This window comes from Salmo salar, chromosome ssa08, assembly GCF_905237065.1.
Source record: "Salmo salar chromosome ssa08, Ssal_v3.1, whole genome shotgun sequence".
NCBI lineage: Eukaryota > Metazoa > Chordata > Actinopteri > Salmoniformes > Salmonidae > Salmo > Salmo salar.
Genome location: NC_059449.1, coordinates 13,353,670 through 13,477,486, shown reverse-complemented (window position 1 = coordinate 13,477,486; position 123,817 = coordinate 13,353,670). Strand labels below are relative to the sequence as shown.

Sequence of the window (123,817 nt, the reverse complement as noted above, 5' to 3'; positions counted from 1 at the left end):
CTGCTTCCAGCGGGCCACTGGGGTGTGATGCAGTGTTAGATAATAATTATTACGCTTCGTTGGCCTCCAAGTCTTGCCGAGTTCAAAACAACAGGGAACTCAGAAATCTTACTTCAGTGCATTCAAGACAGCTTGGAACAAGATGGGACTAGCTCCGACTGGGAAACATTGTTTTGAATGGTCAGCAAAGTCGAAAACGTGGGCCTCTTTCTAGAGCTCTGACTTTCTGACCTGAAGATCACTGACGTCATGATTTTACCTAGTTTTTTAAATAATTTTTAATCCCCCCCCAGAGTTCCCAGTTGTCTTGAAAGCACCATAAGACATCCACTCTTACGTAGTCTGTCCTGGAGAGCAGGGCATGCTGACTAGCTGGGTCGGATGTTTTAGGTTAAAAATAAATACAGGGTGGTCTGTGTCTAGGGGGAGGGTGGTGGGGAGTAATGGCGAAGGAGGAGTCATGGCTCGATGTGCCCTCGAAATGACGACGGCAAAAGAGGAGGCTGTGACAGCAGTGGTTACATAATCAAACGAGGCTGAGCTAATGATGGTGAAATTATTCTCACTATCAGACTGTCACGATACAGCCCCTCTGTTCCCTCTCGCTCTGTCTTTACTATCTCGGTCTCTGTCTGTATGTCTTTACTATCTGCCTGTCTCTTTCTCTTTTGTCTTTATATCTCTCGCTTTACTTTGTTTATTTTCTCTTTTCGTCTGTCATCTCTCTTTTTTGCGTCTGTGTCCATCTTACTGCCTCACATGCTGACCAGACCGCTCGCTCGCATGTTGAATTTTGTCCCCCCACACCAGACGTGATCAGGACACACAGATTGAAATATCAAAACAAACTCTGAACCAACTATATTAATATCGGGACAGGTCGATAAGCAAACATTTATGGCAATTTAGCGAGCTTGCTGTTGCTAGTTAATTTGTCCTGGGATATAAACATTTGGTTATTTTACCTGAAATGCACAAGGTCCTCTAGTCGTCTGAAAATTAATCCATAGATAAAAGGGTGAACAGTTTGTTTCTAGTAATCGCACCTCCTTCAGGCTTCTTTGTACTTTATATGGCAGTTGGCAACCAACTTTAAGGTGCATTACCACCACCAACTGGCCTGGAGTGTGGACCTCAGTTCATCTTTCAATCACCCAAATGGGTATATGCTCCTAAAAACCAATGATGAGATGGGAGAGACGACTTTCAGCGGGGAGATGGGGACTTTCAGCGCATCAAGCGTCACAAATAGAACCAGGTTCTATTTTAGCGCCTGGCTACGCAGACGCTCATGAGCAGTGTGGGTGCAATGATTGAATAACATGCATGTGTACATTTATTTTGCAACGCGAGCTTTGGTCAGCCTCTGTCTGCCCCGTTCTCGCTCTGTCAGTCTCATTCAGCGTCTGTTTGCTCCTTATTTCGCTCTCCCTGCAGATTGAGGTAATTTAAGAAAATCACTGATACTACTGTAGTACTCTTGTTGAGGATCTTCCCCAATATTACTTATATTAGGACTTGAAAGAGCTGGGATGAAAATGAGCCTGTCTTGCTGCTCACTTAGAACAAGTTGGCTGTCTGCCTGTCTCTCTGCCCGTCCATCTATTCGTGAGATTCATTTACAGTATAGCCCAAATCATCCATGTTGTCACTTATAGTTGTGTACTTTGATATAGTAAAAATCTAGCTGGATGTTTTTAATTTCCTCGGACAGCAGTCTTTGGCCATGCGTCAGCGGTCTACCACCTCCTGCGGCGCGGTGTCCTTAACCTGTTGACCTTGACTTTTATTTCATCATGGCCCCAGTCAGACCACTTAGCCTAGTGACAGCGTTCAGCTTATGACATAACAATGTTACAGAAGTCTCAACACTTTCCTTTTCAGAAAAAAATATGTGGGTGACCAGCTGGCTAGTGTCAACACTGAAATGTTCAACTTTTCCCTGACCCCGTCTGTAATACCTTACAGGGGTTCGTGCTTAGTTCCCCTCCTGTTCACCCACAACTGCGTGGCCACGCACGACTCCAACACCATTAAGTTTGCTGACAACATGACGGTGGTAGGCCCGATTACCGACGACGATGAGACAGCCTATAGGGAGGGGGTCAAAGACAACAACCTCTCCCTCAACGTCAGTAAGGCATAGGTGCTGATCGTGGACAACAGGAAACGGAGGCTGCCTTACTGCTTGGTAGGGCAACTGCTTGGCATCCGACCGCAAGGCGCTACAGAGAGTAGTGTGTACGGCCCAGTACACCACTAGGGCCAAGCTCCCTGCCATCCAGGGTCTCTATGCCAGGCGGTGTCAGAGGAAGGCCCTAAAAGTTGTCAGACTCCAACCCCCTAAGTCATACTGTCCTCTCTGCTACCGCACGGCAAGCAGTACCAACAGGACTCTAAACAGCTTCTACCCCAAACCATAAAACTGCTAAGTAGTTAGTCCGGGTTGCTATTTGGTTAACTATAAACTCAACATGGAAAGTGGTGTTCCCATGTTTCAGGAGCTGAAATAAGATCCCCAGATAATTTACATATTCACAAAAAGCTTATTACTCAAATTGTGTACACAAATTAGTTTACATCCCTATTAGTGAGTATTTCTCCTTTGCCAAGATAATCCATCCACGTGACATACCAAGAAGCAGATTAAACAGCATGATCATTACACAGGTGCACCTTGTGCTGGGGACAATAAAAGGCCATTCTAAAATGTGCAGTTTTATCACAACACAATGCCACAGAAGTTGAGGGATCATGCCATTGGTATGCTCACTGCAGGAATGTCAACCAGAGCTGTTGCCAGAGAATTTAATGTTAATTTCTCTACCATAAGCCACCTCACGACCATGTGTAACCACGCCAGCCCAGGACCTCCACATCCGTCTTCTTTACCTGCGGGATCGAGATCAGCAGGGTCTTGACCTGACTGCAGTTCGGCATTGTAACCAACTTCAGTGTGCAAATGCTCACCTTCAATGGCCACTGGCATGCTGGAGAAGTGTACTTTTCACGGATGAATCCTGTTTTCAACTGTACCGGGCAGATGGCAGACAGCATGTACTGTATGGCGTTGTGTGGGCGAACGGTTTTCTGATGTCAAAGTTGTGAACAGAGTGCCCCATGTTGGCGATGGGCATTCCACAGGCCACAATCAACAGCCTGATCAACTCTATGCAAAGGAGATGTGTCGTGCTGCATAAGGCAAATGGTGGTCACACCAGATACTGCCTGGTTTTCTGATCCACACCCCAACGTTTTTAGATATCTGTGACCAACGCATGCATATCTGTATTCCTAGTCATGTGAAATCCATAGATTAGGGCCGAATCAATTTATTTAAATTGACTGATTTCCTTATACAGTATGAACTGTGACTCAGTAAAATCTTTGAAATTGTTGTGTTTGTTTTTGTCCAGTGTGTCTGCATTGGCCCTTTTTGCACTAACTTCTTTTGATTCATCACATATGCTGCTTCTACTGTTAATTATCTATCCTGTTGCCTTGTCACTTTACTCCTAGTTATGTGCATATCTACGTCATTTACCTCGTACCCCTGCAAATCGACTCGGTACTGGTACCTTGTGTATATAGTCGAGTTATTGTTACTCATTGTATCTATTATTACTTGTATTATTTCTCTATTTTCTTTCTCTCTTGTTGGGAAGAGCCCGTAAGTAGGCATTTAGAAGAATATGACGAACACAATGTGATTTGATCTGGTATATTAGGATAACGATCTCAATTCCCTTGAATCTGAATATATTAACCTATCTTGGTGGGAGAAGTGTTTCCAGAGTCCGATTAGGCAACAACAAAAAATGAAAGCGATAAGAACCAATGCAGGGTGAAAAGAACAGATGAAGAAATGAGAGGAAAAACTGAAATAAATGTGAAGCAGAGTGTAGAATTTTGGGAGAGAGGGAAAGAGGTAGCTGAGAGAAAGGGGGCCACAGAAGCCGCCATGTGTGCCGGGTGCAGCCGTGAAATGGGACTGATCCAATAGATTCTGTTTATCTGGCACGACTACACAGTGAAAGCTATTGGAAATCTGGGGGAGATTTGGAAGTGGGCTGTGGATTTTTCGAGAGCGATGGAGAGAAAAAATGAGCAAAAGTAATACTGTCTGGTCGGGTTCTGTTGCTGCAGTCTTGCATCTGGGAGTATTTTCAGATCAGGTTTTAATGAGGTTAATGGTGATTCTGTCTACAATGGTGGCTGGGGGGGTGGGGTTATAATGTTAAATGTCTCTTTATTCTCGTTCTTTCTCTTGTTTTTGTCTCTGCTGTTTTCCATCTCCATCCCTCTTTCATTATCTATTGAATTCTTAAGTCTGTATGAGCTAAATCAATCAGTTCATATTAGCAAAACAAATAAACATGCATTTGGATAACATGCTAAATTCTCTCTCTCAACTCTCATTTTCTTCTCTTCCTGGCACATCTTAATTAGTCATCTGGCTCTCTATCCCTCCCATCCTCCTACTCCAATTTTCCCAGTCCTGGATCTATATATACAGATCGGATAAGCCAGTGGCCCGGGCTGTGTGCATTCCCTCTGGTTTTCCTCTTTCAGACAATCTCATTGGGGTCTTCTGATGCATGCGCACACACACACACACACACACACGCACTAGATCTTACAAACTGCAAATCAAAAAATGACATTTGTTAACGGTTTTATTGGAATCTCTTGATAGTTTTGCAAACACAGTTATGGCAAATATTTGCTTCAAGATATACAGTTTGTAGTAGGAACTAGTTGTTTTTATTCACGCTGAAGGATATTCATGTACTGTGGATAGTTGCTGACAAATATTGTACAAAGCATTGGATTAAAAATGTATTTTGGGATAAAAACAAACCAGGTGCCATTAATAGGAAATGCTGCTCTGAGCTCGGACGTGGCTGTGGGGATATGGCTTAGTCTCAATATACTGGGTTAATGTTTGTTTAAAAAAAAATGGAATGCTGTAGCTCCATTACAACTAACCGTCAAATAATCGGTAAAGTAGGACAGAAATCGCTGGTAAGCTACATAGTGAGCTCAAAGTATTAGGACAGTGAAACGTTGTTTGTTTTGGCTCTGTACTCCAGCACTTTGGATTTGATATGATACAATGACTGGAGGTTAAAGAGCAGACTGTCAGCTTTAATTTGAGGGTATTTTCATCGGTTGAACCGTTTAGAAATTACAGCACTTTTTGTACATAGTCCCCCCCATTTTAGGGGACCAAAAGTAATAGGACAAATTCACTTGTGTAATAAAGTAGTCTAAAGTTCAGTATTTGGTCCCATATCCTAGCATAATGATGCACTTTAACCTCAGTCATTGCATCATTTCAAATCCAGTACTGAGCCAAAACAACAACAAATGTCACTACTTTTGGAGTTTACTGTACATCCATATCCTTGCATAGAGATAAATTAATGCTGTAAAGGTTGAGTAATAAGCTTTTTTGTTTAGAATATGTCGGAATTGAGAGTCCTCATTTGTTATTCTATATGCATACTGTAAATGAGATGGTGGTCGGAAATCCCTTTGTACAAATGCATAGTGTTGTACGATGAGCAGATGACCACTAACTTATTTCTGAGCAAGGCAGTAAGCCATATACAGTAGAACTTCCATTGGGAGCACTGCAAAACCCGAGACCAAGCCAACTAAACCTGTAAACAGTCATGATGCATCCATATCTCAATGATACAAATTGTTGTTTCTAGAAATCCCAAGGGTAGCACGGTTTGGGTTCTATATTATCACCAGTATTGGAGTCAAATTCACTTTCAGTCAATCCAGGAGTTATACTCCAATTCAAATGGTATGTCCAGATTATTTCCTAAATGGATTGGAAGTGTAGTAAAATGAATCCCAAGTGTGGTGACCGCATCAACCGGTCTTTCACAATGTATCTGAGTTGGAGCCTTAATAGCTGAACAAACTGAAGAGGCAAAAGTATTTTCAACCTACAGTATTTCAACTTTAATAGTTTTTTTTGATTGCTTGATTTTAGTGTGGTACTATTAAATCCCATAATATCACCAAGGGGTTTGGGAGATAATCATGTCAACAGTAAGAACTTATTGATCCATAGTTTGGTACTGTCTACTCTCTGTAACAAAGAAATGACATATGTTTGCCTACTTTTTTTTAAAGTCACATTGACTTAAAATGCAAAATAAAAGTACAAAACAATGCCAAATCAGAAACAGTTAACACTATTTGTAAAGGAAGAAGAAGAAAAGACGACGTTCTTTCTCAAACATTCAGGTAGTAAAGTGTCTGTCACAATGTTTGGTACTTTCATAACACACTCTAACCCGTTGGCTTTTTTGTAGCCTGGTCCCAGATCTGTTTGTGCTGTCTTGCCAACTCCTGCCAATCGTTATCATGTTTGGCATCACAATGACTGGCAAGAGTTGACAATACTGCACAAAAAGATCTGGGAGCAGGCTAGCTTTTTTGTGTGAACCTTGTGCCATTTCTTTCTTTGACCCAAAACGACAACGTAACAAGTGGGAGCCGCATGAACTGCAGATATTCCAACAAGATGTAAATTAAAGGAATAATCCATTCAAACTATATATTTAATTTGTTTCATTAGTCCCCTGTTGATAGTCTCAATGTTTTGCATGTCAGCAGTCAAGTTTTCAAGATATAACTTTTTCAATAAGCAAAGTGTAACTTTGGTGCTTTAAAGACAAAAAAAAGGGTAAAATCATGTCAGTGATCTTCAGGTTAGAAAGTCGGAGCTCTAGAAAGATGCCAGAGTTTCCGAGTTGAAAGACCGTTCAAAACTACCCCCCCCCCCCCCCACGACAGCATTTGCTTCTTGAAAATCCTATATCTTAACTTGACTGATGAAGTAAAGTTATTTTATTTTATTTTTTTAAACGATGAACAGTGGACTAATGAAACCAATACCAAAATATAGTTTTTGACCGGATTATTCCTTTAAAGTATAAATGTTTTTTACACTACTCAAACATAATGACTTTCTGTATTATTTACAATATATACTGTAAAATCAGGTGAGATAAAAAGGCACAATTTTCCCTTCTTAAATACAATGTAAACATCTCATCAAAAAAAGCATGCATAAACATTTCACTTTACAAAAAAGTTATGTTTTTTATTTTTAGACAAAGTACTTAAATATTGTTTCCAGCAAAATATAATTCTTTCAAAAATACTTTTCCCATTCGTCCTATGAACCTTTTTTGACACTATTTTTAAAAAATAAAAAGGAGAGGGTAAAGAGGAGCAAAACAAGAAGAAAAAGAATAGCAGTTCTTTACAGCGTGTCTTTAGGGTCCTTCAGTTCACAACTTCAACACAGCAATGTACAAAAGGGACATGGAGGGAGAGACTGCAAAATGAGACCGTTTAAGCATAGGGACTGGCTTCTTCTTTCATCGTGATCCTCCTGCCATTGTCTGTTCTATACGTCCAACTCTGGACAGCTTCCTACAAAGTAGAACCTATAGTGAAACACCAACAGCACCTTAAAGGGGGAGTTCACATTTTGAAGTGAACTATCCCTTTAAACTATAGGCCTTATTCATGCAGGGTCTCCCCGTATATATTCACATTTAGTTATTATCAACCAGACACACAACGTTCTAGCTGGGTTAATGCCTCAATTGTCACATCTCTTCTGTACAAATCTAATTCAGGCAATTAGGATATTCCGCATAATCCTATAGAACGTAGGAAAACTAACAATGCCCTCGAAAAAAGCTGATCAACTTTGCTCGTGCTTGCCAGGAAACAAAAAAACAACCTCACTCCAAGAGGTGAAACGATGGAACCAAACGCCCCCTCTGTTTTTCCTCTCGAACGACTATCTCTCACGCTATTCAGTAGCATCATAGTGTTCCACAATAGTTAAGCAGTCAGTCAATCTGGTGTGAAACTAGTAAGAATCAGACCTGGGTTCAAGTACTATTTGAAATTGTTTCAAATTCTTTAGCTGTACTTAATTGAGCTTGACTTTTGCAATGGAACCAATTGAAATACAAACCCCACCCACCTAGCAGTCCCGGCAGACTAAAGCAAACGCTCTAAGTAGTTTGAAAGGTTTCGAATCATGTTTGAACCCAGGTCTGGTAAGAATGGTCCAGATAACTGGCCATACATCTAGAGTTGGCCCAAAGACAAGATGGACAACACAAAATCAGGACAGGTGGCCAATGCAATGAGTCAATCATTTATCAGCAGTATCAACATGTACTCCCAAAACAGTTTCTGTACAACAGTGGGGGAAATGTGACTGTAACCTAAGCAAGTGCCATTACATTTACTGTATGTATTTGCCGCTTGCCAGGTAAATTTGAATACATTATGCATTTACTGAAAGCACTGTGACTGTAGAGTAATGGCATTTTCCAATGTCCAGTTCCAATATCAACATCATACAGTATGTTTGAAGGTTGTTATTGTATTTAATCAGGGTTGGGGAGTTACATGTAATCTGATTACAAAAAAAATGCAACTAATCAGTTACTTTACCAGCACAAATATTGTTATCTGATTATGGATGCCGACTTTTAAAAACAGATGATTACTTCTTGGATTACTTTTAAATTCAGAATGGATGTTTGTGGAAAAAAAAACATTACGACACCTTTCTGTTTTCTCTATGAGAAAGGCGCAAGTTTAAGTTTGTTCCACCTGAGCGGGTCTGATCCCAAGTCGGAGACCACTGATGACACACAATGCGTTTGATGGATTATTTTTGTCGTCTTCTAATGTCTCTTAAGGGGAAAGTAATCCAAAAGTACCTGAAAGTAATCAGATTGCGTTACTGAGTTTGGGTAATACCGAAATACCTTACTGATTAACATTTTGGACAGGTAGCTAGTAACTGTAACAGATTACATTTAGAAAGTAACCTACCCAACTCTGTATCTAATGTGGATAATTGTACATGTGTTAGTTACCAGAAAAGTGTTATTTCTTCTTTGCGTTTACAAAAAGAAGCACCTTAGGTGTAAAATGTCTGGTTTATGAAACCGAAAACCTTTGCAACAACACTTACAAAATGCTTTGTTATTATTTCTGGAAACGGTAGATAAGTGTCAGTTGACTTCACAAAGGGTGCTGGTTTGGATACACTGTAAGTATGTAGAAATAGACCAAGAAATGGGTGCGCTGATGTTTTCACTATACTGTATCTCAGGGGTTCTCAAAGTGGGCTCCACATCTCAAAATATATATCAATTCTTTTTGTATTTTTATTATTACTAACAACAGATTAAACAAATCTGGGCCAAGGGATCTGTGGAAGAATACTATATAAAGGGTGTAATACAATATTATTCTACTGTACAATTGATGTTCTTAACCCTGGGGAACATGAGCCTGGGAGGCTCACAGGGATATTGGTATCCACAGTACTCAATCAATTATCAATATTCCAAATTAATTATTCTTGTATTCCCCCCCCCAAAAAATGTATATGCACTGTAATTCAAACTTGAAACAGCTAAGTTTTCTCTCTGCCTCATGGCAAAATGTGTAGAATTTTAGGATATTAGCTTTAAAGCAACAACAACAACAAAATCTGCCCCATGACAAAATGTGTAGAATTGCAGGAAATTAGCTTGAAAACTGCAAAGTTTTCTCTCCGATGCCAAGGGCCTTTTAAAATGGTCTTTCCCAGGGCCCAAGACTTGGTTCGTCCAGCCATGCACTGCCAAAGTCCTAGTAAAAATAATTTTGCTATTTTTAGTTAGAGTTGTGTTCTGATTATGAATGGGTTCCTGATGAATTTGCTATGAAAAAAAAGAGGTCACAGCCCCAAAAAGTTGAGAACCCCTGGATAACTAACTGGGTGAACCTCCGTCAAACGCGTTACGATGTGAGGGAAAGTCATCATTGTGAATCCATCAGGTTTTTCCATACTCCCGCACCTATTTTGGATGGAATGAATCTATTGACAAAGGTTGTTAATCATCTACATATCAGAAAGCCTTCACGTATGACATGGCAGATTCACTTTTAACTGTTACTCAACTTTTTTCACACTGGATCACACAACACCATAGTTTGAAAATTCTTCATTTTGAAGTTTTTGCATATTAATAAGTTCCGTTTTTGATCGTTATACAACGTTAAAACAATTTGAGTTATGTGGGCATTTGGGTGTTGTAATGCACACCACTGCAAAACAAAAGTGGAATTGGTTAGCTTTTTATGCAACTATTTCAGTTTATTGTTAAGCTTGTATAGCCCTTGGAGTATGTTCAAATAGACCTTGATCCTCTCACAGAAACCCTACATTTAGTCTTAGTCATGAAAAAAGTATATGTTGCCATGTAACCTAATGACAATACACTGCATAGCAACATCTAAGCATTGTTTTCCATATTGTCAGAGTAGTTGTACTAGTATCCATGAATCAATGCAAAAGCACAGTTATCTGCCATTTTTCAGGATGGTAAGATGGTGTGTTACTGTCTACCTGTGTGCGTGCTGCATGACTGTACACATGTGTCTGTGTGAACGTATGGACTGTAGCGCAACCAAAAAAATGTATGGCTTCGTATCCATAGAAAAACATTGTCTTTGGGGGGGGCCGCGCGCTAAGGGTCGGGATGCTTCTTTGTCACATTTTGAAAAGTCCTCAGTACGTTTTCCTTGGCTCTGAGATGTCACTCACTCAGCGTCACCTCTCTAACCGGCGGACGGAGACTGTAGTGTGGGGACTCAACTTCCTACTTCCTCCACCTCACTTCCTGCCGCTCAGGTGTCACTTCCTGTCCCATTTGAGAAAGGGGAGGGGGCAGCAGATCGACTGGCTGGCATAGTAGTTAGGCCACTCCTGAGTCTAGGGTCCTTCCTTGGGCCTTCCTGCTCTCCCACTCCTCCCCCTCTCGTTATTTCATTCTCTCTCTCCTTCTCTCTTCCTCCCAAGGACTCCGTACAGTCACTTCTTGTGGAAGTAGAGGGTGTGTGTGTTGCCCGACTCCACCTTTGGTATCTGGTCACTGATTATCTCCACCAGCATCTCTGGAAACTCCACCTTCAGAGCCTGAGACTCACGGAACGTGTAGAAACAGAAGTCTAGCAGGTTCCCCACCAGCTAGAGGACAGAAAGGGGGAGGGATCAATCAATAACATGTTATTTGTCACATATAGACGAACAGTGAAATGGGTCCTTCCCAACAATGCAGGGAGATGAATGTAGAAAAAAAGAACAAGGAATAAATACACATTGGGAGGGAGAGCGGGAAGGAGAGTTGTAGTTTGATAGAATCCAGCTGTGTTTGCATAGGGATTTCATTGGCTTATCATGGAGTGTGAATAATACACAGTATCAAAGCCTCATTCTTGGAAGTTGGGGTCAACTTTGTGCCTTGGGAAACCTTGAATTGGCGTTCCCCTTTTCTGACGGTGTGTTCGGTTACCTTACCTTATTCAGAGTGATGCCACCTACCATAGCCAGATCCTTAGGTTAACTTTGTCATGGCATTGATATGACTGTAATTGTTTATCGGTTAGGGGTCACGACTCATGAGTCTGACATACCACTAGGGGGTGCTACTGATTCTCAATAGACTATACTCTTCTACATAGGGCATCGTTTCCCAAACTAGGGGTTGCATGATTTGAAAATGGGGTCACGAGGGAAACTCTGGATAAATATAATTATTGCTTGGTTAATAGAACCAGGGTTACGTCAGTAACCTCCGGTAGCTGCTAGATGCGGTTGTAATAAACAGAGCGGTTTCTGTTTTTGTCCTACAAATGTCTCTTTTGAACGGTTTCGGCTACAAAATATTATGGCCCCATCACTGAAGGATAAGACTCGCAGGAACACGTATGTGTCTACAATGCCCACAAACAGTGCAGGACTCATTAGAACAGAGTAGATAAGACCAGGTGCTAAATCAGACTGGGGGGAAAAAGAAAATCAATGAAGATGTATGATCTTCAGTGTAGAAAAGAACACCATTATTGCCTGATGATCTTCTGAACTTCCCAATACCTTTCTGATGCATGTCAATCACTTCAAATCCTACTTTCTTCAAAAGTATGGTTTGACAGACTGATTTTAGACTGTCATAGCCCTAATATCAGGGACTTTTCCCAGCATTTGTGAGATGAGTATTTTTCCTAACGCTTCTAGCTCCTAATGTTTCACCACATGCTAAGTTGTCCTTGCATAACCCCTACAGTCAGTGCATTTAGTTAGGGGCACAGTTGTATTGACCCACCAGGCCACCACTCTGAGCCTGGACATTGATTCCTCCATGTTCCATTCATTCACCAATACAGGGCAATCTCTGCCCATTCCAAAATAAACACCCTTTAGGGGTAGTCATTGGAATGCAATATGTTATTTCAGAGATACTACCTTACATTGTTAAACTCCAATCAGTGACGGGGACCAGCTATTTGAACTTGCTCTGTGTATGCATAGCATAGAGAAGGCTTGTTGATGGGACTTGGCATTGTGATGTGGCGCTGGGTACAGTGCCTGATGTTATGGATACAGTTATACAGTGATGTGGGTCCAGTGCTTACATCATGCATGGCGTCCAGTAGCTTGGTGAGCTGGAAGAAGCGTTGCCACGTCTGTCCAGAGTTGTTGGTGGCCTTGCCCACAGACCTCCTCAGCTCCTTGATGTAGTTCACTCTCATCTCCTCAAACGCTGGCTGGTTCTTCAGACCCTCTTTGGGAACTGAGAGGAGAGAGGAAGCCAAAAGTTAAGTATTAATGGGAGGTGTAAACAACTAGCCTACATAACACAAGACAAATGTATTGTATAAGCACATGAACCTAAACTGACCTTACTGAGAACATTTGATTTGAACACCCGACAGTTCTAACCATGACATAAGGTGTCTTAAGCAGTCATAACAGGTATTTTAATCAATTACCTTTCACTATTTTTTTTACGTTATTGTTGACCAACCACAACCCTTTGTCACTTCACCCATTAATTCAGTACACGGTAGTTGTCCTCTTTTTTGACTTACAAAGAGCGTGATGAACATATTGAAACAGGATGTACAGATAGAGTATTTTAAGTGAGAAATTAGATAAGTGTGTCTTCTCAGGATGGATACTGGTATCCTCTCCCTTTCTAAATCTCTTTCCCTTTAGCTCGCTCTTTCTCTCTCTCTCTCCCTCGCTCATATCTCCGTAGAGGACAAACTAACGGTGATATGGCTGCCTGCCAACCTCATCTTAAATGACATTCCGCGTCTGGCTGGCTAACTGATTAAGAAACACCTCGTCTCTCAAAGAATGTCTGTCTCTCAAGTCTCCCAACACAGTCTCTCTTAGATCTTTCTTCAAATGTAGGCCTACAGGAACACTTCTGATATACACTGTGTTGTAATGAACAAAGTGCTGCGGGTACGGTAATCAAACTAACCAGCACTGTGCCTTTATCACTAGTAGCCTGCAACTCTGCCACTGTTATTCCACTGTTGCACTGGAGGTTGGTGGCACCTTAATTGGGGAGGGGGGATGGCTGGAGCGGAATCAGTGGAATTGTATCAGCATGGTTCTTATGTTTTTGTTGACATTCTAGTGAGCCGTCCTCCCCTCAGCAGCCTCCTGTGCACTGTTGATTATCATAGCTGCTACTACTACAGTAGATTATCATAGTACACAGTAACCTACATTATTATGGTCATACATAGACATAACATGTTATTCAGACATATATTGAAAACAGGGCTATAGATCAAAAAACAATTGTCTAGTTTTATTAAGTGCAATATCACGGGACAGTGTTAGTTAGGTACTCTATATACACACACACACACCGTGTTGGCACACTGAGGCAGGTGTTCTCTAGCTAATGTTGGTAATTGACTAAGCAGCTTCAGGTAATGATTACCTCAAACCAGAGCAACCAACTGTTCCAAATGACACACTTTAAAGTCTAATTGACATCCTGTTTCATAGGGAGAAGGCTGACACCGTAGCCCAGGTTAGTAGGCTACCTGCCCGGCTGGTCCCAAATCTGTTGGTGCTGTATAGCCAACTCCTATGGTCATACATGGCGTGGCGTTAGCTGGTCCCAGTTCTGTATGTGCTGTATAGCCAACTCCTATGGTCAGAATAATCATGCCGCACAAACAGGTCCGGGATCAGTCTAGGACCTGCCTGGTCCCAGATCTGATCCAAACATTACATGACAGTGACCATAGCAGTTGGCAAGACAGCCCAAACCGATCTGAGATCAGTCTAGAAGCCTAGGCTACTTGTCTCGTCCAAGATCTGTTTTTTGCCAACATGACGACAATAACCCTAGGAGATAGCAAGATAACACAAACAGATCTAGGACCAGTCTAGGAGGATAGGCTACCTGCCTGGCTAGATCCTTCTGGTGTCACAGTGTGGCTCGACCTGCCTCACAGTGGTACGCTAATGACAAGCTGCTCTCCTTGTACTGTTTCTATGGTCAGTTTTGAGACCTTTAAAAATGTAAATTAAAAAAAGCTATTTTTTGGGTTGCCTATGGCTGAGTTGAGGCACTGTTTTGACCCTTGAGGCCTGCATTTGATATACAGATGTAGGATCTTGATTTGATCACCCTGTTACAGGAAAACTTTCCTGCTATGCAGGCCATTTGAAACGTGTAGTGTATTTGAGGTTTAAAAAAGCTTCTGAAGTTAATACCACTTTGAAATTCCAGACTTGATTTTCCCTTGTATGTATCAACCACTACAACAATGCAGGGCCGGCGTAATGGGCGAGCCTGGCCCGCCCTACCGTACCTACTTGCCCATCCAAATGAAATATTGATCTGACTGAGATGCACACTGACAGAAAGATGCAATCTCAGAAAGTTTCAGCGCGAGCGAAACAGCACCCCTCTGTATGTGCAGACCATGTATCTGATAGTCTGGACAAAAGGAGTATGGCATGTCATACTTAAATCTGTGGATTGTTTCAAATCACATGCATAGGCCTATGCCTATTTGGGAAGCCAGCAATTTGGGCAGCGCGCTTGGCAATAGGCCGAGTTGATTATTTAGTTGCGGCTGTCAGTGAAAAATGATCTTAAATGTGTGAAGGTAATGTGTCTTGAGTATCATTGAAAGTGTTGAGACAAGAAGGGGAGTGGTGTGTGGCGACGATATGGGCGTCTGTCTCCAGAATACATGAACTCCGCTCTCCAGAATGTGCTCTGCTGTCTACTGCACATTCATTGTTTCGTGTGAATTGTTTGCCCTTTTGGTTAGATTTTAATCAATTCACCATGACATATGTAACCAGTCGGTCTACTAAATGTACCGTTAATCCCTGTCATCTGGCTACATTAATTTCTGTTAACGCATGTATTACAGACATTTACCATTCTCATTCTAAGAGTGGAAATGTTGTTTGCAGAGAAATCAGTTTAATGTAATAACCATAATTTAGGAGTTTTGACAAATGTTTTATTGTCTTTTGTTTGGAGGGCTCCATGTGAGCAATGAGGATGTGGGTGGTTGAGGGAGTGCGCACGCACGAGCACGCCAACCTGCTGAGTTGATTCAGTATTGCACTTTACTAGCGATAGCTCAAGTCAAGACGGGTAGAAAGGGAGGCAGACAGGCGGAGTATAGAGATTAATACGATTGACAGAACCTGAATTTTCATCAGGCATTTTATTAGTCGGCTTTAGGACTATGTATTTTATTTAGTTGACGATGGAAGTTATAGGCCTACTGCTGCTTTGGCCTATAGGCTATCTCTGAGTAACATGCGCTAATTTCTTTAGCCGCCAAAGGATCACGGTGTATCAATGTGTTCATATGGCAAAGGCTGGTGCTCTTGCATTAGTTGAATTGAATTTAAACTTTTAGATTTTATCGTTTTGATTCCGATTTTTATGATTAACCACGTGACAATTTTGAGAAACGAAAACGTTATTGAAATGAAACTGTTCCACAAACGTTTTTATATAAAATATAATCCATAACTGGAACGTAGATCGGTAGGATAAATTGTAAACTTCCCCAAACTTGAAACTATGAGCTGCCTGTGGTCTTTACTATAACACAATTCCTGGGAAAAAAACGGCCCGTTTTTAGAAATCAAATGCCCGTCCAACAGATTCGCTCTGTTACCGGCCCTGCAACAATGTCCATTCATTATTATCCACGTAATAATTCATACTTCCTGTTGCTGCAGGATTATTTTTCCTGCTGTAGCAAACTGGCTCAAATTAAGATCCTACATCTGTACTATACTCTGTCTGTAGTAAATGTGGTGCACCTGCAAGTAAACATTTAATTGTACTGTGTACACCATGTGTGTGATGTACATATGACAAATACACTTAATTTGATTTTGTTTAACTAGCCTAGTTTGAAGCTATGCATTTGAAGACTTAACCTAAACCAACATGTGGCAGACAAACACACACCTGTTGATGCTGAGAGCCATGTGAGAAAATACAGTTGACAGGACTTTTTGTTTCTTAGAACACACAGCCACAGGCAAGAGTAGGACTAGAGCCTGTCCGTTAGCATTGCATCTTGGAGGAAATTGCTCAGCAAATGGCAATACTCAGTCATACATACGCAGGCACAACACACACACACACACACACAGAGGCATAGACACTGTGAGAGAGATACGCACACAAACCTAGCCTAGAACGTAGCAGAGACCAAGAGAAAAAGAACGACAAAGCAATAACGAGAGCTCTCTGGAAAAGCATCAAGGCGAGAGAGTGGGATTCTGTTCTTTCTGTTTCGCGGCATGTTTTGTGGCCCTTATTAACAGGAACATGCTAAAACCAGTGCCACATTTGGGCCCTTTGTTTTCGCCCCACTGACTCAGTCCCTAATTTAATTCAGCTCCAGTTGGCATTTAGTGTCTAGGGCCGGCAGAAAGTGTAATTTAGGGGCGTGGCCGGCAGAAAGTGGGGCAATTACTCAATGGTATATGTTTTCATGTCAAAAGGATGGATTTTAGCTCGCAGGTACCCAACCTAGATGTGTCAACCAGGCCATATTTCACACTCACGCACGCACATCCATATTTCTTAAGCAGCCCGGATTTAATAAATAATAATAAGCACCAAATGGAAAACTGACTATCTATACCTGAACTTGTCCAATAAGAAATGCTTGTTTTCATTTTCCATTGCAAAACCTTTTTCTACGGTGCTCCCTAATGAATATGACCCAGGATTTTCTATGAATTGCAACCCGTTGAACCCTTTTTTTCTTTCTTGTTTTCACAACCTAGATATACTTGCATTGCTTCTGCCTCCTGATATGTTCTGTACATAGGCTATATATTATATTGGGTGTCATTGTGAAAATATCCTATCGGTAAACACACATGACATGTAGCTTCCTGCTTTAGTCTTACCAGCTCATACCTCACTGACTGTGTGTCTTGGCCTTGATTCAAGCCATGATGTACCGGCTTACAAAGGGAAGTGCAGGGTATTTCAATAAATAAAGACTGCCGTACAAATATGCCTGTAGACTGTTCTCCTCCTAGATAAAAACTTAATCCAGAAAGATCTATCATTCTGTCGCACCGGAAACTTTTAATAAAACAATGTCAAAAACAGCCCCCCTAATGAATAACACTCAAAGGATTATTATCTATCTGACAAATAAATCAGATTATAATAATGGATTATGGTTTATATAATGATTATAGTGCTTTTTTTACTGGTTTTAGAACACTTTACTTTATGTGGGGTAACTCACGTTATCTACCATTAGTGGAGTACCCACCTAGCGAGCGAGGCCAATGCATGTCAAGTTTAGAAACCATTATATGACCAAATCATCCACCACAATATTTATTAGTGGGCGTTCTATTATGGAGTATTGTTTAAAGGATAATGTTTCGAAGGACTATCACTGTGGAGCTGAAGGGTTCATCTCTTTTTATCAGATCACACCCATTCTACAGGGTCTCATGAGACACTGCAGGGCAAGTGAAACCTTAACCAAGGTCAAAGACAAAAAACAGCTCCACACACAACTACTTCTCTGTAAACACCTTTCCACAATAACTCATCACACACACACACACACACACACACATTATCCTTATCTCGCTTCATTAGTTTGTGACAGTCTGTGCTCAAGAATATGGAGGAAGTTGGTAGCTGGAAATGTTTACTCTACCTCGAAAGTATCAGATCTAATTTCACTGTTGGTCACAAATATTAAGAGGATGAAATAGCCTTTTACAAACCTAAAAAGTAAACAACATAAAATTCATAGTCACTTCAGTATAGAAGGATTGAGATGCTAAAATGAGAACCTCAATATCATCATCCACAAGAAGAAATACAGTAGGATGCAATCTGACAGACACTACTAAAACACTATTCTGACAGATTCATGCAGCCACATAAGATCAGTCAGATCACCACAGCGCTCTCTCTCCCTCCATTTGGGCCATGTTTGAAGGAAGTAGGAGAAAAACAGCAGGTTTTGGAGTGCTGCCCAGTGCTTGACTAGGCTTTATTAAGTACAGCAGGGCTCTTTGGAGAGGCTCTAGAGGATGAGGAGGGAACAACAGACGGACCAGAGAGCTCTCTCGTTCTTTCTGTGCTGTTTCTCTCTCTCTCTTTCTACCTCTTCCTCCATCTTTCTCTCTCTCTCCCCCTGCTCTCTCGTGCTGTCAGTTTTTCTATCCCTCTCTCATTCCATCCATCCTCTCCACTCCTGCTTTCAGATTCATTTACTGACACTCAGGTTATGTCAGGCCAGTGTCAATGCCCTTTGGGAATGCTTAGAATTTAGGGACTAAAATCCAATTTAATTCAAATTACACAAGTGTGTTATATCATTGATTGATCTCATTTTCATTTAAGATACACATTTTAGTAAAACATTTTTTAATGTATATCCCCTGAGTGGGGTCATGGCCAGTGTCGCTGGAGCACCCCTGGAGCAATTAGGGTTAAGTGCCTTGCTCAAGCGCACACCAACAGATTATTATAAAATGTTTTACCTTGTCGGCTCCAATATTCAAACCATCAACCTTTTGGGCTACTGGCCCAGCGCTCTAACCTCGAGGCTACCTGCCGCCCCTTGCAGGTAGATAAAGCAATATGCAACTAAATTAGGTGTCGATAACGTCATTTTGTATTAAAGGGATCATAGCTGTGGGAAGTAGTTTGGGGGTGGAGGTGCTGCGAAGCCCCGTATTTACTTCCCCAAAGCCAGATGAACTTGTGGATACAATGATTGTCTCTCCGTGCAGTTTGAAGGAAGTTGCTAACTAGCATTGGCGCAATTGCTAACGCTAGTTAGCACTGGCTCGCGAAACTACCTCTAACTTCCTCTGGATGCAGAGACGTACAAATATAATCCACGAGTTTATCCGACTCTGCAGAAGTAGATAAATGACTTAATTGTCAAAATCCCAAAGCATCCCTTTAATAGTTTGTCATTTTCCGCTCTATTTGCTCTAACACCCCTAGCCAGGCTTCCATTATCAATCAGGCAGAAATCCATGGAAAGCTGAGTAGTGCTGCCTCTGGCTCCACGTGAGACTACCCAGCATCCTCCAAACGGAGGCCCTGCCTGCCTGACAAGTCTAATAAACATTCCTACAAATCCGCACGGCGGCAGTTCAAAGCAGAGCAGAGGACTGAAGCCTGGCCTCCCAAAATAGCTCCCATAACTGGCCTATGTAGCCTTGCCCTCCTGTAGCCCTGCCTGCCTGCCTGCCTGCCTGCTCTGCCCCGACTGCATTTACTGCTGGATGCCAACAAGAACCTTGTCCTCGGTTGCCATATGGTGAAACAATATGGGGGTCTCTTTCTTTATGTCCCGTGTGGCTCAGTTGTTAGAGCATGGCGCTTGCGATGACAGGGTTGTGGGTTCGATTCCCGCGGGGGACCAGTACAAAAATGTGTGCACTCTGTACTGTAAATCGCTCTGGATAAGAGTGTCTGCTAAACACCTAAAATGTAAATCCCCCTCTCACACTGAGATTCTGCTCTCTCTGTGCACTTCCTCACTATTTTACCTCTCGCTCTCTCTCTCCATCGATTGCCCTCTCTCTTCTCTTTCTCTCTGGCACATTAGTGTCATCACAGGTTGCGTGCCAGAGGTATAGCATAATCGTTGCATCCTGTAGTGTCGCCCAATCCCGCTTTCCGTGCATACCTAGAATGTATACTACTCCAGCTTAATACAGACATGACCCTGTATGTATATGTGTTATTATTGTCATTCCTTGGTTCCTGTTTGTGTTCCAACTCCAAGCTCAGCAAACAAATGACAAGTGATGTACCTGTTATTAACTCTGTCAACCTGCTTGTATACTGACATGTGGCTGATACACACTACCTCACTGCAGCTAGCTGTTGATTGGTACAACACACACACACAAACACACACACCATATAGACTTTATCTCTCACACACACAACACACTGCTGGATGTTTTTCTGGCAAAGGAACTCGCACTCCCCCTTCCACACACCTTCAGCTGACTTACCTGTGCTGAGCAGCAGCAACACTTTCATGGAGAGGAACTCTTGGTAGGTGAGCTGCAGCCTGACAAACTCCTGGCTCACCTGCCTCATGCCCAGACACAGGTCGTACATGGCTGACTGCTGCATGCGGTCCCTGGTGGAGAGGGGGGAGAAAGGATGGTTGGTCAGTGCCTGAGGCGTATTGGTTCTTGCTCTCACTATACAGTGCTGTAAGTGTACCTCTAAAAACAACTGTTTGAGTGCATTCCCAATGGGAACACACTGGTTGAATCAACATTGTTTCCATGTCAGTTCGATGAATTTCCGTTGAACCAATGTGGAATAGAAATTGAATTGACATCTGTGCCAAGTGGGATGGCTCAGTAAGCTCCCATTAGCATTGACTGTATTGTGTCCAGCCAAACTAATCTCAGATGTCCATGAAATACAGCCAACATCCCCAAAACACTGTGAATCATCCATGTAAACTCTTATATGTACATTTCCCACCATCCACCACATAACATACAACATATTTGTATCCTCCCCCTACACACACACACACACACACACACACACACACACACATACCTACTGTGCCTCAACCCTTTGGAACATCTTTCCACATAGTTATTCTACTCGCTGAGATAGGATGAGTTGAGAGCCAAATTCCTCTAGAGTGCAGAGCACTGCACACACACAGTAACACAACGCAGATGACTTAGCTGCTTCAGTACGCTGTGTATTGGCTGGGAAAGACTTACTGCATCACCCCAGTCATGGTACATGAAAACACACACATACACTAGCATAGACACTCCGTCCTAAACATAGTCACTCACACACCATATCAGAGAAGCTGATCTCAATCCTGTCAACGTGCAGAAACAGCAACCAACAACAACGTGGCAGAGGGACAGTAGAGTAGGTTGGGTGGGATGGAGAGGGAGAGCCAATGAGCAATGTGCTATGTGTTATGCAGATGCCGCAAATCCTGGGGAATTATGGGTTTTGGAAGCCACCTTCTCCACTTTAAATCACCCATCATGTCGAGACTCGAATAATCAAATGCAAGCGGTATGGCTCCACTTGAAAGGGAGTTCACCATAGGGCTGCATAGCAAATGGCACGCCGTGCCCTATTTAGTGCACTACTTCTGAAAAGAGCCCTATGGGGCTAGGGTGCGATTTGGGTGGCAGCTCATGTGATACTACTGCAGAAACCACATCGTAACACTAGGACAGAGAAGAGGGAGATTCTGCTCTGTGGATAGAACCAGTCTTAACGTTCTGAAACAGATTTGCAGCAACAAGGGAGAATTGGTGCATATGTTCTCATTATAAGCATAAAGCAGGTTTAAAATACTAATTCGTCCAATTAGTTTACTGTATACGATGTACATCTGGCTGCATGAGGCTTGATTTAGCTGAGTGTCTCTCGTTCTGTCTGTCTGACTTTGTCTATCTGACTAACTTAACTTAAGAACATATGAAAAATGTATGTGTTTTAGGAGTAGCATTGTGTTGGAGTTCTCCAAACTGCATTTCATTATTTGGAGAACCTTGGGTCTGAGTATAAAAGGTCTCTACATATTTTGTCTGAAATCAATTTTGCCGAATCATTGCCCAAAATGAGAAGAAACCCACTGCCCCTGGTTTTTCTCTCTCCGGCTCTCACCGTTGCCATGGAGAGAGATTCAGGAAGCAAGAGCGAGGACTTAAAAAATGTAAAAAGTCAGACTCACTTCACTTCTGTGAATATCCCTGATAGACAGAGCAACTACAAGTGTATAACCCCCACTTAAAATACCATAGTTTGTATTGTGAGTTTTTCTTGGGGTCACTGGATATTATTGGCAAATGTCTTTCAGAGTCTTGTTTATACCTCGTTATCTTCTGTCCTCTTGGGTCGAGAAGGATCTTTGCATGGCCTTCTTGACCCTCTTCTGTCAATCGCTACAGTTTAGGTCTAGATGCACCCACTCTGGGTTCAAAAGTTGGAACAACCGTTTTAAGAGCTATTGCAAGCTATTATCAAACATTAATGCATAAATTAAGTTTAAAGAGCCACTGAACACAGATTGGCATGTGTTTTTTCTGTTGCTCATTAGAAAGATGAGATTTCAGTCTTGGAAGTGTGTTCCTGACCGATTCTGCATTTGGCTAATGACGTTTGTCCCCCATGAGACACTGTAGATGCAGAAGCCTATTTCACTTCCTCATAATCCCCAGAATAAATCTAAGAACTCAAATCTTTCATACATTTTTACGTTTATGCCAATGATGTTTTAGTAGTACAATTTTACATCTAACTAAGGTATTTGGTGCAGTATTTCTCGAGTAAATAATGTGTGATGTGTTGTCTTATGTAAACAAAGTCGGATTTGCTGGTTATGTCTGTCTCACTGTCTATGCTATTGGATAGACGGCAATCACTGCAGCTGTTCACCCCATGTTAGTGGGCAAATGGACTAATCGCCAAATCAAAACACAACCTTCATTTACATGTTGTGACGCACAGATGTTCCAAACTCCATTTTAGACGAGACTGACTTTATGACCAAAATTATCCTATATACACGTTGTAGTCAAATTTGACACTAGAATAACCGTTTCTGACTCATATCGATGCCACAGTTTTCAAAAGGATTCGTTGCTTTTTGAAGGCAGTCGCTCTTTAATTTAGATGTATTTGTCTTTGACATCGAGCACATTTGTCTTTTTGTTCTCTCTCAATCAGTAGACCTAACTAAATTAGGACGAAAAATCCAAGTGGGCGGACTATCCAGCCAATCAATTCATTAAACAATGTCAAGACAAGGAAGTCACGAAGGAGCCATGGAAACCATACAGTTAACAAACTGCTTCCTCCTCGAGGACTAGAGACGAACAAACTGCTTCCTCCTTGAGGACTAGAGATGAACAAACTGCTTCCTCCTCGAGGACTAGAGACGAACAAACGTGGAGAAAGTATGGATTGTTTGACATACTGATGCTGTTAACTGACTGACAGACAGACGGGCAGACCATAAGACAGAAAGATAAACGGGCAGACAAAGGTAGGCCGACAGACAGATCGAGCGACAGAGTAGCTTCTCTTCTCTATAGAGCGACATACAGGTTAGTTTCTCTACTCTATACGTCTCTTTAGGCCGACAGACAGGTTAGTTTCTCTACTCGTCGCTATAGAGCGACGGGTTAGTTTCTCTACTCGTCGCTATAGAGCGACACGGGTTAGTTTCTCTACTCGTCGCTATAGAGCGACACGGGTTAGTTTCTCTACTCGTCGCTATAGAGCGACACGGGTTAGTTTCTCTACTCGTCGCTATAGAGCGACACGGGTTAGTTTCTCTACTCGTCGCTATAGAGCGACACGGGTTAGTTTCTCTACTCGTCGCTATAGAGCGACACGGGTTAGTTTCTCTACTCGTCGCTATAGAGCGACACGGGTTAGTTTCTCTACTCGTCGCTATAGAGCGACACGGGTTAGTTTCTCTACTCGTCGCTATAGAGCGACACGGGTTAGTTTCTCTACTCGTCGCTATAGAGCGACACGGGTTAGTTTCTCTACTCGTCGCTATAGAGCGACACGGGTTAGTTTCTCTACTCGTCGCTATAGAGCGACACGGGTTAGTTTCTCTACTCGTCGCTATAGAGCGACACGGGTTAGTTTCTCTACTCGTCGCTATAGAGCGACACGGGTTAGTTTCTCTACTCGTCGCTATAGAGCGACACGGATTAGTTTCTCTACTCGTCGCTATCTCTACACGGACATGCTATAGCCTTCCTCCTAACTGGGGACCTTGGCCTGATACCATGGTCAGTCACTGACACACTGGGGATAGTGGGGACACTAGGGTGACATGCAGGTTTTCGTGACAGAGCACTGTGGACATTCCAGCCGACATCCAGGCCATGCAGTAAATCAAGTTGGTGTAGGATACGTCTCATGGGGATTATCACCCAGAATACCTGGACCATCTGTCATTCAGACAAGCAGTTCCACTGTGACTGCGTCACACACAAGTGTTTCGGAAGTTCTTAGAATATGTATCAGCAGCACATGCTTAGGAAGACATCTACTGTAGGTAACTTTATGATCATTGATGCAATTAGTTAAATGATCGAAAGTAACTTTCTCATTTTACTTTACATGTAATGACATTGTATCCAAACATACTTGGTCTCTGCAATGGCTTCATTATTGTCTGTCTTTTTTGTGTGTGTGTGTGTGTGTGTGTGAAGTCCTTCTTTTACAAAATCAAATAAGCCAACTATCAATTCCACTCCATCTGGGCTTGATGCACTTTTCCCAGCCACCTGTAGGGGCCCGTATTCTCCCTCTGCCCTGGCCCTGTCCAGGTCCCATACCATTACCCTCCACTTCAATGCACCAGTCATGCACCACAGCTCCAATACACAGCTGCCCCATATACATTTCCTCCTCCTGTTCTCCTGTTCAAATATATTAGAGCGGATCACACGCCCCATTGACTCCCCGCTCCGCTCTGATCAACTGTGCTCTGGGGATCGAGGAGCCGTTTAGAGGTACAAAAGCCTTTGCTTTAGGGAGCGGGGTTATCCGACTATCAGTCAGAAGACACTGAGTAGTTTTTTCAAGCCCGTCGTCACTGAGAGAAGTAGGAGGAATTATGGACTTGCCGTTTGGCTTTGTTCGGAACTCTAACTTTTTTTTCTTCTGAATGCTGCATATCTGTATAGTGTGGCGTGCGAGACGACTAGGTCGGTGGTAGACAGACTTACTCGTTGAAGACGAGGTCGGGGGCGAAGTAGAGCATCTGTCCGTTGGTGTGTTTGTAGGACCTCCAGCTGAGACTGAAGGAGGACAGACACATCCAAGAGTACTGGATCAGGGTGATTTGGTCCTCTATGGGCAGGCCCCGGAAACCTGAGAGAGAGAGAGGACCATTATTGATGTGATGTGTTCCTGCATGTTTGATTTGGCTAATGAAAGTACCTGAAGTCCACTGTTAATGAAGGCTATTGAATTGAATCGAGGGGGCTGATGGGAAGGGAAACGGTGAGAGGTAGTGAGTCTTAAATTGAGTACAGTAGTGAATGCAGGACCAGTGACATGCTAGAGACACAGGTACAACAACCCATGAGGCATTCACCCAATCTTTCCCCTCTCTCTCTCTCGTGTGTGTACTGTATACACAAATGGCAAGGTGCCTAGCACCACCAATATTTGTTCAGACATGAACAAACCGCTGCAGAGTATTCGCCCGGTATTGTTTTACGCAAAATCCCCCAAGGCTTCTAATTATTGGCCTGTTGTCTATGTGGGCCCTTAAATAGACTAACGGGAAAGTTGCCAATCTCTCACTCCAACTTCATACAGAACATTACATATAAACTCTTCTTCATTCTATAATGCATAGTCCCAACGAGGATGCGAATGCTGCAACTGAAAGTGACTTATCAGAGCTTAGGTACTATTCCAGGCTTTGCATGTCAGTCGTCAGCCATGCAACCGCTGCCAAGCCCGCGATGTGTCACGGTATCAATTCATTGTTGAATCAGTGTGTGGGCTGTATTGCTGGCTATGCCTGTGGCTTTTTTAAAAAGGACTCAAAGCTCTTGATTCAAATAACTGGCTTACTGTACATCAATGGTGCTCCCTAGAAGAATCTATAGCTGGGTCTAAGATGCCTATTAAAAGATTAACTTTTCGGTCGCCCATCAAAGTGCTTGAAGACTGAAGACACAACAAGTCAATAGTGTTTACAGTGACTCCAGTACAGGATGCTGCTCACGGCATATACTAGGCTTCCTGTGTACTGTGGCACTGTGCTGTCCAGTAGAAGGCTTGGTTATAGTCTACAGCAGCCATGTAGCGCAAAGCAGTCTGCCTTATTAGTGTGAGTCTTCTGGAGTTGAGCTTCTGAGCTTTATTAGCAGAGCTAAGTCCAAATGTAAACTGAATGCAGTGGAACTTTCAAAGTCAGAGAGAGACTCGGAGAGAGAAGGAAAGGGGAGAGAGAGGGGCTGGTTTCCACCTACTGTCTGTCTTTCTATTTATACGTCCGGATACGGCAAGCAGACACCCTGGAAGAGGTATCAAATATTTGCAATACAGCGAATTAAACAGCATCAAAGAGGTACCTGTGACTGTAAGCCTATAAGGCATCTTTTGAATATTTCACCAACTGAGGAACTTACCTCTTTAAAAAAAAAAAATGGTATATTAAAGTAAAATGTTGCGTAAACGAGTTCGATTTACATTATTTATAAAAGGCTGATGAATGTAAATTAGCTCTGTTTCCAAATCTTAAATCTTGATTACATTTTTACTTTAAATAGGATGCTATCGCTAATCTCATTAAAGCATTGCGGAATAATTTCCTAACGAGATCGGGAAAATTACTGCCGAATATATTCAGAAGATGCAAATGTAAATATATCCCCAGAGTATAAAATACATGATAGTGATTTCTCCTTACAGCCAATACGCCCACTCAAGAGATTTACCCATGTCTCTGCCCCCAAGCATTTAGAACGGAATAGGATCAAGTTGACTCTAGACATTTATCTGTTTCAGATGTCCCCATCAAAGATATTACTGTATAGGAAAGGAAGCCACTCTTCCTTACATCCGTACCGCCCAATCCCATCCAGAACCCCCATGTCTGTCTAACCTGGAAGTAGTTTGGCCTCCTTCACCAAAGCCATCAAAAATATTAGGAAAAAAAAGGAAGATACTGTATCTCACTCTAACCTGGAAGTACTTTGGCCCACTTGACCACGCGGATCATCTGTTTCCCAGCCAGCTGGTTGAGGCTGGACAGCAGGTGGTCGGTGGTGTCAGGCTGGGTGTTGTCGTAGCCTGCAAACACCACCTCTGGCTCAATCAGCTCCAACACGCTGCAGATGGAGGGGGGCAGGTAGGGGGTCACCAGCCCACCTCCAGGGCCGTGAGGCACCAGGGCGTTAGTGGGGCTGGTGCTCAGCTCCTTCTCTCCCGAGGACAAGTACCCCCCTCCACCTCCAGATCCAGGGCACGTCTGCCCCCCCTCCTTGGTGGGGGTCGAGTCTTCGTTCACACCCTTCAGCTTGCCTAGCTTCTTAGACTTCCGCGCTGTAGGGAGGAAGAGAGAATGACGCTCCAACTTAAAGTAGAACTTATCATGATGTTTCTGCATTGTGGTGTTTCAAAAGATGTTCTGTTGATAGAGTAACTTTCTCATTTCACTTTACATGTAATGACATTGTATCCAAACATACTTGGTCTCTGCAATGACTTCATTATTGTCTGTCTTTTTTGTGTGTGAAGTCTTTCTTTTACAAAATCAAATGATGAACAGTGTACGTACTGAAGTAGCTACAAATATTCAAGCTGAGTTTGGCAATTGTTGGACTTTTGGAAGCTAAGTGTCATTTTCACCATTCCATAGGGAGGTGCACAATTGGCCCAGCATCGTTAGGGGAGGGTGTGGCTGGGGTAGGCCGTCATTGTAAAATAAGAATTTGTTCTTAACTTACTTGCCTAGTTAAATAAAGGTTAAATCAAGTAAAATATTCTATCGGCACTTTGATTTCTGTTTGTCAGATGTAGTAGTGCTCAAGATATCCTAACAAAACTGTTTTCTGCCTTTCTCCAGGGACATTGTAACTTTGAGGGAAAGTATGTTAGGAAGTGAATCAGGATTTGGAGACTGTCCACCTTTGACAAAGTACAGTAAGGAAAACATTTGTTCTGTATATTGCAATAGCGGTAAAACGGAAAACCTTTTTTGCTGTATAAGCAAGTCTATTTTGGTTCCCTGGCAGTATCCAAACTCTGTATCACACGTTAATATTGGCCTGCAAACTGTACTTGGCTGTGTATTCTGTAATGATACAGAACGTCTCAAAGTAGCACCGATTCGACAATTTGACTCCACACACTAACGCTCTTAACTTTGTTTTTACTTTACGGTTCTACGACTAGTCGGGGCACCGACATATTTCACAGGTTCCTGCCATTGAACCTGCCTATGATCAGACTAGGAATCTGATTGGCCGCTCAGCAATAATAGCCCTTAGTCCTAGAAAGCTCACATTCCCTTGGAATAGGGTGTTATTTCAGATGCATAGGTTCATATTTAGGATATCTGGCATTTATGATTCCGTACCTCCGAGATTCATCCCGGCTTGGAGACACTTCCGTACTCGACAGGCCGGACAGTTTTTCCTCCGGATCTTATCGATGATGCAGTCATTTCTTCCGGCACACAGGTAGTTGTGCTGGCCTTAACACACACACAGACAGGAAGTTTAATAGTGAGCCAAACACTGAGAAACAAGACAGCAGGAAACTGAAACATATGGAGGACAATAGGATAACTTACAGATGTATGATCTCAATTTGATCACCCTATTGCAGGAAAACGTTGTGTTCTTAATGTTTAAAAATGCTTCTGAAGTTATTTAGACTTTGACACTTCAGATTTGATTTTCCCTAACGAACAACTTATCAACCCCTACAAAAATGTCCATTAATTATAGTCAACATAATCGTTGACATCCTGTTGGTGGGATTATTTTCCTGCTGTAGAAAACTACCTCAAATTAAGATCCTACATCTGTACTCAAATGCATTGGAGTGTTTCCATAATATACTGTAACAACCTAAAATACCAAGAAATCTTGATACTGCCATTCTTGCACACAGACATATACAGTTTCTCAACAGGCCAGTATGGTCTCATGATATGAATACTACATCCATAGAAACGTAGGCTTTAGAATTGACTGCACATAACATCAAATGGGATTATTCCACTAGAACTATAAATAGTCACTAATGGTGCCTCTGTATGGTACATGGGTACTATATCTAAACATGAGTGTGGTTGGCTGAGGCATCGGTTGTGTGTGTATGCCTGCGCGCAGCCTGTATATATATGTGTGTGCGTGTGTGTCTCTATCTCTCTGACTCGTGCCTGGGCTGCTCCAGTCTCTGACAGTGACGCTAACAGGCAGAGAATCCCCCTCTGCCTCCCTGCCTAGCCCACAGCTAAACCAAATGATCTCCTGTTTCAGAGAGCCAGCTTCCGCTCCACTGGACCAGCACTGTACGTCTCCTCCTCCTCTTCTTCCTCTCCTCTATTCACCCCTCTCTTTTCCTCGCTACACGTCCGCCAGCCTCAGAGTACCACACGCGCCCACACACACGGTCGTTCCCCAGGCCAGGGACGGCCAGCTCAGCGCGCCTGCGCCTCACCACGGAAGCAACGCATACACAAACACCGTGACTGTCATAGACACACACTGACCCGAGCTATGGCCCGATAACCTTCACTATGGTGTGTCACAGCCACAGGAAGTGGCCAAGCGAGATGCACAGAGTATAAGCCAGAAAACAGGATACAGTGATATTAGTTCATTACATTTCATCTGATGTTGACAAAGTCTGAGTGTGCGTACGTGCCACAGGAGGTTGGTGGGACGTTAATTATGGAGGACGGGCTCGTGGTAATGGCTGGAGCGGAATCAGGAATGGTATCAAATACATCAAACACATTGTTTCCAGGTGTTTGATGCCATTCCATTTGCTCCAGTTCAGCCATTATTATGAGCCGTCCTCCCCCTCAGCAGCCTCCACTGGTACATGCATGTGTTTTTGTGTGAGTGCCTACTGTACGTGCGTACCTGCATGCATACTCGTTTCTGAGCATGTGTGTGGGAGTGTTGGCATGCAAGCTTATTGCTGCATTGGCCTTCTGTGTGCATGCATGCATGACTGTGCGTCAATGTACAGTATGTGTGACCATACCGTGTGTGTGTGTGAAGCTGCACAGTATGTGTGTAGTCTGATCTGTGCCAGGGGAAAGTGGGGGGGGAGAGAGGATAGCAGAGGAGGGTGGAGTGGAGGAGATGGGAGCAGAGGAGGGTGGAGTGGAGGAGATGGGAGCAGAGGAGGGTGGAGTGGAGGAGATGGGAGCAGAGGAGTGGAGCGGAGGAGATGGGAGCAGAGGAGTGGAGCGGAGGAGATGGGAGCAGAGGAGTGGAGCGGAGGAGATGGGAGCAGAGGAGTGGAGCGGAGGAGATGGGAGCAGAGGAGTGGAGCGGAGGAGATGGGAGCAGAGGAGTGGAGCGGAGGAGTGGAGCGGAGGAGATGGGAGCAGAGGAGTGGAGCGGAGGAGTGGAGCGGAGGAGATGGGAGCAGAGGAGTGGAGGGAGGAGCGGAGGAGATGGGAGCAGAGGAGTGGAGCGGAGGAGATGGGAGCAGAGGAGTGGAGCGGAGGAGATGGGAGCAGAGGAGTGGAGCGGAGGAGATGGGAGCAGAGGAGTGGAGCGGAGGAGATGGGAGCAGAGGAGTGGAGCGGAGGAGATGGGAGCAGAGGAGTGGAGCGGAGGAGATGGGAGCAGAGGAGTGGAGCGGAGGAGATGGGAGCAGAGGAGTGGAGCGGAGGAGATGGGAGCAGAGGAGTGGAGCGGAGGAGATGGGAGCAGAGGAGATGGGAGCGGAGGAGATGGGAGCGGAGGAGATGGGAGCGGAGGAGATGGGAGCGGAGGAGATGGGAGCGGAGGAGATGGGAGCGGAGGAGAAGAGTGGAGCAGAGGAGAAGAGTGGAGCAGAGGAGAAGAGTGGAGCAGAGGAGAAGAGTGGAGCGGAGGAGAAGCAGCAGCTGTAGCTAGGTCTCGCTCCCTCCAGTCCTCCACTATTTCTGTCTAAATCACATGACACTTACATAAGCCCATTTTTCTTGCTCTAAAAAACAGTAAACTGCGACACAGGAAACGCACAACGCTACCCCCCCCCCCTGCCCTCTTCCCGCCCCCTCACTGGATGGTTCAGACTCTGAAAAAAGGAAAACTTGTCTTGGAGCCCTTCTATCCAGTGTCCAGCTCATTCCCATGAATCCTGTTAATCATTGTCAGAAAGTTACACACTCCAAATTGTGTGTGTACACATGTACAGTATTTTGTCTGTATGTATTGGTGGGTGAGTGTGGATTTTATGTTTCTCAACATTTACAAAAGGTGTGTTTGCTGATAAGTGATGAATCCCTTTTCCAGGGATTTAGCCCCGTACACTTTATATGAACCGGACAAATATTGTTTATCCTCATCGGCTCTACAGAGAATATATTCGTTCACATACTTAGAAACTCACTTACTCCAAAAGATTCCCCCATTTCCAGATTCATCACCTAATCCTCCACTATAATAAATATGAAGATGGCGCCGGAGGGGAAGGCTGCCGTCTTATCGGCTCTTAACCAACCATGCTATTTTGTTTGTTTTTTCACGTCGTTCATGACTTGTTTTGTACATAATGTTGCTGCTACCATCTCTTATGACCGAAAAGAGCTTTTGGACATCAGAACTGCGATTACTCACCTCAGATTAGACAAAGAGTTTTTCTTCATTGACTCGGACGGGAGGGAGATACTACAAACACCCGACCAGGCCCAGATCCCCAGCATTCGCTGGAGAAGGAAACGGAGATTTCGCGGAAAAAGATCATCCTTGTGAAGGAGTGGCTAATCTGCCTTTGCCTTCCGTCCTGCTAGCTAACGTTCAATCGCTGGAAAATAAATGGGATGAACGCACGTATATCCTACCAACGGGACATTAAAACATTAAAAACTGTAATATCTTATGTTTCACCGAGGTCGTGGCTGAACGACAACATTAAGAACATACAGGTGGCGGGTTATACACTCTATCGGCAGGATAGAACAGCAGCCTCTGGTAAGACACAGGGCGGGAGCCTATATGTAAACAACAGCTGGTGCACAATATCTAAGGAAGTCTCAAGGTTTTGGTCGCCTGAGGTAGAGTATCTCATGATAACCTGTAGACCACACTATCTACCTAGAGAGTTTATCTGTATTTGTTGTAGCTGTCTACATACCACCAGAGACCGATGCTGGCACTAAAACCGCACTCAATGAGCTATATACAGTCATAAGCTAACAGGAAAACGCTCATCCAGAGGTGGAGCTCCTAGTGGCCTGGGACTTTAATGCAGGCAAACTTAAATCAGTTTTACCTAATTTCTATCAGTGTGATAAATGTGCAACCAGAGGGAAAAAACTATTCTAGACCCCCTTTACTCCACACACAGAGACGTGTACAAAGCTCTCCCTCGCCCTCCATTTGGCAAATCTGACCATAATTCTATCCTCCTGATTCCTGCGTACAAGCAAAAATTAAAGCATGACGCACCAGTGATTCGGTCTATACAAAAGTGGTCAGATGAAGCAGATGCTAAACTACAGGACTGTTTTGCTAGCACAGACTGGAATATGTTCCGGGATTCATCCGATGGCATTGAGTACACCACATCAGTCACTGGCTTTATCAATAATTGCATCAAGGATGTCGTCCCCACAGTGCCCAACCAGAAGCCATGGACTACATGCAACATTTGCACAGAGCTAAAGGGTAGAGCTGCCGTTTTCAAGGAGCGGGACTCGAACTCTGAAACTTATAAGAAATCCCGCTATGCCCTCTGACGAACGATCAAACAGGCAAAGCGTCAATACAGGACTAAGATCGAATTGTACTACATCGGCTCCATTTTACATTTTTACATTGTAGTCATTTAGCAGACGCTCTTACAGTTGTGAATGCATACATTTCATTAAAACATTTTTTATCCGTACTAGTCCCCCGTGGGAATCGAACCCACAACCCTGGCGTTGCAAACACCATGCTCTAACAACTGAGCCACACGGGACTAGTAAGTTGTTGGATGTGGCAGGGCTTGCAAACTATTACAGACTACAAAGGGAAGCACAGTTGGGAGCTGCCCAGTGACATGAGCCTATCAGACGAGCTAAATAACTTCTATGCTCGCTTCGAGGCAGGTAACACTGAAACATGCATGAGAGCACCAGCTGTACCGAAAGACTGTGTGATCATGCTCTCAGTAGCCAATGTGAGTAAGACCTTTTAAACAGGTCAACATTCACAAGGCTCAGGGCCAGACGGATTACCAGGACGTGTACTCCGAGCATGCGCTGACCAACTGGCAAGTGTCTTCACTGACATTTTCAACCATAGTCCCTGTGCTCAAGAACACTAAGGTAACCTGCCTAAATGACTACCGACCCGTAGCACTCACGTCTGTAGCCTTGAAATGCTTTGAAAGGCTCACATCAACACCATTATCCCAGAAACCCTAGACCCACTCCAATTTGCATATCGCACCAACGAATCTACAGATGTTGCCATCTCTATTCCACTCCACACTGCCCTTTCACACCTGGACAAAAGGAACACCTATGTGAGAATGCTATTCATTGACTTCAGCTCAGCGTTCAACACCATAGTGCCCTCATAGCTCATCACTAAGCTAAGGACCCTGGGACTAAACACCTCCCTCTGCAACTGGATCCTGGACTGGCTGACGGGCCACCCCCAGGTGGTAAGGGTAGGTAACAACACATCCGCCACGCTGATCCTCAACACAGTGCCCCTCAGGGTTGCGTGCTCAGTCCCCCTCCTGTACTCCCTGTTCACTCATGACTGCACTGCCAGGCACGACTCCAACACCACCATTAAGTTTGCTGATGACACAACAGTGGGGGTGGCCTGATCATTGACAATGATGAGACAGCCTATAGGAAAGTGGTCAGAGACCTGACCGTGTGGTGCAAGGATAGCAACCTCTCCCTCAATGTGATCAAGACAAAGGAGATGATTGTGGACTACTAGAAAAGGAGGACTGAGCACGCCCCCATTATCATCAACGGGGCTGTATTGGAGCAGGTTGAGAGCTTCAAGTTCCTTGGCGTCCACATCACCAACAAACTAACATAGTCCAAGCACACCAAGACAGTCGTGAAGAGGGCACGACAAAACCTATTCCCCCTCAGGAGACTGAAAAGATTTGGCATGGGTCCTCAGATCCTCAAAAGGTTTTACAGCTGCACCATCAAGAGTATCCTGACTGGTTGCATCACTGCTTGGTATGGCTACTGCTCGGCCTCCGACCGAAAGGCACTACAGAGGGTAGTGCGCACGGCCCAGTACATCACCGGGGCCAAGCTCCTGCCATCCAGGACCTCTATACCAGGCGGTGTCAGAGGAAGGCCCTAAAAATTGTCAAAGACTCCAGCCACCCTAGTCATAGACTGTTCTCTCTGCTACCGCACGACAAGTGGTACCGGAGCACCAAGTCTAGGTCCAAAAGCCTTCTAAACAGCTTCTACCCCCAAGCCATAAGACTCCTGAACATCTAATTAAATGGCTACCCAGACTATTTGCATTCCCCCCCCCTTCTACGCTGCTGCTACTCTGTTATCTATGCATAGTCACTTTAGTAACTCTACCTACATGTACATATTACCTCAATTACCTCTACAGCGGTGCCCCTGCACATTGACTCTGTATAGGTACCCCCTTTATATAGCCCCGCTATTGTTATTTACTGCTGCTCTTTAATTATGTTATTCTTATCTCTTACTTTTTTGGGGGTATTTAAAAAAAAAAAATGCATTGTTGGTTAAGGGCTTGTAATTAAGCATTTCACTGTAAGGTGTACCTGTTGTATTCGGCGCATGTGACAAATAAAAATGGATTTGATTTAACCCAAGAAACCATTGACTCTATTTGTACTCCATAAAAGCATTCCTAGAATGTGCACTGATGGACATAGTGGACCATTATTACATCATCATGTGTTCATATACCATGGAACAGATCAAATCAACATTATACTTTTTATCATGATACCAAAAACACATTTTGTACATAGTTTCCTTTCTATAATACTATACTTTAATACGATATAAAATCTCCTGCAATCATCTTAAAAGGGCTACGGCTACATTACTACTGTAAGTGCTCAACCAGCTCCAGGAGAGAGGAACTCCATTACATTACATGGCAACCAAGGGAGTTCCTGAATGGACTCCATTGATGTCTCCTTTTTTTCTGCATTTGTGGCATCAAAATCTGGCAACCGGCCTATGAGCGGACCCTGCCTGTCAACCGGAGCATAAAACAGCTATGGGGATATTACTATGTCTCCCTATGGGAGACCCTTTTGAACAACTTTTTTTTTTTGGCCCAGGTTGCCAGATACTGAGAACGTCCTTGAAAGAAGAGTCTGAGAGGCCCAATTCAGATTTAGGCCATAGGGTACTGCAGCCTTTTAGCAGTTCCTATTTAACTAGTCTGAACTTGAGACCGTGGCTCCTGTTTCGTGGTCATAGGTTGTCCGATATCTGTCCCGCATTGAGTGAAGAGGCGTTGTCTAAGACACTTGTGTCATTAGGCTAGGCTATATTTAGTGTTTACTGAGCATCACACGCACACACAATGACGACAACAGAAATCCTGCCAGTGGTATGTCTATCCTAGCCAGGCAATTTCTTTACCCACACATCCAACACATTTGACATAGGCCGCCTTGGCTGCATACAGCTGTGTTACGACTGTTGTTGTTGGATTAAGGCAGTCAGCTCCTAAATGGCTTTCACCAGATGAAAAAACGCTGGGAGAATTTGACACAGGCTCAGAATGAAAAGCACTACTTTGTTTTCAATGACGACGTCTGTCAGAGTGGTATTTTTCAATAGAAGTTCTCAACACGTTCCTATTATATTCATGGTACACCTTGAGGAAGTCATTCAAACACACACACTCTATATATTTTGTATTCAAAGAGAGGGAATAGGCACCCACCAACCAAGTTGATCTGGGTTTCCCATCTATTCCCTTATTATCTCAAACTTCTGTTATTTTACCCGAGGCTCACAGCCTTACATATCTCCATGGTCATTATTCTCTCACCGGGACATTCTAATGTGGTTTTATTTCAACATGACGGTATAGTCTATATCAAGTCCCCATTCTAATGTGGCTTTATTTCAACATGACGGTATAGTCTATATCAAGTCCCCATTCTAATGTGGCTTTATTTCAACATGACGGTATAGTCTATATCAAGTCCCCATTCTAATGTGGCTTTATTTCAACATGACGGTATAGTCTATATCAAGTCCCCATTCTAATGTGGCTTTATTTCAACATGAAGGTATAGTCTATATCAAGTCCCCATTCTAATGTGGTTTTATTTCAACATGACGGTATAGTCTATATCAAGTCCCCATTCTAATGTGGCTTTATTTCAACATGAAGGTATAGTCTATATCAAGTCCCCATTCTAATGTGGCTTTATTTCAACATGAGGGTATAGTCTATATCCATGAAGGTATAGTCCCCATTCTTTAACCTACCTCTCCATCCTCCCCTCACACACGCCTCATCTAGTAGTCGATATTCTCTTGGACCTCCATTTTATTTGTTAGGATCCCCATTAGTCAACGCCAATGGTGACAGCTAGTCTTACTAGGGTCCAACACATAACGAAAAATACATTACAGACAAAATACTTTACAGTTGACATACATTTAAAAACATGAACGACAATTGATTTCTATTTGGAAGGAAGGAGCAGCGTTCTTTTATAGAGCGGTTTTGAAAATGAACATTTTACCGGCAGCGGACCAAAACAAACGTGACTTCTCTTCCAAATTAAACAAATCAGAAAGTGCTTCAGTACCTGTTTCTGGGGCTAATAGCTACACATATACAACCCTCTTTGATTTCACAACTACACCTGTCTGACACAACAGTGTACGCAGGATTTGCTGTTTTTACAAAGTCACCTGACTGACCTGACTCACCGCCTATCCTAAAGATTAATCCGGCAACCACATCCGCCCCTACAGGTTGAACTTCCCGCTTTACCACGACAACCACAGTGCTTAGTCCCTCTATAGGAATTCTACTGTTTGTGATGCAATAATTCAACAGTCTAAGTAATGACATGCATACTGTAGGTGTAGGATAATTGGCACACTTGCATATTTAGCATAATATAGACCTATGCAATTTAATCTGGCTTTGTGTAGTAGGTATAGTCATACAACTTTCTGCAAAGCACAGTCACAACACCAATACACACATCAACAGTACACACACACGCACTTACCCCCACACCACAACTGTATCAACACTGCCCCTGCGCATATCAACCACAAACCAATGGGCCAGTGATAACATTGATAAAGCCCATCTGATTGGCCTGGCGGTGTTATTTGGTTAAACACTTAAGGTGTATCCTACCCAGCGCTCGGAACCCTCTTTGCATTGATGTCAAAGAACAAAGGTATCAGCCTGGAAGAGGAAGTAGATGGGTGGTGATTGAGGCCTTTAGTGCCACGGGGCAACGAGGGCATGAGTGGCTCCACACACACACACACACACACACACACACACCTACATGGGTCATCTCAGGTCAGGTTGAGTTAAGGACACAGAGGAAACACGGAGGAACCGATTGGTCTGTTGGCTAGATATTAACGGGCACTCACGGTTACGACACATCCGCACAGCACTGCCATAGGTCTATTATACAATGGACTAGGACTGCTACGAAGACTACTGCCTACCATTAATCTAAGCTACACAATACTAAAATGAACCAATTAATAATAACTGGCAACCACTGATACTGTAGGCTCATTTGGGTCTGGAGCTGGACAAGTTGAAGAAGGCCTGCCGTAGGCCTACATCCACGTAGCACTGTTTAAAAGGCCTATACAATAAACCAGGACTGCTACTAAGGTGACTAGCATTCAGAGGATAGACAATAGTTGAATGAACCTGGGGTAACCCTAGTACTTGGCCTACTTACTCATGTTGCTAAACCAATTACTATAATCTGCAAAAAATATATAGTATTCAGGCCTAGTGTTTTATCAATGCATCATCCACAGCTGTTGTTGCCTGCGCCATTTAATTAATGCAACTGTGGTGGGAAAGGGCTTGGCTTCCATTAATGACACAATGACTTTTAATTATCTAGCATAATTACTAAAGGCTTAAGGAAATTCTGCACCCTCAGTCAGTCACTGTCTGGCCTTGTTCACTAATTACGTTGACAGTCAATGAGGTCAAGGGGAGGGCACTGTCGTCATGGATTATACAGGTGTCTATAGGCTCTAATACAGGTGCCTGATCAAAAGCTGCTTTCACTGGGTGTCTTGGTAACTTCAATTTCTCGTGGACAGACAAGGTAAATATAAATGTAACGAGCATCTGACCTACAGTAATTTGGCGAGATTTTAGTTCTGGGTTTACCGAGATTAAGGTAACCTTAACGAAGTGGGTCAAACACAACCTAAGAGGTGGTCTTAATGACTTACTGTTAGTTTATGTAACGTTGTTAGTATGGATTAGATTGCTATAATGCCTGCTTTGATATAATCCATGATTGCTTATTTCACCTTACCTTACGTTAAAGGGACAAGTGGTGTGCATTGTATGGTACAACTTGGATAAATATGCAATTTTGGAACACCATGCTTATTGTTATGATGGGTATTGTTATGATGGGTATTATTCTGCATATAGCATGACTAATTCATATAAAATATATCAGAGTAGTCAAAGGACATCACATCTCTATAAAATGTGAAAATATAGCGTGACTGTAATAAATATACATTATATCAATGTATGTTTACTGTAAGTCTGATAGAAGGACATGTATGCCATTTGTCTGAGAGGGACTGAGACGGGGACTGAGTCTAATAAATGGCTGGGTTTCAGATGCTGTTATATGAGACAACCTGAGGCACCCAGCCCAGCTAGAGCAGGTGGGAGGAGGCGTCACATCTGATTGGAGCACAGACCTGTCAGTCAAAATATAAACCATCTAATTGGAGCACGGAACTGCCAGTCAAAATATAAACCATCTGATTGGAGCACGGACTTGCCAGTCAACTCATAAACAGTACCATTAGTGTCCTCAGATGAACTTCTCCACTGATGCCCGAAGAGAGAGAGACAGAGAGAGAGAATGAGAGGGAGCGTTAGAGAGAGAGAGAGCTTAACATCAGTGTAACGCTAACCAACACGGTTCAACGGTTTCACAGTAGACCTTTGAGTTCAATAAAGTAAAAGCCAGTTAAATAATAAGTCATGGAATAAAGGAACTGTACTGAATATTATTAAACAGAACGGTATGCCAAACCACTGATGACATGTGAATAATAAGCTAGCAGCCCTCAACAGTTAAAGTCTTCCAGACCAGAAAGGGGATGTGTCCCAAATGGCACCCTATTTATTATAGTGCACTAGTTTTGACCAGAGCCCTATGCACTGTTTAGGAAATAGGGTGCCGTTTGAGACGCAAGCCCAGAGCAGCAGTCCACATGGAGTGGTTTACAGAGCCCAGCTGTCTCAGGAATGACTTCAGGGATAGGGGAGGGGAGGGGAGGCTTTAGGGGAGGGGGTAGTAGAGACTAGTTCAATATGTGAAGATGCTTGGCTTGGAAAGGTACTGTATCCACACTTTTCTAACCGCTTTTATATACATTGTCTGCTATGCTAAGTCAATTCAAGTCACGTACAAAACCAAATTCCTACGTGAGGTAACAGAGACTACAGTAAGCCTGAAAAGTTAGTTTTGTAGGTACTGTATGAGGTGAAACAACGACCAACAAGGCTCAGAAATGAATGATCATTTGTCTATAACTTTATAGGAGATAATGATTCTACAGCAATACCTCTGGGTGTTATTCATAAGCCACCGTAACCCTTTTCATTTAGCAACAGCTGCTAAGCTCAATAAATGATGCCTTGTGCTCTGCTACACAGAGAAGGCTATTTGTCATATCAACTAAATGTGTATAAAAAGACAAACGAATGAGTATTAAAATGCATACACCGTTATTCTCTAAATTACTATGGAATATTTATTCATTGAAATGAGAGATCTTTAAGGGAACAGTTAGTGGGCAAACATTTCCGTAATGAATTAAACATCATCTGGTTTCAGTCTGGTGGGAGGCAGCATGGAGTGGAAAGGGAAAGGGGGATATCTAGTCAGTTGTACAACTGAATGCATTCTAAGAGGGGGGGGGCTGCCTTAATTGACATCCACGTCATCAGTGCCTGAGGAACAGTTGGTTAACTGCCTTGCTCAGGGACAGAATGCCAGATTTTGACCTTGTCAGCTCGGGGATTCGATCCAGCCACCTTTCGGTTACTGGCCCAAGAGGTGTATATACTGTATATGAGAAGTTCCATTGAGATCAGAGTGGTGTACTGTTCAGACGACCACAGTTTAAAGCTACACTTACCAAACCACCAAAAACTACCGTTCACACAAACCCAGTCCATACCTAGTTTACGTCTAACCCAAAATTATAACCTGAATTATAGATTATATTCCAGTTCCTTCCACTACTCACACACTCCGTAGCATGGTCCCAGACCTGTTTGTACATTATCGCCTAATCCTATGGTTATTGTCAATGCCACACAAAGAGATCTGAGACCAGCCTATAGACTCCTCAACTTTGTCATTGAGAGGAAGCGGCCCCTCCCTAGTACACAGGATTTTAATGTGAGCTGACGATGAGTAAAGAATACTAACTAGCTGTGGGTTGTAAATGGGTCTGAGACTCTGAGTCTGTAACTGGGTCTAATGGGCAGAGGCAGTAGGAGGCCGTCGTGCCTGGGGGGCGCCTTGACAGAAATTAAACATGGATTATTTCTCCTGTTGTATTGACGTTGTTCTGCAGTCTCCTCTCATAGCTCATTATCAGACTCACAGAGGCCAGGTTTTTCACATTGAGGAAGAGGGGGAGGAGGAGAGAGGAAGAGGGGAAGGAGGAGAGAGGGGGAGGAGGAGAAGGTCTCCTCACGTCCTACTTACACCTCTCCGGAGCTCGGTGCTGACGCATCACTTTAGTTTTCTTTTTCTCGCGCTCTCTCTCTCTCTCTCTCTCTCTCTCATTCTTTCTGTCTGCCTCATTCTCTCACCCCCCTCCCTTCTATGTCTGTTTCTATGCCCTCTGTCTCTCTTTTGCAATTCCCCTGTCTTTTTCTCCTACTCTCATTCTATACCCTACCTCTCTTTCCCTCCCCCATTTCTTTCCCGCCCCCCCTCTATCTTTCTTTCCCTCCCCCTCTACCTCTCATCCTCTCTCCCCCACCCTCCCCCTCATAACAGCTATGCTGATGTAAGGTAAGCGCTAGCTGGGCTCACTGCACACATCACAAAGGACACACATACTACAGTACAAGCAACCTTGATGACATCAGCCCACTAGTTCACATAGAGTTTGACCAGGCAGCAGCTGCACCAGAACAGACCCCAGAGTAGTCAGTTCAACCATAATATACAAGACACTACATTACCCACAATCCCTATAGCTTGTAACTAGGCTATTCCACATCTAAGAGAGAGAGTGATGGCCTACAATACCTGACAGTACCAGTTTAGATGTGACACAATCTTCTCCTTAAGTAATTTTAAGGATTAGGATACTTGTCCGGACGCTTATAAGAAATCTCGCTACACCCTCTGACGAACCTTTAAACAGGCAACGCTTCAATACAGGACTAAGATCGAATCCTACTACACCATCTCTGATGCTCGTCAGATGTGGCAGGTCTTGCAAACTATCACGGGTTACAAAGGGAAACCCAGATGCGAGTTGCCCAGTGATGCGACCCTACGAGCTAAATGCCTTCTATGTTCGCTTCGAGGCTAGCAACACTGAACCATGCATGAGAGCACCAGCTGTTCTGGATGGCTGTGTGATCATGCTCTCCGTAGCCTATGTGAGTAAGACCTTTAAACAGGTTAACATTCACAGACTGATTACCAGGACTCAGAGCATGCGCTGACCAGCTGGCAAGTGTCTTCCCTGATATTTTCAACCTCTCCCTGACCCAGTCTATAATGCCTACATGTTTCAAGCAGACCACCATAGTCCCTGTGCCCAAGAAGGCCAAGGTAACCTGTCTAAATTACTATCACCCCGTAGCACTCACATCTGTAGCCATGAAATACTTTGAAAGGCTGGTCATGGCTCACATCAACACCATCATCCCAGACCCCCTGGACCCACTCCAATTCTCATGCTTCCCCGACAGATCCACAGATGATGCAATCTCTATTGCACTCCACACTGCCCTTTCCCACCTGGACAAAAGGAACACCTATGTAAGTATGCTGTTCATTGACTACAGGAAACAGAGGGCCGAGAACGCCCCCATTCACATCAACTACCTCGAAACCCCTGCACATTGACTTGGTACCGGTAGTCCTTGTATATTGTCTCGTTATTTTATTATTTCCTTTTACATTTTTATTATTATTTCCTTTTACATTTTTTATACATTTGTCTTACTTTTTAACTCTGCATTGTTAGGAAAGGGCTCGTAAGTAAGTATTTCACGGTAAAGTGTACACCTGTTGTTTTCGGCGCATGTGACAAATACAATTTGATTTGATCATTTGACATGGCTATCTAACACACAGAAAGAGGACATGTTTAGGGGCTAATTGAACAAGTAAACAAAGCAGCAGTTGTTCCACAGAAATCACAGCAGTTTCCCATGAGGTAAACAGTCTACAGATTCGTACTGTGTATCCCATTTGGAATTGAATGAGCCTAAAATAAGACTGAATAGGCTTGGGTGATAACACTCTTAACCAACCTCATGTGGCCAACTCTGCTGCCTGCTTTCTGCACAAATAGCTACACACACACACACACACACACACACACACACACACACACACACACACACACACAAACACAGATCTTCAGCTGTTATATGTTAACTCTCCCCAGCCCTCCCGGGCACGCTCAGAGTGGAATGATATAATTTCTGATCCGATAACCCAGGAGACCTAATCCGGTTTCATAGGGATACATATATTGACTGTTTGTAAATATCATCAAATGAAGACATAATTCAATAGGAGTTCACTGTAGTTCCTCAGTTGACTGCTGAAAAAACACCTACCGACTGCCTTGTTTGTGCTTGCCTGCCTCCTCGGAGATGTGTGTGTGTGTGTGTGTGTGTGTGTGTGTGTGTGTGTGTGTGTGTGTGTGTGTGTCCGTGCACGTATGTGTGTGTGTGTGTGTGTGAGATTTAGCCCAGCGCCTCACGCTACACACAGAAATGAAAAGCGCATTATGAGTTTTTGTTGATTTTCCCCAGCTAAAACACAGCATAAAGGGCTGTTATGGGAGAAGTATGTAGTTTGTGAGGTTTTTATGACGTTTTCAGTCATCTTAGGCCACAAACTGTACACGCTGAGCAATTTAACCTTATTTGTTTCTGACTGAATCATACATTTCTATTTAAAACTATCAATATTTCACAGGTAATTATCTAGAAGCTCCAAAAATGGAGTCATTCGTAAACACCAGTTTACGACTTCCTTTTAAACGTTACTGGTGTTTTTTTAGACTGACTGGTCTGGTGTCACCTCTCTCTGGGTGAGTATGTTTTGGGTTTGGGCTGCTTTGTTGCTAGCTCAGCATTTTCTCCTGGAGGTTATTCCTCTGAGACTATATGGAGACTGGTGTGAGTTAGCCTAGCGCCAGGGCGCTAACTTAACTTAGCATTGAGGTTTAAACCCGCTAATGAAGGGGTTGTGTTTCGCACACAACCAAAATGGCCGACAATTATCTTTAAAGGCCATATTCACATCTTCTGACCGGGCATATTTCTGTCCCCAAACAACTGTACTACTATAGACAGAAAAGCAGATTATAAACAGAAGCTCTTTAAAATGCATGTCACACTTTCGTTAAGACTTTACTTTACACTGTGTCCCATTTGGAGTCTGAGGCCATAGAAGGGAGGGTTCCTCAGACTTCAACAGGAGGCACACTAGTAAGCACCCAAACCCAGACCCAAAAGGAAAGGCATGTCATACTTTTCCTACCTTCTACGGCTCTCTTGAAGAAGACCTTGCAGCTGCCGCATGTAACAACCCCGTAGTGACATCCCGACGCCTCGTCCCCGCAAACCAGACACACTTTGGCTGTGGACGACGGGTGTCTCAGCGACGCGCTGAAACAAAAGCACACACAGAGACGACACAGTTTAGCCTTTAAAGCTGACAAAGTAATTGTTATCCAACAACATCAGAAACGGAGGCCCCTGAGATGCTGTGAAACATTCACATTTTTACCACGTAAACAGTACATCAGCCGCACAATGTGGCTAACCATACGGATCCCTGCCAACTGACAGAAAAGAGAAAGGACTTTGCACTTGTCAGATTTACTGCAGCGAGTTGGAAATGACGCTGACAGAAACACAGAGGAGACGTCTTTAGCAGGCTAAGAAAAACAAAGGACAGACAAGAGGCTGTGAGGAGGAGTGTGTGTTTTGTCTGTTTGTGTCTGTGTGTGTGCGTGCGTATTCGTGCAGAATAACAGCAAGACTGTGGAGTTGATTTGGCCCAGATGACAGAGTACCGGTTAAAGTCAGAAACACTACAGTCGAAAGGCAGAAACTGTTAGCAGATGTTACACTAGGCTGACATAACAATATCTCCCCTTCAACTACCTATCGCTGATGTCTAAGGTCAACTTTGAAACAACTGTTTCCTAAATAATGGATTCTAAGATATGTAGGCTATGGGTCTGATCTATGCCGTTGTCCACGTGTGGAGAGAGATGTCAAACCAATGTAGATAGACTATCAGCCAAGTTGATAATGGGACAGCTCCCACTATGGACTGACCTGGCTGCTGAGTTCACATCCTGTTATGTCACTGAGTCTTGCGCCATAGTTAATGATTCTCCAGGTGGTAATCAGGGGCGAGGACTTAACTTGTTATTGATGACACGGATAGGTCGAACACTTAGTCACTCACACACACACACACACACACAGGTATATAGGTGGATCGCTTAGTCACTAGGCTCAGGGCATTGTAGGCCACTTATGTACGCGTTGATGGGATGACACATCACACAAGTTTGCTCAATCATGTTGTTCTCCATTTCTATGTTGTGAGTCATGCTATGGCTTACGGGGTCACTATGGCTTACGGGGTCATTATGGCTTACGGGGACATTTTCTAATAATATGCCAGACGTGTTCACCTTTGCCTTAGGTCAACTTAACCAGAGCGTACTGGGGTTATGCAAAAAATACTGAGTGACGACTCAATATTGTACTGTGTAGCCAGTGTCATTGGTCAATTGGCCTGCTGTACTTAGGCAAGGTGGAAAATGAGTCTTTGATAAGCTATGACTATGCTGTTACGGTAGATAAATTCAAATCTATACTGTAAGTTACACGCACCATAAAATAAAACTCTCTGAGCACTGAGAGATACAGTAAAGGGAAAGAGAGAGGAAGGGAAGGGAAGGAGAGAAGTATACATTTTGCCCAAACATTTAAAAACGGACCAGGCATGGGTGCTCCAAATAGTTTCGCTGAATCAGCAGAGATCAGATTAAATCGTTGGGTGAAACCTGACATAGTTTAGGGGGCAGGAACTCGGCAGCGGCACAGTGATGTCCTGTGGAAAGGTTTGAAAGTGACCCTTTCAAATGATGCACATGGCATCAGCCTAAATTGCGGGAGTAAACTCTGGAGCAGTTGTGAATGCACTGTGTACAGTGGGTAACATATTGAAGGCTTGTTTCTCAGGGCGTGCCGTTCATTAATGTCAGTTATTAATGTCTACTCCAGATATTGAGTCAGCCATTACCAAAAGCAGTCTATGTAGAGAGAGACGTACAAACCAGACAGAGCAGAGCGTTGTTATTGACAAGAAGGCTTATTATTCCCGGGTTATTTGAAGTGTTTAATGTAAGTAAAAGTAGTACACGGTAAAAAAATATGTTTAGTCTATAATACACATTTTTGCTGATTTACACAAAAATAACCTATGCACGCACACAAATAAACACACATGCATAGAAACACACACACACACACACACACACACACACACACACACACACACACACACACACACACACCCTACCCCCCACCGAAACAACAAAAACAAGGAGATAGGTACAGAAACAGGACACGTCGTATCAAGACATTAAAAACGACCTCCCTCCAGCCCCCCTCCTTCCATCTAATTACCTCTCTCATCTCAATCAATAACACACAAGGTGATTGTCTGGTTAGCATTCTACCGACATCCTTCATCAAACGAGCTGTCTTCTCTCACAGACACACACACACACACACACACACACACTTCCTGCCAGGGCTTGCTGGAGGGGGTAAACCAACAGCGGCAAGCAGATACGATCAGGAGCGCTGATCTAATTCAACCTTGACCATCTACACACACATTCAATTTCTTAGCGCGCTTAGAGGAGTCTCTATCGAGATGTGTGTGTGTGAGTGGATCTGTCTGGCACTGGGCCTGTGTGTGTGTGTGTGTGTGTGTGTGTGTGTGTGTGTGTGTGTGTGTGTGTGTGTGTGTGTGTGTGTGTGTGCATATATACGGGTGTGTATGTGTGGGTGGTTCTATTTATGATCAGCCTGCTAAGCAGACCTCATTTCCCACAAACCCAGTCATCTTTCCCACACCAAAATGCATTGACTGAACTCTGTAATATCAGCAAAATGATGCAGAGATGCGTGGTGAATACAGTGCCAGTAAGCCAGTTGCCTTGCCACGTCACAATAAACTCTGAAACCCACCCACCCACCCCCCACACCGCGCCCCCGCCCCTGCCTCGCTGCCGGCCGGTCCCCGACAAGGTGACTTCCCCTCCCTGGAAGGAGTTATGTAGGTCATCCCGACTCCTGCTTATGAAACAAGCAGACAGACAGCGGACCAAGGCTGGCTGCAATGACTGTGCACACACACACACAGCTCCAACAGAACTGTAGTATAGTGAAGGAAGACAACACCCAGCCCAGTCAGGATAGAGAACTTACATAGGCTACATACAGACATGGGTGCATATGAAATGGCACCCTATTCCCTATGGGCTATCTCTGCATACCTGTTGCTGGAATGTTTGTTGAATGTTTTTACATGAACCTACCAACAACAAACATTCTGGAATCTAATACTTGTTAGTTGGTATGTCTTTATTTCAATAGCATATTTCTACTGTACAGTTAAACTGTTAAACCTCTATGGCAATGGTATTGAACGTTTTTCAGCTGGGAGCCAATTTTTTTCGCCAGAATTTCTGGGGACCTTATTTTTCCCCAATAATTTCTTGTGACCCCACCATACCTCAAATCTAATGACACAACCTTAAAATCGGTAATTTCGTTGCATTTTTAACTCTTATCAAAATGAAAAGAAACCGATAAATACATTTCCTCAATAACATTTTATTTTTCAAATTATCTTTCTCAAAAACGTACATTTTTTAAATTTTGGCGACCCCACTGCGGTTCCCCCGCGACCCCGACTTTGCATGGCCCTGCTCTATGGAGAAACAGAGACAGTTGTCCATTTGTATGAAGAGCTCTATTGTACTTTCACCAGAATCAGCGTAACCACAGCTCTTTCCAGTAATGTCTGTTTATTGCAATGAGCTCAACCTCTTTTATTACTACAGCCAAATATTAGTGTCATCCTTCCATCTGTTCCTGGCCCAAACTGTGCCAACACCCAAATGTGCTTTATAAGGCTGCAGCAACAAACTAACACTAATAATCAGCCATTTTATATGTTTCGCTGAGTACGAGTTGATGAACAGAATCACCTCTTTGGTCTGTGAAAATGATATTCGGGTGTTGTTGCTGTTGTTTTGAACATTAAGTATGCTATCAACCCTTGCAGTCAGCATAAGTATATGACGCAACATTCAACCAGCACTCTGCGATGATGTTGAAGGTCATTCAGAATCAACAATGTCAATATCTACTAATTTTTCAGTTCAACTCTTTATACATGGAGTATACAAAACATTAGGAACACCTCCCTAATCTTGACTTTCATCCCCCCCATTTGCCCCCCGGAACAGCTTCAGTTCGTTGGGTCATGGACTCTAAAAGGTGTTGAAAGCGTTCCACAGGGATGCTGACCCATGTTGACTCCAATGCTTCCCACAGTTGTGTCAAGTTGGCTGGATGTCCTTTGGGTGGTGGACCATTCTTGATATACACGGGAAACTGTTGAGCATGAAAAACCCAGCAGCGTTGCAGTTCTTGACACAAACAGGTGTGCCTGGCACCTACTACCATACCCCATTCAAAGGCACATAAATATTTTGTCTTACCCATTCACCGTCTGAATGGCACACATACACAATCCATGTCTCAAGGTTTAAAAATCCTTATTTATCCTGTCTCCTCCCCTTCATCTACACTGATTGAGGTGGATTTAACAAGTGACATCAATAAGGGATCATAGCTTTCACCTGGATTTACCTGGTCAGTTTATGTCAGGAAAAGAGCTGGTGTCCTTTTGTATACTCAGTGTATATGACTTACTTAGTTTATAATGAATTCATCCTAAATGATATACCGTAATTTCCGGACTATTAAGCGCACCTGAATATAAGCCGCACCCACTGAATAAAACATTTTTTTTTATTTTGAACATAAATAAGCCGCACATGTCTATAAGCCGCAGGTGCCTACCGGTACATTGAAACAAATTAACTTTACACAGGCTTTAACGAAACACGGCTTGTAACAAAAAATAAAAAATTAGCAGTAAACTTTAGTTGTCTTTTTTGCACTGAGTCAATTCCTCACGCTGCTGTTTCCAACGTCTTATCATCGACTCATTAAGACCAAGCTCCCGTGCAGCAGCTCTATTTCCTTTTCCAACAGCCAGATCAATTGCCTTCAACTTGAAAGCTGCATCATATGCATTTCTCTGTGTCTTTGCCCTGATGAGGGTGACAAAATGACTACCGTAATCAGAATGATGGGAAGTTTGAGAGCGCTCGATTTAATCTGAACAGTAAACAAAAAAGTTGTTTGACGTTAACCCGTTCGGCAATTTCGTTGGTCTAATGAAAGCTTCATGCCGGCAAAAAAACTGAGCACGTCACAGAATGAAAGCGGGAAAAATCCATATATTAGCCGCGTCATTGTTTAAGCCGCGAGGTTCAAAGCTGGGAAAAAAGTTGCGAATTATAGTCCGGAATTTACGGTAACTACTTTTAAAGGGTTAGTTCAGGATTTCCCCAGAGTCAGATGAAATCGTGGATACCATTTTCATGTCTCTTAGCATAATGACTGCTAGCTGTTCCAATAGGCGACTCCCTAAAAAAACACACCACTTCAATACAGCTATGACAGGAACTGATTTTTCATAGCAGGTTAAGAGAGCATTTCCCCTAACCTTAATCCTATTCCTTTTCCTAACTTTAACCTAATTCTCCTAACCTGCTACATAAATTATCGTAATCTGCTACAAAAAAGTAACTTCCGGTCGTAGCTGTATCAAAGTGGTGTGTTTTAAGGAAATCTCGTTCCCATAGACTTCCAGTCATTGCACTAAAGCTAGTGAACAATTGCGGTAACGCTAGTTAGCAACTTTCTTCAAACTGCAAGCAGATACATAAAAACAGTATCCACGAGGTCATCTGACTCTGGGGAAGTAGATAAAGGGCCTCATTGCCAAAATCCCGAACTATCCCTTTAAGAGCCCAATGTTCTACCACCACCAGACACATGCAAAAGCAGGTGATATATCTAGCCTCAAGATACATGTCTAAAAAGGAGCTCTTATTCTTTTCACTCTTGACCCCAGTCTCTTTTACGTTAGACATGTACCATTGGAGACTAACTCAAGGGGACTTCCAATGCTACCAGAAGATCAAAGCCCCCTCCCAGGGCCTTTTTTAATTTATTTCTTTACAAAAAGTCCCAGGGAAGCATTTTCATTGTTTAATCTTCAAACAATAACACAGGCGATACAATAGCAGTTTATTTCATCGCACAAATCTCTCGTCAGAAAAAGTTGAGCAAACAACCTTTATTTCTCGCCCTGCCTCGCTCCATATGAATCCGCAAAATATCTATGGGATTGATTTCCCCAGCAATATCTCACTAGAGACTCTATTTTGTCTCAGGGGACTACATGATAATGGGAAAACTAGATAAGCCCGGAGATGTGATTGTGGGTGTGAAGCCAGAAAAGAGCCACTCACTGATTGTGCGGCGAATGCGTTATTGGGCAACAACAGGACAGATGTTGGAGCTCAAACTAGACACCAGGCTAATTTGGATGTCACGCTAGGATAATACTGAGAATACTCCGAATGCTTCAAATATCTGGACAGTTTCTCAGCTGTGTAAGGAATGCTTTGTAAGCATGAGTTAAGGTAGTGAAGACTGGTGATTTAGCTAAAGTTAATGGGGGTGGTATTAGGGGGAAAGGCAGGGATGCACCCACATAGAAAGATACTGTTGGAGATTGTTTATCTCTATGGATGATAAACAGCCTATGGATATCCTACAATAATTGTCTGTCGATACAGATATTTTTTTGAATATGTATTTTATTTATTCACTACAAATCTGTCTTAGTGTGTCAGTTGCCTCCTGTATTTTGCCCGGCTAGAAAGAGAGAGAGTTGGTTTGTTTTTAGCTCAAGACTGTCAGTTAGCCTCCAAGACCAGAACACAGGTCAGGAAAGGAGAGTGCCTTTGGGGTCAGATGAACGCTGAAATGAGGTTGGATGTCGGGAATGGTTACCGTGGAAACTGAACAGAAAATAAGGTATCTGCCATCATAGACAAAGTAACGAGTTGCATTCTCAGAAGGTTACTCGTGTAAACGCATTACGTGGGTGATTTTAGATGTCATCGCTGTGACCATGAAGGCAGAACCCATGTGAGGGAATCAAACCCGTTGACCCTGATAAGTATATTAACATTACATATCGTGTAAACAACCTGGATAACCTCACAAGGGCTCTGTTGGATAGAAGACAAAGATTTCATCAGGCATGTACTATACTGCTCTCCTTCTATCTCTCTGTCTGTCACTCACATCTGCACTACACACAGAGCACATAAAGGATGGGGGTCGTGGAAGTGTGTGTGTGTGTGTGTGTGTTTCAAGTTTTAATGTCACATGCACAAGTACATTGAAATGCCTTTCTTGCAAGCTCCAAACCCAACAATGCAGTAATCAACATCAATGTAGCACTAAAAATAACAAGGTAGAACAAAAACACACGAGAAATACAAATAAGAAATAAGAAACTACATGCAGAGTCATTTCCAATACCATATTTACACTGTGCAGGGATACTGGAGTGGTAGAGGTACAGTAGATATGTATATGGGTAAGGTGACTAGGCGCGTGTGTGTGTTTGTGTAGGCTTACCTTGGGTACATAGACAGCGATATAGTCACTGAGTCATTCCACTTAGCTATACTGTATTACAGGGGTCAGACAAGAGCCATAGCCTCACTGAACCCACAGTCTTGAAAGAGAAGTACCCTTGACTTGTGCAAACAATAGCGCTACAGTACAGTAACCTGCTATGGTCTAGAGTACACTATTTATATAACCCACACCTCGAAATGTAGAAAAAGATTATGTAAAACAAACAGAGAGAGGGATAGAGAACGGATAAAACGAGTTATGTAACTTGTAGTCAGACAGCCTAAACATTAGGACACCCACTCACCACCTCCCAACGAGACACAGAGGTCTATTGAGGTGGAATTAGAGACTGTTGTTAGGGAGCTACTTTACTTCAGCCTCTGTGAAGGTGACCCTAGCATAAGGCCTGTTTGGAGAGTACCTGAGCACACAGAAATCTGATATGTGTATCCCTACGCCAGACTTCTGTTACAGTGATACTATGGTTACAGTACTGTACACTGGCCGCTGTGGTTGCACGGGTGGTAAAAGGTTAACTGTGGCCAAAGCTGCTTTCTATGAGTTCTGATGCTTCTAGCCTTGAGTTGCATTTTTGACAACATATCTACAGTTTTTCACTTTTGAATGTGTATAGATTAACCTGATTCAGAGGGGTTGGGTTAAATGCGGAAGACACATTTTGGTTGAATACATTCAGTTGGACAACTGACTAGGTCTCCCCTCCTTTCCCTTTCCTTTTTTTGTATTGCTTACTGGGTATTGTCCAATGAATTCTGTAACCACTCCCTCTTCAAATCATGGCCTTTGATGGACTGTCATTTCTCTTCGCTTAATTGAGCTGTCTTTTACCAAATAAGGCTATTTCTGTATACCACCCCTACCTTGTCACAACACAACAGATTGGCTCAAATGCATTAAGAAGGAAAGAAATTCCACAAATTAACATTTAAGAAGGCACACCTGTTAATTGAAATACATTCCAATCTAAAATATAAATATTTATTTAACACTTTTTTGCTTACTACATGATTCCATATGTGTTATTTCATAGTTCTGATGTCTTCACTATTATTCTACAATGTAGAAAATAGTAAAAATAAATAAAGACCCTTGAATGAGTAGGTGTTCGAACACTTTTGACCGGTAGTGTACAAAGTGGGGCATATCTGGGATTCTGGGTATTTCTTTTTCTTGCGCAACAGAACATGAATTGACTGTCAGATTGTATCTGGGCTGTGATTGCATTCCTTATTGTATCTTGTCTGTTTTTGTGCTGTCTCCTCACCGCATAAACTGTCCCTGACCCTCCTGATAACAACAACAGATCTACATTCTCTCTATCGTATAAGAGAAGAGAAGAGAGAGAAAGAGAAGAGAGGGAAAGAGAGAGAGCCTGGAGAGGAGGAGAAGGAGGAAACATTTTAGACTAGGCATGCAGAATTCTGCAAAACTATCCTCTGTGTACAACGTAAAACACCAAATAATGCATGCAGAGCCGAATTGGGCCCGATACCCGCTAATGATCAAAATCCAGAAAAGAAACGTTAAATTCTACAACCACCTAAAAGGAAGTGATTCCCAAACCTTCCATAACAAAGCCATCACCTACAGAGAGATGAACCTGGAGAAGAGCCCCTTAAGCAGGCTGGTCCTGGGGCTCTGTTCACAAACACAAACACACCCCACAGAGCCCCAGGACAGCAACAAAATTAGACCCAACCAAATCATGAGACAAAAAAAATATAATTACTTGACAGATTAGGAAGAATTTACCAAAAAAACTGAGAAAACTAGAATGCTATTTGGCCCTAAACAGAGAGTACACAGTGGCAGAATACCTGATCACTGTGAGTGACCCAAAATGAAGGAAATCTTTGACTATGTAGAGACTCAGTGAGCATAGCCTTGCTATTGAGAAAGGCCGCCGAAGGCAGACCTGGCTCTCAAGAGAAGACAGGCTATGTGCACACTGCCCACACAATGAGGTGAAAACTGAGATGCACTTCCTAACCTTCTGCCAAATGTATGACCATATTAGAGACACATATTTCCCTCAGATTACACAGACCCACAAAGAATTCGAAAACAAATCCAATTTTGATAAACTCCCTTATCTATTGGGTGAAATACCACAGTGTGCAATCACAGCAGCAAGATTTGAGACCTGTTGCCACAAGAAAAGGGCAACCAGTGAAGAACACACCCCATTGTAAATACAACCTATATTTATGTTTATTTATTTTCTCTTTCATACTTTAACTATTTGCACATCATTACAACACTGTATATATACAGTCGTGGCCAAAGGTTTTGAGAATGACACAAATATTAATTTTCACAAAGTCTGCTGCCTCAGTTTGTATGATGGAAATTTGCATATAGTCCAGAATGTTATGAAGAGTGATCAAATGAATTGCAATTAATTGCAAAGTCCCTCTTTTCCATGCAAATGAACTGAATCCCCCAAAAACATTTCCACTGCATTTCAGCCCTGCCACAAAAGGACCAGCTGACATCATGTTAGTGGTTCTCTCGTTAACACAGGTGTGAGTGTTGACGAGGACAAGGCCGGAGATCACTCTGTCATGCTGACTGAGTTCGAATAACGGACTGGAAGCTTCAAAAGGAAGGTGGTGCTTGGAATCATTGTTCTTCCTCTGTCAACCATGGTTACCTGCAAGGAAACAAGTGCCGTCATCATTGTTTTGCACAAAAAGGGCTTCACAGGCAAGGATATTGCTGCCAGTAAGATTGCACCTAAATCAACCATTTATCGGATCGTCAAGAACTTCAAGGAGAGCGGTTCAATTGTTGTGAAGAAGGCTTCAGGGTGCCCAAGAAAGTCCAGCAAGTGCCAGGACCGTCTCCTAAAGTTGATTCAGCTGCGGGATCGGGGCACTACCAGTACAGAGCTTGCTCAGGAATGGCAGCAGGCAGGTGTGAGTGCATCTGCACGCACAGTGAGGCAAAGACTTTTGGAGGATGGCCTGGTGTCAAGAAGGGCAGCAAAGAAGCCACTTCTCTCCAGGAAAAACATCAGGGACAGACTGATATTCTGCAAAAGGTACAGGGATTGGACTGCTGAGGACTGGGGTAAAGTCATTTTCTCTGATGAATCCCCTTTCCGATTGTTTGGGGCATCCGGAAAAAAGCTTGTCCGGAGAAGACAAGGTGAGCGCTACCATCAGTCCTGTGTCATGCCAACAGGAAAGCATCCTGAGACTATTCATGTGTGGGGTTGCTACTCAGCCAAGGGAGTGGGCTCACTCACAATTTTGCCTAAGAACACAGCCATGAATAAAGAATGGTACCAACACATCCTCCGAGAGCAACTTCTCCCAACCATCCAGGAACAGTTTGGTGACGAACAATGCCTTTTCCAGCATGATGGAGCACCTTGCCATAAGGCAAAAGTGACAACTAAGTGGCTCGGGGAACAAAACATCGATATTTTGGGTCCATGGCCAGGAAACTGCCCAGACCTTAATCCCATTTAGAACTTGTGGTCAATCCTCAAAAGGCGGGTGGACAAACAAAAACCCACAAATTCTGACAAACTCCAAGCATTGATTATGCAAGAATGGGCTGCCATCAGTCAGGATGTGGCCCAGAAGTTAATTGACAGCATGCCAGGGCAGATTGCAGAGGTCTTGAAAAAGAAGTGTCAACACTCTTTGCATCAACTTCATGTAATTGTCAATAAAAGCCTTTGACACTTATGAAATGCTTGTAATTATACTTCAGTATTCCATAGTAATATCTGGCAAAAATATCTAAAGACACTGAAGCAGCAAACTTTGTGGAAATTAATATTTGTGTCATTCTCAAAACCTTTGGCCACGACTGTACATAATATGACATTTGAAATGTCTTTATTATTTTGGAAGTTTTGTAAGTGTAATGTTTACTGTACATTTTTATTGTTTATTTCACTTTTGTTTATTATCTATTTCACTTGCTTTGGCAATGTAAACATATGTTTCCCATGCCAATAAAGCCTTTAATTAAAATTTTAAAATTTAAATAAATATTTGAATTGAAAGAGAGACCTGACGGCTAGAAAACAGCCCAACCAGATCCACAGGTCTAACTGCACCTCGCCTAGGGTATCTCCTCACATATAGTTGAGAATTGCCCGTTTTATGGCAAGTTAAAGGGATACTTCGGGATGTTGGCAACGATGCCCTTTATCTACTTCCCCAGAGTCAGACGAACTAGTGGATACCCTTTTTATGTCTCTGTGTCCATTGCGTTAACGCAATGAATGCAAGTCTATGGGTATGCTAGTATTTCACAACACAGTATCCCATTCCCGACCGAGATATTTGACCTTTACCTTAAATAACCTAGAATACCAGCTGAAAGGTTAGTAGAGACATAGAGCTGACCTGGTATAACCCTCCTTTAAGCTAGAACCTTGACATCTAGTGATTAAGACTCAGCCTGAGGACAAAGTCATCCATTATGGAACTTAAATTTAGCCTCCATCACTCACTGTCACACCTATAGGCCTTGGTCAAATGTAGTGGACTATATATGGTATAATATGGGGTGCCATTTCAGATGCAGCACTGACTGTAACTAATTGCCTGAGATAATGAAACCATCTAAGAATGTTCGCGTGAATCTCCAAGGCGATGTGAGTGACAGGCTGTTATTATCTCAGTGGGAAGGAACTAACTCCTGGCTCGAAACTCCCATAATTCCCAGTTGTCAACATCAGAGAGTCTAGAGAGACAGAAGTAGTAATAAAATCCATAGGCCTCAGTCATGTGATACGGCTTTGAATGAGCTGCTGTCTAGCCTAGCGCACAAACTATGTCTCTGTACTACACTTGTAGAAAAAAAATGTGCTAAGTAGAATAATTTAGGGTTCTTTGGTTTGTCCCCAGATGGGAACCCTTTTTGGTGCCAGGTAGAACCCTTTGCAGAGGGGTTTTCATAGAACCACCTGTAAATGGTTCTACTATTTTACTGGTGACTACCTCATTTTTACATGAGGTGACTACCTCATGAAGCTGGTTGAGAGAATGCCAAGAGTGTGCAAAGCTGTCATCAAGGCAAAGGGCTACTTTGAAGAATCTCAAATATAAAATATATTTTGATTTTCAGTGGTGTAAAGTACTTAAGTAAAAATACTTTAAAGTACTACTTAAGTAGTTTTTGGGGTATCCGTACTTTACTTTACTATTTCTATTTTGGGCAACTTTTACTTTTACTTTACTACATTCCTAAATAAAATAATGTACTTTTTACTCTATACATTTTCCCTGACACCCAAAAGTACCCGTTATATTTTGGCAGGAAAATGGTCCAATTCCTGCACAATCCCTGGTCATCTCTACTGCTCTCTGGTTTGCATAATATAAGGAATTAGAATACTTTCCTTTTACTTTTGATACTTAAGTATATTTTAGCAATTGCGTTTACTTTTGATACTTAAGTATATTTAAAACCAAATACTTTTAGACTTTTACACAAGTAGTATTTTACTTTTATTTGAGTCGTTTTCTATTAAGGTATCTTTGCTTTTCCTCAAGTATGGCTTTTGAGTACTTTTCCATCACTGTTGATTTGTATAACACTTTTTCGGTTACTACATGATTCCATGTGTGTTATTTCATAGTTTCGATGTCTTCACTATTATTCTACAATGTAGAAAATAGTAAAAATAAAGAAAAGACTTGGAATGAGTAGGAGTGTCCAAACTTTTGACTGGTACTGTATATCATAAAGCCTAGTTATAACCTAACACAGTGGTGTTAGGGAACTCCTGGCTTACAGGCCACATCAGGCCTGAAAGTCACATTATGCTGGCTTGCAAAGTGATGTGTAAATCCTATCCAGATATCCAACAATTGGAACTTTTAATCACCTGCTACCTGCATTTAGAATGACTGCCAGGATAGGCAAGACTGAGTAATGAGACTACCTAAATCATCTAAACTGGAACAACCATCTCAGTAACGGGTGCAATAAGTCCAACTACTAATAGATTGGATTAGTTTAGGAAAATTAATGTAATTTCTTTTTTTGTAGCATAAGATTAATCAACCAATCAACGTACATGCAATAACACAAATATTGAAACAAAGATTTCTGAAAATCAACCTCCAATACAGAATGCTGGGAAATATGATAATGATGGGTGTGGTTTTGAGTCTTTTACTTTACACATAGTAAAAATGACACAATCACACTCAACTCTGGTTATTAACACCAACACTGGGATTATTTTACACCACTGAGTGTTAAGTTAATTTAACTTCTGAATCAACACTAGAAATGTTACACTTAAAAATCAACACATGGTAATATTGGCCAATTGGCTGTGTAAACAATACAGGTTACATTTAAATAAAACAGTTTAAAAATAAATACAATACACTGCTAGTTCACTCATACTCCCTTCTATTCTCCTACTCTCTGTTCAATAAAATCACAGAAAATACTACTTTTAAAGAAAGAAATCATGGCAAAGATATATATATTTTTTATTTTATTTAACTAGGCAAGTCAGTTAAGAACAAATTCTTATTTTCAATGACGGCCTAGGAACAGTGGGTTAACTGCCTTGTTCAGGGGCAGAACGACAGATTTGTACCTTGTCAGCTCGGGGATTCAAACTTGCGAACCTTTCGGTTACTAGTCCAACGCTCTAACCACTAGGCTACACTGCTGCCCCATATGTCAGTACTGTATGTAAAATGATTAATGCAATACCAGATACATGCACAAATATTCCCATATAGGTACATACATTTTTTAATTCTCACACATATCTTTTTAAATTGATCAGATCACTCAAACTCCTGATGTTAAAGTGTTAACACTGAGGTAAACACTAATGCCCAGGCACTATTAAAAAAATATAATAAAATACAACACAAAAGCTTATTCAGATTCAGAAGAGTAGAACCCTTCTTGACTCCCAAAGAATCATCAAAGAACACTTTCTTCCAAAAACGATTCTTGGTATCTTAAAGGTTTTAGGTAGAACCTTTTGTCTTACAAAGAACCCCCATCTTCCAAATAGGGTTCATCAGATTAAAATGGTTCTTGGTAGACATCTTTGCTGTTGTTTTGCAACTGAATTATCTACTAGGCCGATAATGAGTAATGACTGATTCCGGCTGTGCCAGCTGACCAGAGAAAACCTCTTGATCAACAGTCCAAGGATGCGTCCCAAATTGCACCATTACCCAATTCCCTACATTTCACTACTTTTGACCAAAGCTCTATGGGCCCTGCCGTTTGGGACGCAGCCCAAGTCTGAACCACTTTGATCCGGAGCTGAGACAATATCTGTATTGACTCGAAGAATCAAGGCCTCACAAGTCCAGTACAGCCCTCTGATCGGTTTTTAGCTGCAAACTTCCAGGAACGTTGTGCTGGAAGCAGCCAGAAAATTCCCAGTAATAGGCCTACTTAACACAGTCAGCAACAAGCTGGCAAGATGACTTGTTGAGAAATAAACTTACTGGGCAGAGGATTGATTTCCAGGCCATGGGAAATTGTGAGATACCCCAAACAAGAAGCCTTGTCATAAACACAATGAGCTTTAAAAACAGAACAGAACATGAAATAAATACCACCACGCAATGACTTTGATCGTATTTTCCCCCCTCAAAATAAAACCTGTACAATAGCAAGGAAAACAAGCGAACGAGTTGGCGTTAGGCGTTAAATCTAATCAAACCGAAGAAAAGGCCATGTTTTCAGCACCTTTGGGATAACCCGGCACACTATTTACACTAATCTAGCTTAGTGGCGTAGCCCATAGACATAAACAGAACCTGTTGCGTCAAAGCTGCACTGCTAAAGCCTGTTTCTCTAAGGCAACAAATCCTCTGCTTTCGGTGACACAGGTGAACTTGTGACCCTTGCCACCCTTAGCGTTTAACCTCCTACCCTCCACCGCCCTCCTACCCCACCCCCACTCTCCTTCGTTCGCCCCACCCCCTACCACGGTTCTCTACAGCTCCAATACCAGGCCTTGTCTGTTCGGCCCCAACAGGCCAAGCCAGGGTATGGACCAAAACACAGGTGACCTCCATAGTCAGTTTAGAGTTGCTATGACAAACAGGAAAAGCAAATCTCTAAAGTGCAAGATTATCTTGTGAGGATCAGGCCCTAGTCCTGACCTGAGCCATGCACCTCGACCCAGGCTAACAGCTCTCTCTCTCCTCCCTCCCTATTGTACTTTGCAGCAACAGTTATTTCACACTTTAACGACACAAAGCCCATGAGTACAGTAGTATTGGGCCAGTAAGATGGACTGTGCACATGTAGGGAGAAAGTGTAGAGACTCAAGTGTGTGGAGAGGTCATGACCTGAGCATGCATAAATGTAAAGAGTAGGACTCTAGAAGTACAGCTAAAACAGATGTTGATCTAGGGCATGCAAGTAAACTATGTACCATTATTTATTGAACCTTTATTTAGCTGGGCAAGTCAGTTAAGAACAAATTCTTATTTATAATGACGGCCTACCCTGGACAACGCTGGGCCAATTGTGTGCCGCCCTATGAGACTCCCAATCACAGCTGGTTGTGATACAGCCTGGAATCAAACCAGGGTCTGTAGTGACACTGAGATGCAGTGCCTTAGACCGCTGCACCACTTGGGAGTCCCCTAAAGAAACGATGTTTTAATACTATACGGTGTGTCCCCTTTTTCCACTGCTTCATGCCGTAGTCACGTGACTACAGTAGAAAGACCTTTGGCCAAGTGGGAAACCCAGCAGCCAGCCTCCCTTATAAATTCCATCTGTACAATGACCCCTAACCTCCTCTTGAGCTTTGAAGATTGCATCTAGACTGTGTGTTTACTCTACAGCACAATAAACAATGAGCGGCCAAACTCAGGCCCAGACTGCTCCTCCTCCTGCTTGTCAGACAGCCAACTTGACCAGTATCTTAATGAGTTAAATGTGAGAGTATGAGAGTCCCTGCAGTTCAATATAAACATTATAGATACAGTAGCCAGATGTTCACATACAAGTGAAAATCACTCAGCATTGATACAAAGACAAACACAGTGTTTCCCCTATATTCATTTAGCAGCGGCGGGCACTTCAAATCATTTGCAGTGTAAACTTGAACAATTAAACCAGATATAAAGTATGTAGAAAATATAATGGCGCTATTATGAGATCATCTTTGAGAACTAACAACTCCCAAAATAAAAACTACACAGTCAGGGAGAATGTAAAATTTAAAAAAATGGCATGGCATGGGGCCCCCATTGTTATTATGTTTGAGTTTTCTCTCAGCCCCATGGAAAAATGTGTAGAATTGTAGGAAATTAGCTTTAAAACTGACATTTTTTCTCTCCGCCCCATGACAAAAACAAGCTTTAAGGAGGAGGCTACGCCCATCCCCCCCCTGTGGGTGTTAGCTGGGCACAAAAAGCAGTAATGTAGGTAGGCTATCAATCAATCAATCAAATGTATTTATAAAGACCTTTTTACATCAGCAGATGTCACAAAGTGCTGTACAGATATCCAGCCAGAAACCCCAAAGAGCAAGCAATGCAGATGGAGAAGCTCAGCTACACTGGCAGTGACGTGTTGCCAGCAACCATAGACATTAGCATGGCTGTCACATGCAATATCCATCACCTACCACCAGTCAGTGAATTCTAAATAAAAGATTGAATAGGTTTTGGAAGGAGTGGTTGAGAGATGTCTTATGCAATGGGGATATAGCTTATTTCTAATGTACTGTATATGTACACGATATACAGTACATATATACTGTATGCATACTCCTACAGTATAGTACTATGCTTCAAAATATTCAGTGTGTGGGGATGTAGGTCTGTAGCATAATTCTCTAACCTACTGTATATACATCAGAGGAGGATGGCGGGAGGACCTGTAGGAGGACAAACTCATTGTAATGGCTGGACCACATGTTTAACTCTGTTCCATTAATTCCATTCCTGTCATTACAATGAGCACATCCTCCGATAGCTCCTCCCACCAGCCTCCAGTGATATTTGTCAATATATATTCAGAGTGTGTCTGGTCTCCTGCTAAACTACAGTATAGCTGCTAAGCCAGCAGATCTGCCAGTAGGGTTTATTGTATGTACAGTTACAGATGTAGAATCTTAATTTGATCATTCTTTTGTTGCTGAGAATTTTCCTTAAAAAAAATGCTTCTAACATTTGTAATTTCCACTTTGAAATGTCAGACTTGATTTGCTCTAATGAAAAATGTATCAACACCTACAAAAAATGGCCATTAATTATAATCCACATAATAATTCACATTTCCTGTTGCTGCAGGATTATTTTCCTACTGTAGCAAACTGCCTCAAATTAAGATCCTACATCTGTAAGGGTTGAGCGTCTCAGTAAAGTCACCGAGTATGAAACCGCAACCACAAGAAACTACAAGGCAGGCAGGCACTGCACAGGACTGCTAGCCAGCCAAGGCCCTCGCTACCTGGCACACTGCCATGTGGTTAGCACTAGGCCAGCACATTCTGCATAGGACTGGGAGCGCTAGCTAGACTGCCTAGCACTGTTGAAGCTTTCCAGTCAGGCTTTATGTAGTATTTGACTACGTCTGAATTCTAAAATGGCACCTTATTCCCTACATAGTGTACTACTTTTGACCAGGGCCCTTGGCACTACATAGGAAATAGGGTGCTGTTTTGGATACTTTGACATGCTGAGCTATGGAATAGCTGCATTCTGGAGCCCAGCAAGAAGCCCTATCCACAGACACTTATTCCCTCATCCAGGGCCAGGCAAAACTCTGTAAGCTGCTTGCACCCGTCACAACAAGGTGTCATGTGAGGCCAACCTCCACTTCAATACATGCCACTTAGCAGACGCTTTTATCCCAAGCAGTTCAACAGTAGGCCTACAGAGAGTGCATACATTTAAGTATTATGTATGTGATCCCAGCAGGAATTGATGCTTTGATGAATTGTTTACTGTGTTAAAATCTCCCAAACATACATCTTGCTTATGCAGTTATCACAACTTTAGCATATTTAAAGTTATGTCCAACTTCAGGTACAACTATGTCTTTATAGAGAGCATTGGGCAACGGCAAATGCATCCTCCTGCAAAGGGGGGGCCTATTTCAAGTATAGACAGAGTGGCACTTTTTTTTATGTATTTCGTTTATTTTCATGGATGCACAAATTACCATTTGACTATGAAGAATAAACATTATAGCAATCTCACAATGTATTTCTAAGATGATTCTGAGTTTGTACTTTGTCTCCACGTCCACTAATTTCTAAAATGGACTAGTTCGGGCACAACTATCCCTCAGAGTTTGTTGACAGGTAAGCTGTGTTGAATATTACTCCCTCAAAAAATAACAACACATCAACTGACTGGGTGTAATGTCAGGTATGAATATGCAAAAATGTATCATTTTAAAAGGTTTTATTGTTTTAGCTAGCTCACCAGGCTAACATTAAGTTAGCTGCTTGCTAGCTAGATAGCTGGACCACCAACTGAGATGTAGGTTTCTGCATTTTGAGTAAATGTAGTTACAGACTACAATGCTATTGGCTACTGTACCTGTCCTTGCCTGAACCTGAACCTGTACCTTTTCTTTAGGCCTGTACCATATACCATATGTCCTGATGATGCATGAAACTCTCCTGCCTCCCATCAAATGTGCAGGTCTTTTATAAATGAGAAACATAGCTATATGATATCTCTATATGATAACTTTGTTATGTTCGTTGTACAACTCTGTGTTTGTTGGGAGAGAATAGTGTGTGACGACGCCTTCACTCTCATCCTATTTTGCAGTGAAAAGCCCTACAAGCCTAACAACTGACCTGACCTGACCTATGTAGCTGCACAGCTTCTGTTATTTCATGAACAACGTTCCAATCAGCCATATGAGGCTGGTAGAGTACAGTTTAAGGGAGGTTACATCTATAATACTCAAATGTAATATAATACTCTCTAATCCTGGTTCAACTGAGGATAATGGATGTAGTTGTAGACTGCGCCAAAACAATCTCAATCCAAAACCCCCCTTTTTTTTTTTATTACGTCTGAGTCAATAAAATAAAACACGGTTTTCGGTGTTTCCTCTATATGCATTTAGCAGCGGCGAACCTAAATCGTAGCCGCCACTGCCCAAATATTTTTATATATATATGATATAGATGTATGCCCCAGGAAGACCACATCCGCTAACTTTGCCACCACAGATGAAAAAAATCCTAGGGGAAACACTGATTTTAAATTGCAATTGACTGGTTTAACCCAGGGCAACACTCATTACAAAGCACCGTTTTTTTTCTTCTTCTGAAAGGTCAACTTTGAGATTCTGACCCACCACAGTAGTACAAAGGATTCTACACAGACGTGCTACAAAATGTTAAGGAACAAGCGCATTAGGACCGCACACAAACACACACACACATACCCGGTTCTGCTAAAGCTAAATGTGTCCTTGCCCGATGACCTTTATCGAATTACTGGCACATATGGCCATCGGATGAACAATGCCACACCTGTTCTAGGACGTGCTGCAATCACGTCCCAGTGAAAAACAAAACCGTAATAAAGAAAAGCCTCAAACAAACAGTAATAGACTATACAGGGAACGTAATTTGATTACGTTTTTCCCACAATCCCAGCAGTGCTATATGTTGTTTAAAATCCTCAAACTCAGATGATATCACAGGTGGCTGGTGGCATCTTAATTGGGAAGGACAGGCTCATAGTAATGGCTCGAATGGAATGGTATTAAACACATGAAAACCATAAGTTCGCTACCATTCCATCCACTCCATTCCAGCCGTTATTATGAGCCGTCCTCCCCCAGCAGCCTCCTGTGAATGATATTAATGTTCTTGTGAAACGTCTGATTCTAATCAGAACAATAATAATGCGGTCAGTCAGTTGCATGAGAAGAAGAAGCTGTGTCACATTAAAGTTGTAAGATGCTTTCTCGTTTAAACCAGTTCTACACACAATTTGGACTGTGTTACTGAAAAATACAAAGAGAAAGGTCACGGGTGGTTGTGCAACAAGGGGCATTGAAGACAGAGAAACCGTAATGGGAGGGAGACTATTCAAATGCACAGAGTCGATTTGGACTGTAACAGTGTGGAATACAGTGATTCACCATCAAATTCTCTGGATTGACTGTGATCCCAGTTCCAATCACACAGTGGGTTCAGCACCTTAAACCAGGCACTGCCAGGCAGTCATGCCATGCCCGGCTGTACACCACAGACTCTCTCTGCCCCAATCATTTGGTTGGGTTTCTTTCCCACAACACAACATGAGAGAGAGAGACATTGTTACAACACTGTATATAAACATAATATGACATTTGAAATGTCTTTATTCTTTTGGAACTTTTGTGAGTGTAATGTTTACTGTTCATTCACTTTTGTTTATTATCTATTTCACTTGCTTTGGCAATGTAAACATATGTTTCGAGAGAGAGAACCATGTGAGATGCTTCAAAGATCAGGATGCTTTCTAAGAACACGCTCCCTGCCCTCTACTCCCCCTCCCCCCTCAAAGACGGGAGGGCAAAGCCCTAAAACTAAAAACCAGCCGGCCGTTGAAAACAAGAGGTTAGAAATAACATCAATCACAGTAACCTTGGCTCAGGTGAGAGATAGCTACCTCAGATATGGCCCCCGACCCGTCTACTGATGTATATTTAATAAGGTGAAAAATATTTGCAGTGGCGCGAGAAGCTGTGCCCTTTCAGCCGGGCGCCCATGTCACCTTGGACCACCATTTTCTGGTGATGTCAGCAGGCAGGCGGTACAGTACAGTTGAGAGAGGGAGGGGGAGGGAGGGAGGGGGAGAGAGAGGGAGAGAGAGGGAGAGAGCACTTCTCTATGGGATTTACAGGTTCATTTTGGGCTGGAGAGATGGCCATGACCAAGGTGAAGTTAGCTACAGTACATCTACCAGCAGACAGTGTTGTGGTGGTGCTTGCACCAGTATGTACACTATGCTTGAAATCCTGCTCATAAAATATTGCTACAAGTCAGCTAAATGAGAGTAGCCTAGCTACCTAGCAGTGGAACAGTTATGTAACCACCAGAAACAGTAATCTAGTACAACTGTCCCTCTCTGTCCCTTTCTCTCCTCTCCCCCACCTTCTCCTCCTCCTCCTCTCCAGGCTCCCTCTCTCTCTCTCTCTCTCTCTGTCTGTCTCTCTCTCTGTCTGTCTGTCTCGCTATCTCCCTCCCTCCCTCCCTCCCTCCCTGTCTGTCTGTCTGTCTCTCTATCTCACTCTTTCTCTCTCTGTCTGTCTCTCTATCTCTCTCTCACTCTTTCTCTCTCTGTCTGTCTCTCTATCTCTCTACCTCCATCTCTGTCCCTTTCTCCTTCTCCAGGCTCCCTCCTCTCCTCTCACCTCATCTGACCCCTTCCCTCTCTCCTCTCTCTGTCTCTCTCCCCAGCTGATCCAAAGCAGCCCCATCATAATTCCTATCACGTCGCACATTTAATGAATCATCACACCGACCAGGCTTTGCAGCTCAGACGCCCCAGTTCAAATAGAACGCTGCCCAACTCAAATATTCTTGGGGCCTCCGGGAATATCTCCTACTATTTTCCGTCCCAAGGAAATACTGTCAATTTTATCCCCCTCTTTTTCGCTGCCGTCTTCTGCAAACAGTACGTCTCATTGTTGGAGGTGTATAAAACTCTGAAGATTAGGATAAATACATGACATCCCTCCTAGTTCACTCATAAATATTTAGGAATGATGGGAGATGGCTAGGTCTCAGGCATGGAGGGAGGGGAAATATATATAGTGCTTTATTTGGAAGGTGTGTGTGTGGGAGTTTGCTTTGTTTAAAGTGGGAAGGGAAAATAATGTATAATTTTTACAGGAGCTGGAGACGGGCCTGGGTTCTAGATCTGTGGAGATGGATCTCTTCCTAAAAGTCCTAACAGCGCTTCACTACTGCAGTCAGTCAGTCAGTCAGTCAGTGTGGATTTCTGGCCTCTTTAATTACTCTTTGTGGGCTAGAGTTTAGTCTCAAGTGAGATTCGTTTTCAGGAGTGCTTAAATGGGAGACCGTGGGGATTTGTACGGCGAACAAAGGATTTCCTATTGAAAAGACAGGGCTTTGTACGCATGGCGGAAAAGCTGCTTGTAGCCATGGCATTTATATATTCACAATTCTGATTCATCTTGTGAAACCCTGTTTCGCTGTTGTTAATGGAAAATAAAGCATAATTGGTTGATTGAGAGCTAGAAATACAATACTAAGACGGGGGGAGTACAACGAGGGATATGCAATCTCCCATCTGCTCTAGTACTGATCTAGGATCAGTTTGGCCTTTAAGATCATAATGATTAGGATTATATCGACAGGGAGGACCTGATCTTAGATCAGCACTACTAAGAGGCTTTTTGAATATGGGCCCTGTGCTCTATACTACATAGTGCTGTTTTGACACCAGGTATAGCACATTGGCAGCCTTTGAGGTTCGACTATACGCCCCTCTCTCTCTCTGTGTATTTTGCCCTTGGGGTCTGCCTGTCCTTAGCGACTTTTACAAGAAAGCTTGTCAAAACACGGTGTTATAGTGTAAGTAGTGCCCTGTGCTGGGATGATCCTGGGCCAAAAAACACACACACACACACTCTCTGGTTACAGTTTAACCCCAGAGGAGGTGACACACACACACTCCTTTGAACTGGTTTACCGCTGCTAGTCTTTAGAGAACCAATAGGTCATATTTTCCGTTTAGCACCTCCGGTCTCTACACACACATTAGCGTCACAGTCTACTTCTACTAGATAAACGCCCCAGCAATGATATATATAATCTGTTGTCTTTGGGCAACCACTACCGTCGTACGGGTTGTCACTTAGGCATACATTACAGTCACTCCGGACTCAGAGCTAGGCTATGCTACCCCACAAGCATCAATACCGCATAGCCTTTAACTAAATAGGTGCCAGATGTACATTCATGGCCCATTTTCATAGTGTGTGAGAGTGCTGATCTAGGATCAGGTCCCCCGTCCATATAATATTATTCATTATGATCTAAGAGGCAAAACTACTCCTAGATTAGCGCTCATACTCTGAGAAGTTTTGTGAATACAGGCCCAGGACTCTGATTGCGATGCAGTTAGACATCTTCTGAAGCGTATCTTAAAGGTTCACTGCAGCATTCGTTCTAAATAAATCAGCAACTGGCTAGACCGGTCAGATGATGAAAAAAACATTATGCTTGCTTTGCTTCCATTTTCTGGGGTCTATCTTCCACTTCTTTGCCCGGATCGATGCTTTCTGTTCTGCACAGCAAGAACCAGGCAGTTAGGAAACAAGGAGAAAAGACATCCTATAACTCAAATAGGTTTTTGATGTATATATTTTTAACTATATCCCCACACATCAAACTGCCATGGTTGTTTCCAAAACCACTTTCCCCTCTGCTAACACATCTTATCTCAACACAAAAGACCCTAAAATATATAAATGCTTTTCAGGGTTGGAGCCTATTCCATTTCAATTCAAGAAATATACTGGAATTCCAATTTGGTTTACTTTCTGAATTGACCCCAACCCAGGTTTGTATACAATGTAAAACATACAGTAAATCTAACCTCCATGACCTCTGACCTTTGCTTTGAATTCCCCCTCATGTCCTGGTATAACAGATGTCACGCTGCCTGCTTAGCGAGTACCGCTTCCTCCTGATTCAGCTCACACTGAGACTCGAACCCAGGACCTCTGCTTTGCTAGCACACATCACCGCCCTCCTGAAACGCCTTACCAAGGCTAGCTATTCGGTGGTGCAAGTGGCGACACTTCAGGCTGAGGAGTAAGATTCACATTTCCCTATGTGCTACAGTGGCTGTAGTAAATCCACTCTTCTGGCCAGTCCTTGCACCCTGGTTCTCCTTTGTCCTCCTCTGTGGGGCTGCATCCAAATGGCACCCTATTCACTACAAAGTGCACTATATAGGAAATAGGATGCCATTTTGGACGCAGCAGGGACTGTCTTTTTGTAGCGCCACAGGGCCTGTGCCTGCCACCACTTCTGTACTCTACAAGGTCTTGTAAACACCACATCTCTCTTCAGCTGTTTCCTCCTCCCCCTCGTCTCTTAGTTCCTTCTGTTTGTCAAACATACACACAGTACTGTATAGAGATTTTTTATTTTCTGGTGGCCAGACAATTCGACTCTTAATATATGGACAAATCCCTCTTCCTGTGTTCTGGTTTTGGGTAAATATGCTATAGGTTTTTGGCAATGCAAAATACCAGTATACTGTATGTACTGAAGGTAATTCACATGAACATGCATACTAGTTTCTCCTGAAAGCCAGTTTCCCCTTCGGAGTCAGGATGTTGTGCAGAGCTCCATTTTGAATCCTGTTTGTTTTATTGTGATACCATCAGTTGTTATTAACGGCAAACAGGAAACGGAGGATAAATTAATCCGTCTGTCTGAGACGCTTGTCGTCGGCCATCAATCAGTAACAATACGGTCACTGCTGATTTAATTGGTTGGGAATGCCGGCTTGGCTACAGTTTATACTGAAACATCACCTCCTCAACCATGGCAATAACGACTAGTTAGCCTAAATCCCAATTCTCTAGGAAAGTGTACACTTGTGCACTCCTCCCCCTACATCTAAAAGCAATGAGGGGAAGTGAACAGGTGCACACTTAGAGCAGAAGAGTAGTGAATTTAGATGCAGAGTTAGTACCATGTCAGTCATTAGGGTTAGGGTCTGAACCATGTCAATCATTAGGGTTAGGGTTAGTACCATGTCAATCATTAGGGTTAGGGTTAGTACCATGTCAATCATTATCTGTGGATGAAAGAGAGCGACCTGGCTCTACTTATGTTCCTGGTTTGTGACTCCACCCCCAGTTAGAGGGGAATAAAGCAGCCCAAGAGTTAACCTACACATGAACTTTATTTACACACTGAGGAAGATGAACATGGGGATGAGTTAAATAAAGGTTAAATAAAAAGAAATAAAAAATGAACATGGGGATGAGTTAAATAAAGGTTAAATAAAAATACATATAAAATGAACATGGGGATGAGTTAAATAAAGGTTAAATAAAAAGAAATAAAAAATGAACATGGGGATGAGTTAAATAAAGGTTAAATTAAAATTAAAATAAAATGAACATGGGAATGGGAATGGTAGTAGAATGGTAGTGGTTTTTGAAACAGAGGTAATTAATTGACTGTACACAATACTACAACTAATAGCAGAAGTATAGCAACAAGCTTATTAACAAGGGAAGGATGACAATGTATATTCTACCTGTACATACTACAATCCAGCTATACACAAAGGTAGTGTACAACCATAGTAACAACTAACTGTGAAGAACAATATACAAATGTCACACAACTCACTTTGTGCACGCACAGCATCCCACCAGTCCAGAAAGTGTTATTGAGTCCAGTTGTTGATGGGAAGAGACAGAGATGTTGCACTCTGCCACTGCTTGAGAGAAACTGATGCTATTGTTTGACCCGAGTCAAGAGGATGGGCAGATGTCCAGCCCCCTAGTAACATCTCTATCAACCTATCAGGGCACAGGTCTCACAGGTCAGGGAGAAGACTCTCAGACTCCGGTCAGTCATGGGGGATAGAGAGGGGAGTGTGCAGCTCAGGGTTGTGAGGTGCTGATAACAGTAACCGGCGGGGAATTTGTAACAGTGGACTCCTCCCCTGTGGACAAACACTGTTGGGCCCTACACTAGACACTATTATACTGGGCCAACGTTTAGTGTCAGTACCAATGTAGAACCCCAAAACAATAACAGTACTTCCTGTAGGGTCCTTCTTTGTCCCTGGTAGAAAACAATTCAATCCAATCTAACTCTGGGCCACGTACAGAAATCAATTGGAGTGCTTAGCCGACAGCGGCCAAGTCCTCCTTGAGTGTAGCGTTGATGTGCCCAAGGTCAACACGTTGTAGAGGTAACTTTTGCTTTGCTCTCTCTCTCTCTCTCATTCTCCTTCTCTCTCTTTCTCACACTGAGTCGCACACAGGCTTACTTTCTCTCTCTCAGCCCCTCCTATCACGTTCTCTCTCTCAGCCCCTCCTATCACGTTCTCTCTCTCAGCCCCTCCTATCACTTTCTCTCTCAGCCCCTCCTATCACGTTCTCTCTCTCAGCCCCTCCTATCACTTTCTCTCTCTCAGCCCCTCCTATCACTTTCTCTCTCTCAGCCCCTCCTATCACGTTCTCTCTCTCAGCCCCTCCTATCACGTTCTCTCTCTCAGCCCCTCCTATCACGTTCTCTCTCTCAGCCCCTCCTATCACGTTCTCTCTCTCAGCCCCTCCTATCACTTTCTCTCTCTCAGCCCCTCCTATCACTTTCTCTCTCTCAGCCCCTCCTATCACTTTCTCTCTCTCAGCCCCTCCTATCACATTCTCTCTCTCCCTCCCTCTCTCTTGCATTCTCAGTGATAATTGTCTTATTGAGTAATCTGTATGCAAACTAAGAGTAAGACGCACCGGATCAATATGGAATGTTTGTATTATTCTCCAGGAAGTAAGAAGTCATCAAAGAGGGCCACGCAGCAGTAAGCCAATAAGTCATTAACTGGTTATATCAACATGTCGTCCAGGGTTAATTGCTCTTATTTAATACCAAATCAAGGTAACTTCAAAAGTAAATTATTGTCTCTTTAATAGTCTCATCATGGAAATCCAACTAGCCGCCTCTTTCAAAGGTTTCCGAAGATCAATCAGTTAATGATACACTTGTATGAATGAATGGATGCTCAGGGATAACTTGGAGTATAGCACATTACGAAACCTGTTTGCTATTAGCTAAATGGATTTTGGATCTCTCTCAATGCATGTTAATGGCCAGATGGGCGGCATACAGGGGTCGTAATCTGACTTCCTGTTTAGTTCCTGTTTACAGAAAGGCATTGTACAAACACGGTAGTAAACAATGTCTTGTAAAGAGTTTGTTTTGTAATCGTCAACTTCAAAGACCCTGATCCATAACCTGTATTGTTGCCATGATATCTTCAGTAAACATGTTAACTTGACTCACGTCCCTCTGCCTCATCCATGGAAATGTAATGTACATTTGAGCATAACAACAAGCCTACCGACTGCCCATTGGGCAGATAGCATGCTATATGTTCATGCTATATGTTAAGCCATGCAATTAACCTGTGAAGGCGGTGAAGAATGGGCTCTCGAGGGTTAAGAGTCTGTACCATGCTCTTACCTGACGTCAACTGCTCATACCCTCAGGACTGTGGGTCATTAGATCTCTGTTATTCCCTTCATTGCAGATTATAGACTCATAATCATTTGAATGTGCTGCCTAATCTACAACCTTCATCTCTGAAACTATGTCAATCTCTGAGCAAACAGAATAACACATTTTTTCATTTTTTTTCTTCATAAAACTTGTTTACTTACCCTGATAACACGTTTACTTAGCCTGATAACTTTCGGGACTGAACTTGCAACGGAGACGTAGCACAGGTAGTGAGTGAGGAAATCATATATGACTGCTATGAACACTGGGTATGTACCTATGCAGTGTGTGTGCCAGCCAAGGACTGTAGCGATGTGGAGTTTCTAGGTCAAGTGAATAAACATTGGTAGTACTTAGCATAATTTCTCTCCCCGCTCGAGTCGAGCAGCGTGTATTAGCAAAGAAACGTTCCTCCGAAATTTGCAGAAGAACCTCTTTTAGTTTCAGCACCCTGAGCTTTCTCAGACGGAACGCAAGACGCCGTTGCCGCTCGAGTGCGAGCCACAACCTCCGTGTTCATTCGGCGACGTCAGTAAAAATGACACATTGAAATTGACACGTCATCGGAGCTTTCTAACAAAAGCGGCCGCAATGTCGTTTCTCTTCTATTCTATGTATAGCTTCTTTTTTTCCCCTCCCTCTCATCCAAAGACCTCATAACAGCCCTACGGATAGAAAAGCTTTAATGTCAGTCCCATCAGATCAGTGTCATTGGCATTAAGCGCCTTAAGTACAATATAAATACGTATGTAGGCCAATGAGGTGGCCCCATTCAATCCAATTACCCAGAATTCAATTCAGCCAGTCTCAAGGAAGGAACCTCAGGAGCCATTTCTAACGATTTATCCATTGACTATCTGACAGTAACTGACAGTCTATGAAGGTAGAAGCTATTTGTGTGGCCCAAATTATCGCAGCAGCTGGAACGTAGCCCAGTAGCATCTGTCTGTGCGTTTGCGCTGGCATTGTGAAACAGCACGGAGGAAGAGTATACCTCCACTCTGTTCTGTTGAGGCATGTAAGTGACTACAGGTGGACCGGCACAAACAGACCTATCCCTTCCCGTTCTGCTTTGTCTGGCTTTCATTACACATGTTTACCCTCTGCACTGATTACATCTGATTCCATACCCGTGTGTGTGCGGTATCTGCTTATCCAAATGTTATGCGTTGAAATGAATTGTGGCTGTGTGGAACGAGGTTACAGACAGTAGTAGTAGTACTCGTGTAATGTACAGGCTGAGGTCAGTCCAAGTCAGGTTCCCATATGTTTTGAGCCGTTCCCCCTGCTCGTGGCTATTGCATTAACCTGTGTTGGGTCTGTTACCTATGTGGGCTTGGGTTTACTTCAAGGGATTTGGTTCCAGGGGGGCTGTCCTGTGTAGGTGATGTGAGGATAGGATAGGGGACTGGGATCACACACAAGGCCAGAATATTGATTAGGGAGTGATAGGGTCGTAACAGACCTGAGGTGAGATTTGCTCTCCCGCTGATTCCAGGTCAGTCAGGTTACCTTGTCCTCAGCATTTGGGGCTAACAACCTGTCTAGGGCTTTTAACACTACTGAACCGAGTACTTAGCTGGCATGATAAGCATCCACCATCATTGCTGGAACCATGCTGATGGGGACAATGTGAAAAGGCCAGGTATCAGTAGATATGAACTTTGCTTTCATAGCCAATGTACACTGAGTGTACAAAACATTAGGATCACCTGCTCTTTCCATGAGACAGACTGACCAGGTCAATCCAGGTGAAAGCTATGATCCCTTATTGATGTCACTTGTTAAATCCACCTCAATCAGTGTAGATGAAGGGGAGGAGACAGGTTAAAGAAGGATTTTTAAGTCTTGAGACAATTGAGACATGGATTGTGTATATGTGCCATTCAGAGGGTGAATGGGCAAGACTAAATATTGAAGTCCTTTGAACAGGGTATGGTAATAGGTGCCAGGTGCACCGGATTGAGTGTGCCACGCTGCTGGGTTTTTCACACTCAGCAGTTTCCCGTGTGTATCAAGAATGACCAACCACCCAAAGGACATCCAGCCAACTTGATACAACTGTGGGAAGCATTGGAGTAAACATGGAATGCTTTTGACACCTTGTAGATTCCATTCCCCGAAGAGTTGACGCTGTTCTGAGGGCGAAAGGGGGTGCAACTCAATATTAGGAAGGTGTTCCTAATGTTTTGTATACTCCGTGTAGAATCTCTGTTTATAAGAGTGGGTTGAATGTACAGCACACAGATAAAGCTGGAGCTTTAACACGTACAACACAGTCTACCAAGCCACTGGACATCAGCCAGTGTTAGGTTAAGACGCACGGATGCACTGTAGACATTGCTGCTTACATTACATAATGTAACCTTCTACTACTGTATACTTCACAGGGGTCTGCCTTGAGGCTATAAATCAAATCAAATGTTTTTATATAACCCTTCTTACATCAGCTGATATCTCAAAGTGCTGTACAGAAACCCAGCCTAAAACCACAAACAGCAAGCAATGCAGGTGTAGAAGCACGGTGGCTAGGAAAAACTCCCTAGAAAGGCCAAAACCTAGGAAGAAACCTAGAGAGGAACCAGGCTATGAGGGGTGGCCAGTTCTCTTCTGGATGTGCCGGGTGGAGATTATAACAGAACATGGCCAAGATGTTCAAATGTTCATAAATGACCAGCATGGTCATATACAGGTCCCTACCCCTGCCTGTTTGTATGAAGTAAACGATTACTTGTAAAACTAAATCTATTTCTCTTAGCAATTTAATTAGTATAAAATAATACAAGACAAAAAACTATTGGCACATACAATTTATGTGCCAATGTTACTGTATTTGTATTATTATATTTATTTGCTCACCTTTATCAAGGGTACCAGTCATTTTGGACCTTAATATATATACAGTGTATACAGCCCATAATATCCTATGTATTTACACAAACAGCTGTTGGTTTTTTCCCCTTAGCGACTGTTCAATGTCCTGTTACTGTATGCTATTCCCCTTAGCGACTGTTTAATGTCCTGTTACTGTATGCCCTTAGCGACTGTTCAATGTCCTGTTACTGTATACTATTCCCCTTAGCGACTGTTCAATGTCCTGTTACTGTATACTATTCCCCTTAGCGACTGTTCAATGTCCTGTTACTGTATGCTATTCCCCTTAGCGACTGTTCAATGTCCTGTTACTGTATGCTAGTCCCCTTAGCAGCCGTTCAATGTCCTGTTACTGTATGCTATTCCCCTTAGCGACTGTTCAATGTCCTGTTACTGTATGCTAGTCCCCTTAGCAGCCGTTCAATGTCCTGTTACTGTATGCTATTCCCCTTAGTGACTGTTCAATGTCCTGTTACTGTATGCTATTCCCCTTAGCGACTGTTCAATGTCATGTTACTGTATACTATTCCCCTTAGCGACTGTTCAATGTCCTGTTACTGTATGCTAGTCCCCTTAGCAGCCGTTCAATCTCCTGTTACTGTATGCTAGTCCCCTTAGCAGCCGTTCAATGTCCTGTTACTGTATGCTATTCCCCTTAGCGACTGTTCAATGTCCTGTTACTGTATGCTATTCCCCTTAGTGACTGTTCAATGTCCTGTTACTGTATGCTATTCCCCTTAGCGACTGTTCAATGGCCTGTTACTGTATGCTATTCCCCTTAGCGACTGTTCAATGTCCTGTTACTGTATGCTAGTCCCCTTAGCAGCCGTTCAATGTCCTGTTACTGTATGTTATTCTATTCCCCTTAGCGACTGTTCAATGTCCTGTTACTGTATGCTATTCCCCTTAGCAGCCGTTCAATGTCATGTTACTGTATGCTATTCCCTTTAGCAGCCGTTCAATGTCCTGTTACTGTATGCTATTCCCCTTAGTGACTGTTCAATGTCCTGTTACTGTATGCTATTCCCCTTAGTGACTGTTCAATGTCCTGTTACTGTATGCTATTCCCTTTAACCGGCTGTTCAATGTTCTGTTACTGTATGCTATTCCCTTTAGCGGCTGTTCAATGGCCTGTTACTGTATGCTATTCCCTTTAGCGGCTGTTCAATGGCCTGTTACTGTATACTATTCCCCTTAGTGACTGTTCAGTGTCCTGTTACTGTATGCTATTCCCCTTAGTGACTGTTCAATGTCCTGTTACTGTATGCTATTCCCCTTAGTGACTGTTCAGTGTCCTGTTACTGTATGCTATTCCCTTTAGCGGCTGTTCAATGGCCTGTTACTGTGTGTATTTGCCTCCTACTTAAGGGTATACTGCATAATACGACAGAACGGCGGAACATTTGCATTGAGCCTTAATCTTATTATACCTAAATGCAATCAATTGTATGCACAGATGGCGGCAGGGGGAAATTAGAATGTTCTGATTTTGTACACATAAGGCATAGATTACCAAGAATACTAGTATTCATTTCCTGGGTAAACCTATTTTTCTATCTATTAATAGGTCCAGGGGATGGAGGATAAGTCCAATGATATGTCCAATGATACAAGGTCGTTTTAGTTGTACTAATGTAGGGGCTATATTAAAGGCCAAGTGCAGTGAAAAACGTGAATTATATATATTTCCACACTATTATGTTGAAATAATAATGTCAAATTGTGAAACTGATGATAATGCCCTTTTAGTGTAAGAGCTGTTTGAAAAGACCACCTGAAATTTCAGCCTGTTTTGGTGGGATGGAGTTTTGGCCTGCCAGTAAGAAAGAGAGTTCCAAGCCTCTCTGCCAATAACAGCTAATTTTCAGTTTTCCCCTCCCCACTCAGACCCCTCCCAGACAGTCCTAGCAAAATTCTTGAGAAATTGCTCTTTGCTAAGAAGCTATTTTTTTTGTTTATTTTTGGCCATTTTAATTGAAAACAATTACAGTAAGGTACTTAATTGTTACCCAGAAATTATTTGATATTGAGATAAAAATGGCTGCATTGGACCTTTAAGGTTTTTGTGCTCTATACTTAAGAAACAAATGTGCTATCTAGAACCTAAAATGGTTTTTCAGCTGTTCCCATAAGAGAGCCCTTTGAAGAAACCTTTTTGGTTCTAGGTAGAACCCTTTTGGATCCAGCTATAACCATTTTGAGTTCCATGTAGAACCCTTTACAGAGAGGGTTCTAGATGGAACCCAAAAGAGTTCTACCCAAAACCCAAAAGGGTTATACCTGGAACCAAAAAGGGTTCTCCTATGGGGACAACTGAAGAACCATTTAGGAACCCTTTTTTCTAAGAGTGTATAAGCCAGGTTTTTTTTACAGTGGGAAATTATATAAAAATCCATAGGAGACCTAGGGTTGTCCTCTTGCCCTCAACGGATTCTGCTCTCTCATCCTTTCTCTTCGTTTCCCTCGTCCTTTCTCGCATTCTACCACTTGCTTTCCTTCCCCACACTGTGATGAGAGCTGAGTAGAGAGGTGTATTGTACAGTTCAGATATGTAATTAAATAATGAAATGTTTGAAGGGGGGGAAATAGATTTCAGTTGTGAAATAGGAAAAATGTTAGCTGAAATGATTCTCTATCCAAAAGTTCACTGTCTGTTGCCAAAGTTTTTGTGTCGAAATGTGAAATGCCCTGCAGTTAAATACTTCTGAGGCAAAGTTACAAAATACATTTTGAATTGCATGAATATAAATATTCAGTGCTATGCATCTGCAGTATTATGTTACTTAACAATGAATCCTTGAATCTCTCAATCAATCAAAGACGATTACTGCTGGCAGGCAGCACTGCCGCAAAAAAAGATGTTGGCTCTTAGATGGCAACCACCTCACTCTCTCCCAATTCACCAGTGGATACAGTTACTGTTAGAAGTTATAACATTAGAATTATCCACAGCGAGAATGAATGGTGCTAGTCAAGGAACAATTGAGGCCTGGACAAATATACTTCACTCTGTAAAGAATAATCTTAGCTAAAGCCCAACACATACAAATAAACAATATATTTATACCAATTTTTTTTTCTTCTTTGCTTTCAGGCGCATGGGGAAGGAGTGGTACGGGGAGGTTTTCTCTGGTCGCTGGGAGGGTGGGGGGTGTGGTGGATGACTGACGTGGTGGTGGAGACATGTTGGCTGGGTGGGGTTGGGGGAATGAGATGGGATGTTGGAGGTAGAGGCATGTTGGCTGGGTGGGGTTGGGGGAATGGGATGAGATGGGAGGTTGGGGTGGAGGCATGTTGGCTGGGTGGGGTTGGGGGGGATGGGAGGTTGGGGGTGGAGGCATGTTGGCTGGGTGGGGTTGGGGGGATGGGAGGTTGGGGGTGGAGGCATGTTGGCTGGGTGGGGTTGGGGGGAATGGGATGAGATGGGAGGTTGGGGGTGGAGGCATGTTGGCTGGGTGGGGTTGGGGGAATGGGATGAGATGGGAGGTTGGGGGTGGAGGCATGTTGGCTGGGTGGGGCTGGGGGAATGGGATGAGATGGGAGGTTGGGGGTGGAGGCATGTTGGCTGGGTGGGGTTGGGGGGGATGGGAGGTTGGGGGTGGAGGCATGTTGGCTGGGTGGGGTTGGGGGGATGGGAGGTTGGGGGGTGGAGGCATGTTGGCTGGGTGGGGTTGGGGGAATGGGATGAGATGGGAGGTTGGGGGTGGAGGCATGTTGGCTGGGTGGGGTTGGGGGAATGGGATGAGATGGGAGGTTGGGGGTGGAGGCATGTTGGCTGGGTGGGGTTGGGGGAATGGGATGAGATGGGAGGTTGGGGGTGGAGGCATGTTGGCTGGGTGGGGTTGGGGGAATGGGATGAGATGGGAGGTTGGGGGTGGAGGCATGTTGGCTGGGTGGGGTTGGGGGAATGGGATGAGATGGGAGGTTGGGGGTGGAGGCATGTTGGCTGGGTGGGGTTGGGGGAATGGGATGAGATGGGAGGTTGGGGTGGAGGCATGTTGGCTGGGTGGGGTTGGGGGAATGGGATGAGATGGGAGGTTGGGGGTGGAGGCATGTTGGCTGGGTGGGGTTGGGGAATGGGATGAGATGGGAGGTTGGGGGTGGAGGCATGTTGGCTGGGTGGGGCTGGGGAATGAGATGGGAGGTTGGGGGTGGAGGCATGTTGGCTGGGTGGGGTTGGGGGAATGGGATGAGATGGGAGGTTGGGGGTGGAGGCATGTTGGCTGGGTGGGGTTGGGGGAATGGGATGAGATGGGAGGTTGGGGGTGGAGGCATGTTGGCTGGGTGGGGTTGAGGGAATGGGATGAGATGGGAGGTTGGGGGTGGAGGCATGTTGGCTGGGTGGGGCTGGGGGAATGAGATGGGAGGTTGGGGGTGGAGGCCCACTTATTTTTTGTTTTCTTTTCCTGTTTATACTGAATGTATTGTTTATTATTAAACTCTGTATGTACTGTTTTTTCGTTTGAGTGTCAGCCTACAGGTACATGTTTTATAAACGGATCATTTGAAATGGATAATGTACCTGAACCCCCCCCCAACATAAAAATAACAAAACAAATACAAATGTGTTCAATTAAAAAACAATTTTATTTTCTAAATAATTAGCCTTTACAGTTAAATCTTAAACCAATTGAAATTGCTTTCACATATGGCTACACTTAAACATCGGGGGCCAAAGCAAATACACTCCATTTATCATAAAATTCATATTTAGAGAAATAGCAGTACCGTGAGCAAAGTTAAAAATGATAGAAAGCTCTTGCAAATGCATTATAGAAATACAGTAACCACAAGCAATTAACTACAATACTGTAGAAATACAGTAACCACAAGCGATTAACTACATTACTGCAGAAATACAGTAACCACAAGAGATGAACTACATTACTGTAGAAATACTGAGCAATGTAGCTAAGCCAGTGATGTTTCTAATTTAAGAACATACAATGTTATTTGATTCAGGTACAATATGTTTCATTGGATAAAAATAGTAGGCAATGGACAAAACAGCCAGTGGTCTTGAGTAGCATGCACGGACTAATGTAGCAGGAAATGTATCGTAAGTGTATGTCCTAGCTTACTGACAGTCATTTGAATATAGTATTAACTAATTATAGATGGTTGATTGAACTCATGGCAGTATATTTGACCTTCTTAGCAGGCCTCTGCAATAACGGTCTATGTGACATTCATGAAACGTAAAACACATATTCTAGACTTAGGCCTATATACAGTAATACAATTCTATATAGGTTTCGACGTTAACTAGGGTCATTTAAGGTCAAGCCACAAAGTATTAAATAGTATAATGACAAAGCAAATCACTCATTAAAACCCAACCAATCAGAGTATGTCCCTAACACACCCACTAAATATATTCTTAATTCATTGGATAATGACATTTTCATCAATGTTCTCCCCAGTTCTAAGCAATGTAGCGTGCAGTGAAAGAGTATGTCTGACACATTTCCCTGTCCTTCAGTATCTGCCCTGTATCGTTACCCTTTTGCTAAATATAGATTGGTGTCGTCCCAATAAAGAAATGCCCAGTCATACATTCACTTTCCTTGTAAGTGACTCTAGTCCTCTGTGCCACATTGCTCCTGTGTACACTTCCCTCATTTTTAAAAGGCCCAATCCTTAATTAGAAAAACAACAAAATGGCAACCCATTGACCACCACTTGGTTTGCTATAATGTTGAGGGTATTTATAGCTGTAAATATCACAGCTTGTGGCATTTAAGTTTAGCAAAGAGCCCACACCTGATCTTGATTCAAACTGCCTAGTCTTCGCCACAGACAGATTTCCGCTAGACATTGGCGGTAATATGATGATTATGGGGTAGAAGTCCGTAAGGAAAGCATTTAGCCAATTCAGATGCAAAGGCCTATTGATTTCTAATGGGCTAGCCTCAAGGTCGGACCTCCGGCAAAGAATTCTCATTTTTCCAATAAGGATGTAATTTGTAATCCAACGCCACACCACAGCGTCCGCTCAGTCTCATCCAAGAATCAAACACAACTGGCCAAGAAATCTAGGCTACCAAAACCCAAAGATAGTTGTTTGTTTTTTCAAAGCTCATCATCTCACCATGACCTTCATTCGGGCAGATTTGCGATGAAGACTTAATAGTCTAGGTCTGCAATTATAACACAACTGAACATTGTACCATGAAACAAGACATACTGTACATGCTTACTTTGTGTATTGCTACCAGTGCTCCAAATCAGCAGCCACATCATCAACCCACAGCCCATCATACAGTCTGTCATACAGCCAATACATCCACGTGTGAGTCTATAGACTAGAGGACCACAGAGGAAGCCAAACCACACTAAACCACAGAGGGAATGACTGGCATAGTACGGCCCTGCAGATGTTTACTGACTACCACAATTGGGAATGAAAACGATGGAACCAGCACACCCTGTAGCCAAAACCAATGTAATGTAGGCCTATGCTTCAGGGTGGTGCTGGTTCAACTAAGACAATGGAAGATTGGCTACATATTGTTCAGTAAATGTGTGAGGATCTGATTAGTGAGTAGAATCCATTTCTATGATCTTTCGTCGTTAGAAATGTTGTAAACAGAGAAACGGAGGGTTTAGCCGTAGGCGAACAAGTGTGTGTGTGTCGTAGCGTCACAGACAGCAGTCACCTGCAGCAGCTGTTGAGTGTCAAGAGTACTGAGGAGTCTATACTTTAGGATAATGTAAAGTAAAGATCTCCTAGGGCTATACATTTCAGTGTCTATGATGGGGTGGAACATTAAACGCTCACCCTGAGGTGAAACGAAAGGCTATGCACGGGACGGTAATTCTGTAAACTTGACTCAGCATTTTTTTGTGTTCATTCTTATCTGTGTGTGTTCGGCAGACATGCTCACCTTGTTGGCAGAGACACACACACACACTGTTTTCGTCTTGTGATGAGGGACAAAGCTTACCCCACCGCTCAATTCTCAGTTCCCATTGAGGCAGTGCAGCATAGCCGCGGTGGTCTAGTCGTCTGGTTGTCTGGCTCCTGCACCAGGATGTGGCTGTCATTAAAAACAATAACCTTAGGTAGCTGCATGGTGACTCGCTGTAATTGTTTTCTCATTTTATCTACTTTCTGCCCTCCGGCTCGCCTTGCCGGCAGACAGGAATAAGTGTTTCACCTCCTCCTCTCCTCCTCTCTCAACCTTTTCAAAATCAAATCAGTCCAGTACCATAATCAACAACTTTAGAATTTGCCGGGTGAGAATATGACGGGTGAGACAAGAAGTAAAACCTTTATGACCCGTGCACCGCTCTGCCAGGTCCAACCTCCATCACACACACACACACACACACACACACACACCATGCACGTTTGTATGTGTGTCTTTGTGTGCCTGCGTTCAGTGTTAATGTGTGTGCGGTTGTGTGTGTGCACGCCTTTGTGTGGGTGCATTTGTGGTTGTGTGTGTTTTCATATTTTATGTAATGAGATGTAGCTTTGTTCAGATGTTGAAAATGCCACGCCGGCACTGGAGCATGTCTAATGCAACCACAAAGGGGATTCTAATAAACAGTATAGCACAGCCGGGAGAAAACAGGACACAACTGCCCTCGTTGATAGTGTTGTGGTTTGACCAGTTGCAGTTTGACCCGTTTTTACGGTAGATGGCTTAGATTCAAATCTGTAGCCTTCCGAGTCTTATATTGTAGTTTGGCCAGTTTTTACAGTAGATTATTTTGATTTGAATCTGTGCTCTTCTGACTTTATAAGAAGTGTCGGCAAACTTCAGTCACAGAGATGGAAAGAGCCTCTATTTGCCATGTACAGCAGGGACAAACTGACAGTCACTCTGGTATGACTTGTCCGTTTTTATTGGCTTTCAACATCTGGTTCTAGAATGTCCGTGACCCTGTTCTAAGCACAGAGGACACCAGCCCATCAACATAAACAGAATCTTACTGTACATAGATTTGTCCGCTCCATGGCATCTGTTAGTGACTGCCTCGAACATGGGATGTTAGTAGCAGCACAGTACTGTAGGAAACTGGTGTGGGCTGAAATATAAAAAGTAATGGCAAAACACAACGTACACTTCCAGACTGAGCCTATGAACCGGACATTGTGGTGATTAGGCTAGTCAACCTCCCACACCTCGGGGGAATGTAAACTGATGTTTTATTCCTCTCATTCAGACAGTCATTGAAAGAAACATCTATATGGACAAAAGAATCCATACGAAGTAGAAAATATCCATAGTAAAATCTAGTTACGAGCGTGTGAAGTGTAAAGGGGCCCTATTAACAGAGCATTGTTAGTATAACTCAGGGCTCAGGGGTCAAGGGTTAGGGGAGTGCATCTGTCATGTGAGCAGGGACTGACGTGTTGGAGTTATGGTTGTGATGAATAGGATCGGAGGGAGGGCGTTGGCCCAGGAGTGTCAGGTTAACATTGCGTGGGAAGCTCTACTGGCAAGTATAATAACCAAGGCTATGCATTATACCACACCACCTATTCCATTGTAGATATAGGCTGTTAAACTGTAAGACCATATGTAGGCCACAAACTCTTTCTTTCTGTCCCCTGGTTAACTTGATGATTGTGGAAACGCCTCTAGGCTCTATTGTGAGTGACTTGGATCCCTCCCTGGGCTGGTATCAAACAGGTCTGCTCAACACCTTTCACACGACCTGTCAAACAAGCTATCCCGCAGGACTGATGGAATGGTGTCAGCCGAGTACCTGAACGTCTATGGTCTTGAAACAGATGTTCTTACGATCATAGAAGAATTACTGTGCACATGTTGCCGGGGTGTAAGTACGTACACTGGAATGGAAGAAAGAACTCCAGGCATCTCAAACTTGTCAAAACAACCCAAGAAAACATCCTCCACCTCCAAAAACAAACCGGCTGCAGAAGCTTTTGCACGTGTTCCTTGTCAATAAACTGGGAAAGACATCAGAGGAGAAGTTTAGAGAATGAACTGACAATAGACTACTCTGTTCAAAGAAACTACAGTATGTGGAAGCCAGGGTACATTTGACTGTGTGGATGGATATAGGGAAAACAATCGGCTTTCAATGGAAAATGTAAGGGCAGTAAAGCGACACACAGTCATTTACCATGGAAACGTTTGTAGTCTACAAGCTCTTTAGTCAGGTTACTCAGCTAGTTTTTCAGAGAGGCCCTAATGAACACTCCTGGATGTAGCTTGACAGACACTCAGCCCTGTTAGCCCTGGGGTGTGTCTCAAAAGGCACCCTATTCCCTATGTAGTGTGCTATTTTTGACTAGAGCCCTATGGGCCCTGGTAAAACATAGTGCACTAAAGAGAAAGGGGTGCCATTTGGAATGCAATCCTGGTCTACCCAAGGCCAAAGATAACAACTGTTGCCTGGGCTGATACAAAGTGAAACTGAAGCACACTGCTAGCTAATGCATTGAGCATAAATAGGTCAGACTCCCCCTCTGAATAATGGGGAGAAAAGTGGACTGGCGCTTCCAGAGAGGGCACCACATAAACAACATGTCACAGCCATATCTAGATGGGCTACAGTGCAGTGTTGGGGCAAGGGTTGTTGTTTGGCGTTGTTTACTGAAGATGTGCCATAGTGTTAGCTATTAGCTGAAGCTGTGTCATAGTGTTAGCTGAAGATGTGCCATAGTGTTAGCTATTAGCTGAAGCTGTGTCATAGTGTTAGCTGTTAGCTGAAGCTGTGTCATAGTGTTAGCTGAAGATGTGCCATAGTGTTAGCTATTAGCTGAAGCTGTGTCATAGTGTTAGCTGAAGATGTGCCATAGTGTTAGCTATTAGCTGAAGCTGTGTCATAGTGTTAGCTGAAGCTGTGTCATAGTGTTAGCTGTTAGCTGAAGCTATGTCATAGTGTTAGCTGTTAGCTGACGCTTCTCCTAAAGGAGCTAGTTTCATTCCACAAAAACAATGTGCCACAGCCATCTAGAGGGCCTAAATTTTGTTGTTGTTGTTTTGAGTTGTTTACTGAAGCTGGGTTATTGTGTTAGCTAAAGCTGGGTTGAAGGAGCAAGCTAGCTAGCTGCATTACTACCTGTGTTTTAAGTGCCGACTGGCTGGATGGCTGGCTGGCTGGCCCAAGCCTCAAAGTATGTGAGTGAGCCATCCATTCAGACCGTAAACTGCAAATTATCACTCCAGATGTGTGCTCCAGTTATGCCTTAAGCGCCGGATTAAATGCTAATTTGCATTAGTAAGATTTACTCTGCAACGGGTATTACTTGAATTTGCATCGAGAGGAAAAAACACTGTTAGTTTTCTCTGTTTGTTTTTTTAGACAAGATGGTGCTCCTGCAAGACAATATTTTTTGTGTTCTAAATGAGGTCAATCTCCTAAAAATCAGGAGTGTCTTTTGTGGCTGGAACCATAATCTCACAGTATGGGCCACTGTAACTAACAACACAACCACCCTAACCCCTTCTGGCTTACTAACCCAGGGCAAGTTTGTATATAAAACATTGCTCCTATTGAAGCCGGGACAGAAACCCACCTGCTTAACAGGGCTAAATCCAAATAAAAGCCGCCCTGTCTCCCTAACTGATTAGACTGAACCAAGCAGCTGAAACCAAGTGGCTGGTGGCAGCCGAAACAACTGCAGACAGTAAACAGGGAATGTCTGGCCTGTGCCAGGTACAGTGCAGTAAAACCAGGGCCAAGGGGTTGCCAGTCCTAGGGCAGTGCACTTTAGAGAAACGTTGTGGGTCCACAAAGCCAATTGACAGGGAACACAATGGTTCTAGTGTATCCTGATCTGCCATTTTGGATCTAGGTTGGTCCAGGTTGCCCTATGACCAGGTCTTCTCCTAAAAAGACACCAGGCTATTTGGACATGGCAGCCAGGCACACTCGTAAACAAGACATGGGAACAAATATCTCTCACCATTGCTGTATGAAAATATCACTGTCAAGTCAACATTTTTCAGGATGCACAACATGGCTTTCTTGCAAACAATACAACAGCCTGTAAGTCACACAAGTGTTCTAGGGCGCCAGAGCCACCCCAACACATACACTCACACAACCTGTACACAATACCTTTGGATCTGTTCTACATAACAGGGGCCATTGTGGGTCAATGTCATTGTCATTAACACAAAAGCCCTGGCAATTACAGGATGATTCTCTAACCCTACCCTCCATCCCTTCCTGCAATAGGCAGCCATTTTGATTCCTGCTAAACCAGTTTACCCCTTTTTAAGTCTTGGTCACCCAATTGCGTCTGCGTCAGCTCTGCGTGTAATGTGATACAGTGTCTTTTCTATGGACTGTCATCAGACCCCTGGAAGTCTCCTTTTACCTTGGCTGGGTCACTGTATCAGAGCTTGTCCCAAAGGAGCTACATTATCAGAGCCTGTCCCCAGGGTGCTACATTATCAGAGCCTGTCCCCAGGGTGCTACATTATCAGAGCCTGTCCCCAGGGTGCTACATTATCAGAACCTGTCCCCAGGGTGCTACATTATCAGAGCCTGTCCCCAGGGTGCTACATTATCAGAGCCTGTCCCCAGGGTGCTACATTATCAGAGCCTGTCCCCAGGGTGCTACATTATCAGAGCCTGTCCCCAGGGCGCTACATACATGATTTTTGTGACAAAGTCGAGCTCCCAATTGCCTGAGTCATAACAATCTACCAGGGATTTTATGGGGTGGGTTTTTATGGGTGCAACTCAAGACCCGACAAAGCACAGAGCACACTGACTGACACAGCCGTTGTTGTTTCCCATAGACCGGGTTAGAATATAAAGAGAAGCTCTGTGTGAGACTATGCTACTACTACTGTAGGTCGATGCCATCACATAGCCATAGTGCTAGCCATTTCTTCAGATGTATTAGACATATTCTGAAGAGAACAGCGCGTATGTGTACGTGGGTGTGTGTTGACCTAGTTAACGGACTGCTGAAGCAGAACAATTAAAACATTTTGGATGTGTTTTCCTTAATGACATCCATTTCCGCCTATGTCAGTGAGTCGAGTCCCGTCATGTCCAGCGATGAGCTAGCTGTTAGACTAAGTAAACACAGCAGTTCAGAACTTGAATACAAACTCCAATTAAACATGAATGATGAATTGAGCCATGCCCTTATTTGGTCAGTAGAGCAGATCAGAATGCAGAAAGGAAGACAATGATGCACTGAGAAGGAGAGGAGGGAAATCCACTCAGAAAACTCAACTAAAATGTAGTATGGATCTCACTCAAAGAACTAAACTAAATGTAGTATGGATCTCACTCAAAGAACTAAACTAAATGTAGTATGGATCTCACTCAAAGAACTAAACTAAATGTAGTATGGATCTCACTCAAAGAACTAAACTAAATGTAGTATGGATCGCACTCAAAGAACTAAACTAAATGTAGTATGGATCTCACTCAAAGAACTAAACTAAATGTAGAATGGATCTCACTCAAAGAACTAAACTAAATGTAGTATGGATCTCACTCAAAGAACTAAACTAAATGTAGTATGGATCTCACTCAAAGAACTAAACTGAATGTAGTATGGATCTCACTCAAAGAACTAAACTAAATGTAGTATGGATCTCACTCAAAGAACTAAACTAAATGTAGTATGGCTCTCACTCAAAGAACTAAAGTAAATGTAGTATGGCTCTCACTCAAAGAACTAAACTAAATGTAGTATGGATCACATTGCTTTTTATAGCTCGGATGAATGTGAATTATGTCCTTGTCCATCAAACCGATAGAAATCAAACATTTGCTACCTTAAAATCCATCTGGACACAATTAAGTTACCTTAATATCAACATTGTACAATCGAATTCTTGTGTTATGAATCGTAGCCTACACCAACAATGAAGAACAAACTTAAAGGGGCATTGTGGAAGCTCATAAACAGTCGTCTATATAAATGATATGAGCCTCAGTGTCTTGACAACTCTTTCAGCAACTAGGCCTGACACTATTCTCATCCATTTCACACAGCTTTTATTGATAGAAACCAGGGCAGTTGTCACAATAATCTCATGCTTTGTGTTGTAGTGGAAGAAGTATACAGTTACATTCTCTTCATACAGTATGTAAAAGAGCTTAATGACGGACAGGGACAAGCCTCTGTATGTCAGCGATAGGTAATAAAGTCTGAACACACACACACACACACACACTGTGCCTACTGCCTACAGTACGGCCCACCCTGGAAATTTGGGCAAGTTTCATCAAACCCTGCTTCAAGAAGAGGTTGAAATGAGGACAGGCATTCTGATCCCAGCAGGGAGGGAGAAGGAGAAGGAGAAAGGTACAGTCAGAGAGAGAGAGAGGGAGAGAGGGGAAAGGAGGGAGGGAGGAAGGTACAGGGAGGGAGGGAGGTACAGTAAGAGAGAGGGGAAAGGAGGGAGGGAGGAAGGTACAGTAAGAGAGAGGGAGGGAGGGAGGGAGGGAGGGAGGGAGGGAGAAAAGGGGGGAAGGGAGAGAGGAATGTACAGTCAGAGAGTGAGAGAGAGGGGAGATGCAGCAACAGAGAAAGACAGGGAGGTAGGAAACTAGTAGTTACCGCTGTATGAGTATCAATTAATTAGGTCATATCCTTCCTTTCTCCTCTCATCTTTTTATGAAGAGTATCATGTTCAGTGTTTCTAACTAAGGCCGTCTTTGAATGTAATAATACAACATTTATTTCATAAGACAACTGTAATAATTATTTTATTTTAGTCCATAGCTTCAAGTAATTATTTTTGAGCACATTTCTCTCAAAATCCTTGTAGTGATAATAATGACTGGTGTTTTTATATATCACCCCTGTGATACCTCCAGTCTATGACTAACTTCCCATCTGTTAGCTCTGTCGTTTATTAACTCCTCTTTTATCCAGCATTATACCGCACTCAACATAAAATAGTGTGTGTATGTCACACACTCGCATACAAACACAAAAGTGAGGACCAGACATACGGTAGTTCTCATGTGACCACGTGGAATTAGCAAAGACCCAGGCTTCAATGTCTTTACCTCCTCAAGGAACACCTTCCTTGCTAGGGCAGGTAAAGACACCTTGGACATGAACCCCCAACACCCCTGTCTCACATTCACATCCCAAACGAGCAACTAACGTCCCTCAAAGCCTCACAGCCCACAATGCACCGGGGCCAGCCGTACCGAGCCACACCACGAGGACGTGGATTTAATTAGATATTAGTATCCAGCCGCGTCTGAATTAATCAAATCAATGCCACTCATTAATTTAGTAGAAGAACATACAATTAAAGGGCTATTATCGTTCTCTCAGGAGTCTGCCCTTTCATCCTGCCAGTAGAACATTGGGACTTGGCCCAGGTCCAGAGGCAAAGCGTTCTCTTTTCCTTTTTAACCGGCACTTCCTCTCCTCCGCCTGACTCGATTCTACTCCTCTTCTCCAGGCTGGTGCCATAGAAGTACAATGACTAGATGTAGTATGTGCAAAAAATAAACATCGGCGTAACTTTAAATCAATACTCTCTTTTATCCATAAGCATAACATTTAGTGGGAGGATGATAGAGAAATATGTTTTCTTTTTGTATTTGCATGTTTATGGTACTGATTTAGACCCAGCCACCTACTAGGTACCTACAAGTGTACTGGGACTTTTAGGTTCTATCTTCATTTGGTCCCTGGCCACATTGAGTTCAACACTAACATAATTTCCATGACTTAATGGTGCTTGACAGCATTTATCCTGTAAGTAGCTCGTCGTTTAGGATGACGTCTCAAGAGTTTTAAACAAAACTCTAGAAATGTCAACACACTGTAGCATAGTCCCAGTCAATGCTTAACAGGGCACTCTCTAAATAGGGTGACAAGAGATTTGGAGATTTAGGGAATGAGCACACAAATAATCCAGCACCCAAAACTAGGTCATTTTATAATAATATATTTTGTTCAGATAATGTATCATTTGATCATGGCTGTGTATATCTCAATTGAGGAGGTAAGGAAACTAGACTGAAAATAAGATTTTAAGCTTTTACATAGACTTTGAAGTAGTACTGTATTGTACATGGGACTATAGGGTCCCCTACAAGCTTTAAACAGTAAATACTTCTATCGGATTTCCTACAAACATACAGTCAAATATAATCTTATTTAAATACAGCAGGGGAAATCCTCCGCATTCAAAATGTCAATCTCTGCACCGCATACAGCTGGCCACCTGTTTCTCCCAAAGCACTGAAGCAAACCAGGCTCTGACAGAAAATAATTCTGGGCCAAGGAGATTCTTTTTCTCTCTCTCTCTTTTTTTTTGCTCTTGTGAATTAAAGTTAAAACGCTTTCGCTCTGAGTAATCCAGACTCCTCCGACGAACAGTCATTTTTAATTAAAAACATTACCCCATTTACAGAGGAAACCAAAGTGAAGCCTGAAAAAAATAGTAACTGCACAGGGATTTCTCTCTCTACTTCGACCTAGCACTCTCTCGATTTTCTCTCTCTCTCTTTCTCGATTTTCTCTCCCTCTCTCACTCTCTGTCTCTCTGTTTCAATCTTTCTTTCTCTTTCCCTCCTTCTCTCCCGCCCTCCCTCTCTGCCATCCAACGCTTCAGTTGATCAAAGGAAGTTCCAGTTTCTTGCTGGTTTTTAATGGTTATGTAACTTTCTCCTGATGAAATACTGGCCTGGGCACAATACTAACCCATCCAGAGCTGAACTGGACCATAGAATTCCTGCAATTGGACTTTTTGGGGTTATGTGATCCTGGCAGGAAGTCAATCCAACTCACACTGCGGCAACGCTTCGCTACTTGGAACGATTGTAAACACCCTAATAAAATGTAATTAATAGGTACCATATACAATGTTTACTGAGTAAAACTGAGTCCAAAAAACTTTGATTAATCACATAAAAACAAGCAATATCAGCACAGGAATATAACTAAATAAAGCAATATTTCTTAACCACAGGCATATGGGTCTTCTGCAGTGCAGTTTTGATTGAACCCCTCCTCTTGTGATGAGCTATGTGTAGTTGGAATGAAGTGTTGTTTCTCTGAGAGCAGCAGGACTCTGGCTAGTCTTCCCCAGTGTGTGTTTGATTGAACCTCTCATGTGAGGAGCTAAGTGTATAGTTTTATAGAGAGGGGCAGTTCCAGAGCTGTGTCTGTATCTGGGTCTCTGCCATACGGCCAGGCCCCACCTCTGACTGTCATCCTGCCTGACATTAGGGGGCTAAGCTGTATCTCATTAGGACTACGGTGGCAGTGATCCCGTCAACATCACTTGAAGCTCTGGCTCCCACCATAGGGGAAGAGACAGGTTGTCTCCAAGGTAACGGCCAGATCATTTGGCAGGAACTGCATGCCTTGTTATCCCACAGAAACCCACAGATACTGTAGGCAGGCGCAGCTGGCACACATGCACACATACACACACACACACACACACACACACACACACACACACACACACACACACACCAATACACGTGCGTAAAGACAAACACACGTATAGTCACTCCACTGCACATAGACATCAGCTCCCTCTCTGCCAATCAAACATCCGGCTATTCCTCTGTGTCCAGTATTGATTTAAAACACAATGAAGCCAAGGGCGGACCAACCGTTTAGGAAAAACCATTGAGTTAATTTGCTGCTCGTACCCTAGGGATAATCATTCTCACTGTTGAAAGAGAAATAGATTTCTGTTAATCATGAGCCAGCATTATTCAAATCAGTGGGGGGGGTGTCAAACCAGGCCAGATATCTTGAAAGAGGGGGTTAGAGAGGGTTATACAAGCAGAGTCAAGTATTTAGGTCATAAACGGCAGTTGAAAATTGTTTTTTAGGGGGGTTGTTACAGTAAATGACATGAGTTTGTATATAACCATAGAAATTGAACTGACAGAATGGCGTGTACATCTAACTCATTCCCACCTGATCTCAACTAAGTCACTGGGCCCATATTCACAAAGAGTCTTTAGATTAGGAGTGCCGATCGAGGATCAGTTACGACTTTTAGTTCATAATGAATAACATTTTATGAACATTGTATAACCTGACCCTAGATCAGCACTCCTACTCTAAAAACACTTTTGGAATACATGCCCTAACCCCCTGTCACATACTCTACTGTACATCCTGAATGCCAAAAGTGGACTGACCATTCCATAGCCAGGTATGACAAGAATAGCCCTGATCAGACAGCCAGAAGAACTGGATGAATTGTAGCATGGTCTATCGATAGGAGGTCAATGGGACAGGGACTGACCTCCTGGACCAACATAACAGCCTCAGGACAAAGGCTGACATGATCATTGCCCCATTATTAACCAGCCTGATGGTGCTATTGGTGCTATTTTGAGTGAGACTGGATAATTGTTGTAGATCTGTTTGTGAGTGTGTTCAAATAAAGTGTTTGGGGAGAGAGAGAAATCATTAGTTACGACCAATGATGTATATAAACCCTGGATTGCTGATGCTATGTATTGGCCATTGAGAGGCTTTGAAGTCACCGGTCGGCCATATTGGCTCTTCCCCCAGTAGGAGCAGTCCTCCATAGGAATGAATGGAATTCTACAGTATTTCAATGAAATGTTTTAATGACAAAATTACATGTATTGAAGTATCTTTTGCTATAGTGGGGAAAGTAACATTGGTAAGCTAAAAAATATATACTAAATGAAAATATATCATGTATTTTTTATGTTTTTATGTTTAGCTCAAATAATATAATTTAAGATTATGCATTAAGGTGTCTGTAATACAATACAGTGAGGGAAAAAAGTATTTGATCCCCTGCTGATTTTGTGCGTTTGCCCACTGACAAAGAAATGATCAGTCTATAATTTTAATGGCAGGTTTATTTGAACAGTGAGAGACAGAATGACAACAAAAAATCCAGAAAAACGCATGTCAAAAATGTTATAAATTGATTAGCATTTTAATGAGGGAAATAAGTATTTGACCCCCTCTCAATCAGAAAGATTTCTGGCTCCCAGGTGTCTTTTATACAAGTAACGAGCTGAGATTAGGAGCACACTTTTAAAGGGAGTGCTCCTAATCTCAGCTTGTTACCTGTATAAAAGACACCTGTCCACAAAAGCAATCAATCAATCAGATTCCAAACTCTCCACCATGGCCAAGACCAAAGAGCTCTCCAAGGATGTCAGGGACAAGATTGTAGACCTACACAAGGCTGGAATGGGCTACAAGACCATCGCCAAGCAGCTTGGTGAGAAGGTGACAACAGTTGATGCGATTATTCCCAAATGGAAGAAACACAAAAGAACTGTCAATCTCCCTCGGCCTGGGGCTCCATGCAAGATCTCACCTCGTGGAGTTGCAATGATCATGAGAACGGTGAGGAATCAGCCCAGAACTACACGGGAGGATCTTGTCAATGATCTCAAGGCAGCTGGGACCATAATCACCAAGAAAACAATTGGTAACACACCACGCCGTGAAGGACTGAAATCCTGCAGCGCCGCAAGGTCCCCCTGCTCAAGAAAGCACATATACATGCCCGTCTGAAGTTTACCAATGAACATCTGAATGATTCAGAGGACAACTGGGTGAAAGTGTTGTGGTCAGATGAGACCAAAATGGAGCTCTTTGGCATCAACTCAACTCGCCGTGTTTGGAGGAGGAGGAATGCTGCCTATGACTCCAAGAACACCATCGCCACCGTCAAACATTATGCTTTGGGGGTGTTTTTCTGCTAAGGGGACAGGACAACTTCACTGCATCAAAGGGACGATGGACGGGGCCATGTACCGTCAAATCTTGGGTGAGAACCTCCTTCCCTCAGCCAGGGCATTGAAAATGGCTCGTGGATGGGTATTCCAGCATGACAATGACCAAAAACACACGGCCAAGGCAACAAAGGAATGGCTCAAGAAGAAGCACATTAAGGTCCTGGAGTGGCCTAGCCAGTCTCCAGACCTTAATCCCATAGAAAATCTGTGGAGGGAGCTGAAGGTTCGAGTTGCCAAACGTCAGCCTCAAAACCTTAATGACTTGGAGAAGATCTGCAAAGAGGAGTGGCACAAAATCCCTCCTGAGATGTGTGCAAACCTGGTGGCCAACTACAAGAAATGTCTGACCTCTGTGATTGCCAACAAGGGTTTTGCCACCAAGTACTAAGTCATGTTTTGCAGAGGGGTCAAATACTTATTTCCCTCATTAAAATGCAAATCATTTTATAACAATTTTGACATGCGTTTTTCTGGATTTTTTTGGTGTTATTCTGTCTCTCACTGTTCAAATAAACCTACCATTAAAATTATAGACTGATCATTTCTTTGTCAGTGGGCAAATGTACAAAATCAGCAGGGGATCAAATATTTTTTTCCCTCACTGTACATGTGGCAAAATTAATGTAGACATTAATAAATGCAGTTCTAAAGCTTCCAAAATATTTTTTACAACGTAAGGGAGTGCTAAAATGGAGGCACGGTGGTTTCAACACAGCGCCCCCTATCAGTCAACTAGTGTATATATAAATCATTGGTTGCAACCACATTGGAACACATTGACCCATTGTGCTAGCCTAGTTCCTAGCAGTAGTGGGCCTAATCTTCTCTGCTTGTCTCTGGGGAAAACCAACAAACACAAACATACCAAGCCAGGCTCCATTGCCACAAATAATCACATGTATTTCTCTTAGGGAAACATCTGACTATCAAGGTTTTGTAAGTCAGGAGGGGATACCGTTTGCGGATTTGTTTAGTGCTTCCTGCACTGACTCGAGCTTGTAAAAATGCAATAATAAGCAGGGCATTTACAATGTGCCATGTCGTGCATACGTTTACGACTTCGGTGATCAGCTTAGATTTTATACCACCATTAATATACATCCCCTCTGTGAAATGAAAAAATTAAGAAATATATCACACCCAAAACAAATCCCAAACTCTCCAAATACCCGAGCCATAATCATATCTTCATATCTTTAAATTAACTGTAAACAAATAAACAAGCTCCTTCTGCAAGGAAGGAATTCCTTATGTAAATCCTTCACATACTGAAATTGCAACAAAGTTGGACAATATTTTCCAATTTCCTGGTTGGTTTCATAGCTGTGATACTTTTGTTTTATTCATCCTGGATCTTAATATCATAATGCTGTATTTAGCTTCACACTCAACTGGGACATCAGATAAACTGTTCGAACAACAACTGTGTCAAAGTTAGACGTTGCCATATTTGCCTGTGCAAAACAAACCGTATTTCTGCATGTTTGTTTTTCTTTGGTGGCCGGGGCTCTGCCCTGCAAGGCAACTGTTTGTTTCCTACATCTGGCAACAAAAGCATGTGATCAATCATTCATAATAATTTATGACGTCGCCACATAATGGCCAGCCCAGGCTCGTAAAAATATATTTGCATTACACAAGGTCCCTTCAGCACATCTCAATAACAATACAATAAATGTTGTTTTTGTCCATACACATAGCTCTGATAAGAGAGCAAACTTTAGCCTCTGTTAGATACAGTAGAGAATAGGGCCAGGGCAGAAGTGTATGTTGCGATGTTGCTATCCCATGCTGAACCCCATCCCTTAGTTCCTGTTCTCCCAGCTAAGCCAACATCCCGCTGCTTTTCCCTTTCCCAAGTGTAACAGTCTTGCTTCCGTCCCTCTTCTCACCCCAACCTGGGCTTGAACCAGGGACCCTCTGCACACATCAACAACTGACACCCACGAAGCATCGTTACCCATCGCGCCGCAAAAGCCGCAGCCCTTGCAACGCAAGGGGAACAACTACTTCAGGTCTCAGAGCGAGTGACGTCACCCGATTGAAACGTTATTAGCGCGCACCACCGCTAACTAACTAGCCATTTCACATCGGTTACACAAGCCTTGTTGATATTAGTATTTTGGTAGTCCCCGACTCGGAGCAAACGCCCTTCTTTAACCCCTCGGTCCTGAGCAACATGGTCTTTAAGTCAGACACACTGTCCCCTTCATTCATCCTGTCACAATGTAGTAAACAGACTCAGTTCCACCCAAAAGCTACATAGCAGGGAGCATCTCTCTGCACATGAGAGCCCTTGGATTATACCACTGGGTGTGCTTTGTGCAGATGCTGTGGACAATCCATCACGTCTTATAACAAGTCTAAAGTAACATAACAGTTTCTGAGCCAGCACTCTTACTGTACTGGAGTTGTGCAGCAGCACTACAATCCCACAATGCAGTTTGTTTTCTCTTTAAACTTTTCTATTTTGAAAGTAACAAACATTTCTGAGCCAGCCAGCTGCTCTTACTGTGCTGGAGTTGTGCAGCAGCACTAGAGTACCCACAATGCTGTTTGTTTTTGTCCATACATCGATTTCTTTCTTACCTTGACATGCTGTCTGGCATGCAGCCGTGACCTGGATAGCCTTCTCCTCTTGGACCCTGCGACATGCCGGGCCGAGATTTCCACGACTCCATTAACGCGGTAACAGGCGAAATTAGATTCAACAAGGGGTTCGTCCCGTGATCCCTTGGGTCGTGCCGTGAGAAAGACATTGTCCCCTGCGCTCCGATCTGGTAGTGAAACGAGTGTCCGCCTGAATTAACACCCACAATGGCCGAGGTGGGCACAACGTTGTTGTTGTTCTCTTGGTAGTAGCTGCCATCGTTGTTCTCTTGTTTAACTTTAGACAGGAGGTTGTGGGGGAACACGCCGGCTTCGTAACTGCCATTCATCTCCGTGCCCGGAGGTCCCAAGATCCCAGAGAGACTGTATTCGTCAATGTTGTCCCTCAGAGACAAGTAGGTGATCTCGGACGGACCTGACTGAAAGAGACCCATAGAGTGTTGCTGCTGCTGGTCAGTGTAGCACTGAGGATTCATGCATCCGCCGCCATCTTTGTTTGGCTCACTCTTTATCTGTGTGATGAAAGGTGAGCCATTGCCGGGGCAGCCCGTGGCCTGGTTACACTTTGTGTTGTTGCTACCGTTACCCAGACACATGCTCCTATAGTCCGTGTCGGGTTCATTCTTGATGAACTTCACCATACCCATGTGGTCCAGGCCTACGTTGAACATCTCCCCATCCACGCTCTCCACCTTGGGGAACTCAAACTCCTTGAAATCCTGCTGGTCTCTTCGTCCCTCGGGACTGTTGGAGTCATTCTGGACCAGGCCCAGTTCACTAGCAGGGCTGGACACAGCAAACCCACCCCCGCCGCCAGAGGAGTTCCTGGGGCTCGAGGACATTGCCATGGGGCCCCCGGTGGTCGGACTGGAGATAGACGATGAAGCCCTCATGTTGTTGGTGCTGCCAGTGGGGCTGGAGACAGACGATGACCTCATGTTGGTAGAGGTGCTGTATGATGGTGGGGAGCGCACGCTGCTCATGCTCTGGGGGCTGGAGATGGGCGAGCGCATCACATTGAGGGGGCTGGTGAGCGGAGGCGACCCCACCGTGCTGGAGCCTGCCGGGCTGCAGGTGGCCGAGTTCCTCCTGTGGACGTGGTTGTGGGCCAGAGCTGGTCCAGCAGCATTATGCTGGTTGACGGGGTTACTGATGGTCGAACAGGCGAACGGCCCCCCAAAGCAGGTGGGGCTGGTGGTGGACGAAACTAGGTTGTTGCTGCCCCCGGGGCTGGAGATGGAGCTGGGCGTCTGGGGGCTGCAGGACAGAGACATGCCTAAGACGGCTGACCCTGCTGGGGTTCCAGATGAGCAGCAATCCCCTGGGGTGGAGCTAGGCTGCTTCGGGAACCCCGTAGAAGGGGACTTCAACTTGGGGCTCCCCGCGGACGCAGCACACTGGCTGTCCTCGAGACAGAGGCGCCTGCAAACTCCCGCTGGGTACATCTTCCCCGGACTACAATGGCCCCCCTGTTGACCGAAGCCGCCAAAGTCTGTGGCCTCCCTGGCCGCGTTCATGTACAAGCCCATGGATTCAGCCACAGTTTTGGACAGCTCCTTGGAGTCCATCATCTCTGGCTTCCTCCCATGGAGGGAACTGTTAAAGAGGGGGAGAACAAAAGGCTGCCGTTGGTTCTGGGTCAGTTTGAGAGTAGGCTGCTGCTCTGGCTTCTTCTTCTCTTCGTTGTTATTGTTACTCTCCTTGCTGTCGGCTGTGTTGCTGCTGGGGGAGCAGCTGACATTGACTATGTCCATCAGGACATCACTGTTGCTGTTCAGGTTCAGGCTGTCGGCCTCCTCGGCTCCGCTGCAGCAGTAGTCCATGGCACTGCTGGGGACATGGGACCATCTGTTCTTCTCTGTGTCCGTGGATCCTTCGAAGAAACTTGGGTATCTTTTGGTCTCCATCGCTGGGTCATTGATTTACCTGCAGGTTGAAGAAATACATTAATTTGATGAATGCTGTTTAAATATGAATTCAAAGTGGTAGGGTATTTTTAATGCATTATTCACATAGCACGCAAAAGCCACTGGAATCTCACATTGCCGAAGCTGAGAGCATACTACTGAATATAAAAACTGTAATTTAACACGAATATTTATTAAATCATGAACAGTGTAAAGTATTTATTTAATGGATGGCAATTTCATTAAGATTGACTTAAGTGTGTTTTATAGCGGGAAAATTATGCCAAACATCTACAGTATCCAAGTTAAGTATCCTTTTAAATCAGCAAGCATTTTCTCTGTCAATCAAGTCTTATTCATTTCTGCAAAATCATTTAGACATTCCTCCTCACTTAGTTAACTGTTTATTTGCTTTGGTTTTTAAACTAAGAATCCCTGAAATGGTTATACAGGGGAACTTTGTCTAAGTCACGGTATCCCAAATGGCACCCTTTTCCCTTTAAAGTTCAATACTCTTGACCAGAGCCTTATGGGGGAATAGGGTGTCATTTGGGACAGCCTAATCATGTTTGGAGACCTGAGAATATCTCTGGAGGGGGGGGGGGTCATAGAACGATTATTAAATTATTATTATAGATTGTGTGTTGTCATGTCTGAGTAATAATAGTTCTATGACTCAATTCCCCATCACACCTTATCATACATAACAAGTTCCTTCTTATAATGCATTTCTTTAGATGTATGACATGATAACTTCTGGTTTGCCGGATTAATTGCACTAACTGTACTATTAAATCGCCAAGTCAATAGTTTGATTTAAAAAAAATACATCACGTAGTTTTATAGTGTTCATTTCCTCCTCTTGGGCACTTCCATTGGATAGAGACAGACACAGCGTCACATAAACTATCATCACGCCATTCACGGATTGGTCCGACTATTCTGTCAATCCCCTATTGTTTTTTCAGACACAACATAGCTGCGACATAACTTGAAAATGGTATCTATCTTTGAGCGTCTTCTGGAAAACATATAACAACTTTTGAGAATAATTAAATGCGCAATATTGACCCATGCTATCACATTTAGCCCTTTATATTATGCGTAATGTAATGTTGTTGTTCCTAAACTTATGCCCTGGTAAACTTATGTTTTAGCCTACTGTCAAAGAGAAGGACTAAAGAAAAACACTGATATTTTGATTGAGGTGACCTAATTACCGGTTAGGCTATAATAAATGAGAAAGCTTATGAGATAGGATAGTTGTCGACGCATAAACTACAAAAACAGGTAGGCTACATGCCAGGTTGTAACGACAGATGAAGGCTATGCAATATTTTGGGGGGCAATCTGATCTACCAAGATGCACATCACAGTTTTGACATTGATGGTAACTGATCGAAGAGTGTGCAAAACTATTTCAAAAGTGCATTGATAGTTAGAATGCAGGTCATTTCAGACATCGCAGTTCTGCAGTGACAGCAGAGCAAGCCGTACTTTTATCCATTATTTATTATTGTAAAGAATGACTATCTGATGGAAATGTCGCTGGAGACAAAGTTCAAATTGTTATTAACTGACCTTTGAAAAGTCATAAACAACTGATTTTAAGTTTAGATTCCATAATAAATAAATGCGCCCAATAGCCTGCTGGGCGCAAATAAGTCAAATTATTATTATTATTATTATTATTATTAGGCTATTTTTATTGTTTAGCGAGAAAGAGAGCAGCCTTTAATTGTATTTATAGTCTATACTGTAGGTCACAATCTGTCCGAGCGGTCCCCCAGGATATAGTTCAAAGTTAAAGATTTCCTGAGGATAATTCAGGTGATAATTCAAGTGGTTTACATTTCGTATAGGGAGTTCACATATTAATCTAAATATTATAATAACCACACGTCTTTTACCTACCTCGAGCTATATCATTCTGCGCTCTTACCTTAATTACGACATTCAGATTTGTCAAGTGGCTGTGTTGCTGGGCGGCAATAATCCAGAAGAGAGAATAAAGACACGAAACCAAGCCTGTACCTTATTTCTTCTTCTTTACAATATCCCCCACTTCAGCTATTCTGCATTTTCTCTTGCCATACATCCACTAGTTTCAGTTCTGACAGCTCAACGCACAGAACAGTAGGCTAGAACTCTGCTGAGCTGCGTAGCCTATATCACTCGTAATCCTCAACATCAAGACGCTGCTTTGACACACCAGTCGAGAGCGACATATAGATCGGACGCATCAGATATTCTCACATTCGGACCATAATTCCGCAGATTTATGATTTTCTAGCCCTTCGATAGAATGACTGATAAAAACAGCGAAGGAGTCAGACAGACTTGCAGTGCGACGTCATTCTGTGCACATGAACCCTCCTCCTGTAACGAGTGCAATACAAACTCTGAAGGGGTGGCGGGGACGAGAGAGGGAGAGTGGAGGGGAGGGAGGGAGGGGAGTGCGTTCGGTCGCAGGCTCCTGAACACAGGTACGCTATTGCGCTGGAAATAGGGCACCTTTACATTTGAAGTATGGTTGAGTTTCTCCGTTTTAATACTTAATACTCAACATGCTTTTTGGATAGGAGGAGACCGTCTCAAGAGCGTTGAACGAGATGAAATAAACATGACAGCTGTCAAAAAATTGTTTAGATAGTGTAGAACAGAATAATACATTGCAGTAGGCTATAAATACGACATTTACTAATAGGCCTACATTAAACTTGAATAAATTACACAGCAGGCCTATTCAACAGTAGGCCTATTCATGTTGCAAAAAAAAAAAGGTATATGATGCATATTATGCATCGTTTACCACTTTGAAATCTCAGTATTGCTCTTTGACAATGGCACTGTGCTTTGCAAGGCTGACATTTTGCACATGTATCTGTAATAATGTGCTGGTGTGAGGTTATACTAACTGTATGCCAACTTGTTGTTTGAGTAAAACACCCACAGCCCCTGAAGTGGATATATGTTAATAGCTGTCTGACATATAGGGCATAGGCCTAATGAGACTGTTACATCTTCCCCCTTGGCAGGAACTGGCTGCATAATCTATCAACATTTCTTAGTCAGAGATAGCTTATGAAGATAAAACCATCAACACCAGTAACTGTTTAGTGCCTATGAATCATAAATAAGCATCAAATTAGCCTTAATGATGATATGTAGTGGGAATAACACATGATAATACACAAGTCAGGTTCAGATGAAGAAAAAAAAAACATTCTGCTGTGTAGTGTTAGCAGAGTGAAATCAAAACAGGATGTTGGTGCTTTTCCTCTGACTACATCCTTTGATCTTAGATAGGAGTGACTAATAACCCATAATATATAAATACCAGCACACTGGACACGTCACTAAGTCATAGAGGTGAATTCAGTGATTTATCTCGGCTTTATAGCCTATATACATACAGTGGAGAGATACAGTGGAGCTCTCAGTTTTAGTACAGTATTGCAACATGTTATGACTGGAGAAATTGTGTCCACAGGATGGCGCTATATTTCAGTTTCTGATCTGGCACTCCAAATCGTATTAAATCAAATCAAATTGTATTTGTCACATGCGCGGAATACAAGAAGTGTAGACCTTACAGTAAAATGCTTACTTACAAGCCCTTAACCAACAATAACGTTTTAAGAAAAAAATAAGTGTTAAGTAAAAAAGAAAAAAGAACAGTAACAAATAATTAAAGAGCAGCAGTAAAATAAAAAGAGCGAGGCCATATACATGGGGTACCGGTACAGAGTCAATGTGCGGGGGCACCTGTTAGTCGAGGTAATTGAGGTAATATATACATGTAGGTAGAGTTAAAGTGACTCTGCATAGATAACAAACAGAGAAGCAGGTAGCAGCAGCGTAAAAGGGGTGGAGGGTGGGGGGGTGCAATGCAAATGGTCTGGGTAGCCATTTGATTAGCTGTTCAGGAGTCTTATGGCTTGGAGGTAGAAGCTGTTAAGAAGTCTTTCGGACCTAGACTTGGCGCTTCGGTACCGCTTTGTCCTTGCAGAAGAAGAAGAATTCCATTCCAGCCATTACAATGAGCCGTCCTCATATATAGCTCCTCCTACCAGCCTTCACTGGGGGGGGAGAGAGAGATTCTCTATGGTATTTACAGGTTCATTTGAGGGCCATGACCAAGGTGAAGCTAGCTACAGTACATCTACCAGCAGACAGTGTTGAGAGACAGACAGACAGAGCCCAACCTGCAGCATTGCCTTTCCCTGGTCTGCTCTGCTGGCTGTTAATCCTGCATGGTTGGGAACCTGCTTAAAAGAGCAGGAAATTTGTTCCCAAGGAGGAGATAACCACCACAGTTTCCCGCCTCCGCTCTGGCAGCCAGGCAGCACTTCCTTATTTATCTCACAAAATGGCCGCCAATCAATCCCTGCCTGCTATAGGTACAGACCAGATCATAAACATGTCTGTTTCGTGGGCTTGACTTCTCTCTAGGGTATGGATCTTTAAAGACCAGGTTGCAATTACATTTTGCCCCCAAAAATGGAATATACACCACTTGTAGGTGGCAATACCCCCCCCCAAAAAGTGTGTTTCTTATTATAGTTTTACATTTTTTTATTGTGATACATGACCTTTAAAGTCTTTGGCGAACTTTCACTATAAGGACTTCACTGGTATATATCAATGCATTTACTGTATATAATTTATGATTATCAAGATTTTACATAGTTTCTGGGATCTCTCTTGCTTCAGGCACTTAACCTGATGTATTTTCGAAGCAGGATTCAAACTAGCTGTGTCTAAATCTGCTCTAAGATTAAGGTCTGTTTACTACAGCAGGAAAAGAATCCTGCAGAAACAGGAAATGTTTATTATTATGTGGATTATAATTAACGGACATTATTGTAGGGGTTGATACATTTTTCGTAAGGGACATTACAAACTTCAGAAGCGTTTTTAAAGCTCAAATACACTACAGGTTTAAATGTTCCTGCATTGCAGGAAAGTTCTCCAGCAACAGGGTGATCAGATGAACATCCAACATCTGTAGTGACAGTTAGTCCTCTTGGTTGAATGATAACTATGATTAGAGGCATCATCCGCTCCAGTGATCGGAGTCAGGCGGTATTGTAGACGGTACGGCAGATTACTGTAGCAGCAGCAGCGACGTGATCATGAGAGGGAGAGGTACAGGGTGCCTCATGGGGACAGGTGAATTGGAGCATGTTAACTCCAAAACAAAACACTTCCGCAACAGCAGAAGTTACTGTCCCCACTGTATGTAGTAATTATGGTGTTAGTTCTAATCAGCCAACTGCCAACCCGACATCCCCTGTTTTGTTAATGTCCCACTCGAATGTCGGTAGTGTCATTTTTCTTCTCAGCTATAGACTGGCTAATGTTCAATTCCAGCAATAGTAAAGAGATTTTTTCGGGACACTACCTTTCACAGTTGTATTCAGTACAATACGTTTTTTCCCCACAACTTTAAGCCATTTTTTCCCTATGTTATTGTGTCTTTAATTTGTCTAATGACAGTTTGTTTTGTCTAATGACGCTATTCCTCAACCTCATCTTCTTTATTTAGCTCAATGTATATATTTAGCTGTCAAACGGTTGGATTGCGATAAACCCACACTACTGGTCAAGTGTACAGGCCAGTACCCACTTTCACCAATGTCTTCCCTGTGGCTCAGTTGGTAGAGCATGGTGTTTTGGGTTCGATTCCCACGGGGGGCCAGTACAAAAGAGAAAATGCATGAAATGAAATGAAAATGTATGAAATGTATGCATTCACTACTGTAAGTCGCTCTGGATAAGAGCGTCTGCTAAATGACTAAAATGTAAATGTAAGCAGTGTTCTTCGACAGCCTTGCCCGTGTGTGGCACGTTTTGTATCCGTCGTCCATGCTATGTGTGTCTTACGTTTCAGTGGGCTAACAGGGCCCATGGGTGTAGGTTTCATTAAGGTTGTTTGTTTGGACACAGTGACTCATTTGGGGAACACACAAGACACAACGATACGTCTCTAACGACAGCCTCTGTCCGATTGCCACTGTAAACAATTTCTTTAGTAAATGAGTTGGATCCTCGGTGGTGCCAGGAGCATATTGGATGAGCAACCTGGTCTCACTGTGTGTGTCCGACTTTAGTTAACACGTCCATGATGCATTGCGGCGTCACACCATAATGCATACGGGGCGTAGTACATGCACACACACACACACACGCATATACAGCACACACACACAGTATTGTCTTCACAGTGGGGTTCTAACTCTCTAGCTAGTCCATAAAGGTCAGCTAAAGGGTATGTGTTGTTAGGATGGCTTAACTCATCTCTTTTGAAACCGGAGCTAGCCAGACTCTTAATGTGCAGTATATAGGTCAGGGAATGGTGCTAAGGTACTCAACTGTAATTACATTTCGTCAAAATAAGATGTATAACTCATGTTAAGACTGTTAGGTGTCGTATGGTTATTGGGTCAGTGGAGTTAGTTGAACATGAATGTGATGTGCCTAGTTGATATCAAATATATAATGCCAGTTATTGTGAAATAACATAACCAAAGCCTACGTAGAAACTACAGCCTACAGACAGTCAGATTCTTTTGATAACACTTGTGTTTCCTTTATATGTACTTATCAATTTGGTAAAAGAGCAATTAGCCATAATGTACTACAATGTAATAATCCATCCAGCCACCCATTTGCCTCATTGAACTACATTTACATTACATGACATTACATTTAAGTCATTTAGCAGACGCTCTTATCCAGAGCGACTTACAAATTGGTGCATTCACCTTATGATATCCAGTGGAACAACCACTTTACAATAGTGCATCTAAATCTTTTAAGGGGGGGGGTTAGAAGGATTACTTTATCCTATCCTAGGTTTTCCTTAAAGAGGTGGGGTTTCAGGTGTCTCCGGAAGGTGGTGATTGACTCCGCTGTCCTGGCGTCGTGAGGGAGCTTGTTCCACCATTGGGGTGCCTGAGCAGCGAACAGTTTTGACTGGGCTGAGCGGGAACTGTGCTTCCTCAGAGGTAGGGGGGCCAGCAGGCCAGAGGTGGATGAACGCAGTGCCCTTAAAACTACATTGTGATTCAGAGAGAAAGAATGAAAATGGACGCATGCGCAAAGCAAACCTACAGCAGTGATACTAGTAACATAAAAAACAGAGGTGGGGTTATGGAGGTTGCATCATCTCATACGTTTGAGTCTGATTTGGTGGAAATTCTCATGCAAATATTTTGAAAACTAAAATGATATTGGAAAACTGATTCAATTCGACGTTATTTCTCCCCTCAGGGCAATTACTAATGTTTTTCAGAGGAATCCATTGTTGGGCGCTGGCTGGCCATGGCTTGTATGTCCCTCTTGTCAATACCAAGGAAGGGCACACTGAGAAAGGTTACGGTGTTTTCACAGGTGCCCAGACTACATAATAACCTCACGTGGAGAAAGAGAGAGAGAGAGAGAGAGAGAGAGAGAGAGAGAGAAAGAAAGAAAGAGGGAGAGTGGGGAGGAGAGAGAGAGTATGTGAGAGTGAGTGAAAGAAAGATGGGGAGAGTCATCAAAAAAGTCAAATTCTACAATATATGGCCTTTAGATCCCTCAAAATAAAAGTTTAAGCGCTTTGATTCGTTCCCATAATAGAGGAGGTCGATGGAAATCAAAGACAGACTGTCTAAATATCATTTTTGCCACGTACCTTAAGCCCTCACATGTGAGACTTCAACTGACTGTTAGCTGTCTGTCACGATCACTGTCTTCAAACTCCCTGTCATAAACGAGCCAAGGCGCAGTGTGCATGTAATTCCACATCTTTAATGGGAGTGAAACCTTTCACAAAAACCAGGTAAACAGAAATCAAACGTGACGCAACTGTTGCGCACACAAACACTTACAGAAAATAATAATTACCCACAAACACAGCTGGGAAAACGGCTGCCTAAGTATGATCCCCAATCAGAGACAACGATAAACAGCTGCCTCTGATTGGGAACCATACTAGGCCAACAAAGATATAGAAACATAGATATGCCCACCCAAGTCACACCCTGACCTAACCAAATAGAGAATTTAAAAAAAGCTCTAAGGTCAGGGCGTGACACTGTCTCCTTTTACTAAGTTTGTTCAGAGACAAAGCACAGGATCTCAGAGTAGGAGTGCTGATCTAGGATCTGTTTCTTCTTTTAAATAATAAGATTATATGGAAGAGGAGACCTGGTCCTAGATCAGCACTCCTACTCTGAGGTACTTTGTGAATATCAGCAAATACCATCTCCAGCCTTTGACACAGTTGTACACCGTAACATGTTTTTGTATTGATATAAATATGACAGGTTGATATAACACCTAAGCCTCGAATAACCTACTCCCTATATAAAATGCTAGCCAGTATTTATTTGAATACCCCTAGGAGATTTAGCCTACAGATGTAGGATCTTAATTTGATCACCCTTTTGCAGGAGAACTTTCCTGCAATGCAGGACATTTAAAATGCATAGTGTACTTGAGCTTTAAAAATGCTTCTGAGGTTTGTAATCTCCAATCTGAAAATTGATTTTCCCTTATGAAAAATGCATCAACCCATACAAAAGTGGTTAAACTGGTTCAAATTAAGATCCTACAGCTGTACACTGTTAACTAAAGCATAGGCGAGCCAGCTGAAACGTGTTTATTATTGAATAACCTGTTTACTCCTGCTGCCTGGCAGTATGAGACACATGATCAATATTTAGTAGGAACACCGGGTATAGAGGCTACATCCCCTGACTCCAGATCAGCACATTAACATGTCCGTTTTCATCACTACATAATGGGATGTTTGACGAAATTGTGTCAAGTAGATTACAAATTGATATTCCCCAGTTGCCTTCTAGCACACGTTTCCTTCCCCCTTACCCGAGTTGGACCAGATGCCAAAGCAGCATGGGATGCAGGGAAAACATTCAAAACATAAATAGCCCAAGGTGCCAGCGGCCTTATTTATAAACATTGTGTAAGTACATAATATACATCAAAACGTGCGTGCTGAAGTTTTCCTGCAAAAGTTGCCATTTATAACAACTAAACATTTTTTGTTTATTTTACTTGGCGTGAGAATGTCCTTACCTCCACCCAAACTTCAGACCATGCGTATGCACATTTTCTAGTGGTTGAAGTATTGCATTGCAAGTAAATACAATATGATGGCATGCTTATTAATTGCAATACTGTATATTACAAAATTAAAACATAACAAGATGCAGCCGTTGTCTGTTAGTGAAAATCGACATGTTTTGGTTTTGGAATCTAAAATAATTTATATTTATTTAATCTTCATAACCATTGCAGAATAAATGTGTCATCTTTTTTGGCGTGATGCATTCCCGAAGTTGCCATACAACAAATTACCATGCACATCTCTCATTTAATTGAGCTAGTAGCCTAGTAAAAATATATACTTCAAGTTTTGCTATGTGCATTTATAACATACAAATTTAACAGGTGAACAGACAGTTGACCTTTTACATTGAAGTATGTATTCAACTACTGTAACTACTATTATTACATTTTTGGCCATAGCCTAGACAATGTTAATCAGAATCACCTTCACTAAGCACATTTACATATACCCAGAATGTTGAGCGGCAGGTAGCCTAGTGTTTGGAACGTTGGACTAGTAACCGAAAGGCTACAAAATTGAATCCCCGAGCTGGCAAGGTAAACATCTGTCGTTTTCTGCCCCTGAACAAGGCAGTTAACCCACTGTTCATAGGCCGTCATTGAAAATAAGAATTTGTTCTTAACTAACCTGCCTAGTTAAATAAAGGTAAATATATATATTTTTGAAATGTTACATGGTGACATGGTGCAGCTAGTGATAGTTTTAACAAATTTGACTTATATTATACTGTACACAACTAGGTAGAGTGAGCATAGAGCTAATACAGAATTAGCAGATATACAAATGTATAGTGGGTATATGGTTGATATACAGTGGATGTACACATTTACACCATCAGTATGAATATATGTTATTACAGAGAGATGGACAGAGTGCAATGCAGTATAGTGCAGTTATTTTGTGTAGAGTTTAGAGAAGGCTTGATGCGGTGTGCAGCATAGAGTGCATAGTCCTTTAGTCTTTATGGGCCAGATGGCCAGTTGGTGAGGGCCACAGCCCGGGGGAAGAACGTTTTCAGGTCGCGGGAGGTTTTGGTCATCAGTGACCTGAAACGCCTGCCAGAGGTGAATTTTTGGAGGGGGGGGGCGGTGTGGGAGGGGTAGGCGATGATCTTTCCTCGATGAAGGGCAGGTGGCAGCCGATGGCCCTCTCTGAAGACAGGACAATGCGTTGCAGTTTGTCCTTGCAGCGGGCAGACTCAGACCCAAACCAGGCGGTGATGGAGGAGGTGAAGATGGACAACGATTGATATGTAAAACCGGATTGGGATTGACTGGGAGATTTTGCTACCGCAAGTAGCACATCGGCTGGTGGGCCTTCTTGGTGAACGCTGTGATGTTGTCCTCCCACTTGAGGTTGTGGGAGATGGTGGTCCCCAGGAATTTGAATGACTCAGCCGTGCTAACAGCTGAGCCATCAATCTCGAGGGGGAGAGATGGCTGGGGACGTTTTCTGAAGTCAACCACCATTTCCATGGTTTTGTCTGTCTTGAGTTCCACATTATTGCGACTGCACCGGGCCACTAGCCGGGCCTCGGTACATGGACTCATCGTTGTTGGTGATGAGACCGACCAGAGTTGTACTTGAGTAGTTTGACAGATGCGTTGTTGGAGGTGCAGGTATTGGTGCAGAGTGAGTAGGGTAGAGGTGAGTCCACGCATCCTTGCGGCGCTCCAGTGCTGAGGGATAAAGATGGACAGATGGAGCTGGACACATTCAGCTGGGAGAGTTTGTCTTGTAGCAGTTCTGGGATGATGCTATTGAACGCAGAGCTAAAGCCCACAGACAATATCCTTGCATTTGTCTTTGGGTTATCAAGGTGTTTGAGGATGTAGTGTAAGCCCATGTTGACAGCATTGTCCACAGACCTGTTATCTCTGTAGGCAAACTGCAGTGGGTCGAGGTGACGGTTTTGAGATGGGACAGTACCAGGCGCTCAAAGGTTTTCATGATGACCGAGGTGAGTGCTGCAGGTCTGTGGGCAGTCCAGCATATTTAGGTTGGGGAAAAAATGGCAATGCAGAACATTGTTGAATTCAAACATTCTGCTGACCGGTCTGCACCAACTTGCCATTGCTTTTTCCTTTCAGAAACTCAAATCCAATCAAATTTTCTTTGTCACATGCGCCGAATACAACAGGTGTAGACCTTACCATGAAATGCTTACTTACAAGCCCTCTTAACCAACAATGCAGTTCAAGAAATAGAGTTAATAAAATATTTACAAAAAATGTTTTAAAAAATCTATCAAAAAGTAACACAATAAATGTACATAACAATAACGAGGCTATATACAGGGGGTACCGGTACCGAGTCAATGTGCAGGTGTACAGGTTAGTCAATGTAATTTGTACATGCACTGTAGGTAGGGGTAAAGTGACTAGCAGCAGTGTAAAAACAAAGGGGGGGGGGGGGATTAGTTGTTCAGCAGTCTTATGGCTTGGGGGTAGAAGCTGTTAAGGAGCCTTTTGGTCCTAGACTTGATGCTCCGGTACCGCTTGCCGTGCGGTAGCAGAGAGAACAGTCTATGACTTGGGTAACTGGGGTCTTTGACAATTTTTGGGGCCTTCCTCTGACACCGCCTAATATATAGGTCCTGGATGGCAAGAAGCTTGGCCCCAGTGTTGTACTGGTCCGTCCGCGCTACCTTCTGTAGTGTCTTACGGTCAGATGCCAAGAAGTTGCTATACCAGGCGGTGATGCAACCGGTCAGGATGCTCTCGATGGTGCAGCTGTAGAACTTTTTGAGGATCTGAGGAACCATGCCAAATCTTTCCAGTCTCCTGTCACTGTAATGAAACTCAGGGAGAAAAAAGTGTAGATTCACGCGCAGAGCGCGGCAGGTGTTTATTTCGCCTTCGCAGAAGGCAGGAATCGTTGTCACAGGCTGGCAATGGTCATACACAGGTAGGCAAACAGGTATGTGAATCAAAACTAGGACTGAAGGCTATAACTGGTTCTCACAAACGAGCTAGGAAAAGGTGAATGGAGGGCGTTTTCCAGGCAGACTTATAATGCTTGTTCACAATTTATAGGCTTACGGGAATCATACGTATGTATGGTGTACGCCAAGTTCATAAATGTCAACATATATCTGCACACAGATATTTAGTGTGAAATTTGGGCAACAGTTATAAATAAGGCCCCTGGTTCCAATCCGAACACCCGGGACACTACTGTAAATTGAATTATGCATCGCCACATGGTGTCAGCTTTATTTAAACAGCATTTTAGGGGGGAGGATCATATATTATCAGTGGCCATTTTGGATCAACAGGATGGTCGCAGAGAGTTGATTGTTGACATGACAAGTGGTGTTTTTGTGCAGGTTGATTTCAAGCGACAACGAGACACTTAGAGAGGTGAAAGGCTTAGTAAATACGACAAGGTTCAATCTGGACAAATTAGTGGTTTGAATTACCGTTCTCCTTTTTCTCTGTCCAGGAAAGTTATTTCTTGAAGAAAACAAAAAGGATTTATTATCTGTTGGAAAATAGGTGGGCGCCAGTTTCAGTTAAGCCGCTGAGGTGAATACAGATTCATTTGCATAGCGGTTCAACTGAGTTCCTTGTTTTTCCATGACACGTTAGTCACTGTTTTTCTTTGTGAGCATGAATTGGTGTCCATGATAAACTGCATCTCTCTTGCAAGGTCATCTTATTTGGCAGTACCTTGTAAAGATTCAGAGGCTCACACCTGCGCAAATGCAGACGTAGATATACTGTAGATACATACAATTACACATACAGTAGACAAACACACACAACATCTCTCTCTCTCTCCTCATACACACACACTCAGCCACACACACACAACATATAGAATAGGCTTGCGCTGCGCTCCGTGGGCGGTTTTAGATCCTGTTGACCCGACCTGAACCTGTTGGATGTGAGCCCTGATGCAGAGACGGAGACGAGCTTTCTAAATGGGTCAGACTGACTGTGATGTAACTTTCCAGGCAGGAGGGGGAAAGGATTAGTACAACCACCTCCAGTGTATCTGTGTGTGTGTATATGTCTGTGTGTCTGTGTGTCTGTGTATATGTCTGTGTGCGTGTGCGTGTGTGCGTTTGTCTGTCTGTGGATTTTGTGGATTGTTGTTGGCTTTGATCAAGATAAACATCTCTATCTAGCTAGACTATTGATGGATAATCTGTGGTGTTCCACATCTCTTTAGTTAATTTGTGGTGTTCCCCATCTCTTTAGATAATTTGTGGCGCTCCACATCTCTTTAGTTAATCTGTGGCGTTCCCCATCGCTTTTAGATAATCTGTGGGGTTCACCATCTCTTTAGTTAATCTGTGGCGTTCCCCATCTCTTTAGTTAATCTGTGGCATTCCCCATCTCTTTAGTTAATCTATGGCATTCCCCATCTCTTTAGTTAATCTGTGGTGTTCCCCATCTCTTTAGTTAATCTGTGGCGTTCCCCATCTCTTTAGTTAATCTGTGGCATTCCCCATCTCTTTAGTTAATCTATGGCATTCCCCATCTCTTTAGTTAATCTGTGGTGTTCCCCATCTCTTTAGTTAATCTGTGGCGTTCCCCATCTCTTTAGTTAATCTGTGGTGTTCCCCATCTCTTTAGTTAATCTGTGGTGTTCCCCATCTCTTTAGTTAGTCTGTGGCGTTCCCCATCTCTTTAGTTAATCTGTAGCATTCCCCATCTCTTTAGTTAATCTATGGCGTTCCCCATCTCTTTAGTTAATCTGTGGTGTTCCCCATCTCTTTAGTTAATCTGTGGCGTTCCCCATCTCTTTAGTTAATCTGTGGCGTTCCCCATCTCTTTAGTTAATCTGTGGTGTTCCCCATCTCTTTAGTTAATCTGTGGTGTTCCCCATCTCTTTAGTTAATCTGTGGTGTTCCCCATCTCTTTAGTTAATCTGTGGTGTTCCCCATCTCTTTAGTTAATCTGTGGCGTTCCCCATCTCTTTAGTTAATCTGTGGTGTTCCCCATCTCTTTAGTTAATCTGTGGTGTTCCCCATCTCTTTAGTTAATCTGTGGCGTTCCCCATCTCTTTAGTTAATCTGTGGCGTTCCCCATCTCTTTAGTTAATCTGTGGCGTTCCCCATCTCTTTAGTTAATCTGTGGCGTTCCCCATCTCTTTAGTTAATCTGTGGTGTTCCCCATCTCTTTAGTTAATCTGTGGCGTTCCCCATCTCTTTAGTTAATCTGTGGCGTTCCCCATCTCTTTAGTTAATCTGTGGTGTTCCCCATCTCTTTAGTTAATCTGTGGCGTTCCCCATCTCTTTAGTTAATCTGTGGTGTTCCCCATCTCTTTAGTTAATCTGTGGTGTTCCCCATCTCTTTAGTTAATCTGTGGTGTTCCCCATCTCTTTAGTTAATCTGTGGTGTTCCCCATCTCTTTAGTTGATTTGTGGTGTTCCCCATCTCTTTAGTTAATCTGTGGTGTTCCCCATCTCTTTAGTTAATCTGTGGTGTTCCCCATCTCTTTAGTTAATCTGTGGTGTTCCCCATCTCTTTAGTTGATTTGTGGCGCTCCACATCTCTTTAGTTGATTTAAAGTGCTGTATTCAATCTGGTCGGCCAGAGGTTGTAGCCAGCTTCCTGAATGTCTGGTAAATCTCTCTCTCTCCACGCCGTCTGCCCAATCTGACTCATTCTAGCCACACTCACACACACACACATACACACACGTATGAATGTACGCATACACACACACGTATGAATGTACGCATACACACACGCACACACATACACTCATCTCAGCCAGAGCAGGTGGGAGGCAGCTAAGGATTGCCTCAGAGAAGGGTGGAAAAACATGGTGAATATGGTGAAATGACCTGTCACTAACTCACACAGACACCCTGAAGCTATGGTATTCAGAGAACAAGACAGTCAGGATGCACTGGTGATCACGTTTGAGACTGAGATCTCATGTCATTCATGGATGAAGCATGACTTCATTGGGCATTCGTGTGGAGAATAACAAAGAACTTCAGACCAATAAAGAACTTCAGAATCAATGGAGATCTAAAGAGCGATGTTTGACTTTTCACATCTTTTTCATTGCTGTAAAAATAAACAAATTGTCTGTCTGCTCTCCGTCTTAAAGATGTCTCGACGGAAAAGGCAGCAACTTATTTTCTTTGTATTTTTCAGACAAAAAAACAATCTGAGCAATTAGACTTAGAAGCCCTCGCCGAAGATCAAAGCTAATCATAGACCCATGAAAAGAAACACGGTTTACCAGCATGTAAACATGATCCCAACCTAATTTTAACACTCATTAAACAAAAGCGAGATGTCATACCAATTAGCCTGTGCTTCGTCCCAAATTGGGCAGCTTACTATCTCTCCATGCCGGGCGTATGTGTTCCAAACATCAGAAACCGGTCAGAACCAGCCCTTCCAGAAGTTAAAGTGTACTAAATGTGAAATGCATGTCACATCGATTATGCTCGACTCCTATGTACAGTCGTGTGTGTTTCTGAGGGAACCGTTCATATACTTCTAATGCTATGAAAACGGGAGGGGATAAACTACTCTTCATAGGTATCCAGATACAGACAGCATAACTTTATAATGAGTCTGAGGCAGCCATTTTCCCTGCATTACCTCTCCAAACAAATCCAGAGCTTGGGACTATAAGGTTATATCTGCATTTTTGTCAAAATGTAGTTATTGACATAGCCTTGTTCTGTTCAATGTTCTCTACCTATATAGTACTCAAAAAAGAATACAATATAAAAATTGCTGACACCATTCAAACCAATGAGGTTTTGGAACTTTAAAGCCAATTATCTCAGAATCATCTTGTTGCAGATATAGTCCCAAGCTCTCGAAATGTAACTTCATGACACGCTATCTTCACATTATATCTTATTCAACCTATCGTGACAATAGAATAACTATATTATTAATACCAGGCACAACACGACGCAACGTGGAGTGCCTGGACACAGCCCTCAGCCGTGGTATATTGGCCATATACACTATCGGTCAAAAACACCTACTCATTCAAGGGTTTTTCTTTATTTGTACTATTTTCTACATTGTAGAATAAACTATGAAATAAAAACTATGAAATAACACATGGAATCATGTTGTAACCAAAAAAGTGTTAAACAAATCAGAATATATTTTATATTTGAGATTCTTCAAATAGCCACCCTTTGCCTTGATGACAGCTTTGCACACTCTTGGCATTCTCTCAACCAGCTTCATGAGGTAGTTGCAAAAACCATCAAGCGCTATGATGAAACTGGCTCTCATGAGGACCGCCACAGAAATGGAAGACCCAGAGTTACCTCTGCTGCAGAGGATACATTCGTTAGAGTTTCCAGCCTCAGAAATTGCAGACCCAAATAAATTCTTCACAGAGTTCAAGTAACAGACACATCTCGACATCAACTGTTCAGAGGAGACTGTGTGAATCAGGCCTTCATGGTTGAATTGCTGCAAAGAAACCACTATTAAAGGACACCATTAAGAATAAGAGACTAGCTTGGGCCAAGAAACACGAGTAATGGACATTAGACTGGTGGAAAGTTTCCCTTTGGTCTGGATTTCAAATTGGAGATTTTTAGTTCCAACCGACTTGTCTTTGTGAGACGCGGTGTGGGTGAACGGATGATCTCCGCATGTGTATATCCCACCGTCAAACATGAGGAGGAGGTGTTATGGTGTAGGGGTGCTTTGCTGGTGACACTGTCAGTGATTTAACCAGCATGGCTACCACAGCATTCGGCAGCGATACGCCATCCCATCTGGTTTGGGCTTAGTGGGACTATCATTTGTTTTTCATCAGGACAATGACCCAACACACCTCCAGGCTGTGTAAGGGCTATTTTACCAAGAAGGAGAGTGATGGAGTGCTGCATCAGATAACCTAGCCTCCACAATCCCCCGACCTCAACCAAATTGAGATGGTTTGGGATGAGTTGGACCGCAGAGTGAAGGAAAAGCAGCCAACAAGTGCTCAGCATATGTGGGAACTCCTTCAAGACTGTTGGAAAAGCATTCCAGGTGAAGCTGGTTGAGAGAATGCCAAGAGTGTGCAAAGCTGTCATCAAGGCAAAGGGGGGCTATTTGAAGAATCTAAATTGTAAATTGCATTTTGATTTGTTTAACACTTTTTTTAGTTACTACATGATTCCATATGTGTTATTTCATAGTTTTGATGTCTTCACTATTATTCTACAATGTAGAAAATAGTAAAAATTAAGAAAAACCCTTGAATGAGTAGGTGTTCTAAAACTTTTGACTTGTAGTGTATCACAAACCCAGATAAACTGGTTACCAATGTAATTAGAGCAGTAAAAATCTATGTTTTTTCATACTCGTGGTATACGTTCTGATATACCACTGCTGTCAGCCAATCAGCATTCAGGGCTCGAACCACCCAATTTATAATGAGCTTTGAATGTCTTTTGACTTGGCTATACACCGTGGTCCTAAATACAATCAGTTCTATCTCTCCATGCTGTACCTAGAAGCAATCTGATTCTGGATATTGCTCTTAAGGCTGCATTTACACAGGCAGCCAAAATTCGTTTTTCACTAATTGGTCTTTTGCCCAATCAGATCTGCTCTGAAACAAATCTGATGGGAAAAGATCTGATGTGATTGGTAAAAAGACCAATTAGTGGAAAAAAAAGATCTAAAAAATGATCTGCTTGGTATTCTGACTCGGAGTCCCCCGCATCGTTTTACAGGTGGCCGATGATCATTTAGACATCAAGTGTCTTGTAATGTAGCTCATTGGTATTTGTGTTGCATGTGGTTTATTAATTAGCTCGTCTGTTGTGAATTACAAGCTGCGCTGGGTGTAAAATATGTAGAGCTGCCTGGCGCTTGTGTTGTGATTAATTTCACAGTGAAGCATTCTGAGCGATGTCACTGGCAATTAGGAGGCGGTTAAACTTGATTGCATAACGCACCATACTATGTGTCAGGGTGGGCGGCTACCAAACTCGTCACAAATTGGGTTGCTTACTGGGATTGTGTTTGAAATGGCACCCTATTTCCTAAATAGTGGGCCCTGGACAAAAATATTGCACTGTTAGTAGGGATTAGGCTATAGTATAGAACACTATGTGTTGTCACTGGTGATTTAGGTGATACTGGTTGCATAACATGCCATACAATGTGTCAGGGTGGGTGGCTACCAAACTCAGTACAGCACTGCTTTGACTCACTCACACTGACTGACCTGACTTGGACTACATGGAGTGATAGGAAAGTAAATACTGTTTATAATTATAAACTGGGGGGTTCGAGCCCTGAATGCTGATTGGCTGACAGCCGTGGTATATCAGAACGTATACCACGGGTATGACAACTTTTTTCTTCTGCTCTAATTACATTGGTAACCAGTTTATAATAGCAATAAGGCACCTCAGGGGGTTGTGGTATATGGCCAATATACCACGGCTAAGGGCTGTATCCAGGCACTCCGCATTACGCCGTGCTTAAGAACAGCCCTTAGCCGTGGTATATTGACCATATACCACAACCCCTCGTGCCTTACTGATTAATTAGAACGCATTTAAGGCCAATTACTTTACTCCATATGGATTAGAAAATAATTGGTCTAAATCCTAATAGGTCTAAATTCGAAAAGTTGTGAAGATGAACAAAAGAAAACTAACTACAACTAATGTAGTCTTGATTTATCACAACATATTGAAACAGCATGAATATACAGACCGTATCAAATACAGTATCCATAAACTAGAAACGTGCGTCTACACACAGTACATATTCAGCCAGTCTCTCTCTAGGTTTGGAGTCACCGGTGCAAAAAGAAATCACTGTTTCCCAAGAACGAGGGCAGTTGCTAAAAATAAACAATGACCCACACTCAAATTAACACAGATTGGGATTTGATGTGCTGTGCTGCACAGATCGGCGAGGCGAGAGACGGCTGCCTAGCTCCACTCAGAGCTAGGAGCTCGCGATACAGTGCAGCTGAGGATGAGAGACGAGGGCTTCCAGAGCGGATTTGAAAAGAAAATCTAGGCCACAGCCGGGCGGCTGTTTTAGTGCCTCTCTTGCTCTCACTATCTCTATCTCTCTCCCTATCTCTCTATCGCTCGCTATCTCTCTTTGTATCTCAGGCATGTTTCTCTTGCTCTCTCTCTCTCTCTCTCTCTCTCTCTCTCGGAGACTTGTATTTCTCTCTTGTTCTCTCTCTTTCTCTCTCTCTTGGAGACTTGTCTTTCTCGCTTTTTCTCTCTCTCTTTCTCTCTCTCTCTTGGAGACTTGTCTTTCTCGCTCTTTCTCTTTCTCTCTCTCTCGGAGACTTACCGCAAGTGCTGTCAGGTTTTAGTGCCTTTTAATTTTGAGGAAGGAGTAGCTGCTGCTATGTTGAGAGCTCTGGGGAAAGTGGGGTGGAGGGGAGGAATGGAGGGAATGCCAACTAGCCTGAAAGGAGTAAAAGGGAAGTGGATTCTTCAGTGAAATGTAACATATCGGAGGAAGTGTGACCACTCACTGCAAGCTTTCCTTGTGTATTTCTTCTTCATTTCACCTGTTTATTTTATATATATAAACACTATATATACAAAAGTATGTGGACACCCCTTCAAATTAGTGGATTTGGCTATGTGTATAAAATTGAGCACATAGCCATGCAAATCTCCATAGAGAAACAGTGGCAGTAGAATGGCCTGATTGAAGAAGAGCTCAGTGACTTGTATCGTGGCATAGAATGCCATCTTTCCAACAAGTCATTTTGTCAAATTTCTTCTATATACACTGCAATCGGAAATGATTCAGACACCTTGGCTTTTTCTACATTTTGTTACGTTACAGCCTTATTCTAAAATTGATACAATAATTTTTTTCCCTCATCAATCTCCACACAATACCACATAATGACAAAGAGAAAACAGGTTGACAGAAATGTTTGCTAATTTATTAATAATAAAAAACAGAAATACCTTAATTACATAAGTATTCAGACCATTTGCTATGTCTTGAAATTGAACTCAGGTGCATCCTGTTTCCATTGACCTTCCTTGAGATGTTTCTACAACTTGATTGGAGTCCACCTGTGGTCAATTCAATTGATTGGACATGATTTGGAAAGGAACACACCTGTCTATATAAGGTCCCACAGTTGACAGTGCATGTCAGAGCAAAAACCAAGCCATGAGGTTGAATTGTCCATAGAGCTCCGAGACAGGATTGTGTCGAGGCACAGATCTGGGGAAGGGTACTAAAAAATGTCTGAAGCATTGAAGGTCCCCAAGAACAAAGTGGCCTCCATCATTCTTAAATGAAAGAAGTTTGGAACCACTAAGACTCTTTCTAGAGCTGGCCGCCCAGCCAAACTGAGCAATCGGGGGAGAAGGGCCTTGGTCAGGGAGGTGACCAAGAACCCAATGGTCACTCTGACAGAACTCCAGAGTTCCTCTGTGGAGATGGGAGAACTTTCCAAAAGGACAACCATCTCTGCATCACTCCACCAATCAGGCCTTTATGGTAGAGTGGCTAGATGGAAGCCACTCCTCAGTAAAAGGCACATGACAGCCCGCTTGGAGTTTGCCAAAAGGAACCTAAAGGACTCTCAGACCATCAGAAACAAGATTCTCAGGTCTGATGAAACCAAGATTGAACTATTTGACCTGAATACCAAGCTTCACTTCTGGAAGAAACCTGGCACCATCCCTAAGTTGAAGCATGATGGTGGCAGCATCATGTTTTGGGGATGTTTTCAGTGGCAGGGACTGGGAGACTAGTCAGGATCAAGGGAAAGCTGAACAGAGCAAAGTACAGAGAGATCCTTGATGAAAACCTGCTCCAGAGCGCTCAGGACCTCAGACTGGGGTGAAGCTTCACCTTCCAACAGGACAACGACCCTAAGCGCACAGCCAAGACAACGCAGGAGTGGCTTCGGGACAAGTCTCTGAATGTCCTTGAGTGGCCCAGCCAGAGCCCGGACTTGAGCCCGATCGAACATCTCTGGAGAGTCCTGAAAATAGCTGTGCAGCGACGTTCCCCATCCAACCTGACAGAGCTTGAGGATCTACAGAGCTCTAGTGGAGCAGGTTGAGAGCTTCAGGTTCCTTGATGTCCACATCACCAACAAACTAACATGGTCCAAGCACACCAAGACAGTCGTGAAGAGGGCACAACAAAAACCTATTCCCCCTCAGGAGACTGAAAAGATTTGGCATGAGTCCTCAGATCTTCAAAAGGTTTTACAGCTGCATCCTGACCAGTTGCATCACTGCCTGGTATGGCAACTGCTCGGTCTCCGACCTCAAGGCACTATAGAGGGTAGTGCGTATGGCCCAGTACATCGATGGGGCCAAGCTTCCTGCCATCCAGGATCTCTATACCAGGCGGTGTCAGAGGAAGGCCCTAAATATTGTCAAATACTCCAGCCACCCTAGTCATAGACTGTTCTCTCTGCTACCGCACAACAAGCGATACCGGAACAGCTTCTACCCCCAAGCCATAAAACTCCCGAACAGCTAATCAAATGGCAACCTCGACCATTTACATTGCCCTTCTACGCTAAACTCGTTTTTCAACCACTCCACAAATGTCTTGTTAACAAACTATTGTTTTGGCCAGTCAGTTAGAACATCTACTTTGTGCATGACACAAGTAATTTTTCCAACAATTGTTTACAGACAGATTATTTCACTTATAATTCACTGTATCACAATTACAACATACACTAAGTTGACTGTGCCTTTAAACAGCTTGGAAAATTCCATAAAATTATGTCATGGCTTTAGAAGCTTCTGATAGGCTAATTGACATAATTTGAGTCAATTGGAAGTGTACCTGTGGATGTATTTCACGGCCTACCTTCAAAGTCAGTAATGACCATCATTATGTTTGGAGGAAAAAGGTGGAGACTTGCAAGCTGAAGAACACCATCCCAACCGTGAAGCACGGGGGTGGCAGCATCATGTTGTGGGGGTTCTTTGCTGCAGGAGGGACTGGTGCGCTTCACAAAATAGATGGCATCATGAGGCAGGAAAATGATGTGGATATATTGAAACAACATCTCAAGACATTAGTCAGGAAGTTAAAGCTTGGTCGCAAATGGGTCTTCCAAATGGACAATGACCCCAAGCATACTTCCAAAGTTGTGACAAAATGGCTTAAGGACAACAAAGTCAAGGTATTGGAGTGGCCATCACAAAGCCCTGACCTCAATCGTATAGAAAATTTGTGGGCAGAACTGAAAAAGCGTGTGTGAGCAAGGAGGCCTACAAACCTGACTCAGTTACACCAGCTCTGTCAAGGGGAATGAGCCAGAATTCACCCAACTTATTCTGGGAAGCTTGTGGAAGGCTACCCGAAACGTTTGACCCAAGTTAAACAATTTAAAGGCAATGCTACCAAATACTAATTGAGAGTATGTATACTTCTGACCCACTGGGAATGTGATGAAAGAAATACAAGTTGAAATAAATCATTCTCTCTACTATTATTCTGACATGTCACATTCTTAAAATAAAGTGGTGATCTTAACTGACCTAAGACAGGGAATTTTTACTAGGATTAAATGTCAGGAATTGTGAAAAACTGAGTTTAAAGTATTTGGCTTAGGTGTATGTAAACTTCTGACTTCAACTGTACATATTACCTCAATTACCTTGACACCGGTGCCCCCGCACATTGACTCTGTACCAACCGGTACCCCCTGTATATAGCCCCGCTATTGTTATACTTGACTCAGACATGTCTCCTTGCCCGTCCAACATTTCCTCATCTCCCACCCCTTCTAATGCGACTATCCCCGATGCTTCTCCCTGCAAGCAGTCACTGAATCCAAGCTGCTAAAGGAGCTCCTTAAACTTGACCCCAAAAAACATCTGGGTCAGACCCTTTCCTCTTTAAGGTTGCTGCCCCTATCATCGCCAAGCCTATCTCCAACCTTTTTAACCTGTCTCTCCTTTCTGGAGAGGTTCCCATTGCTTGGAGGGCAGCCTCAGTTTGTCCTTTATTTAAAGGGGGAGATCAAGCTGATCCTAACTGTTTAGGCCTATTTCTATTTTGCCCTGTTTATCAAAGTGTTGGAAAAACGTGTCAATCATCAGCTGACTGGCTTTCTTGATGTCTATAGTACTGTATTCTCTCAGGTATGCAATCTGGTTTCCGCTCAGGTTGTGGATGTGTCACTGTAACCTTAAGGTCCTCAATGATGTCACCATTGCCCTTGATTCTAAGCAATATTGTGCTGCTATTTTTATTGACTTGGCCAAAGCTTTTGATACGGTAGACCATTCCATTCTTGTGGGCCGGCTAAAGAGTATTGGTGTCTCTGAGGGGTCTTTGGCCTGGTTTGCTAACTACCTCTCTCAAAGAGTGCAGTGTATAAAGTCAGAAAATCTGCTGTCTCAGCCACTGCCTGTCACCAAGGGAGTACCCCAAGGCTCAATCCTAGGCCCCACGCTCTTCTCAATTTACATCAACAACATAGCTCAGGCAGTAGGAAGCTCTCTCATCCATTTATATGCAGATGACACAGTCTTATACTCAGCTGGCCCCTCCCCGGATTTTGTGTTAAATGCTCTACAACAAAGCTTTCTTAGTGTCCAACAAGCTTTCTCTACCCTTAACCTTGTTCTGAGCACCTCCAAAAAAAAGGTCATGTGGTTTGGTAAGAAGAAGAATGCCCCTCTTCCCACAGGTGTTATTACTACCTCTGAGGGTTTAGAGCTTTAGGTAGTCACCTCATACAAGTACTTAGGAGTATGGCTAGGCAGTGCACTGTCCTTCTCTCAGCACATATCAAAGCTGCAGGCAAAAGTTAAATCTAGGTTTCCACTATCATAATCGCTCCTCTTTCACCCCAGCTGCCAAACTAACCCTGATTCAGATGACCATCCTACCCATGCTAGATTACGGAGACATCATTTATAGATCGGCAGGTAATGGTGCTCTTGGGCCGCTAGATGTTCTTCACTATTCGGCCATCAGATTTGCCACCAATGCTTCTTATAGGACACATCACTGCACTCTATACTCCTCTATAAACTGGTCATCTCTGTAAACCCTTAGGCCTCACTCCCCCTATCTGAGATATCTACTGCAGCCCTCCTCCTCCACATACAGCACCCGTTCTATCAGTCACATTCTGTTAAAGGTCCCCAAAGCACACACATCCCTGGGTCGCTCCTCTTTTCAGTTCGTTGCAGCTAGCGACTGGCACAAGCTGCAACAAACACTCTAACTGGACAGTTTTATCTCAATCTCTTTTTTCAAAGACTCAATCATGGACACTCTTACTGACAGTTGTGGCTGCTTTGTGATGTATTGTTGTCTCTACCTTCTTGACCTTTGTGCTGTTGACTGTGCCCAATAATGTTTGTACCATATTTTGGGCTGCTACCATGTTGTGTTGCTACCATATTGTTGTTATGTTGTGTTGCTACCATACTGTGTTGTCATGTGTTGCTGCCTTGCTATGTTGTTGTGTTAGGTCTCTCTTTATGTAGTGTTGTGTTGTCTCTCTTATTGTGATGTGTTATTTGTCCTATATATTTATATTGTATTTATTTTTGTATTTTTTTAATCCCAGACCCCCATCCCCGCAGGAGGCCTTTTACCTTTTGATAGGCCGTCATTGTAAATAAGAATTTGTTCTTAACTGACTTGCCTAGTTAAATAAAGGTTAAATAAAATAAAACATTTAAATCTACTGCTTTTTCTTATTTTTTACTTTTTTGTGGGTATTTTCTTGAAACTGCATTCTTGGTTAAGGGCTTGTAAATAAGCATTTCAGAGTATTGTGACAAATAAAATTTGATTTGAAACTCCCCAAATACAGGTATGCCAAGCTTGTAGCATCATACGCAAGAAAACCTGGGTATGATGCTCGGTCTCCAACCGCATGTCTGTAATCACTGCCAATAGTGCTTCAACAAAGTACTGAGTAAAGGGTCTGAATACTTATGTAAATGTCATATTTCAGTTTTTTATTTTTATTAAATTTGCAAACATTTCCCAAAAACGTTTTTGCTTTGTAGTTATGGGGTATTGTGTGTAGATTGATTTTAGCATAAAATTGTAATGTAACAAAATGGGGTCTGAATACTTTCCGAATGCACTGTATGTGTCACACCCTGATCTGTTTCACCTGTCTTTGTGATTGTCTCCACCCCCCCTCCAGGTGTCGCCCTTCTTCCCCATTATCCCCTGTGTATTTATACCTGTGTTCTTTGATTGTCTGTTGCCAGTTCGTCTTGTTTGTCAAGTCAACCTGCGTTTTGTCTCAGTTCCTGCTTTTCCCTAGTCTCTCTTTTTCTCGCCCTCCTGGTTTTGACCCTTGCCTGTCCTGACCCTGAGCCTGCCTGCCGTCCGGTACCGTTGCCCCACCTCTGGTTTACTGACCCCTGCCTGCCTTGACCTGTCTATTGCCTGCCCCTGTTGGATTAATAAACCATTGTTAATTCGACGTTGTCTGCATCTGGGTCTTACCTTCATACCTGATAGTATGTGTTGTTCATGTCAGTAAACAAATAGCCTCTTCAGTATATTACCATGCTGTCATACTGTAATTGCATATTCTTGTTACCTTTAAAGCCCTGTGCTTGGTAACAATGAAGAAACCTTGGCCCCAAATGAACACACAATTAGTTATCCTCTGTTATATAAGTAATGTGGATGAAAATTTGCGCCTTAGCTAACATTGTAACACCGGCAGTCAGAGTCAACTTTCGGAGTTAGTCATTATTCATAAGCATACCCTCCATCTGGAAAGTGGCAGACTTGGCTGTTTTCCTGGCTGTTTCTGTGGAGCAAAAAACTGGGTCTGTGTGAAATTGCAGGACTCATGATATTCCGCCAAGGTGTAAATTTGTCTGGCTTCCACAATAATTTTCTTCACTTCACAGTCCTCACTTTGCCAACAGGAGAAAT

At 43.0% G+C, this 123,817-nt stretch overlaps 1 protein-coding gene across 3 annotated transcripts; it reads right to left on the bottom strand.

Annotated features, from left to right (window-relative positions):
* Positions 1 to 7,102: 7,102 nt before the first annotated feature.
* On the bottom strand, positions 7,103 to 100,212 carry LOC106610192 (mineralocorticoid receptor). 3 transcript variants are annotated; one of them, XM_045722748.1, is made up of 9 exons: positions 99,768 to 100,212; positions 95,898 to 97,844; positions 44,139 to 44,275; positions 28,552 to 28,668; positions 27,156 to 27,515; positions 25,181 to 25,325; positions 20,441 to 20,571; positions 12,529 to 12,686; positions 7,103 to 11,083 (listed from the first exon to the last, which is right to left on the bottom strand). In XM_045722748.1, the coding sequence occupies exons 2-9, from the start codon at positions 97,823 to 97,825 to the stop codon at positions 10,928 to 10,930; spliced, it is 3,132 nt and encodes a 1,043-aa protein (XP_045578704.1). In that variant the 5' UTR covers positions 97,826 to 97,844; positions 99,768 to 100,212; the 3' UTR covers positions 7,103 to 10,927. The 3 variants fall into 3 exon arrangements, with proteins under 3 accessions (XP_045578704.1, XP_045578706.1, XP_045578705.1); XM_045722750.1 differs by having other exon boundaries at positions 44,148 to 44,275; XM_045722749.1 differs by having other exon boundaries at positions 99,860 to 100,212.
* Between the last annotated feature and the right edge of the window lie 23,605 nt (positions 100,213 to 123,817).

Bases quoted from the DNA above. Each gene is read 5' to 3' on its own strand.
- LOC106610192 (XM_045722748.1), bottom strand. From the start codon at position 97,825: ATGGAGACCAAAAGATACCCAAGTTTCTTCGAAGGATCCACGGACACA. The intron at 28,669-44,138 runs GTATGACATGCC...GTGTGTGTTAAG, and splicing joins AGCCGTAGAAGGTAGGAAAA to GCCAGCACAACTACCTGTGT. The intron at 12,687-20,440 runs GTAAGTCAGCTG...CTCTCCTCTCAG, and splicing joins GTTGCTGCTGCTCAGCACAG to TTCCCAAAGAGGGTCTGAAG.